The sequence below is a fragment of the Pteronotus mesoamericanus genome, unplaced genomic scaffold (genome assembly GCF_021234165.1).
Source record: "Pteronotus mesoamericanus isolate MK-2021 breed Mesoamerican mustached bat unplaced genomic scaffold, CSHL_Meso_final contig_20, whole genome shotgun sequence".
NCBI lineage: Eukaryota > Metazoa > Chordata > Mammalia > Chiroptera > Mormoopidae > Pteronotus > Pteronotus mesoamericanus.
Genome location: NW_026555085.1, coordinates 11,286,100 through 11,427,500, shown reverse-complemented (window position 1 = coordinate 11,427,500; position 141,401 = coordinate 11,286,100). Strand labels below are relative to the sequence as shown.

Here is a 141,401-nt window from a genome sequence, read left to right as displayed (position 1 = left end):
GGAAGTGTCTGCTATCTTAGAGGCCTGAGTTCAAGACTCTTTAAAACCAGTCTTTGTAGATTTATCAGAACATTCCCAGAGTATCTGGATTGGAACTATTCATTCATTCATTCATTCAGTTTCCATTAAGTGCCAAATATTGAGCCCCTGCCCTCAAGAAGCTCCAATCCCACAGAGAAGACTTGCATAACATACCTTGAGGCAGAGTAGGACTGTTACCTTTACCCTGCAGAGGTTGCAGCTGATCTGAGGGATAGAAACTCTTAAATATTGTTACATACATCAGGTACATGTGCATGTGTATATGAGTAATGTTAAGCTATAACATTCAAGCTAGTCATGACTTTGAATCTATGTACTTGATACATATAACAATATTTAAGAAAAGGGTTTGTTTGAATCTCTCAGACTGGCTGTGACCTCTGCTGGGTTTAGGAAGTGCGTCATGGTTGTTTAACTGGGGAGGAGGCACATCAGGCTGAGGAAATCTGGGAAGGCTGCAAGGTGGTGGTGTGCTTAACTTGAATCCTGAAGAACAGGTAGGCTTTGCTAAACAGAAATGATGTCAGCAGCACTCCAAGTAGAACAAACAGCACAAGCAAAAGCAGGGAGGAAGGGAAGTGGGGGCCAGTGGATTAGCTCTTTTACTCCTCATGACATCCTAATTGATCAGGTATTATTATTATCCTTATTTTGCAGAAAAATAAACTGAGGTCCAGAGTAGCTGAATGACTTGCCCTAGAGCACACCCAGCTTGTAAGTGGTGAGCTGGGGTCTGCAGCCCTGCAATCTGACTCCAGAGCTCTTGTTCTCAGTCTTTTCATCACATTGGGGATGGCATGGGGGGGGGGCGGGGGGGTAGTGGGGGAGATGGGGAGTAGAGAAGGGAAAGCTTAGCAGGGTGGATTGAGACGAAGGGAGCAATGAGCGAGCTTTGTTTATTCATTCCCTTGTCATTCAACAAACACTGACAGAGCCCCACCATGGGTGCCAGCTCTGTGCTAGGGAAACTAAGGTGACTGGGCAGCTAGATGCTGCACTGCCTCACTGCATAGTGAGTACCCTGAGGGGAGGGCCCAAAGGAAGGGGAGCGTGGAGGCCTCCTTGGAGAAGCCTTTCTCGGGAGGATGGAAGAGGGAGCAGAGTCAGTGAAGGAGGGAGGGAAAAGTGGTCAGAGAGTTGGCAGGGTAGCCAAGAGGGCAGAATCAAACTCATCCTTAACACGTGCGGGCCCCAGAGAACACACCACGGCTTCCACTCGCAGCCTGCCCTCTGGCTTCTCACACTCTCAGCTTGTTCTGCGGAAGGTGAGGTCTTATATGAACGTGGATGCACATTCCAACCACACATCCAAGCTCTGTCCACGCTCTCCTCCTGCAAAGAGCTGCCCCAATCACCCCTCAGGCCCGGGGGGCTCACACAGCCATGCTTCACTCTCAAGAGGTCAGACCAAGGCTCTGGAAGTGGGCCTGGGCTGTTGGACAAAGGATTCCCAAATATTGGGTACTTGGACCATGCTCTAGAAGACAAGCTACGTGCTCTGGGAGGGCATATTTCTTTGGCCCCATGAGCATCTTGTTCTGTCGGGGACTCTGTCCAGGTCTAAAAGCCATTTTGGATAGAATCACTAAAAACCATTTTGGATAGAAACCCCAAGGAGAGGTTTTATCCTATGTCACCGTCTCCTGGAAGGTTGAGTAGAGCAAGGGTTGAGAAGTGGCCACTGCAGGTAGAAGGTGGCCGGGCTTTGTGAGAGAGCAGTGTGTGAGCAGGCGGGTGTGGGCAGATGGCCGGGCAGCATGAGGTGAGGAGTGGAAGGCAGAGAGGACAGAGCCCTCTTTCAAGAAATTTGGCAGGAGAAGGAAATAAAGTCAGAGGAAAAGCGCTCAAGGGGGAGGTAAGAAGGAGGGAATGTTTTTGTTTGTTAGTGTTTAGAAGGCAGTCGACAGAAATATGTTTTAGTCTGAGAGAAAAGAGTCTTGTGGAAAGAGAGAGAAGCTGAAAAGTCAAGGGGGGGAAAGGAATGAAGAGAAAATATGACCAAAAAGGATCTTTTTTTACCTCATCAGCCAGGGAATATGACGGCTTTAGAAAAAAGGAAAGACTCTTTTCTCTGAGCAAAGGTGGGGAGAGATTAAGAGTGTCCTAGTTGCGTGGCCTTGATGTTCCCTTTTTGAACATTCATTGGACACTCACTTACTGTGTGCCCCACACTGTTTAAGTTCGAAGTGTGGTAAAACTTACCCACAATCCTTAGGGTCAATACTATTATTGTCCCCTCCAATGAACAGCAATGAAAACTGAGGCACAGAGAGGATTAACAACTGGCCCGGTGTAACACATCTCGTCAGCACTGCTTAGATGCAGGCAAAGGGGCCTCCGACCTGGGATCTGCATTTTAGAAGTCTCTGAATGTCACAGCCATAGAAAAAATAAATTTATTAACAAAAATAAGACTTTAGTTTCTCTCCGTAATGAAGTAATAGTGACTAGATTTACTCTGTTGCCTTAAAAAAACTGGGATCCAGACAAAATATATGAAACAATGATTTTCAGACTTTGGACAAATGCAACTCAGGACTATGATCCCTTAGAAAAGGGAAACAAATGAGGTGAGCCCTATAATTACCCCAGCTCATTGCCGGAGGCGGTTTCCAGGCTTCAGTGCAGGGAGGGGGAATCCAAACAGAGCTTGGATGTCTTGTTGATTGAGAAGACAGATTTGGAGTTCAATAGGCCAAGGTGCTAGAATTTGCAGGGCAGAGTCCCAGGGAGGGGGAGCTGAACATATATCCAGAGATCTGCAAAAGTGTCTTCTTGAGCTTTTGGCTGAGCACTGATTTGCACACACATGAAAGGAAAGGCTAGGGAAAGAGCCACTGAAGGCAGAGCGACGCCTGGAGCTCACACAGGGCTGGGATTAGTTTGTGTTCCCAACAGACAGAGAGGAAAGACCTCGTAATACATGGGGTGTTGGGTATAGTCCCCAGAAGGCTATTGCCTTAGTAGAGATCTAAATTAACCTTAGACTAACAGCTTCTCTGTATCTGTTCTGAAAAAATCTTTAAAGCAAGCCTCAAAAGTACATCTTATTTCAAGTATTTTAACTATGTGCCAGAACAAAGTCCAACACTACTTAAAGGAATGCAACAAACTCCAACACCAAACAATGGAAAATTCACAATGTCCGGCATCCACTCAAACTGCAGACCAAAGTCCCTCATGAACAGAGATGCAAAAATTAGAAACAGGGTTTTAGTGAATCAAATTCAACAGTATAAAATAAGGATAATACATCATGACCAGTGGGTTTTATCTCAGAAAAGCAAAGTTAGCTTAATGTTTGAAAACCAATCGAATCAATTCACCCTATTAACAAACTAAAAAAGGAAAACCATGTAATCATTTGACTATCTATTCCTACTAAAACTTTCACAAAACTAGGAATAGAAGATTCCTCAAAATGATAAAAAGCACCTAAAAATAAATGAACAAGCAACAGCAAAAAGCCAGAAAAGAAGTAGAGTATGACTCACAATCAGGAGAAAAATTAATCAATACAAACAGGCCTGGATATGAATAGATGAAGGAATTAGCAGAGGACATTGAAAGAGATAATATAAATGTGCCTCATATATTCATATACCTTGCTTCATATATTCAACAAGGTAGAAAAACACATGAACATTATTAGGTGAGAAACAGAACTTATAAAAAAATCCAAATGTTATTTCCAGAAGTGAAAACTACAGTATCTTAAATAACAAATAGATGGGATGTGATTAAGAGCAGATAAGAATGTAAAAGAAATAATCAGGGAATTTGAAGAATAGCAATAACAAATAAGCCATCCAAAATGGAGCCTAGAGAGAAAATAAGATGGGAGGAAAAAAATAAATAGAACATCAGTGACATTTGAAATAATATCTAAGAAATTAACCAACACACAAGTAATTGAAGACTAGGGTTGGAGTAGAGGGATAAAAAGTAAAACTGAAGAAACAATGTTAAAAAAAGTTTCCACATTTGATGTAAACTAAAACAACAGAGTCAGCTCAAGGAACCCTGGCATAAGAAACAAAAAGAAACCCACATGAAATCACATCATAATCAAATTGTTGAAAATCAGTGATAAAGGGAAAATTGTATAAGCAACCAGAGGGAAAAAAATACATCATACAAGAAGAACAAAAAAGTGAATGACAGCATATCTCTCATGAGAAATTAAGCAAGACATAGGACAAGGGAGAGGAAAAAAGCACTAAGAAGGAAAAGAAACCATCAACCTAGAATTCTATATTTGCTAGAAATATTTTTCAAAAATGAAAGCTACCTAGAGACTATCAGACATAGAAGAACTGGGATCTAGAATAGACAAAGCAAATTTGTGATCATGGTATCTCCACTGCCAGGTAAGTGTAGACAAAGCAAATTTGAAAAGTCATACGAAGTACAAACACTTATGTTACCTGAATTCAAAACTTACTATAAAATTACAGTGTGCTATTTATATATAGGCAAACAATGAATTGGTATTCATCAATTATAATTTGTATTTCTTCCTTTTACATTTTAATAGATGTTTGAGTATTTTTTAAAAAGAAAATGTAAAGGAATCAAATAATTTTAATTTTTATTTTTTACTCCACCTTAAAATGTATTTATAATAAACATATACTAAAATTATATACTTTGAAAACAATTACATTTTATTTTATTTTAAAGATTTTATTTGTTTACTTTTAGAGAGGAGGGAAGGGAGGGTGAAAGAGAGGGAAAGAAACAGCAATGTGCAAGAGAGATATCAGTTGCCTCTTGCATGCCCCCAACCCAGGCATGTGCTCTGACTGGGAATTGAACCAGCAGCCTTTCAGTTCTCAGGCTGCTGTTCAATCCACTGAGTCACACTAGTCAGGGCTACATTGTATTTTTAATCGTTCATATCATTACTTTCAATAAAACAATTACATGGGAACCTTGATTATTATAACATAATTGGTGATTTTAATGAAACAAGAGCAAGAAAAGGAAATGTTATAGAATAAATATATTATAATTCATGAATTATGGATATAGTTAGTGATTATTCAAACATTGACACCCATTAACAGAACCCCCATACATATACAATATTAATTAAATTCAGTGGTTTCTGTATTTTCCTGTCTTTCATTATAGAAATACCATAGCTCTGTGCATATATTCATGCACACACACACACACACACACTTTTTGGTTATAAGGAAGATACATTTGTCAGCCTAGGAAGCTGGATTTTACTTTAGGTAATGGTTTGTTAGCTTTATTTGTAACTTTTAACTTTCAAGATATGGAATTTGGGGGCCACCTTTGCACTCTTGCCTTGGGACGCAAACAAGAAGGCGGGGGTTGTGCCTGGTCCACAATAGACCCAAGACCTCATCCAGGTGGTCTGACCCCAGGCCCCAGTGCTTCCCACTGCACCACACTGCCTGGTTGTAGAGGATGGGGGAGGTTTGGGAAACAGTAAAGCACAGAGAAATTTCTGGACGAGGCCTGTGAAGATGCCAAGGAACCTCTGGGAAGTGGAATTTAATGTCGAGGGGGAACGTTTGACGGGTGCAGGAGGTGAGGAGCGCAGATGAAGGGTGGTCGGGGCGTGGGGGGGACTGGCTTCTCCCCTGGGGACAGCAGACGCACTGAAAGTGGGGCTATCAGGAGGGGGCTTGCAGCCTGGACCTGGAGGCCCTGGGCTCTGACCCCCGTGTTGAGCTGGCTCTCTTTACTTCAGCCAAAGTCCTATCACCCTCAGGAATGGAAGGCCAGTGTCACTTGGCGATCTTAAAAATAAATGCAGAGGAAACAAAGCTGCATACTGCATTCTAGCTAGATATAGTAGGTCCTTACTGAACATCACTGATGCGTTCTTGGAAACTGAGACTTGAAGTGAAACAACGTACAAGGAAACCGATTTTACCATAGTCTAATTGATATTAACAAGAGTTAAATTCCCACGGCATATTTCTGGTCACAGAAACATCACCAAACTTCTAAATAAAGACCCACAACAGTTTTAATATTCAACATAGAAACAGCCTTGCCTGGTGTGGCTCAGTGGATTGAGTGCTGGCCTGTGAACCGAAAGGTCACTGGTTCGATTTCCGGTCAGCGCACAGGCCTGGGTTGCAGGCCAGGTCCCCAGTTGGGGGCCTGCAAGAAGCAATTGATCAATGTTTCTCTCCCTCTCTTCCTGCCTCCCTTCCCCTCTCTCTAAAAATAAATAAATAAAATCTTTAAAAAAAACTCCATAAAAATAGATGTGAGCTGCACATACATTTAAGAAAGATTAATAAAAACAAATAAAATAGTGATTTTCCCACCTGCTTATTTCAGTTCAGAGCCGCAGGTGGCCGGAGCCAGTCCCAGCAGCTCAAGGGGTAAGGTGGGGACCCACCCGGGACAGGACACCCTTCAGTCACTGGGTGAACGCACACGCACACTCATGCTCACTCAGACTGGGACAATGTAGATACTCAATTCCCCTCACCTGCGAGTCGTTGGGGTGGGGGAGGAAACCAGAGTCCTGGGAGGAAAACCTACACAGACAGGGGGAGAACGTGCAAACTCCGCCCAGACAGTGGCCCCAGACAGGAACCGATTTTTTTTCTAATCAACATGATGACAAAAGGACCTCGGATGAAACAAGTTATTTGAGTTCTATTTGAGTTCCTTCTGCAGTGTTGCCTGCCAGATCCTGCTGGATGCCGAGCCAGGGACAGCCAGTGTTACAGGCAGGCCGGCACGAAGCTGAGATCTCTGTCTGATGATATCAAAGGATTGAAAAAGAATTCAAAATGCAGTTATTTCTTGCCATGCCCGATATCCACCAAATCATCTCCACGATGCCAGTGACACATCCCCAGTTGTTTGGGAAACACCGCTCTGGGCCAGATTCCAAGACGGTGCTAATCTGAGTGGCCAGGCCAAACTTCTGCCATTCTCCAGGTACCACTGACCTAATATCGTGTGCTGGGTGCACTGTTTCCAGAGACAGCCCCCCACAATCTCTCCCATCTTTGGGCCATGCTGCTCCTCCTACCAGAGGACAAAGGCCTTTTCCCCTGCCCTTGTTCTGGGCTGGTCTTGGGATTTGTTTGGATGGTAGAATGTACAGAGGTGATGCTGTGCCAGTTCCAGTCTAGGCGTTAACTGAATGCTTCTGCCTGGACTCCCTCCGAGCCCTGGGGCTACCGTGCAAGAAGCCCACCCTGCTGCAGACAGAGGTCCAGCTGGCGCTCTTCCCTTCCTGCCACCCCAGCTGAACTGCCAGTTGAATGTGGCCAAATGAATGACCCTGAACACCACCTCAAGGAGCAGAGGATGCCCAGCTGAGCCCCCAGGATTTGGAGACATATGAAGTAACTGTTGTTTTAAGTCACCAAGTTTTGGAGTGGTCATTATTTTTATTTTTTTAAAGATTTTATTTATTTAATTTTAGACAGGGGAAGGGAGGGAGAAAGAGAGGGAGAGAAACATCCATGTGTAGTTGTCTCCCTTGCGCCCCTCCTGGGGACCTGGCCTGCAACCCAGGCATGTGCCCTGACTGGGACTCAAACTGGGGACCCTTTGCTTCTCTGGCTGGCTCTCAGTCCACTGAGCCACATCAGCCGGGGCTGGAGGGGTTTTTGTACAGCCACAGACAACTGAAACATGTGCCAAGCAGTGCTACGAACTTCACAGCTGTGATTCATTTAATCCTCAAACATCCCTGGGAGAAGGTTACTTCTAGCTCCATTTTACAGATGACAAAACCCAGGTTTAGAGGGTGCCATCACCTTGCCTACAGTCTCACAGCTAGAAAGTGGTGGAGCCTGGACTTAGACCTAAGTCTGACTCCAAGATGGGCAAGACTTGTCTTCATGACCATGAGCTCCTTCACCCAGGGAGACCCGAGCCCCCACCCTGCCCAAGACACCGCCACATGGTCCCAATGGGATATTATATCCGGGAAGGTCTCCTGGCTCCTCCAGCTCACCGACTTGGGGGCCCATATGGCCAGCCTCCTGATGCTCGTGGCCACGTGGTGATGGTCACAGGGCCGCCCACATCAGGCATTTCTCTAGCACAGAGATAGAGTCCATGAGCTGAGGGATCATGTCAGATGCCCTTCGGGGAGAACATCACCTGTTTTCTTCCTTTTGGACTCACGGCTCCCTCCTGTGTCCACATATCAGGCGCTGGCATCCTGCTGAACATTCTGCTCAAGTCACAAGCTAAACCTGAAATCCTCCTCCCTCTTGGATGCTGGATTCTTTTCCTGATGGATGGGAGGCCTGGCTGGGTAGCTCGGTTGACTGGAGAGTCATCCCGACATGCCAGGGTTTGGGGTGTGATCCCTGGTCAGGGCACACGCAGGAATCGGCCAGTGAGGATGGGAGGAGAAAGACAAGGTAGCTGTTTAGACACTCATATTTCCTCAGGTGCATGGAGCAGGGTGTCCTCGCTAAGCCCATACAGGGATTCAGGGGCCTCAAGGTGCAGACCTGGGCAGGGCCCCTCCAGCCACCTGTTGGCATGAGTTTACTGATTCCCGAGCAGGCATTCCTTTGGAGGCCTGGGAAGAGAAGGGACGATTCTGGCATGGTTAGCTGCCTGGGACAGAGGGAGAGATGAGAGCGATGACATGAAGGGAGAGAAGTCTGTGGAGTGTCACCTCAACCTCTGGTCCACCTTTGTTCTCTGGAGATGTCTGAAAGCTGAAAGCCTTATTTCTCAAAACCCACTGGCAATAGGGACCCGGGTGCAAATTAGTTTCTGCTGAACGTCGATGTGCTGGCTGGTATTTGGAAGGCAGTGGCTGCTTTGCTTTCTGGCTGCTTTGCTCACAGTAATGGTGGAAATATGCCGTGTTCTCGTAGCGGTGTTCGAGGGGTCGTTCTGCAATTCCTGGCTCTGGGGAGGCTGATGTGGCGGTGGCAGCAGCTTCCTGATCCCTGGATGGCAGCCATGGGCTGTGTTCCTGAACTCTGAGCTCCGGTGGGGCCCCAGAGTAGCCCTCTGCCAGATCCTGTGCGGCCATCCTCTTCTGGGAGACCCTATTCTCTCTGCTTGCGGAGCGTCACACAACCCTAGTAGAAGCCACACCTACCTCTCCAACACCTTCTTCTTATGAATGGCCTGTCTTGCTTCTTCTTGTTCCCTCGGCTCTATTTTTAAGTCCTCTCCCCAAGAGAGCTAGCTGCTCAGCCCCCATCACTGTCACCTCTATGCAGATAAGAAGGCAGCCCCTGGTGTTGTGGGAACAATGGACAGAGAATCCCAAGGTTGACAGCATAGCCCTGGAGCTGCCACTCATCCCCTGAACATGGAGAACAGGTTCCTTCTTCTCTGTGGCCTCAGTTTTCTAACTCCCAGAATGATAGTGTTAGAATGGAAGCTGCTTCCCAGCTTAAGCCGAGAGTGATTCATGCCACAAACATGTAATTGAGGGCCTGCTGTCTGACAGGCCCTGGGCTAGGTGCTGGGGCAACAAGATGAATGAGGCCCAGTCCCTGTCCTAGGAAGACGGGCAGAGGGATGAGCACAGCATTCTGACACAGCAGGCTGCCTGCTTGTAGTTGAAAGAAGCAGCAAGTTCCACCAGCCATGGCAAGGAAAACAGCCACCTCCTAGCCTCCCTGGCAGCCTTCCCATTCCCCAGGCACCGCTACTCATGATTGTTCTGGATGATTCCTTGGAACGTCAGCACCGTATCTGCAGAAAAGAGACTTGCATCACTACTGTTTTCGTTTTTCAGTTTTATGTGCTACCAACTAAGTTCTCACTCTGTAAGATGTAGATTAAATGCTCTTTCATCTGCCTGCCCCATCATAACTTTACCCCAGCAGCTCCTTCCCATCTCCCCATTCTCCCAATATGATTACATCACCCACTTGGTTAGATGAGAATTCAATGTCTTCATTATTAGGATTAAATGTTATTTATAGCTAAACCATGTAGTATATGATTGTTACCTTTCTCTCAATATTTTTTTTTGGAGTTAATTTTTATTTCCTTAATTTTCTGTTTACCTATTTGTGATTCAAAGCCCACATCTTCCCCAGTGATGTAGGTCTCACTGCAATATGTTCAAATTGTAGGCATCTCTGCATTTCTTCTTCTTGAAGAAATCTCGCGCAGTGCCCTTGACTTCTTCCAGCAGACCTGGCTGCTGTATCTGGGGCAGTTTCAAAGCCCCCCGCTTAGGTTGATCTGCTTCCTTTTTCTTGTTTCGGGGAAACACATCTCCACTGTGAGAAATGGTTAAGTGTTGCAGTTTTTGAAAAATTTTCATGTCTTGACATGTTTTCATTCTACATGTAATTCATAGTTTGGCAGGGTATGGAATTTTAGGTTGGAAATAACTGTCTCGCAGAACTTCAGAGGCAATGCACTATCAACCTCTGTGACAGTATTGTTGAACAACCAATGCTATTTTGAGTTATGATCCTTTAATGTGACTTGTTTTTCTCTCTAGAAGTTTGTAGGATCTTTGTCTCCAGTGCTCTGAAATTCCAGGGTGGTGTGCTTTGGTGAAGGTACATTGTTATATACTCTTTGGCCCATTCAGTTTGCAAACTCATGTCTATCAGTCCTAGAAAATGCTCTTGAGTTACTTTTTTTAGGTGTTTTCTCTTCTTTGTTTTTTCTGTTTCTTTCTTTCTAGGTCTCCTGTTATTTAGATGTTGGTCCTCCTGAACAGGTCCTCTAGTGTCATTGTCTTCTCTGTTTTTCTTTGTTGCTGCTTTGTTTGCTGTCATTTTGGGACGATATCTTTAACTTCCAGGCTTCTCGTTTAATTTTTTCTGCTACATTTTTCATTTCTAAGAGGTTATTTCATTCTCTGAATATTTACTTTTATAGTATCTTATTCTTATTTCATGGATGCAATAGTATATTTCTCTGTGAATAAATAATTTTTTAAAAAAGTTTTCTTTACCCTCGCCAGTTGGTTGGAGCATTGTCCCATATACCAAAAGGTTGTGGGCTCAGTCCCCAGTCAGGTCACATATTTAGGTTGTGGGTTGAATCACTGGGTGGGGCGCATGTAAGAGGCAACTGATTGATGTTTCTCTCTAACATAGATGCTAGTGTCTCTCTCTCTCTCTCTCTCCATTCCTCTTTCTCTAAAATCAATTTAAGAAAATCATATCCTCTGGTGAGGATTAAAATAAATAAATAAGTTTTCCTTATCCTCATAGAAGTGTCTTCCTCCAAGTTGCTCATGTCTGTTTTGATCTTTGTATTTCACATTAGATGCTTTCTGCATGTGTCTGTGGGTCCCTGGGTTTCTGTTGAGGAATGGGACTCTAAAAGCTCTGCGCCTGCGGTGGGCCTTTGGTGCCCTGGCCTTTAGGTGTCAGAGTCTCTCACTTAATCCCCCTGGAAAGCCCTTGCCTCAGCTACATCCGTGTCCCCCAGCCCTAAGACCGTCTCTCTTACCCACCCCAGGGAAAGGGACCTGCCTGCACAGAGTGGGGGAGGGGATCTGGAGGCTCCTGCCATAAGCTGACTTTTAGTTGGTTCATTTTTTTTAAAAGGCTTTATTTTATTTAAAGCAGCTTTATGTTCACAGCAAAACTGAGTAGGAAGTACAGAGAGTTCTCATATGTACCTTTCCCTCAACCTAAAATCTCTCCCACTAACATCCCCCAGAAGAATGGTATGTTTGTCACAATCAGTGAACCTACATTGACACATCCTTGTCACCCGAAGTCCATAGTTTACATTAGGGTTCACCCTGGGTGTTGTATATTCTATGAGTTTGGACAAAAGCATAAAGATAAGGTATCTACCATTGTGACATCATACAGAGCCGTTTCACTGGCCTAAAAACCCTCCAGGCTCTGTCTATTCATCCCTCCTTCACCTCAAACCCTGGCAAACACGTACTTTTTATTTTTTATAATTTACCCTTATCCCCACTTCTAGAGGTAACCCAGCCAGCCAGCCACTGATCCCTGAGCCTCGGGTGGGGACGTCCGTCATGCAGCCTGGGTTGCCTCTCAGCTTCCTTTTTTGGTGGCTCAGGACTCTGGTTTCTCTGCCCATCCTCTCTCCAGCTTAAGGGAAATGTGTGAGCTCAACCCACCATCTTTAATTAGAAGTTGCTCCAATTGGATTTTCTGTTACCTCAAATTCAGCCTGACCCAGACCAACTGCCTCCTCTCCTACCACAACAGAAGCTCCTCTGTACGTCCTGACTCCTGCCTGTGGCTCCAGTACTCTGTTACCTAAGGTTTAAAACCATGGGGCCCCCTTTGCACCCTTGTCTCCTTTGCCTCCCATTTGTGGAGCCAGCCTCCCTTTCTTTCTTTCTTTCTTTCTTTCTTTCTTTCTTTCTTTCTTTCTTTCTTTCTTTCTTTCTTTCTTTCTTTCTTTCTTTCTTTCTTTCTCTCTCTCTCTCTCTCTCTCTCTCTCTTTCTTTTCTCTCTTTCTCTCTTTCTCTCTCTCTCTCTCTCTCTCTTTCTCTCTTTCTCTCTTTCTCTCTTTCTCTCTTTCTCTCTTTCTCTCTTTCTCTCTTTCTCTCTTTCTCTCTTTCTTTCTTTCTTTCTTTCTTTCTTCTCTCCCATTTCCATTTCTCTCTGTTCACAGCCACTGCCCAGATCCCTTCTCAGTCCCAGACCTGAATGAATGGCCTGTTAGCGATCTTCAGGCTTTCGTCTTTCATGTCTAACCTGCAAATGTCTTTTAAAAAAGAAAACAAAACCGGTCGTGGTCATGCCATGCACTGCTCAAAAATATTTTGTTTAGAGTAAAATGTCCAAAATTCTGAATTGTCAGGTGAGTTTCCAGAGTATGACTCCAAGCCGCCTCTCCGGGCTGCTTTCTCCTGCCGCTGCTCCCAGGCACAGTCACTCTGGACACACGGGCCCCGTCCTGTGGGGTCCCGCTGCCTGTGCACGTCTCAAGCCTCAGCTCCATTGCTGCCTCTGACGAGAAGCCTCCTGAGTTACCCCAGGACACTTGCACACATCCTCTCCGAGGCTCCCAACTGCAGATCGAACGTCGTGCTGTCAGTTTTCTGCTTATATGCCTGTCTTTCTGTGGGGTTCTTGGAGGAGAGGGGCTGTGTCTTATCCATCCTCTACATTCTGGGATTAGCTTGGTGACTTGTATGCAGTAAGTTCTCAATAAATGTTGGGTGTATGAATGATTGACTTTATAATTATACAGTTGACGCCTGCACAACACCAGCTTGAAGTGTGCGGGTCTGGACTTTTTTCAACAAATATACAGTCGGACCTCCGTATCCTTGGGTTCACATCCACAGATTCAACCAACCGCAGATACAAAGGGCCCGCTGTATGCACTGTTTTATGTCATTTTTATAAGGAAGGGACTTCAATATGCTTGGATTTTGTATTCATGAGGGGTCCTGGAACCACAGGTTCCCCCCACAGATACAGAGGGATGGCTGTATCTGTATCTGTTTTAGGGGAGTCAAATTCATATGCAGATTTTCAACTGCTCAGGGGGTCAGCATCTCTAACCCTTGCATTGTTCAAGGGTCGACTGTACCGCATCCTTTGTGGACATCTATTCCTTTCTATGCTGCTGCCTTCATTGTCACTATATGAACAATTTCTATAGGGAGATCTTTTTAATAATTAAAAGTCCTTGGAAATGTCATAAGAAGGATCTTCTCTATGTCAAGGATTACTTACAGCAAAAGGAAGAAGAGTATGTTCTTTTGCGTGTTGCTTTATCTTGACTGATGGATTATTTTACTTTTTTACACGTTAGTTTTCTTTCTCCAACTGTCTGGTACGCCCCCTGAGGGCAGGGCTTGAGCCTAGCAATTACTCTCAGCAATCCCCACAGCAGCCAGCCCCAGCCTGGGTGTACAGTAGGTGCTAATAAAGATTTGTAGCTTCACCACACTCACTCTGGGGCAGGGAAGGTAAATAGGCTAGGCTGGGTGATTCTCTGGGATGGAGGCGGAATCAGGCATGCCAGCTGGGGCTGGGGTCAGGCCTGGGCGACGGTGGTGAAGGTGTGGCAGCAAGGACCAGCGCGGTGGGAGAGGGCGTCGGGGGAGGCAACCACAGGCAAGGATTCTAGGGAAGCAGGAAGAAGGAGGATCATTGAGTAAGAGTTAGATTGGGGAGAAAGTAATGTGTGCGAACGGGAGAGGCCGCTGGGTGAGGGTAGCAAGTGCAATGGGGGCGGGGGAGGTAGGGGGCAGGCCCTCCAGGGCGAAGGCCTTAGGGCCACTTCTACAGGGCGCTGGGATGGCTAGCCCTGTCCTCCCTCACACCCTCCTGCCTCTTGCTCACCCCACCCCCCGTGCCGCATGGCGGTGCCTGTGTCAGAGCCATCTGCCTGCATTGCTGCGCCCTTGCCTCCTCCTCTCTGAAGGCCTCCGCTCCTGCATGGGGTGTCCACCCCTTCTTTCCTCTCCCCGCTTTGCCCACTGTAAGTCCCATGACTGTTTCCAGATGCCCCCTCCCAGAGAGGGTCCTTACCCCTCCTCCCGAGAAGCAGGGGCTGAGTCCTGGGGTTCATATGAGGAAGAAGGGGTGTCAGAAATGCCTATTCTGATGGGGGAGAGAGGGCATGCGCGCGCACGCTTGCTCTCTCTCTCTCTCTCTCTCACACACACACACACACACACACACACACACACGTGCTTGCTTAGGAGTTTATAGCTTGAGCCTCTCCTGTCCTTTCCCCACTCCCTTCCAAATATATTGAAAAGTACACAAAATCATCACAGCTGAGAAAATTAAATCAATTTCCTTGACATTCCATGGTTGTGTCCCCCGTCCCCTCCACTTCGGGGGTCCTTTGTCTCCCTTTGCTACTAAATGCATTGAAAGAGATTATACCTGTGCTCCCATTTCTGCTCCACACACTGACTCCTCAGCTCATCCCTCTTTTGCTGTCACTCTTCTTAGAAACTATTCTGTCCCAGGGTGCCAGAGGTCTCCTGTGTCAAGTCCATGCTGGTGGCGGTGGTGGTAGAGTCTCCCAAGCCTTGAATTCTATAAACCTCGTGGCCCCTCTCACTGTGACCCTCACTGAAGGAGGGGGTCAGCCTCGGCCTCACTGCAGACCCCCAGCCTCGGCCTCACCCTGTCTCCTTGGTTCTCCTTTCTCCTTGCCTACTGACCATCTCCGCCTTCCTTCACAACCATGCCTCTTGCCCTGTGACCAGATGTGGGCCCAGATGTGCTCCACCAAGGCCCGTCTCTCCAGTCCCTCTGCACAGAGCAGCTTGATGGCGTGCCCCCCTGCGGACCCGGACTAACATCTGACCTCTTCCTTGCCCTGTCTTGACCCCAAAGGACTAAAAGGGTGTGACTTTTTCTAGTGGCCCAGGACCAAAAACTTGGAATCATTCTTCTGTTTTTAAATGAAATATTCCAGCCAAACAAAAACTACAGGGAACAATAGAAGGAGTCCTTGTGTTCCCACCACCCAGCTCAAGTGCTCCCAGCAACCAACGGGTGTAACCACCACCCAACTCAAGAATTAACCACCATTAACATATTCAAAGCCCCTTGAGAACCCTTCCCCATTGTATCCCCTCTTTCCCCAGAGGCAGCCACCATCCTGAATTTATTAACCATCCCTACAAATCCTTTAAATGTTCACAACGTGTGTGTGCGCACCCTTACATGATGTTTGGCATGATTATGCAAGTCTTCAAGCATTATGTAAATGACAACACTTTCTATGTATCTTTCTTCCACTTAGTTTTTTTTCTTTCTCAAATTCACCCTACTGATACAAGCAGCTCCTGTTTGTTTTTCTCTCAGCAGTGTTTGTTCGTTTTTCATTGTAAAAATGCACGTCTTTTGATAAAATTGTTTCTGTAAATTTTTTCTGTAAATATGTGCTCTCCCATGAATAGGCATTTAGGATATTCCCAGTTGCTGCCATTCTTGACCCTTTTTCTCTCATGCAGCTGCCTAGTCCCATCTTCCACTCAGTTGTTCAAAAAACCTCCTGATACCATTCCTCAAAGAAACCTCCCTACTTCACCACCTGTCACCTGGACGCCCCGGCAGTCACCGAACCGGCCCCTGCCGGCCCAGTGTGCCACCCGGCCTCTTCTCCTCACAGCGACTTTCTCCCCGAACCCAACATTGATCTGCTACCCCTCCACTCTAACCCCCTCCTGGGCACACTGCCCCCGGTTCCCGGCCTGAACCGCAGCGGGGCCTTTGGACCCTCCGCAGCCAGGCTGCTACCTCCATTGTCACCTCCCAGTACCGCAGCCCCTCTGGCCTTCCTGGCTGTCCCCCAGATGTCCTAACCAGCCCCGCTCGCCGTCTCTCAGTTGTTGCGCAGCTGGCCAAGCTCTTCTGCTCAGTCTTGTCTTCCTTTCAAGGTTCCCCATCAAGGAGTGTCCTACCTTTTGGCGCCTCTGGGCCAAAAGGTTGTCTTCTTCTGGAAGAAGAGTTGTCTTGGGCCACACATTAAATACACAAACACTAATGAAAACTGATAAACAAAAAAAAGGCTTCGAGTAAATTTACAATTTTGTGTTGTGCCTCATTCATAGCCAGCCTGGGCCACATGCGGCCCGTGGGCCGCGGGCCGGGTCCCCGGCCGGTAAGCCTTCTCTGCTCTCAGACGCCTGCTCCGAACGCCTCTGAAGGCACGTGGTATTGAATCACCACCGCAGCCCCTGTCAAGCCTGTTATGTATTTAAGTACAAGACTGTCCCCTTGGGGATGTAAACCCCTCAAGAACACAGGCCACCCCTTTTAATCTCACCGGCATCAGCACTCACTGGTTGTCACTGGGTGTGAGCCTGGTGTACGTACTTCGTAACCATTGCTTCTCCCCTTTATCTTCTGAGTAGTTAGGGATCCTTATCACCTCTTATGTATAGATGAGGAAACCGCATCACACCGCACTTGCCCAAGGCCTAGCCCGGTGCCAGAGGAGGTAAATGTGGGCTGGCAGTGATGGGGACAGGCTTCTGCGCCCCATTGGCCTCCTGGCCCTGCCTCTGCCTCCCCCACCTCCATTGGTTCCTCATGTTCTGCCACACTGACCTCCTCCAAGCTCCACCTCAGCCCCTCTGCAGGCCTAGACCGTCTCCCGTCTCCCGTCTCCCGTCTCCCGTCTCCCGTCTCCCGTCTCCCGTCTTCCGTCTTCCCTCTTCCTACCCAGGTTTCCCCGCCCCAGCTCCAGCCTGGCTTCCGGGAAGCCCTCCAGGAGCGCTCTGGTCCCCTTGACTACTATGGTAATTGGCATCCAAGACCACATTTTATTAACAGCGAATATGTGCTGAGGGCTTAAAATGTACTAGACACCCTTTTATGTGTTATATAATTAATTTTCTCAACAAGCCAGTGACGACCACCCCACCCCAGTCTACAGACAGGGAAACCAAGGCCCAGAGAGGTCAAGAAGCTTTCCCAAGGCCACAGAGCTAGCAAGCAGCAGCGGCAGGATTTGAACCCTCATTGGCTGAGTCCTGTGGGGCCTGAGTTGACTCCCTGCAGCACCTGGCACTCGGCGGGTCTCCATCTGGTTCACAGCCAGAGAACCAGCCCTCTGAGAACATAGCCCTGTCCTGTGCTTCTCTGGGGCCCGCCCACCCTGCACTTGGCCTGCTTCTGAGTCCAGGGAGCAGCAGCCTCGTAAAGACCCAGATCTGTGAGCAAGAGGGGCACTAGCGGGGTAGAAGCCTCTAGTCTGGGCCAGAAGCTCCAGAGGACCTCTGTACCCAGCCCACCTCTGTACCATCCCGTTAACCTGGCTCATCTCCCAAAGATGGCCAGACGGCCCCTCCTGCCTAGGACAAGAGGGCCTTTCAACCTTGGTTGCCATCATGATCACCTTCTCAGGAGGGGCTGTTTTTCTAAACTTCTGATCCTGAGTTGGAGACAGGCTGCAGGTGTGGAGGGAACCTGGGCCTCTGTGATGGGATATCACCGTGGCTACCATGTGCTATGTGTCCCTGCCCTCGGTGGTCCTCTAGGTGTAAACATATCTGAGTAGTGGCCTGTGTGCGCCCTAGTGTGTCTGCTCATGCTCAGGTGTGCTTGTGTGTGTGCACACACACGTGCAGCCACTGTGAGTTCCCCACCTCACACAAGGGCTGCTTTGTCTTCGCTGTTCTGACTCCCTTTTCCATCAGAAGGGCCCTGTTTGATTATTTTTATAGGGCGTTTCAGCCTTTTTCTCCGGCTCTGTCTGTCCCTCCGTGACTATTCCAAGCCCCAACTTACCTCATTCTGCCTAGACGAGAAGGCAGCTGGGGAACTCTGAAGCCAGTGCCCAATTCCTGGCACTGAGGCACTCTGTACCTCAGTTACCCCATTAGGAGTCTCCAAACAAAGATGAGGAGAAAAGCCAAAGTCTGCCCTGGCTGGTGTGGCTCAGTAGATTGAGCACCGGCCTGCAGACCAAAAGGTTCTGGTTTGATTCTCAGTCAGGGCACATGCCTGGGATGTGAGCCAGGTTCCTGGTTTGGGGGTGGGAGAGAGACAATTGATCGATGTTTCTCTCCCTCTCTTTCTCCCCCTTTCTCCCTCCTTTCCCTTCTCTCTAAAAAGAAATAAAATCTTAAAATCAAAAGAGCCCCAAGTAAATACTATCGCTAGAAAGCCAGGCCACCGAGCCTCCCTCCTCTCCCCACTGGAAACCCCTGGTTTCTCATTCTTAATGCTTCATCTGTCAACTTCTTTGATTCTCTGTGTCTCAGTTTCCTTGTCTATAAAATGGGATAATAATAGTTACTCAGAGTTGTGAGGATTATACGAACTATGGAGCTTCTAGTCTAGTGTCTGGTACCTCATAAAAGCTCATTAAGTTTAGTTATTTCCCTTACAAATCCTTATGGAGCCCTTTATTGTGCCCAGTGTGCTCCAGAGCTGCCTACTCTCCAGATCCCATCCCATCTCTCTCCCCATCTCCTGGTTCTGTTCAGGATGCTTAACTGGTCACAAGTTGGACGGGCCTGGGAAGCGGGCCCCCACCTACGATAGAAAGGACTGTTTCTGTGCTGGGATAAAGGCTGCTCTCCGGGGAATGGAGTTGGAATACTGTTCTCAAGGGAAGTTGAGCCCATCCTCCCCATGGGCAAGTTTGCCCAAGGAGGAGCGTAAGGTCTGCTTTGTCTAAAGCGCCCTCTGCTGGCAGTTAGCAAAAGGCCTTGGGTAAGGGCGGCCACCAGTTAATGGTAGGAGGAAGAGGTCTCAGATGAGGAGGAGGAGGAGGAGGACTTCTGCCTTCTGCCCAATGCAGAGCCTAGAGTGCCACCTTCTCACCCTAAAATGTCTGGCTTGGAGTACCTCTCTCTCTCTCTTTTTTTTTTTTATTTTTTGCCAAACTGAAAACAAGTTCTGAAGATAGCTTCCCTCTTCTCCTCAGGGCAGAAATGTTAAGGGTAGGACAAGCTGCCAGCCATAGCTAATGACCTGCCCCAATAGATGCGGATAACAGCAGGAAGGAGAGAAGCTAGATAACATGCAGAACTTTCTGAAAACAAAGCATAATTGGGGAAGTGGGAGCAGGGGGAGTTTTTATTTAGAAGGTAATAAGGTGGTGTGGGGGGAGGGGTATCCCCCATAGCATCTATCAGATCATTAAGAAAATTTTAAGCCCAATACACTCAGAAGGTGGTGGTCCACAGCAGCCCCGTTTCTTACATTGCAAGACCCTCTCCTGTGCCAAAGCCCAAGATAGATCTTCACCTCGTGTCCAAATGCACTGACCAGGCACTTGCCCTATGTCTGTGGGAGGAATAAAACAAAAATCAAAACAAAAGCTCTAGGCTGAGGCAGGGAAACTGCGGTTAGATGGCCGAGAGAACTGTCCTGAATGAAGCTGAGCAGCGTCCTCCTTGCAGGGGTGTCCAACCCGCGGTGCGCGGGCCACATGTGGCCCAGAATGGCTATGAATGCGGCCCAACACAGAATCGTCTATTAAAACATTTTGTGTGCGCGTTTACGTGTCGCAATGTATTCAATGTGTGGCCCAAGACAACTCTTCTTCTTCCAGCGTGGCCAAGAGACGCCAGAAGGTTGGACACCCCTGCTTAGAGTCTCTGGGGTCAGCCTGTAGAACACATCTTTTTTGTCCAGGGAGGAGTAAGGGAGCTGGGAGGCTGGCAGCTAACGCTTCTGGATGCTCTGGAGCTTTCTAGAGGGCTAGTGGGTCCCGGAGGAGAGAAGTGGCCAAAGTGAAGTCATAATTGTTTGTACTGAATTGTAGGGCACGCCATTGTGCAGATTACATGCAGCTAGTTGTGTGTACAGGGCCTGGCAGCCTCCACGGAGAGCAGGGAGGGGCAGAGTACAATGCCCAGCTCCTTTTATAAAAGTGCTACTTTTTCATAGTGTTTGGTGGGCTGGCCGGCAGGCAGGGGTGGGGGACTCTGAGACTCCAGGCTGAGCTCCTTGGCCTGACCCAGCCAGGACATCAGAAACGCCCTAAGCAAGGACAGGGAACTCATTCCAGGCTCTAGCCAGTGTCTAGAGGAGCAGGGCCAGGGAGGAGGCAGAGGGTGGGTAAGAGAGAGGAGGAGAGTGTGAGAGGGACCGAAGAAAACAGCTGATGGCGGAAAGCGCAAGGCAGGTCTGGGACAGTGTCGTAAAGACTCAAGCTCCAGATCCTTCCTCCCCTTTCCTAGCCCACTTCACCCCAAGTCTGGCCTTTGAAAAGTTCTATCAGTTTGGTGATTTGTGGGAAGGGCGAATGCTTCCAGTTACGCTTTTTCAGCACCCTTCCCTCTCCCGCCTCACCTCCCCCCAAGTACAGCTGACCCTTGAGTTATAGGTTTGAACTCCACTTACAGGTGGTTGTTTTTCAGCACTGTTGGCCCTCTTTATGCATCTGTGGATTCACCCAAACTTCCATGCAGAGGGCCGACTGAATGCATTGTGGTGGTGGAGGTCCCTATCACTATATATAAGGGACTTAAGCATCTTTGGATTTGAGTGCTCATGGGGAGTCCGGGAACCAAGGCCCATGGATACCCAGGGATGACTGCAGTTTTGGGAGAGTCAAAAGTTATACATGGATTTTTAACTGCACGGACGTCAGAGCTACTAACCCCCATGTTTTTCAAGGGTCACCGGTACACACAATTCTTTCGGGGCCCTGCCTAAGGATAGAGGCCTGAGAGGCCCTACTCTACGAGGTGTCAGGACTCACCTTTGGTTTCAACAGCTCGGACTGATTCTTCCTTTTCTTCTGGCCCCCAACTGTCCAGGTCCCCTTTACAAGGTCAGAATTCCGACTCTGAGCCGCCGGTACTGACACTGCATCCACGGGCATCCACCAGCAGCCCCACTCTGGCCGCTTGATGCCGCCCACACACGCACACGTGCCCCTATGCAGGCAGCCCCCATGAGGACATGGGGGGTAGGCCCAGGGCAGCTGGGTGGCCGTCTCCAAGGGCAGTGGGCCAGGTAAAGGTGTCCCGCAGCAGGACTCCCCCCTGAAAACACCCTGACAGGAGGCTGTATTTCAAACCGGGGAAGGGACTGGGGCAAGTTGTGACTTTGGGAGAAAAGAATGATGGAGCCATCTGGCTTGAAAGGAAACACCAGAGAATGCCCAGCTGGTGTGTGGAAGGGGGGACCAGAGAAGGAGGGGAACTGAGTATCGGCTGTAAGCCTGGTGGCTGACCGGTACCCGGCGCACAAGCCCACTCACGAACTTGCAGAAAGCGCTCCTGTAGGACCCCCCCACCGGCCAGCTGGTGCCTCCTGCCCCCAGCTCCCCGAAGCAGAGAAACTTTCCACTTTAATGCTCTCCCCCCTCACCTGGTGACACACACAGGGCCCGGTGTATAGAGGACGTTTAATATTTCTGTGCTGGTCAAACAAAACACAGGTGGGGAGTACACAGGGGAGGGGGCGGAGGGCCCCCTGCCTCTTGGGAAGGGTGGCTTGTGAAGGGACGTATGTGGGGGTTTCTTGGGAAATAGTCCAAGGAGTCTTCTCAGCAAAGGGGCCTAGCCCAGGGTGTCATGAGCATCCAACACACCCAGTCCTTGGCCTCAAGTCGGGATCCCCCATAGGGGGTCTGTGGAGAGTCTCACTTTTTTCCAGCTCCTTTGCTGGAATCCACACTCCCAGCGTGATGGGGGACTTGGTCCTAGAGAGGGGTCTGGAGAACCCCCAGGAAGCAGCCCAGAGTTGGGACTAGGGCTCATGTGCCCACTGCCCGCGGGGGTGGCAGGGCTGAGGGCAGCCCACCTCCTTCCCCTGCCTTCTTTCCTTCTCCCAGGCTGGGCAAGAGCAGAGTGGAGGTGAGCGGGGCCCCCAGCCCCGACTGAGTCCCAGGGTCCTCAGGGTGGGGTGGAGAAGGGGTGAAGAGAGAGGGATCTTGGCCACCAACAGACACTGTAAACTTTGGTTTAAAACAATAACTTAAGTGGAGGGAAGGCTTCCAGCCTGGGGCCGGGGTAGGGAGCAGGAGGACCAGGGGGTGTAGGAGGCGACGAAGGAAAAAGCCAACAAAAAGTTTTGGTTTTTGCTTCCGGCATAAGAAAGGTCTTTGGTCATCTGTTTAACTGGGGGCAGGGGGCAGGAAAGGGGTGCTAAGGAAAGGGGAGGGAAGACTGCAATAGGGGACCTATAGGCTGGGGGCGGGAGTGACCTGGTGGGTCACAGCAGCCACCAAAGGAATCCCACCTGCTCCTCAAGCCCAGTGTCATCTGGCCTTTCCCCCACGACAGAGGCGGGATGTTTCCGGCAGTCCGGGTACCACCTCTGCCCCAACTCTAGCCTCAAGGGTGGCTGGGCTCCCTTCCGCGGCCCCACCTCCAGGAGCCTGCCTGGCACGGACCTCTCTGGGGGAGGTGGCACGGGGCCTCTTCCTATGCTCCCTGGACTGCGGGGCAGCTGCAGGGACATCCAGCAAATGGGTGGAGGCCAAGTTCCACCTGGGCCCCACCTCAGGTCAGGAGGAGGAGCTAGAGCCAGGGGCCCCTGCTCCAAAGGGACTCCACAGGGCACACAACTCGTGCGACCCCAGCTGCGGCTTTTGCGTGGGCACAGCTGAGGGGCTGGGTTCTTCCGGGGATGGTTGGAAACTCGAGTTCCCCCACCCAGGCCAGGGCAGGGGTAGGAGTTAAGGGTGGAGAATTTTTTCTTCACAGTATGGAAAAGAAGGTGAGAGGGAGCACAGATTGGGGAAGTGGGGGGCCTCTGGCTAGAAAAAACTGCCAGAGCTAGGTGCGAGGGGCCCTGGGTCTGAGAGGGGTGGCTTAGCCCCGCCTGCGGGTCTCCACAGCGCTGAGGGGCCCTGTAGGGAGAGCTGGTGGGGGAGGAGGGCCCTGCTGCTGCTGCTGGTGGCGGGGAGGGTTTGAAGAGGGGTCTGGGCCCCCCCATGTCCTCTGCTGGTCCCAGACCAGGGGTTCTGTTTCCCCTTGGGGGCGGGACTGTCCCTGCCCCAAGCGTCTGTCAGTCAGGTCACATTGGGAGTTGCTGGCCAGTCCCCCCATCTGAGTCCCGGAAGTGCCTTGAGGTTTGGGCGGGGCTGTGGAGTGGGGGTAGGTGGGGCCTGGGTTCCAGGAGGGGTCTCACCCCTGCCCTGCCTGCCCCTGAGGCCCTTAGGAGAGGTCCTCTCCAGGCAGCTCCTCCTCCAGGTCCCTGTCTTCTGCGGGCCCTGCGGTGCTGGGGTTGGAGGGCCCCAGGGAGGGTCCGGGCCTTCGGTCTTCCTCTGCCTCCGCAGGCTCCTCTTTCACCTGCACCTGGTGGCTGTGACAGATGGGATCATGTGGACACCTTGGTGACCTTACCCTGCTCTCCTTGAAAACTCATCCAGAACTCTGGGGCACAGCAAGGTGTCCACAACTCCCTCCCCAGGACTTTATCATCCCTGAGCCACTGGGGCCTGATGTCTTAAGTCTGATGGATCTTCCCCAGGACTCTCATCAAAGGGAAGGGGAGAGGAGAGAATAAGGGAGAGAGGAGAGAGAAGGAAGAGGGGAAAAGAGGAGAGAGAGAGAGGGATGGGTGGGGGGGAATAAAGGGACCTGGAGGAAGGAGGGGAAGGAGAGGAGGGCCCACAAGAAAGGAGAGAGGCCGCTTTCTTGGGAGGAGAGGCACAGTGGAGGCGGTAAGATGCAATCCCACCTGCAGTAGAAGAAGGCTCTCCCTCCCTGACATCTGCCGGCAGGCGCTGGGGGTGGGGTCCATGCCTTGCGCTCACCTGTACTGGGGTGGGGAGAGGCGAGGCGGGCTGCTGCTGCCATTGCTGGGGAGCGGCTCCCCGGGGGCACCCACGTCGTCGTGGCTGAGGGGCAGCAGGCTGCTGGTGGAGCCAGGGTTCAGCATGCCAGGGCTGTTGAGGATGGGGAAGCTGCTCTCGGCCAGGGCAGCCTGGGGGGCACAGGGCAGGCTCTGTCAGTGGGCTGCACCCGGTCAGGTTATGCCCCTTCCCCACCCCGACAGGGCCTCCCAAGTGTCTGTGTGTCTGTGAGCTGGCCCCAGTGGGAGATCTATTTGGCAGCACCCCCAGGCCAGACTCGGCCTTCAGAATACCACACACTTGCCAAGGCCAGAGCTCTGACCCTGACCTCCTCCCTCCCAGCTTTCCTGGGAATCTGGGCCTCCCTCAGCCCCTTTCCAGGAGACAGAGGACTTCCAGACTGCCAGCCAGGGAAGGAGGCCCTGTGGATGATGCCACCGTCCCTGCTCTCTGCCCTGCCTTGCTCTACCAGACGGAGCCTTGAAAGCAGACGTTCTCCCCGCTGCAGCTGAGGTGGGGCAGAGGGTCAGGGTTCTGGCCACCCAGAGTAGTCAATTCCCTTCTTTTCTTCCTCCTCCCCTCCTAAAGATGGGTCCTCTGCAGGGAGGGTGGGAGAGGGTCTCTCTACAGACCAGTGTGTGTTGAAGAAAAATTGAGGGGGCAGGAGGTTGCGGGGGAGCCGTTGGTGGGGTCTAGGAAGGGCCCAGTCACCTGGTAGCTGGCATTAAGTGCTCCGTAACTGAGACCGGAGATCATGTTCTTCACCAGGGTGGGGCTCCTGGAGGAGAGAGAAGGGAGAGTGTGGTTCGTTCATTCACTTACTACGCATTCACCTTAACCCTGACTAAGGGCCTGCTTTGTGCCAGGGACTGTCCCATTCATTATCCTGGGGCGGCCAGAGCAGGCTGGCCACTTGGCTGAGCCTGTGTGCACCCCACCTTACTCAGTCCCCACACTGACGCAGCACAGCAGGTACTGCCAGCCTCCTGCCCAGGTGAGGTGCTGGGGTTTAAGGGGCTCTGGAATGTGTCTCAGGACTGGAAAGTGGGAGCAGGGACCCCTCCCAATGTCTGTCTTCACATCGTGCCGCCCTAGCACCTTTTCTCTAGATTTTCCAGTGTTTGGCAAGGTTCAAGATATAATCTTGACAGTCCAGTATTTGTCAAATTCTGGCGTTCTCGTTATCCTGAATTTTGGGACATCTAGTAAGTCAAGCGCTCAGTCACCATGTGCTCCATACCTAAGGCTTTCCTACACAGGAAGGTATTGGGCAGTTGGGTCAGGGAAAAACAATGGCTCAACGCTGTGTGTTTTCCACAATGGTTACCCCCAGCTGACTGGGTGTCTCAGGGGTCACACAGCTGGTGAGAAAGTAGTTTGAACCCAGGTCTCCTGATTCTAAGTTGGTAGTGAGACCTCGAGATACCAGGTGTGCCTGGGCCTCCAGGCCAAGAGCACAGATAGAGGGCAGCCCCTGTGGGGGTGTCTGGAGTAGGGAGAAGGCCTCTGGTGCTGGAAGAGAAGGCCAAAGGGGAGGTTTTGGCTCTCCCCCAGGTTCCTCAGTTTCCACTGAAAATGCTGTGCGGTTAAACAGATCACAAAAGATAGAAAGTCAGAGGCTTGGCTCTGCCATTAGTGTGCTGTGTGACCTCCCTCCAGCCCCTTGTCCTCTCTGGGCCTCCTCTCCTGTAAAGTGAAGGGCTGGGCCCGGGGACCTCTGACGTTGACTCCTCCTATGACAAGATGAGGGCGAGCGGCTCTGGGGATGGCAGCCCCCTCACCAACAGCCAGAGTGGCGAGCGTGTGCCCAGCTCCAGCCACGGATACTTGGGGCCTGTCTCCTTCTAGTGAAACATATCCCTCGGCTCCTTCCCTCAGTCAGAAGAAGGAAGGGTAGAATAAGACATAAACGTCCTCTCTCTAATCATCCGTCATTTCCCAATTCCAGTCTCCCCTGAGCTCCTGCACCCCTTTTCTCCCGACCTTACCCTCAGAGTGGGAAGGATTTGGTGCACTGGAGAGGCAAGGTGGTGACCTGGCCTACGCCCTGGTGGGTACACCCTGCCCAGGTCTGGGCCCACATACCCCGTCATCTTTGGTGGTCTCCGCTTCTGATACTCCCGCTCGTCCACGGTCCACACGGCGCCCTTGACATTCTCCACACGCACAAAGCACTTGTGCAGGCTGAGGTTGTGCCGCACGGCGTTCTGGGGGTGCAGTGATGAGGGGCAGGTGCTCAGAGACAGCGGCTGGGCCCCGCGTCTGCTTAGGTGAACACACCTTGTCCCCTCTTCCCTGGCCCAGGGACTAGCAGGGGAGGAGCCAGGCAAGAAAACCTGGCCATAGGGGATAGAAGGCCCCTCCCCCACCTTTGGAGTCTGGGGCTCCCACTGTGTTCCCCTGACAGCTCATTTCATTATCTGCCCCTCTTCTTCCCACCAACTTCTGGAAAACTCTGTCTACCAACTAAATGATATGTGGTTAGTAATTCTTTGTTTTTCCGTTATCATTAATCAGACACGTAGCTGTTACTTGGGGCTTCCGATTGTCAAGAGGTCACACTCAGGCCTGGACACCTCAGTGAGCCTGGGACACCTTATCTCAGGTGCCCAGAGAATTTCCACTAAGTTTTTAAAGTTTTGGGAATAAGTCAGACCTCTCACTGTAGCTGTTCTCCACCCTGGGAGTGGGAGAGCCATGGCTTGGAGCTGCGCCTCAGAACAGAAAGCCTACTGACAGCATGGGGTACACAGAGGAGGCCTAATACATACTTGCTGAAATAAACTGGAGAAAGGAGAGCGTGGGTGTAGTAGCTATAAGGCAGGAGGAGGAGAGAAAAGAGGAAAAGTCACCTTGCCGCCCCCACCTCCTTCTGGCAGGGTATCTTCTAGAATTGAGGCCATCTGGTTTGTAGGACACTTGGGTGAAGGTGGGGGTGCTTGGCCCAATTCCCTGCCCTCTCCACCCCCCAGCCCTGGGAGCCTAGGCTAGGGCCCTAATCCACCCACTTCCCCGACTCCCCTCACCCCACCCCTCATCGTGTCCCTCAGCCCTGTCCCTACCTCCTTCTCTCTCAGCTTCATCCCCCCCAGCCGTCCCTGTCCCTGTTACCTGTCCTCCCTCACCCCCCTCCTTGTCCCCATCTTGTCTCCTCTTTACATTTCTAAATGGGGAAGAAAGCAGGCAGGGCGGGCAGCCTGTGCCCCTGGAGATCCCCTCTCCCTCTCCTCCTTCCAACTCTTGCCACTTGCAACTGGCCCGATTTCATTACCAATTTTAATTTGCCTCTAATTAAATCCTGTGTATTTTTCCGACTCGCTTGCTAATCCACGAGGGAGGCGGGTGGCTGGAGTGGAATCTCTTGGAGCGATAATTACAAAGGGCCTAATCACGCCGGGGCTCCTGCCTCGGAATAAATTTGCCCGCATTACGGGGCTCCGATCCTCCGCTTTGCAAATGAGAATGACCCCAATTTCCGAGGATGGCCTCACCGGGGCTTTTTTCCCTCATTTCGAAGCCTGATTCGTGATGAGAGACTAATTCGTTACGCTGAAACATTAACGGCAATTTAAGGGGTCTGGCGGGGGCTGCGTAAACAAAAGGACGGGCCCACAACATGGGCCCTGGAAGGGGACCGACACAGGGGGAGGGCTAGAGAGGACCATCAGCTTGGCAGATGGCAGCTCCGTCTCTGGATGAACGGCAGCTGGCCTAGCCGACATTGGCTCCCCGACCCCTCTGCCCTGGTCTGAAGTGGAGAGCATCTCAGGGCGGGGGCCAGAGGGGCAAAGGAGGAAGGAGGAAAGGAAGCTGAAATAGTTGAAAAGAGGGACCTCAAGGGGAGATAGATGGGTGGAAAGTAGAGGTTGGAGGGAAAGACTCGGGTATAGACAGGGTACATTTCCCAAGTAATATGAACGAAGGTGCAAAACTCCCGAAGGTCAAAGTGGACCCTCAAGCTGAGACGCAGTCTGCTGTGCCCCAGGAGCTGGAAGCAGCAGCAGAGCACTGCTAGCTGGGAAGGTCACCCACCCCGCCATTCAGCCAGCTTCCTGTTGGAACTTAGGCTGGGTGAGAGGAGGTGGAGGTGAAGACTCTAGAGCAAGAGACACACCACTGAGATGACCAAAGCTGAGCAACCAGTGGAAGGTGGCGTGAAAGGCCAGGGACATTGGGCTTCGGGGGAGGGTGGCTCCATGACAATCATCAGGTGTTTAAGGAAGCCACCTAAATGAGTTTCCCCTGATTTAAGAAGCGATAGTCAAAATTGCAGTGAGGTGCGATAGTCAAAATTGCAGTGAGGTGGTGCAGTTAAGAGAGAAAAGGAAACGGAGGGTGGGTGGATGAGTGGTACGCTGCCCACAAGGAAGAGACTGTCTTATGGAAGCAAGGCTCCACACTGTCACCCCTAAAGGCAAAGGATTAATATGCAATGTTAAGGTAAACATTAGATAGCAATTGTAATGATTCATACAGACCCCTATCACTTACAAAACCTAATATCCAACTGGCCTGAAGGTTGGAGACTGCCCCAGAGGGCCCGGGAAAGGCCCTGATGGCTCAGAGAGAGGGCAGGACTGTGGTTGGCAGGAAATGACATCACTGGCAGCCAATCAGAGTAGCTGTCCCAGCCTCAGAGCTTCTTACACAAGCTTTGGAAATTGGGCCTGGGGAGAGGGAAGATCATGGAGCAGTCTCTCCTGCTGTACTTAGCACACTCCTAAGCACGGAATGCTGGGCCCTGTGCAGACCCCACCCAGTCCTGGGCACTGGTGGCCTTAGTGACAGTAGAAACCTAGTGGGATGGGGTGGGGGGAGGTAGCCTGTTTAACGGCAGTTTCTGCACTGGCCAGCAGGGGGACCCAAGAACCAGGCATCCAAGTAAGGTTCTGAGAAGGGGACTCCTCAGGTGTCTAAACTTCCCCCTAGGGCTCAACACTTCCCTCTCCTCCTCACCCCCGACCCCTCCCAATTTAGATGACTTTCCCAGACTGCTGCAAAGACCCTAATCTTCTCACCCATCAGACACACACACACACACACACACACACACACACACGCACACACGCGCATAGACACACAGACCATCTTGGCCATAGAGAAACAAATGGCTTAGCAGCTCGGCCCACATCTCAGTGTCCTAGTTTTCTAGGGTCCCTCCCTTGCCTGCCTCTGGTCCCCCAGGAAAACTCTTATGGGCTGAAGGTGTTGAAATGACTAATTGGATGGAGACAATTATCTTCCTGCAGCCGTTGGCAGAGTTGGGGAGTGTGTGTGACTGCCTGTGTTTGTGCCCCAGTGTATACAGTCTATGGATCTCAGTTTATCCTGAGGCCGGCATCCCCCACCCCACTCCATCCTCAGCTTCAGAGCACGTGCCTTCAGTCAAGGTATCCAGACCCTGCGGGCCTCTTGTGAATGTAACCCAGGCTTCCCTACCAGGCTCAGGCATTACTGACTCCTGGGGCCCTAATTCATGGGGCTGGACTCTTTGGGGCCCACAGGGAAGCACTCTTCTACAGAAGAGGAGGATTTCTTCCCAGAAAGCAGGCAGAACAAGGTTAGATTGGGGGGGGAGCCATTAAGAGGCAGTTAGAGAACATTCCATGGCCCCTGAAGAGGTAGAGGTGGAGAGAGATGCGCAGCCTGAGCTCTGGAGGGACCATTTCAGAAAGATTGCCTCTTTGAAGGTGCTGTTAGGCGTGCTTAGTCTCAAAGGGAGCTGCTGTCCAAAGGTAACGGGGGCCCCGGGCCAGGTGAGAGGGGCATGCCTCACCTTCCAGGTGGCAGTGTTTCTCCGGAAATAGGCGAACATCCTGGTGAACCAGTTATAGATCTCATTCAGGGTCAGCTGCCTGTCGGGGGTTTCCAGAATGGCCTGTGGGCAAGGAAGAAGCAAAGGCACCCTCAGTCTGGGCCCCAAAGGGTCCCAGGCTTGTGTACTCTCCCCCAGGATCCCTCTCTTCTGCCTGGCTGCTAACTTCCCCCGAGAGCAGAGGGGACTGGCTGCAGAAGCCTGTGAGTAAGGACTGGTGATGCTCACGGGGCCTGAGCAGCATAGGCTGGTTACAGCCCAGCCACAAGGGAGCACAAGCCTCAAGAGCTATGCACGCGTGCAAGGGGCACATGAATTTCTCTGGAGAGAAAAGAGCTCCAAGGGCCAGTGCCCTGGAGTGGGGACAAAAGCAGTATTCTTGGGAGAAATATCTAGGGGGCGGGGGCTGTTTCAAATTTATTATGATTTTGGTAAGAGGGTACCCTCTGAGATGGGGGGTGTGTGTGTATGTATGTGGGGGTGTGTACACGAGCGCGCACGCGAGAGAGGGGAAGCTGAGTAAAAGTGACCACAGGTCTATCAGAAAATGGTCTCATGGGAGTGCGTGCACATGGAAATGAGAGAATGAATACAGTAGATGTGAGTGGCAAAAAAAAGTGTGTGCTCCCAGAGCCGACGGTCACGCAGCCAACTGAAGCCTGTATCAGAGACCCGCTGCTGAGAAGGGTGAGCAGGAGGTACAGCCCTGAGAAGGACAGCTACGTCCCCTGGCCCAGGATCCTCCTGGAGGCTGGAACCCAGAGGCAGCCAGTGTGCCATTCCCCGCCCTCTCCGGCTGCCTTCCATGCTCACCTGGCGGATGAGGGAGGCGTAGGTGAAGGGGGGCCTGACATCCGCGTTCTTGTAGAACTCATGATTCTGGGCCAGCTCTGGAGGAGACAGGCAGAGGATAAGGCAGCCATTTGGGGGGCCCAGCTTGGGGGGGAACATGCCCCTCCTGCAGCCCTTACCTGAGGAGATGGGGGAGCAGAACTTGTCGCTGCTCCTCCTGCGGGCGGGCCCCCCGCTGTGCAGGGAGGCAGAACCCAGGCCTGGAGGCCTTAGAGGAGTGACGGGGGCAGCCGCTGAGGTGGGGGGGTGCACGAGGCCATCTGGGAAGGAGTCTGCTGCAGAGACCGTCACCTTGGAGAATGAGGAGGAGCCGGGGGCTGGGTTCAGCTGTGAGCAATGGGGAAGGTGCTGAGACCAGCCTGGAGGATGGGGTCCAGAGGGGCCAGGGAGCTGTGGAGGGGTTGTGGGAGGACTGCAGGGATGGGAGTCACTCACTGGCTGGCTGAAGGGCTTGGGCTCGGAGGGCCGCATGTGCAGATGGGCCATCATGGCTTGCAGCCGCTCGCTCTCCTTGGCCAGCTGTGGAGAGGCAGAGAGGCTGGAGGTGAGCAGGGCCTGTGCCTGGGGGCGGCCACATCTTTCTCCTCTGTATCCCACCAGGCGCCCCAGGAAACCCTTATTCCCACCACCACACGCCTCCAAGCCTCAGCATCCCAGCTCCCTCTGTCCCCTCACACCCTCAAGGCCCGGACAGGGGTCGCCTGCTCCATGAAGCCTTCCTCGCTTCTCCTCCAGACTGCGTGTCCCGGGCTCCAGTTCATCAACAGTCGGAGGAGGCCCGCTTCCTAACAGCACATGCCTTTTCTCCCTAACAAGGGCAGAGGCTGTGGCTGAACAACACCCAAGTCCAGTGGCACTTGTGTGTGAGAGGGTCCTCATGAACTGAATGGAGACACAGGAATGGATGAATGATTCATTCACCCCATTCATAAATTCAATAGATCTTTCACAACTAGCATCTCACGGCAGGGGCCTCTGCTAGGTGCCAGAGGGAAATGGTAAATATTGATTGGCTCCCGGACGGTCTGTCCTGAGGAGCCTCCTGAGTACTCCCGTGTTACAGAGCTCAGACTCCGGAGCCAGGCTGCCTCTGTTCTTTCCCAGCTGTGCCACCTGCTAGCTGGGTGACCAGAGGCAAATTGCTTCACCTTCCCCTGTTCCTGTTTTCTGTAAAATGGAGATTACAATAGTACCCACCACACAAGATTGTGTAGAGGATTCCCTGAGTTATACAGGTACAGTATTTAGGACAGGACAAAATAAGTTCTCAGTGTGTTAGCTATAAATACTACTATTGTTTCTATCAGCATGAGTCTCTTTTCTGGACCTCCCAGCAGAGACAACCCTGATCCTGTTTTAACTTTTGGAATCCAGCTAACCACGGCAATGAGGCCTTGGAAAATAAGATGCTGGCTCTGACCATATGACCCTTCCATAAGACTCCCCCAAACCCCTCCTGGAAAGTCAGTGCTGTGGGTGGGGCAGGGGCTGGTGCCCCCGTCCACGTCCCTCTGCAGCTTCGGCCACACCTGGATCTCCAGCTGCTGCACCACCTGCATCTGCACCCGGCACTGGGCCGTGCTCCGGTCGTCCAGGGCGTGCTCTGTGTTGAGGTGTCTTCAGGGACAAGAGGGGGCAGAGGAGAGAGAGTTGGCCCTGGGTTTCCTTCCATCACCACCCTCCCACCCGCCCTCTAAGCCTGCCCACAGCCTGGGAAGCAGACAGACCAAGAGATACAAAGAAGGGAAAGGGATGGGCAAAAAATGGGGCAAAGGAGGAAGCTGCCTTCTCCTCACCCTCCTTTGATGTCTTTGCTAAAATCCCAGCTACAGAGAGATCTAATTGCAAATGAACTAATTAAGTAAACCTCTGACGAAGCGTGAAAACAATTTGTTTGACCCTGATGCTGCAAGGGTCCGGGAGACAGCGGAGTTAATCAGTCAGTGACAGAGCCTGGCACGGCTGTGGCAGCTGGCCGCCTGCTGCCAGCCGCCTGTCTGCCTCCCGCCCTGCCTGTCCACCGGCCAGGCCTGTCACTAGGCCATCACTCATGGGGGCTGAGGCTGAGGGGAGGACAGGGTAGGGAGTCCTCTCCTTGTCCTCACACCCCCACCCTGCTGGGCTGTGCAGCCTGGGGACAGGGTGGGGAGGCGGGTAGAAGTGATGGGGAGATAATCAGGGCAGAGAAGCAGCCAGGTTCCCCTGAAAGAGGACAGCTAGTGGCTGAAGGCCCAAGAAGGGACAAGTTAGATGGCAGGCTAGAGGGTGGCGGGGGGTGGGGTGGGGGGGTGAGGGACCCAGTGGAAAGGCTTCTTGGGGGGAGGGGTACGGCTAGGGGGAAAGGTGACACCTACTTGATAAACTGGCCCAGGTCTTCACACAGGGTCTCACAGCCAGGCCACTTGCACTCTCCATGTCCATAGAGGGGGTGGGAACTGGGGGTCTCCTCATGGGAGGAGCTAGAAGGGACAGAGGTGGTGGTCAGGGACCCTGCAGACACCTGCTGCCCAGCCCCAGCTCCCCTGCTGGCAACATTTCCGTCCCTAACACAAGTTTCCCACAGACATATCTCAATTTTGTGTACCCTGGGACAGGGGTAGGTTTCCAGGTCCCTGAGTTCTACCTCACGCACCCAGCCCCCACTGCGTATACCGCCCCTAGAGGCCCAGGTGTGCCCTTGGGCAGGTCTGCAGCGCCCCCTTCTTAGCCTGGGCCCCCGTACCTGTCTCTCCGAGGTGTGAGCACAGTGGGCTGTCCATTGGGCAAAGTGTGGTGGGAGAGTGGAGGTGAGACTTTGGGGGGGGCAGCAAACGAGGTAGCGGTGGCGGCTGTGCCAGTGAGGTCCAGCCCCTCCTGCTTGACACTGTCCTCGGCGGGCTGTCCAGGGGCACCCTCGCCCTTCCATAGCTGGGGCAGGTCTGTGGGGCACACAGCTGCTGTGGGAGAGAGAGGGGAGAGGCTGGCAGGGCTTCAGGAAAATAGGGACCTTCCCATCTCATCCCTGGGAGTAGGGGATACCAGCCCTTGGGTACAGTGAAGGCTGTGGGGCTGGGCCAAGGGGGTGGGTAAGCCACTCACCTTGCGGAAGCGTCTGGAGGGGCCCCGAGGCTTGGTTGGGCTGCAGGCTGACCAGCCCCTGTCTCTGCAGGTTGAGCAGGTGCTGTTGCTGCAGCTGTTGCATTTGCAGGAGCTGCTGCTGGAAGGCCAGCTGCTTGTTCCCCAGTGCCTGGTGGGGAGCCCGAGGGGGTGGGCAGAGAGGGGTGCCATCAGCCTCAGGTGCACCATCAGGCGCCCACCCTGCGGCCACCCCCTCCCAGGGCCTCTCAGCCCCCGGAGCTGTGGGTGCAGTGTCTGAAGCTGCGGCTTCTCTGCTCCCGGCCCAGCTTCCATAGGGCTGCATACCTCCTCACAGTAAACACACGCACACACGCACTCACGCACGCACGCGCGCGTGCGCGCGCAAATACACAGCCAGACCCAGACGCGCAGCACGATGCCTCCCTGCTCCTGCCTCCCTGCTCCTGCCTCCCTCCTCCTGCCGCTTAGCGCCTGCTCCAGCTTCCCGAACCGCAGCTGTGCACGCCTGGTTGGGGGGGGAGGCGCGCTCTCATCACAATGATCGATGAGCCTGTCAGACTCCAGGGGCCACTGCCGCCCGGAGGCACCCTTCCCACATGCCCGGGGTGCCCCCCTTCTGCCTGAGGAGGGGGCCTTCTCCCCTCCAGCTCCTCTCTTGCTTCTTAGATACAGAGAATCACAAAGTCTGATGGGACTTTAAAAGATCAGCATCAGCTGGTCATTAGGACCCAGGATCCGTACTGCAGAGGGGCACTCTCACACTTGTTCACACCCTCGCTCTAGCTCTCGCTCTAGCTCTCCCACTCTCTAGGTCTGCTCCCCCCCCCTCAAGATTCAGTTCTTTACACAGGCAGTGACAAGCCAGCAGTCTGCAAGTCTTTTCCGAGCCTGCCCTGGGTGCTTGGGAGGCAGGGATGTTTCTACCTGCCTACCTGCCTGCCCTGGGGCCAGGGGCTGGCTGGTCAATAAACGCAGCCTAGAGATAATGCAGAGAATGCAGCAATTACTAGGCCCTTGAGGGGGGAGGCTGAAGCCTTGGGGAATAACTGGGTGTCAGCAGGGCAGCCTTCCGGGAAGAGGCAGCTCAGAACTTGGTTGTGGTTTGCACAGCAGGAGGGAGGCACATGTCTGGGATGGGGGTGGGGAGTTCGGGGTGGGGTGGGGTGGGGTGGGGAACAGCAGGGCCTGGTATGGAAGCTCAGGAGGCACTGTGGCCCAGATGGGGCAGCAGATGTAGGCTGGGAGTTAGTTCTCTGGAGAGGGCCAGGCCAAATACTACAAGAAGGGACAGAAGTTGGGCCAGGGACAGAAGTTGGGGCAGGACTAGGGCGTGGGGGGGCAAGTGGTTTGCTGAGTAACTAAAAGATTCTCAGGATCAGAGTGGAGGACTGAAGTGCTGGCTCACTAAGAGACAAGTGGGCAGGAAGAGGGCATGACAGCGAGGCAGGTGGTCATGAGTGTGGACCATGTGACACCACATACACGTGTCTGTACGCATGTGCAGAGACGACACACAGCTCTGTCTTCCTGCTCTTGTTAACCCAACAGCATAAGGCAAGCAGAGGACTGAGTGCGGATGAGAGGAGATGGAGAAATCTGAGCCCCTTTCCCTGTCTTCCCCATGCTCCCTGGTCCCCTCCCTCAGGCTTTTCCTGACTTTTCCACTACGCCCACCAAGCAATTCTCTGAGACTCCCAGCCTCTGGCCAGGAGAGGGCTGGGACTGTAGGTGATGGTGCGGGGCCCTGCCTGAGCCCCTTACCTCTTTGGGTGGCTGCTTCCCAGCCTGCTGTTGGGTGAGGAGCTGCAAGTGGAGCTGCTCTTGCTGCTTCTTGTAATATTCCTGCAGCTGGGTGGGGAGGAAGGGGTGGGAATGGGTTATCACAGGCAGCGGACTGCTGACCCCCGAGCAACCCCAGCCCTGGGGTGACCCAGCTCCTGGAGGCCGGGGTGGGGAGCCTTATTGAGGCAGTGGGACAAACAGCCTGGCAGGGAGATTTCTGCTGAGAGAGGTTTGGTAAATGGAGAAGGGAAAAGGAGGCTTCATCCCATACCACCCCGTATTCCCTGACTCTTGGGTGGGTCCCCTGAATAAGTCAAGGTGCTAGGACTCAGGATGTTCCAGTACTTTGCTCTGTCCTGGGGTTCTGGAGATGGGGGGGCAGGGGGGGCCCTAGCACCAGGGAGGGAGTGCAAAGGGGAGCGGGGCGCTGCTGTGGGAGAGGCCTGACTTCTGATCTCCCCCAACTGCCCTGGAGGAATGCAGATCAGTCGGGGGTGAGCACTCTCTCTGGTTCCTGCTGCTCAGCGATGTTGGTAGTAAGCAAGGCAGTGATGTTGGTAGTAAGCAGGGCGGGGGAGGTGGGAGGCCAGTCCTCCTCCCCCGCCCCCTTCTCAGCTGCCCTGGGGCCAGACTCACCTGCTGGAGCATGAGCGCTTGTTGCTGCTGAAGCAAGGCCTGCAGCTGTGGGGGCGACAGGATTTGTTGCATCTGTTGGGGGGTAAGCATCTGCGGCGACATCATGGCCACCGACACCGGCACCTGTGGGATTTGGCCCTGTTAGCTTTCTCTCCTAGACCTCATCCCGGGGAGGGCATGCACCCAAGGCCCCACCCACAGGATGGCAGGCAGAGTGGCTCCACAGTGAGACTGCCTGGGTTCCAGTCTGGCTCTGCCACCTACTGCTGGGTGTTGTTGGACAAGTGACTTGTTCCCTGCTTTCTTGTGAAACAGAAGCAGCAACAGTGCCTACGTCTTAAGGTTTTCAGGAAGACTAATGAGGTAATACCTAGAATAAAGCCTGGCATACAGCAGGTACTCATGAAGGCTGCCTATTTTGGGGGACATGCTACCTCAGGCGCAGGAGGATTAGGCTCTAGTGACACACCAGTTGGTAAAACCTGTATGATGGGAGGGCAGCTGCTAGCCATTCCCAACTCTTGCTCTGTCTCTTTTGGGACACTGGGAGGTGGGCCTGACCCAGAGGGACACCTGTAGCCATGGGAAGGATTCAAACAGTGGGCCACATGGCAAGAGCCCTGGACTTTGGCTCTGCTCACATACGCGTCATGCTCCAGCACGGCTGTCTAGAGGGCACACACAGAGCCAGAGAGCTCTTTCAGGGGGGAGGGGGGGCATGGGTGTGTGTTGGGGTGTGTGTGTATCTCTTCAGCAGTGTGGAAAGAACCCCAGGCAAGGAGTTAGGGGCAGGCTTCTACCCCTATTCCTGCACTGACCCTGCTGTGTGACAGTCACTTGCCCTCTCTGGAGTGTCAGTTTCCTCAACTGTCAAACAGGGGTTGGATGACAACAGATGATTCCTTCCAGCTGGAACATGCAGGTTTCTCAAAGTATAGCAGCTTTCTGTCCTCTGCCGTGGGTTACGCCTCTACAGGAGGCCCAGAGAATCTAGCTCCAGGCAAAAGGTGCAGGCAAGAGCAGTAACATCACTCTTTTCCCAGCCCTCCCTCCCTCTGAAACCCTGAGGCTTGTGGAGTCACAGCCAGGGAGGCCCAAGATGCAACACTGTCTTAATGCCGTTTAGCAGGATAGGTACCCTAATGGGGATCCCTGTCACCCCCATGGCGCTGAAAATGCACAAGGCTCTTCTCTAATCTCCTCCTCACTTCCAGGCCCTAGCAGTGCCCAGCACACAGCAAGTACTAACTGCTTGCTCCCCTGAACTGAAATACCTCCCCCAGCAGATGCAGGCCCCTCTGCCAGCCCTAGGGTAGGAAGGGAGGGGTACAGAGTGGCCCAGTCAGGGAAGAGTGTCCTGCAGGGACTTGTCTTGAGCAACTTGTTTCAGGTTAGGTCCCCAGGGGACTCACGGTCCCTCTCGCCTCCCCCCCTCCCAAATCCCATGGGTGGGGCAACGGAGGAGGAGTGAGTTCCTTCTGGGATCCCTGGCAGGGGCAGGACTCAGTCTCAAGCCACCAATTAGGGAATCCCCAAGCAGAGGAGCAGCCAGAGAGATGCGGTGAATCCTCCAGGGACCTAGGAAGATTCACTGCCCCAAGTTCTTCTTGCCCCATAACCAGTGGTTGAGCCCAGCCCCGGGTTTTCCTCCAGCCTCTCTACACACATCCCTGGAGGGGCACCACCTGGCTCTTTAGGCAGGGACACCCGGCAGGAAGGCAGGCTCCAAGGGGCCTCGACCAGGGAGCCTTAAGCGGCAGGGCTGTGATTGAAGCCCAGGTCTGTGTACTCCATGGTTCCTGGTGTTTTCATATCCCACACTGCCTGCCCCACCCTGAAGCAGGTCTTGATGAGCATTATGGAGGGTATAGTAGAAACTGAACCATCCAGGGGGCTTAAGGCTGGACAGGGCTGGAGATCCCAAAGGCCAATCTCCGTCTTCACACAGTATTAGAGGAGACTCTGGAAAGCTAGCCTGCGGGGCGTCCTGGTCCTCACTCTTGGGGGGGCCCAGCGGAGGGGGCAGACAGTGGCCCAGACCCACTCCCCTTGCAGAGCCAGCCCCTGTGTAACTGCTGGGCTGCTCACCTGTCCTTTCTTTCCTCCTTCCCCAGGGGCACCCAGCATGGTGGCACTGAGCTCAGAGCCCTAGATTTCTGAGTTAGGCGACCTGCGCTTTTGTCTCTGACACTGACTATTCTTTGCAACCACCAAGCCTCACTTTCTGCATCCTCTAATTGGGATTTGGAACACCTGCCCACGCTGCCTCACAGAGCTACACAGGAGGCTGTGGTTGGCTGTGGATTATGTGCCAGGCACTTGGTTGAGCCCTAATGAGTATGACCTCCCTGAATCTTCATAGCAACCCTGGGAGGAGGGTATCATTATCATCATTGTGACCATTTTACAGATGAGAAAACTGAGGCCTGAGGAAGTTAAACCGCCTGCTCTGCCTTAAAGGGACAAGGGGAGAAGGGGGAAGTGAAAGTGATTTCTATGTTACTAAATTTTGGACAACTGTAAAGACAACTACTTTTTAAAAACATTCTGAATTTTCCTTTCCGCCCCTCTTCTCTGGTCTCTGCCTGTCCCTCTCCCCTCTCTGTTACTGCACCTTAGGTACTCACGGGGCCCCAGAGGGCACTGGGTGGCAAGGGTCACTCAGGACAAGAGCAATGGGCCTCCCATTCTCATCACAGCAAGAGCTGCGCCAGAGGTGGACTTGGCCCACAGCAGGGGGGACTGAGACCAGACACCCCAGCTCTTTCCAGGCACCAGGAGTGAGTCACTGTGAGTGGCATGCAAGAAAGGATGTGGCACTTCCTTCCTTGGGGCTTTCCTGCATGAGGCAGGGGAATGGAAGAGATGACCTTGGAAGGCCTCCGCGGCCTCAGCCGTTTCTGCCACGTGGCGGAGCTGCTGGCTAGAGAGGCGGCTGCAGATAGACGGGGACAGACTATCTTCTGTGTCCTTGTCTCTAAGGTAGTCGAGGAGGGTCAAGAGAGGTCAGCAAGGTGGCTGCCACATACTGATCTCCTGAGCTGGCTGACCCGTCCACCTCTTCTCCCACCCCCTGGGGTTTTGAGCACGGAGCTGGAGCTCTCCTGGTGTCCTCACTGACCCCTCGCCAGGCCAGGGTATGTCAGGGTGGGCACCATGAGCTAGTCAGCTCAGCAAAGCTGGTGAGTCACCATCTGGAGAGTGGCCAGGGCAGCTACACGCTTACTAAAGCCCTGGCAGTGTGTGCTCTGGGCTGCCTGCCGCCCCTCCCCCAGGGCCCCTGCTCAGGCCTGGACCCCTCGACCCGCTACGCTTACAGTGCGCTAGACTGATGGCATGATGGGGAGGAAGCACATTTGGGAGCTCAGAGTTGGGATGGATGCAATCTGGTGCCAATCAAGGACCCAAACTCAAACTCTGAAGTACGGGGCCAGGGGTCCCTGGGTGATTTTGGATACTAGGCCAGAGCTTAGTTTAGATTAAATTCTCTTGCATATGACCAGAAGAAGTCCTCAGACTAGGTCTGGGCTGAATGTGCAATGAAAAAAGATCATGGTGGGACACTCGGAAGAACTTCTAGAAATGCCAGGAGAGTAAGCCTCAGGGGGCTAGAAGATGAGACAAAGGTGGGCAGAGCTAAGGGCCTGGCCTTAGACAAACATCTGCCCAAACTCCCAGCGGCCTGTGCTACTTCCCTGCCTGGCGTCCGGACCTGGGCACAAGCCAGGCAATCTCGAGGCTGGAAGTGGAGACCTGCATGGTTTTAGGAACTCATCTGCAGCTGGCTCTAGGAGAGGGCTAGTGACCGTGGCTGCAAGGAGAGTGGGGGCAGGAAACCCCACCGTGAGCTCGGGAGTGGGACAGTGTCCTGTGGGGGCCCCTGGGGAAGGGCTGCTATCGACCTCCCTTCATTACCGTTCCACTCAAACTCCACATCAACAAAATGCGCGTTCCCACTCGCTCTCCCCTGCTGCCCCACCAGCCTTGAGCTCACAGGAAAGCTATTTCTAGGCCCTGTACCTGACTTGGGAACAGAAGCCCCATCTCCTTAGAGACTGTGAACTTGAAAGGCAAGGAAGGTATCAGGGCTGGAGGAGAAGAAGGACCAATAGTCAGGGCTCCAGGCTCCTGGGGAAGTTCGGACGTCCCTGAGCCAAGAATCATCCAGCAAGGGCTGTGTCCCCAAGGACTGCTAGTGTTTACTAGTGCGCTAAGCGCATGGCAGTAACAGTATAGGCACTGAAATGTGAGGTCTGGGCCTAGTCGTTTGGGTTCAAATCCTGGCTCTGCCACTTATCAGCTATGTGACTTTGGACAGGTAACAACCTCTCTGGGCCTCAGTTTCATCTTCAAGATGAGGTCAATCACAACACCTACCTCATGGGTTGTGAGGATAAATGAGATGATACTTATAAAGCACTTAGTGTCTGCCGCAGGGTAAGCACTCTGTAAATGTCAGTTGTTAGTTTAGGGAGTATTGAGTAAGGACTTGTTGAGTAAACGAACCAAGCAATCATTAGGAGTGAGGGGGCAAGAAGACAGGAGGCCTAATATCTGTCCCTCTGACCAAAACCTCTGCCTCTCATTCCAGGGCATCCAGGGAGCTTTCTCAATCTAGGAGAGGGGGTCTCCCAAGGAAAATTCCACAGCCTCCCTTCCTTTCTCATCATTCAGCTCTCCTACCCCTCCTAGCCAGCTGCAAAGCACTTCCTGTGCCTGACCTCAGTCCCTCCAATTCTCATCAAACTCCTCCTTTCTCACCTTGGGTCGGCTGGCCCTTTCTGGGTTGGGGAATATTCCTGTGCCCCAGCCTGCTTGTCCCTGTTCTTAGAAGGGAGTACTAGGCTGGGCCCAGGGTAGGGAGAATCAAGAACAGCAGCCTGGCCCTGGCTGGGTAGTTTAGTTGGTTAGTGTTGTCTGGATATGTCAAGATTGTGGGTTCGATCCCCAGTCAGGGCACATACAAGCAACCAATGACTGCATAAATAAGTGAAACAAATTGATGTTTCTCTCTCTGTCACTCTCAAATCAATACATTAAAAAGAACAGTAGCCTGAAGGTCACTTCAGACCCAGGGAGTATGTGTGTGTGTGTGGCGGGGGGCGGGGGAGTGGGAGGGTGTCCCTAATTCTAAGAGACCTAGTCCAGACATCACATGGGCCTGAGAACTTTCTCTTCTTACTACCACTGGCTTTCTAGATTGTGTCCGTTCCTCCCCAGCCCAGGTCAGTACCTTTCTTTGCTCAACTCCTCCCTTTTGGGGGCTGTATCATTAGGTTCAAGACTTTTAAAACAGGGCTACAGCTAAGGCCCCACAACTGTTGGGTACCTTGAACTTTTTCAAAGCACTTTCTGAACGTAAGCTTGCTTCACATAAGACCCAGTCCTGGGTCCTTCTCTGGGCACCCTGCACCCTCTGCCCTGCCTTCCTCCCCACTTCCCTCCCTCTCCTTCAGCACCCTGCCCCCCAGACTCCAGAGCTCTAGCTCAGGATTGTGTTCAGCTTTCCTCCCTTAGATAAACTTCCTTTCAAAGCCCCGCTTAATCCTCTCCCCAATTCCAAGCCTCCCCCGCTGCTGTGGGAAGGGGTAGGGGGAGCGAGGAAGCTTGGCTGCTGCGCTGAGGGGGAGGAGCCTGGGCTGCCCCAGTTGTGACCCACCCCGACTCAGACAGCGATTCTCCCAAGTTCTTTGTGACACAAAAGGTAAACAGAAGGCCTGGCTTACCCCCGCCCACCCCCCACAGACCTCCCTTCCCCCAGCCAGCCAGATGGGCTAGCTGGCTGGGGGAAGGGAGAGGGGAAAAAAGGGCAGATTGTGCAAAGGAAAACAAAAGAGACAGAGAGACACCAAGAGACAGGAAACACGGGGAGACCGAGAGAACTGGTGGGTGAGAGACAAGGGGGGGGGGGGGAGACAAGGTGACCTCAGCAACTGGCAGAGCCAGGGAAGGGAGTAGAGAGAGACAGGCCGAGTGACCACACCTGGATGAAGAGCCAGAAACCTGAGAAGTAACCCTGAGGCCAAGGAAGAGGAAGCCTGCAGAGAGGGGCAGGGACAGAGAGATCTGAGTGCAGGTTCAAACTCAGAGACACAGAGGCCAAGCAGAGGAAGGCCCGGTGGTCAGGTGGAGATGAGAGAAAGTCCAAGTCCGTCGTCGTCCCCTGCCCCGCCCCCCGGCCCAGCACTTCGCTCTGGACAGCTGGCCAGAGCAAGTCTCCAACTGGCCCTTCCTCTCCTTTGTTCTGCCAAGCCCACCCTCTGACCTGGCCCCAGCCTGCCCAGGCCAGCCCAGGCCAGCCCAGCCCAGCCCAGAGGGGTGGTGTTCTCCTCACCTGTACTGCTGAGGCTGACTGCTTGCTGTCATTGTTCCCAGGGGAGCTCAGGCCTGAGGCCTGCTGTAGCAGGAACTGCCGGGCTACCTGGAGAGCCTGCAAGACAGGGTGAGTCGCTGTGCCTGCCCCAGCAGCTGGGGCCTGCAAGTCAGTGCAGCCAGTGTGGAGTGGGGATTCAGGCAGAGTTTGGGGTAGTAAAGGGGACGAGGTCAGGGTACAGCGGAAGGTTTTGGGGCTGCGTGAGAGGCTCATGGAGTCCAGTTGGGCCTGGAATAAATATAAAGATAGGAGTCACTGAGGAATCAGAGCCTGTAGGGACTCACTCTGGAACCTGGTGCGGTTTGCTGCCCTCGTGGGGGCAGCAAATTGGAAGGGTCCCTGGTCCAACAAGGGGATGGACTCAGCATTAATCATAGGTACTGTTTGTTGAGCACCTACTATGTGTCAGGCACTTTACAGGTATCTGGGAAGAAAAACTATTCTCTTTCCTTTAAGTTCTTCTGCCTGGACTAATAATCAAACTAACACAAGGTAGATTAGCAGGAAAAAAACATTAAACTTTAGTAACACATATACTCCCCGTACACATGGGAGACCCAGGAACACAGTAACTGGCTGTTACCTGAAAGACCTCCTTCAGCTAAAGACAAGATGACACGGGGGTGGAGAGTCAGTCTGGAACGGTTACCAGGAGAAGCACAATGCGTAGGGGAAGGTCCTTGTGTCTTCTCTACTGACAGTGAGCCAGGGCTGGTGGGGTGAGGGGAGCACCCTTACAGATGGAGGGGCCCCTCGCAAATGCAAATGTCCTTTACAAAGGGTACATGCTACTTGGTTTTCAGAGCTTTTCCTGGGTCTGCTGTTTGCTAAAATTAACCAGCCTAAAATAATCAATATCCCGAAGTGGCATATTTTGGGGTGGCAAACTGCTCCCCTTCACAGGCAGGATCTCATCTAATTCTCTCCTGTGAGGCAGGTATTAATAGCCCTATTATGCAGATGAGGAAACAGTCTCCAGAAGGTTAAGAAATTTGCCCAAGATCACACAGCGGGTGTCAGAGCCAGGACTGGAGCCCAGGGGGCCCGGCTCCAAGGCCACCTGCCTGGTAGGTCTACTAGGCAGTGGCTAAGTAACTAAGGGAGTGAATGCTACCTCCTTAGCCCCTCATGCCTGGTAGCTTAGGCCCTGGTGGGGCTAAGGGAGTAGCACTGACTTGAAATCAAAGCGTCCAGCTTGGCGGGATGGATGGGGGCTCAAGGTCTGCACACAGTGGGGCTTTCTGAGTTCAGGGGGTCGAGGTGCAGGGCCTCCTGGCACTAGGGGAATTCAGTCAGGTCCTGACAGGGGTGTGTGAAGTATCCGTGAGTTATACTAATTGCAGCGGTAGGCTCTTGGAGGCCATGGTGGCTGGAACGCACTCTGAGTCAGTAAAGTCTCATGAGAGGGAAGGGTATGGCATTTGCAGGCGGACAACAGTTCGGGCCAGACAGTGAGCCTGGGACATGGATGGATGGGTTGTAAGGGAGGCCAGGCAGGACAGTGAGGGGACAGGGAGGCCCAGGAAGTTCTTCGTAAGGTCAGCTAGGCCCTGCATCCCCCACTCTGGGGTCAGTGGGGGCTTAGACGCGAGGGATGTAGGGATCTGTCCCAAATCCACAGTCCAGGAGCACAAAACCTGTCTGCCTCCAGATTTCTCAGAGACCCAGGGAGCCAGAGCGGTTTGTCCAGGCCTTTGGACTTGGGGTTCCAGCAGCTGGCAGGCCTGGGTTTGAACGCCAGTGTCACTACCAGCGGTGTGACCTTGGACAAGTTGTTCCATTTCTGTGTTTCGGTCTTCTGATCTTCAAAACTGGGACACTACCCATCTCTGAAATACTAGGGGAATTACGATACCAATGCTTTCACTTTGTTGGCACTGGTGAAGTGTCTGTCCCTTCCCTTCTTGTAAATCTCCCTCAGTTCTCTCTCCCTCCTTCAGCCTCTCCCAACACAGCGTGGTGCCCAAGGCACCTATTCGATGACACGTGACCACCTGTGGCTCACTCACCTCTGTCCACACACACACACCTGTCTGTCCTCACATGGACTTCTACTCTCCTACCCCACCACAAGCACTGTCAGACAAGACGCTGTAAGGTGGAATTCAGACGCACTCATCCACACTGGCTCTTCAGCAAGCACTTCTGGAGCTCCTGCTGTGTACCCCCCCCCCAACACACCCCCCACCCCACCCCCACTCCTTTGAGCAGCTAAGCCTCCCCTGAGACTGAAATCCAGTTTACCTTAGGATGGTATCTAAATACACAGTGGTGTGTCTGTGGGGACTTATGTCCCAGCAAACCTGGGGTTCAGACAGGTGTGCTCCTTAGCATCCCCCCAGATAGGACTGGAGTTCAGACCCTGCGGACCTGAGGGTCCCCGTCAGCCTCTCCCACTACTGCCCCCAACACAACTCGATTTTCTGCCCCTAGGAACGATTAGGTCTCCTGACCCGCTGGGCCATTTGACTCCTCTGCAGTGTGCGGGTCTCTGCGCTTGGTATGCCCTTCAGGACCCAGTTAGACTGCCACCTCGCCCGGAGGCCTTCCCAGACTTCCCCAGGCCGAGGGGCCCTTCTCTGGGCTCGGGCACCCGGTGCTCCCCTGTTCTGTCTCATGCCCTGAACCTCACATGAGGATTAGTGGCCTGGGGTTTCTTCTTTTTAAGAGTCACTTCAGAAAGTGTAAGCCTGACCCTGGCTCTCAGAGGCTGTGGAAAGGGGGTGCCGGGCAGAGAGGGATGGGGAGAGAGGGGGTGGGGAGAGAGGGAGGTGGCCAGGAGATCATCAGGAAGGAGCCCCTGCTTCCGGCCTCCCTTGCTTTTAGTGACCCCTCCAGGTCTAACGATGCAGGTAGGACAAATGCTCTTTGTCCTCCAAGGTGGAGGAGGGCACAGGGGTCAAGGGGCAAGGTGTGGGGGAGTGGCTCAGAGGAGCTGGTCAGCCCCGGCAAGCAGGAGGGGACACCGGTCAGTGCGGGGAGAGGAAGCACCAGCCCCCCGGTGGGGAGAGGGGGCAGCAGGGAGGTTTGCAGGGGCAGTCAGGGGAGCCCCCTCCCCATGGGGAGAGAGGCTGGGGAGTTGGATTTACTCCCCACTACCTCCCTTACTTTGTGGTCTCCCGGAGCATGAAATTACAAGACTTATAGGAAAAAATGACATGGGTTTGCAATCTTCACTCCCTGCTCTGTGCTCCGACTCACTCGGGGCCCTCCCTTCCCCAGGGCCTCCGCTTTAGACCAGATCAAAGAGCCAGCTAAGACCTAGGCCTGGCCAAGGCTGTCCCCTTCTCTGACTTCTTACTCTTCCCCACTCGCTCTTTCTTCACACTGACCCAGTGCCTGCTTCGTGCCAGGGACCATGCTAAATGCTGAGGACGCGGAGGAACAAGCACACGGCCCTTCCCAGGGCTCACAGCTTGAGGGCTGGGGATGACAGCTGCCTGTCAGAGACGGCAGTGGGGCGGGCACCGGGTGCCCGAGCCCAGAGAAGGGCCCCTCGGCCTGGGGAAGTCTGGGAAGGCCTCCGGGCGAGGTGGCAGTCTAACTGGGTCCTGAAGGGCATGCCAAGCGCAGAGACCCGCACACTGCAGAGGAGTCAAATGGCCCAGCGGGTCAGGAGACCTAATCGTTCCCAGGGGCAGAAAATCGAGTTGTGTTGGGGGCAGTGGTGAGAGAGGCTGACGGGGGCCCTTAGGTCCGCAGGGTCTGAATTCCAGGCATTTTATTCATCTATTCTTTCCTACCTTTGCTCACGCATGCTCCTGGCCACCCACTGTGTACGGGCCCTGTGCTTGGAGATGGCGAGGTGATGATGAACTACATAAGGTAGTTTGTGTGGTTTGCCCTGACCCAATTTAGGCATTTGGGTACCACCTAAAAATCACCCTGTAGGTACCAGGGGCGGGATAACGGGCAGACCCTGCGCCTGGGATCCAAGCTGCCCTCCTTGGATTGCCTGGACGCGTCCCTGACAGCTCACTGCTGCTCCACTCCCCACTCCTGCCACTGTCCTCACTGCACGTCCAGACCTCCACCCAGAATGCCCTCTTCCAGATGGTCGCCCAATGGATCAAGTAGGGCTGAGATTTTGCAAAGCCTTACTGAGTCGTATCCGCCACTCTGGTGCATGAAGTCAGTGTCTGTCTCTGCTGGCTGCTGGCACTCGGGTCAGACACGTCGCTGGACGGCTCACCTCCCAGGGATGTGGGAAATGAAGGCCCCACCACCAGCCTGACAGATCCGGACCCACTTTCTCTGATGATGCCAACCGGGTTGTAGCTTCCTTGAAACACAGATGTCAAATGTATCTGTGGGCCCCAGCCGCCAGCACACAGCAGGCACGCTAGAGAAAGTCGCTGTAGTCTCGGCTGAGCGTGGGAGGCAGACACAGGCTGACACAGAGTTTAGGAGCTAGCATCTGGAGAGTGCCTGGCAGTTTTCAAAGCACTTCCATGAACATTTATTTAGTTGAAGCTTCACAACCTTGAGCTGGGCAGGGCAGGTATCATTGTCTCCGTTGTAGAGATAAGGAAACTGAAACCCAAGGTCCTATGGCCAGGAGGGAAAATCCAAACACCTCTGGCTGCCCAGCCCCCCTCTCCCCGGAAGGGCCGCTGTGGTCTCATGCACAGCCTGGTGAGGCCTGTGGATTCGCCCCTGCCCCCCCTCCTCCAGCCAGTCTAGTGTTTCAGCGGTCTGGGTGTGAAGGGAGGTGAAGCTGGTTGAGGTGGGGAGAGAAGACCAAGAAAGGAACCTCTAGGAAAAAGGTAGGTTCAGTTTCCCTTCCCTGGGGGCCACAGGTACCCAAACACAGTCTTGGGTGGGCCAAAGGCATTTAGAATCCCACACCAGGAGAAACTATCATGGAAGACCTGGTAAGGAGGAGGAAGAGGGGGCTCAGTACAGAAACCAGTACATGGGAGCCATTTGGCTTCTTAAACCTCATTTTTCTCCTCCCTCCATCCCACCGGAGTGAAAACCAGATGCCCAGCTCTGTGGTTTTGAAAGTAAGGACTATTTTTCCTCTAAGGAAGGCAGGATGGGTCTATTCAGTGCATGGACTCTAGTCAAAGAGATCTGGATCCAAATCCTGGCTCTACCACATACTGTGTGACCTTGGATAAGTCCCTTGACCTCTCTGAGCCCATTTCTTCCTGTGCAAAATAGGAATAACCCTGTACTTAGCTCGCAGAGTCGTTGTGAATGGTATATGAGACAACATACATGGAATACTTAGCAGAGTGCCTGGCACCAAGAGGGTCCCAAATGGACATTAACTATTGTCACAATATATGCTTTGCCTTCCCAGGAAGGTCCTGGTCATTTGTCCTATACCACCCAGAAAGACTTGGTAAGCAAACCCTCTTCCAGCCTACACCCCCCACCCCCACCCCAGTCCCTCTCAGGCCTAAGAACTTAGTCTCGGTCTCTCACTAATGAAGCTGAACTCTCCTCCCCCCATTGCCCATTCAGAAGTCATTAGCAGGATCTCCACAATTAGGAACAAATGGCTTATAACGGATGGCATCCAGGGAGGGCCGCTGGGATGGAGGGGAATAAAGCTAGAGTTTTGAGGGCGACAGGGAGCTGCCACGAAAAGAAAAACAAGTCTTGAGACAGAAGGGTCTGTCATCTCCTCATTTCTGTCTCTGAGAATTCAGGGAGGAAGGGCAGGTACCCTCTTCGCAGAAGCCAGGTGCAGGGCTGTTTACCAGGCTGCAGGAGAGCAGCTCTGTGCTGGGGTCCCAGTCTGAGAGTGGCGGGGGGAAGAGAGGGAGAGGAGAGAGTGTGTGTAGGGGGGTAGGGACGTGGTTGGTGCTCACAGAGACAAGCTTGAAGGGCTGACCTCTGAGAACGGAGATGCAGAATCACACAGACCACGGCCTGGTGAACTAGTGTTAGAGGGAATCCAGTGTTGCGTTTTCCAATTGCTCGTCATGCTGGACTTAACTGTGGTTCATAATGTCAATTTAGTGGGTTAAAAAAGTCGGAAAAAATATACACACACATTTTTTAAAAATTAGAGTTACTAGGTAAGCATAAGGATTGTTTCATATAATTGTGTCTGGGACTCCAAGTAAATGTATTTCTCACTGTAGATCTCAAGCAAAAAGGTTTACAAAGCACTGATGTAGTTCTCTTTATAGATGAGGAAATGGATATCTAGATGGGCAGTGACATGCCTGAAGTCTCCGTGGCAGAAACAGACCCTGAGTCCCCTGGGTCTGACATGGAGTTCTCCTGCCAGGAGCTGGCCAAAAGGGATGGAGGATCCCTTAGCGAATTCTGGTTGGATTTGGACTGTGGTGACAGGTAGCCAAAGTAGACAAACTCCGAACTCCTTTTGTCTGCACCTAGCTAACTTTGGCAAAATTGCGATCTAAACTGGCTTGAGCCCTGGCAGGTGTGGCTCAAGCACTGGCCTGTGAAACACAAAGCTCGCCAGCTTGATTCCCAGTCCGGGCACACGCCTGGGCTGTGGGCCAGGGCCCCGGTTGGGGGCGTGGGAGAGGCAGCCATGTCTCTCACACATTGATGTTTCTTTCCCTTTCTCCCTCCCTTCCCCCCTTTCTAAATAAATAAATACATAAATAAATAAATAAAATCTAAATTGTCTTGATAACTTCAACTAGGGGCTGGCTAGATTTAGGGGTATGGGCACTAGGAAGGTTGTTTGGAGGGGCTGGCCCATCCCAGACCTGAAGAGCACTCCCAGGAAAGCCCATCACCCATACACCCTGGGCCACTGTATGACTTTCTCTTCATTTATCAGTAATTTGGCAAGTACTTATGAGGCCCCATAAGGCACTGGCATGACTCTAGACACTGCAGGCTCAGTGTATATGCTTTAACAGGGCTCATGTTCCCATGAGACGAGACAAACACTAAAACAAAGGTAAGCAAGCTGTAAGAGGGCGGTAAGCGTTACACAGAGGCTAGCTGCCTGGCTCCCTGGGGTGTATGGCCGAGGAAGGCCTCTCTGAGAATGAGGAGTGTGTGCACGGTGGAGGAAGAGCTGGCACAAGAGCCCTGGGGTGGAGTGAGCTTGGGGTGCCTCTTGGACGGTCAGCGTGGCCAGGTCAGGCAGCCTCAGAGAAGGCCCCAGAGATGAGCAGGGACCAGGTCATACAGGGATAATTGTTTTTTATTTCATTCTATATACTTGAGGAAAAATTTCTGGAGGATTTTAAGCAAGTGAATATAAGGAATTAAGGGAGTGGTACTTTCCTAACCTGGAGACAGGAAACAGTAGGTGCTTAATAGTGGCTTGTTGATTTGAACTAAACAAACAAACAAAATCTCTCCATCCACTCCTTGAAATGCAACTCCTCCAGGGAACAGAGAGTAGAAGGAACCAGAGTAGAGGAAAGGGGCACAGGGAGAAAGGTCAGAGGTCAGCGGTTCCAACCACGAAGAGTGCTGACCAGGGGAGATCCAGGTACTCCACCTGCCAGGCTTTGTCCTCCAGCAAAGAGATGTACAAATGAAATGACACAGAGGAGGGGACAAAGAGGGCGGGGGAGTGGAGACCATAAAACCCCCGAAGTGATTCTACACCTTTTTCCCTTGGGGGAAAAAAAGCTTTTTGGAAAAGGCTGTAAATTTTTTTTACACCAACCTCATAAAAATGACATCGGTGCATTCGCAAATTAGAACCATTAAAATGAAAACCAGCAAACGCGTTGATACAGACAGGCCCACGTGGGTGGGAGACACACAACCTGGGTGCACTGCCTGATTTCAGGGCCCCTCTCCTGCCAAGTGTCTCGGAAACGCCCCCTCTCTGCAAAGAACTGGCCTTTGCCCGCTTCAAGTCGAGACTAGGCCAGCGATGTTCAGCCATGTGCCACGGCACACTGGTGCGCCATGAGAATTTTTAAAACATGCAATACCTGACTCTTAGGTCAGAGGCACTGACCTCCTTTCCCTTAGACTGTCAAATAAAAAAATCACAACAGCCAACACAATAGCCGTCTGGTGTGAACAAAACTATACTTATTTTTTGTCAGATCGGCAAAAAATTTAATATATTTTTTGGTGTGCTGCAGAATTTAGTAATTAGATTATGTGTGCCATGAGATGAAAAAGGTTGAAAATCGCTGGAATGGACCGATGAACCCAACAACACTGCAAAGGGAAAGACGCCTCAGAGAGGACCCCTGCGGTGACTGCTCTCAAACTCTGTGGGCTTAGCGCCCAGGGAGCCCAGGGCAGCCCCTGCAGCCCCCTGGGGCCCAGACCAGCTGGGTGGGGGCGCTGGAAGAGGCACGGCCTGTGAATTTGGCGTGTCCAGAGGCACCGAGTCTGGGTGACAGAAGACACTGGGACGTCGAGGGCCGTGGTGGTGGGGTGCGTCCCCGCGCTCCCCCGTGTTGCCTCCCTGGCTGCTCTCCACCTCCTAGATGGGGGATCCTTTCTGTGGGTTCACAGGAAGCGGGTCTTAAGGAAGCCTGGGTCCAGGGCCCCCGTGAGCCCAGCCAGCGCCTTCACACTAGCCACTTCTGCAGGAGGTAGGATTTAAAGTGGGGGCTGTGGGTGGCAGGCAATTTCCTTCTCACAATAGAGGTGCTCCCCTAGGAAAAACACTAACTTACCCACTGAGGGGTGGCCCTGGGGTGCGGCCCTCCCCACTTCAATCCTTCACCCTCAGAAGAGGAAACAGGCAACTCTCCCTTTCCCCAGTCCCCAAACTCCTGATCCAGAAGGATAAAACCTCTGGCATGAAAGGAGGCTTAGAGAGGAGAGAAAGCTCAGAGGTCTCAAAATTTCATATCATAAGGGAAGGGTGGCGGTAGAGTGGCTGATTATTTTCTGGTCCCAAAAAAGCAGGGGCCTGGGGACCCCCTTCCCAGACTTGGGCCCTCTCTCCTACCTCCCCCCCCCCTCACTGGAGCTCCCTCCTGGGGAAACTTCCCTTTTCCTTGGACTGAGAGGCAGGGTGGGTGCAAGAAGGGGGGTTAAGGCCCTCTCTCCCGCTGGTCCTCTCACAACCCAGCCCCCCACTCCCCTGACCCCTACTCCCAGGCAGAGCAGGAAGGAATACTTTCTAAGGATTACCCTGCAGCTACAGGAGAGGGGACTGCACTGATGGGGAGTTGTCTAAGTGTCCCCTCTGGGGAGCCTGGTCCAATGCTCCCTCCAGGCCCCCAGCACGTCCTAAGGGACTCATCCCATGGGAAGGAAAGAAAAGGAGAGAAGGTGTAGGACTATGTATGAAAGAGCAGAAGCTGGGGCATGAGAGTGGGAGTTGCAGGACTGAAAACGTGGGCCCCAGACCTGAAACCAAAGGCAAATGTAGATAGCGTGTGTGGGGAGGTGGTGGTGAGGGGGTGCTAATTCACCCGAGGCCTCCCCTTCCGCCCCATCCCCCTAAATAGCTTGGGCAGAGGAGAGCCAGATGGAAGAGGAAAACAAAAATCTCTTCCATTCTTCTTTTTCCCCTGGCCCAGTTCCCTAACCCCCCCCCCATCTCTTTGGAGGGGGGGAGTTAAAAGCCCATTAAAGTGCAGAGCCCCCCCAACCTCGTCCCCCACCCCAACCCTTTTGAATCTCCTCACAGGATGTGCATAGGGTGGGATTTGGCCCCGGTTGCCACAGCAACTGCAGTGGGAGTTCCCAGACGCTAGGCAACCCCCCTGTGACCCTCGCTGACCTGTCACCCGCACAACCTGAGGACAATAGGAGTGCGGCTCTGGAGGCCCAGGACGCCTTTCAGCGCAGCAGCCCCGCCAGCAGCTATGCAGTCCCCACTGGGCCTGCTCGCCCGCCCGGCCCCAAGTCTAGCTCTCCTTGACCAGGGCACCCAGGCTGGCCCGCAAGATCTCCGCAGGCCCTCCGCCTCCCAGAAGCTGGCACACACTTCTCCCAGCTCTCACTGCGCCCTAACAGAGAGCCCAATGGGTATCTGTGCTAACCCCGAGGAAACTGCACACACTGGGAACATTTTCATACAGGTGAAATCAGATTAAAATAAAAGGCAAGGGCAACCTTCGAAGAAAAAAGCCATCAGAGGGGAACTATTGCGGGGCGGGGGCGGGGGGGGGGTGAGCAAGGAAGAAGGACTTTGCCTTGGTGAAGGGGATTGCTGGGCAGCTGGTATGTCTGCTAGGTCTGGGGTATTCTTTAACAGCAGCTGGGAAATCACCAACTCCAGCTGGCCGACAGGGTCCCTGGCGCAAACTAAGGTTCGAAGTGTGTCTGCTGAACGAACCCGTGCGCCAAGGCCTACCACACTCCCCATGCATTTTGCGCGGGGTAGATTCTCCATGAGAGGATAAGACTGGAGACTCTGGGAAAGCCCAAGGACAGAGTGGGCAGACATGTGTGGCTCTGCCACTCACCTAAAAGTGTGTTGGGAGGGGGAAGCGGGGAGCTAGGTGCTAACTGCCCCAACGGGTGAGCCAGCTAGGGACCCTTTCTCCATGAGAGGGGCCTGGCAGCCAAGCTATGTCCCCCCCACCCCCAGCCCCAGCCTCTGTTTAAACAAGCTCTGGCCTGCTGTTGCATGGAAACAGGCGCCTGCTCTTGTTCCAAAGTGACGTGGCTGCCCTCTTCAGCACTGTTTGTTTCAGCCTAAAGTCCTGTCACCAGTTTGACTTCTGACTCGCCCTGTTTATCTCTCTCTCTCTCTCCTCTGTCAACTCATTACTCCCAAAGGCCAAGCTTGCGTTTGTTTCCAGGGCTTGTTTACCCAGAGCAGAGGGACAGGGACCAAGACACAGAACGACAGAGGGAGAGGGCCCAGTGTACCGCCACAGACCCCGCCCCGCCCACAGCAACCTCCTTCCTCTGGAGTGGCTACTTAGGCCAGTTAACAGTGTTGCTTCTCTATTTGTTTGTTTCCAGAGCCCTTTTAGGTTGGGAATGGAGTGCCCTCATTCACGCATCAACAGACATTTATTTAGCACCTACTATGACGCAGGCCTTGTTCCTTCCATTCCCTAAAGAGGATTGTGTGAGTGACAGGAGCAAAAAGGAGGCTATGCTGAGCCCTGAACTAGGAACTGGGAGACCTGGGACATCTGGCTGCAGCCTTCACCATGTCACCTGGACAGATCAGTGCCACCTCTGGCTACCCCGTCATCTGTGAAATGGGAATAACAACAGCAAACCCCCCAGACAATTATATGACGCAACCTATGGGAAAGACCCAAAGCAGCAAACAGACAGAAGGTATTTGTTTGTTTGTCCTTGAAGGACTTCCTGGTTGGGACTGAGAGGGAGGAGGAACCCACCCGGTCAGGCTCTCTTTCCTAGAGCTGTGTTAGCTCACAAATAGTCAGCAACATTTGTTGCTGAGGGCCAGGAAGTGTTACCCCTGAAACTTCCCCCCAAACCTCACTCATATATCGGGGGGTGGAAGGATGGCCTCCAGACTGATTTCATTTTAATTGAAAATTTTGTATTTTTAATTTTGCAGGGCTCTTTTCATAGTTTGGAGCCAAGAAAACCGTTTTTAAGTCTCAAATATTTTCCTTGGCCCCGGGCACTACGCCCATGGTGAGCCCAAATGGATAAAACAGCCCTCTGCCTGCCTCCAAATCTCCACCCCAGTTTATTTGTGAAACAGATATAGGATTTTCCAGGACTTTGGGATATTCCCCAAAACAAACAAGAATAACTGGAACGTGGAATATAGACGGTAAAACACGGCATGTGTGCAACGCAGAACGGAGAAACCTGATCGGTACAGACAGTTCTGTCTCTCCCCACCCCACACATCTCCCCAATTATCCAGATATCTGTTCACTCTTCACTTTAAATAATTTTTAAAAGACATTTCCAGTTTCAGGTTTTTTCCTGCCCACCCCCTACCTCCCATTCAAAACTTTTCATTGCTCTGTCTGCATAGAAGTGTGGGAGGGGAAGCGGCCCTTACAAAATGGGTGGCCTTGAAGCCTCATGGTGGGTGTATTTTGTCATTATTTTGATAAGGGGTCGGATTTTGCCCTTTGACCTTCTGTCCCCGGTAGATGTCGCAGACGCTGTGGGTCTCTCCCCCAGAGATTCTGCTTAGGAAGGCTTGGGAGATGCAAGAAAGCTCCCAAGGACCATTTCCCTGGGGAAGAAAGACGGGCCCTTCCCACTCAAGCCACCACTGCTTGTAAGAAGAAGTGATTTTTGAAGCCCTTAGTTCTGTTCACATCCACAGCCCACGTGTACAGGGGTTTCACACCCAAACTGCCCCTGATCCTAACAGCCCTGTACTGGAGGCACCGAGGCGGCCAAGGTTCAGGGAGGCCCAGTACTTGGCCAAGGTCACACTAAGGGGCAGGCTAGGACTCAAGCCAGGGCTGTTCCATTCCCGTGTTAGTGCTGGCTGACCAGCTCAGCGCAGGGTGCCCAGCTTCTGACCGTGCTGCTTCCTGTCTGACCTCAGGCCCCAAGGAATGGGGTGGGAAAGGCCCCCTAGGGGCTATGGCATGAGGGGAGGAGCCCCAGGGTGACCCCGGGAGACAACGTGAGGGCAACACATCTCTGCACATAAGGCAGGGGTCGGGGCACGGAGGGCAGGGCAGGCAGGACCTGAGTGTTCCTCATTTCCAGCAGAGGCCCCCAAGGGCCAGTGCTACCAGCAGTGATTCGAGGAGCAAGGAGTCAAGTAAAAGGAGACTCTCAAGGCCGGGGCTGGCTAGGCCGGTTCTCCTGAACTTGTCAAGCACGATTCTCCCTGTTTCCCGGGTGGGGCTGGGACCTGGGGCCCCTGTTCTGTCATCACTCAACCAGGCTCCCCACCCTAGGGCCTCTTGATCTGCACAACAGCTGGTTTTGAACTCCTGAACTCTGCAGTTCAGGGTGGGAATGATGGAGGGGAAGAAAGCGGATATAGACAGGGGTTCCCACTCTGAGCCCTAAAAATGGAGGCCTGGCTTTGCCTCTGATTCTTGGCCTTTTCCCAGCTGTTTTGGGCTGGTGGCTGGAAGTTTAATCTCTGCACAGCTTGGGTCAGGGGCCCAGGCAGAGATGGGGTTGGGGGTGGGGATGCTTTACAATACAAATAAACTGGAGATACCCCCTATGTGCACAGCTCACCCCCTTTCCCAGTGAACATACTTCTAAAACAAGGATCTTTCCCCAACCCTGTTAACTCAGCCAGTATGCGGGAGAGCCTGGTGCCTGGCCATTGGAGACGCACACCCTCAGGACTGCTTCCCAGTCTGTCTATCCTGGTGGGCCTTTCTGAGACTGTTCTAAGCTTCCGAATCTCAGGACCCAGAGTCCCACTTCTTTCTCTTGAAAATGCAGCTCTACCTTTGTGTTAAGGGGCCACCAGAATGGGAGGGCTCAGAGGGAGTCCCTGGAGGCTGGACCCTCCCAAGAATGTTCAAGTGAAGCTGCCTGGCCCTGAGCCGTGGCACCAGGTGGCCAGGATGGAGCAGGAAGAAGCCCTGTGTACCCCTCCCCCGTCCCCAGCGGCCGGCCGAAGAGGGGACCCAGCTCCTTCCTACCTGTTGCTGCTGGAAGTGCAGCAGATCCGCAGGGCTCATCTCGCCGTTGCTGTCCGCTCCCGCCGCTGCGTCCCTGCCTGCGCCGCCTCCAGCGGTGCCCGCAGCGACTGCCCCGCCGCCGCCACCACTGCCATCGGCCTGCCCGGAGAGGCTGCCCACACCGTTCTGACCAGAAGGAGCTGACCTGATTGTCTCCGAGGCGGATTCCACCATCATGTCGCTCTAGCGGGACCTGGAGCGGGAGGAGAGACATGGGGGAGGGGCTGAGCTCCAAACTAGACAGGCAGGGCAGGTTCCACCCAGGGTAGCAACTGATGGCCCTCAACAAACCGCCCCAATACCCCCACCTAACACCGCCACCCCAGCCCTGGGGCATCCCCTCCTCCTCTTCAACTTCCTGGGGGCTACTTCTGGGACCCCTCTTAGGGCACAGCCTCTCCCCGTGTCCTGCTTCCCCAAGAACCCAGTAAGGGGCAGCTCCAAACTGAAGATGTCCCCTCCCCCCAACTTTTCCTTGGCTGGACTTACAGAAGACCTCTGCAGAGGAAAGACGGCAGGCAATGCTTATGCCCCCTAAACCTGTTATGGCCTCTCTGTCCAGGCCAGGGCTTGGGGGCATGGGGAGAAGAGGGGAGAGGGTTCTGCAAGGACTTAAAAGCAGAGGAGCTATTGTTCACTGGGACTCCCTATAGAGCTGCAGCCTCCTCCCCCGTTGGCACAAACACCTGTAACAGCCATTGTGTTTGTTCCTCTAGATGGGGGGAGTTCCCCCAGGGCAGGGGGCCTCCTTAAAGAGTCTCTGTCCCCAGGGCACAGAGGCCCCAATCAATGTTTGTTCCTTAGCAAGAATGGCTGCCATTTGTCCAGCAGCTACTGGGAGCCAGACTCAGAGTGGTGGAGCTGTGCAGCAAAGGCAGCTGTGGTCCCTTTCTCTGACTGTCCATTCTAAAGCTGGCAGGCTAGTGTCTGGCCAAAAGTAGACACTCAGTAACATTTTGTCTCCACAGGCACCCCATGATTCCTAAACGCTGAGAGTTATTACCATCCTGACTTGACAGATGGGGAAGCTGAGGGTCCAGGCTATGGGAATTTATGGAGGCAAGGAGTCAAGGCCTGAATCCTATACCCTCCTCCCCCCACGCCAATTGACACCCATGAAGCGGTAGAAACATCCCCAGAAAGAGAGAGGGTATGTTTGGGAGTGTTAAGGGTAGTAAGGAGAAGGAGGAGGCCTAAGCTTCTTTCTACAGCTTATGGAGGTCCCACTATTTCAGGGGCTTGTACATATAGTCTGTGATGGCGGGGCTTTAGCTTGTAGAGCTGCTCTCAAAGTCTGGGATGTCTCAGACCATCCCCCAAGGCCCTTTGAGAGGCACGTGGATTTCAGTAAAATAGGACACAACTGGTATACACCACTGATCCTCAACACACATCTTAAACTCCCTAAAACTCAGTTTCCTTGTCTGTAGAAGTAAATACACCCCAGCCTCCTGGAGTCCTGTAAGGAGTAAATAAAACACATACAAACCACCAAGCAGAAGCAGCTCCAATCAACCCCTTCTTACCTGCCCTATTTGTAACGGTAAAGACCCTGAGAATGAGAGGTCAAAGATTTGGCCCAGTTCAGAGAGATCAGGGGCAGAAGCCACGGAGCAGATACCGGGGTCTGTAGAAACCAGCCAGTGTTCTTTCCTCCCTTCTTGATTCCCCTTTGGCTTAAGCAGACCCTACAACAACATGGTCTCCCTGACCCAAAAGGTGGATGATGGCTTTGCAGGTAGCAGATTAGAGAAACTGCTGGAAGAGAATGGATTATCTCCTTAGTTCCTCCCCAAAGTGGCAGCTCCCAAGAGCACTACCTCCTGCCTCCAAATCCTCTCCTTGCACCTCAGGAAGAACTCTTTGCCCCTCACTCTACTGGGTCTCTGTTTTCTCCCTGCTGGGAGCAGAAACCGTTGAAGTGAGGGTATTGGGGGATGGGAGAGAGAGCTGCTAAGGGTCCATGGGAAGCCCACCAGTTCACATGTGCCACATCATTGCTCGATGGCCTCTTTTCCTGGGACTCTAGATGTCTCTGTCCCAGTGGATCTGTGTGGCTTCCTCTGCGAACCTGTGCTGCTGGAAGGTCCCATGTTTATACATTTCTCTGTGTGTTCCCAAGGAACATTTCTCGTGTGTCCCCCTCCACTCCCCAGCCAACTGCCATTCCTGCTCCTGGGTTCTGAGGAGCTGGGCCAGGGGCGAGGGCAAGGTTGGGGGTGATGGTTCGGAAGAGATTGAGCACTCGGTCTCAGGCCTTAATGGCCATGTCAGCCAGAGGGCCAGTGGCTGCCATATGATGGATGGGGTGCGCGCCATCCTCCACCCACCAGAGCACAGGGCTCCAGGCCCCCCCCCACCCTGATCCCTCCCAGCAGCCCACAGAGCACCTTCCCCCACTCCAGCCTGGGCCACAGCTACAGGAGGGGGATGGGGAGTCAGCAGGGGCCCACTCTGCTCTTCCTCTCTCCCAACACTGGCCCTGCTGGGGGTGGAGAGCAGCTGCCTGCCCTGATTCCAAGTCTAGCTTCTCTGAGATCTGAGAACTCCTGGGCCCCAGGGGACAAAGACCAAAGCCTCAGGGGTGTGTGTGCCCAGGAGAAAGAGAATCCAGCAGTTACTTTCCTGGGGTTAGAATGAGGGCCCTCCTTTCAGCACCCCCCCCCCCCATAAAGTTGTAGATCAGACAGCAAGTTTGGAAAAAAGGGAGAAAAAGGAAGGAGGATGCAAACAGAGGTGTCCCTTTCTTTGCTGTTTTTTTTTTATTGGGGGGTACATAGCGACACCCATTGAACAACATAATTGCCGCAATGTGGCGTGTAATAATAGCTATTCAAAGGCCGATCATTCATATTAAACAGGGTGAAGCAAGCCTCTCATTTGCATGCTTGAGATTATATGCATTTGAAAAGTCATTTCCGCAGGGTGTATGAATAGCATTAATTCCCGAGTGGCACACTCTGCACCCTCCTGGGAACCTCACCTTCTTCCATGCTCCTGCAGGCCCAATATGCACTGGGCCCTTCAGGGCTGGTGCTCCCAAGGGATCTCTGAACCCTCACCTCTGCCCTCTGAGGATGAGAACACCAGTGGCCTCACACCTCCTGCTCACCTCTCCACAGGGTGTTGGCAATAGTACTGGGGTGTTCCCTGCACTGTGGGTAAGCAGCCTCTGGGTGCCTGGGGCCCAGCCAGCTAGGGGTGGGGTGGGGTGGAGTGCTGGAGGTAGGCCTTGATATCAGTGCCCTGTAACTGCAAGGGTGTGGGGTGTAGTGAAGGAAGCCAGTGTCCATGAGAACCTAGGCCTTGGCTAGAGAAGGCGGGGGCCTGGCTGTGAAGCAGCCGGAGCTCAGCCATAACCAGCTGAATATTTTGCCTTTCTCCTTCTGTGGGCCTGAACTTCCCCAACTCTACATCCAGAAATGGTCTCGAAGAGTGTCTTCTGACTTCGAAGCTCCAGCAGTGAAAGTCCTGGTCCAGCATGTGGACATGAAGCCACAGTGTTCTAGCAGCTGGAAGAAGCTAATGATGGTCCCTTTGAGTCACAGCTGTGGTCTCTTTCCCAAAGGGCTCCACCCAATGTAGACTTGAGCTTCTTGCTTAGGTACTGGTGGGGGCAGGCCTGGCACCCTCCAAGAACTCCCTCCTCCTTTTACCTCACTCCATATGCTCCTCCCCAAGTCACTCATTCCCTCAGCAACGAGCAGCTGAACACCCATAGAGGAGGAGAGAAGCTCCTGGAATCAGACCACTTGATTTCAAGGGCCTGCAGTGGGACCTTGGCAAGTCACTGCCCTTTGCCTAAGTTACTGGGTAGTTTTTTGTTTTTGTTTTTTACAGCATGTATTGGAGTGGGAAGATTAGGTCTTTCTAGGACTCAATAAATTGAGACCCTAACCCCCCACACCCCAGCCTTCCCAGATCCCTCTCCTACCACGTGTTGGGACAGGGAAGGGCAACTGTCCAGAAGTTATTTTAGGTGATCTAGGATTTCTGTCTGGGGCTCTGATCCCACCCTTAGGCAGGTCCTAGCCTCCCATCTTTCAAGAGTTCCCCTTAGGTGGGCAGAGCATCTCAGAGCCTTGGGCCAGGCCTCGATGTTCCTGCAGATGCCCCTGCCTTCAGAAGGAAGGAAGGAAGCTGGGTCAAAGCCACAGCCGCCTCTTCCGCTCTGGGGGAGTCTGTGGGCTGCTGGGGGCTCCCACTTCCCCAGAGGCTCCTGGCCCTTCTAAGAACCCCGGCGAGCAGGCCCACAGTAAGGGACGCCTCGGAACCCGTCTGGGTCAGCCGTGTCTCTCCCTGGCCGGAAGTGACGAGTTCCACTTACCTTAAAAACCAAAGGCTAGGGTGCTTTCCCAGGAGGGGAGAAAGGATGGGGAGCCCTACCCGCGGAGAAACCTTTGTGCCTTTTCCGCGGGCCCATATGGTGTAAGAGAGTATTAATTACCGTAGCTTTTTAATTAAAAATCGCTTAATCTGAGCCGTAACATTTGCCACGACACCCTGCGCCTCGCCGCGAACCCGCGCCGACCGCCTGCCCTGCCAACTCATCAATTAATTTTTATTGACGTTTTCTTCCCCAAACAGGCACAATACCAGGGTTTTCCAATTAACACCTCCGAGATCTCTAATTAGTGCAATTAACAGGCTGATGGATGCCCGGAGTTTACCCGCGAGCGAGGGAGGGAAGGAAGGGGCGGGGCAGCCCCCAGCGTGCTCTCGGGGCGCGAGTCTAGAGGGCGCGCACGTGCACGCGCACAGCTGGAAGGGGGCGCACACCCAGCTCTTCGGGAAGCAGGGAAGGTGAGGTGTGTGACTACAGGTAACCTGTATCTGGCAAAGATGGTGGTTCGAGTTGAACTAAGGAGGCGCTGTTTCCAGCCCTCCAGAAATCTGTAAATCTAGTGGAGCTAGCTGAAAGCCTGAGATTAGAAACTGGAAAACCCAGCACCTAGCCTGAGCTTTATCACCAACTTGCTGTGTGACTAGGACCAAGTAAACTCCCCCCTTTTCTTCTCTAGATATTGGGGAAAATTGGACTAGATGTAGCTATTTATAATGTATACTCCTATCAACTTCCAAAAAAGGTTGTGCAGACTGCCATGAAAGACAGATTAAGATTCTTAAAATATAATATCATGGGGTGGTAGGAAGGGAGAATAAATGGACCAAAACCTTAAGCCAGAAGATGTCACACTTGAGAGCATCAGAATCACGTTGGAGGACTTGTTAAAACACAGGCTGCTGGAGCCCCGGGCCTCGGGTTTTTGATTCAGTGGATCTGGAGTGGGCCTGAGAACTGTCATTTCTTAAACAGTCCCAGGTGATGCTGATGCTGCTTGTCCAAGGCAAAAGGGATAGGGTTCTAAGAACGAGCACTGACTTGAGTTATGAGCTTCCTGGTGGCCAAAACCGGATGACCCATCTCCAAGGTCACTCATTCACTGAACATGGATTGAGCGCCTGATTACGCCAAGCCCTGAGATCCTATCTGTGGGAAACTGAAATGTGACCCCTGCCCTAAGAAGCCAGTGCAAGTAAGTGTCCTAAATGCTTTGCAGGCAACTGGTTATGATAGAGATCCTATTCTCCTCCCCCCCCCTTTTTTTTCCTGAGTAAATCTGGCATTTGCCTTATTGACAATTTAGCCACTAGTAGAGTTTAGGCCATAAACCAAGTCATTCTTCTCTCCCCTCCAACATCTAGCCAGGAGCATATTTCACTAACAATGACCCTTCATCCATTCATTGGTTTGACAAATATTTAAGCACCTACAGTGTGCCAGGCTCTGTGTATGCAGACCGGAACAGAACAGGACATAGGCTCTGCTCTCCTGGAGTTTAGGTCCCCATGGGGGGCGGGAGGGGGGGTGATAAGGGCACCAATAAGTAGATAAGCTCAAATAAAATAAATTCTATCAAATGTGATTACAGAGAATAAACAGGGGTCTCTAATTTAAATGGACGGGAGGGAGCAGGGCAGCCTTTCTTTACGAGGAAATGACATTTATGCTTAGAAATGAAGGGTAATAAGGTATTGGCAGAATGTCCATTGAATGCAGGGGAAACAGCATATGTAAATGCCTTTTTTATAAGAGGTTGCCAGTTTCAGAGTTTTCTAGGGCATACATGTGGGTACCACAGAGAAAAGAGCAAAACTCCACCATATATTTTCTTTCTCTTTTCCTTTCCTTCTAGCTATTCTGAGATCAGATCTTAACTTGTGTCAAGGACATAAAGCAGAGGGGCTTCTCGGGCTCATAGGCACTGGTGTTACAAGTAACCGAAGGATGCTTCCCAACTGTCATCCAAAGGCCCAGGGACCCCTCTCCCCACCCCCACCCTCCCAGCTCAGCTTGGGCACCAAAGACCCACTGGCTTCAGGCTTCCAGATAAGAGGAGGGCTGGGGCAGCACCCTCTCTTAGCCGTGGCCTTCCCTGGCCAGCCACTCATTTGCCGTTCTACCTGCTGACCCTTCTCTAGACTCTTATGACCTTTGTGAGCTCAGTGCTTACAGAGCACTGAGCAGTAAGGTCACCAGTCTGAGCCTTGGGTTCCTTATTTGTCATATGGGGCTAATATTGATAAACGTGCCTTTCAGGGTTGTGGTTAACAAATAAAATATATTGTGTGAAGGTGTTTAGGAAACAGCAGTAACCATAACTATGGGGGCCCAGAAGATCCTGCTACAACCCAACTCTGAGTGGGCTATGGTTTAAAAATTGATCCCAGCCCTTGGTTTAGTACTTGAGGCAAGTAAAGCAGGACCCAAGGGTTAAAATGTCTCTACAGCTCAAAAATGGGACCCCAAACTAGAGCAGGGTCGTGGGTCACATGACTCCTTGGCTCTCTGAGCAGTCCAGTGGTTTTTCTCCCCAAGCAGATGGGGCTCCCTGAGTTCTAGAAGCTTAATCCCTTATGTGGGTACGAGGCCAGCATCCTAAGCTTCTCTCTACTCCCAATCCTGCCTGCCATTCTGTCTAAACGACACCCTAGGAGCCATCTAGGGCCTCTTCTTACCATAAAACTCTGGGCCTGAAATGCTTAGTGGAAGTGGCAAGGTGAGGACAGCCTCACTAAAAGGTTGCAACAAGCTGGATTTGGAAGGTGAGCCACCATCCTGTGCTGTCTGTTCCAGGTTCTCTCCCAAGTTGCAAGTATTTTCTAATCATAAAAGTAAAAACCATCCTCGTAGAAATTTTTGAAGGAAAAAAAAGAAAAAAATAATTAGTACCCATAATTCTACCACCCAGGGAGCTAGCCCTGTGGGCCCGCCCCTTCCAGTCAGTCCACTTTCACTCTTTTGGCATATAAACATTGAAAAAGTGAAACTGGGGTCATAATCTGTACATGGTTTGAATTTTCCTATTTTTCCACTCACCACTTACTATCATAACCATTTCCACATGACATCAAATATTTTAAGCAACAGTTTTTAGTGGTCACATAGTTGCTCGAATGGGCTGCATGTTCCAGAGTTTCTTTAGCCAGTCCCCAAGAGCTGGACATCCAGACTGTTACCTACTTCTTTAGTATGTTTCTACAATAAACAACCTTATGTGAACAGAATATACTACATTTCTGACTATGTACTTAGCATATGTGTTTGAAAGGCAGAATTGCATATTTTAAGGCTCTTGATACATTTCTTTCCTAATTGATGTCATAAAATTTGTAACAATTTTGCCCTCTCTTCAGTAATGTGCCACATCCGAACCACTCAGCTTTTTCAAGATTTAACCTCCATTCTCATCTCCTTCTCCAGGAAATTCTTAGATCCTGCATAAGGCATTCAAAACCAACATTGCAGACCCTGTCAAATGTGGCTGAGTTTACACGGCACACAGCTGGGTGGTGGGCCTTTGCCTGCACAGCATACAGAGTACTGGGATCTGGGGCACATAAAGGTGAATAAAATATTTGAGGGGGGCTTACAATTTGGTGGAGGAGAATGAGAGACACACTGGCAAACACAGAGTTAACAAAGATATCCATACCTAGGCTCCACCCTGGGTTGTTTAAGTTGGACTCTTTGGGGAGTGGGACTCAGGAGTGGATAATTTAAAAGGCTTTTCCAAGTATTCTAAACTTCAAGTGCAGCCAAGGTTGAGAACCTCTGCCCTACGGAACATACAAACTTTATAAATGTTATGATAAGTAGACACTGGGGGCTGTGGGTGCCTGGAGGAAACGGGAGTGCTCTGGGAAGGCTTCCAGTAGGGGGTGACTTCTGAATTGAGTCATAAGGAAGTGAAGCCTGGGCACACAATTTGCGAATATATTTTATTCCTAATAATAACCATTCCACTCACAGGGTCCCTGATCCTCCTTTCCCATACCCTGTTCCCTCCTCTCTTCTCCACGCAACCTGGCACTCACTTTGACAGATGAAGAAGAAACCACACTTTGAAGATGCCTTGACAAGGCCACCTGGCTGCTAAGAGGCTGAGCCAAACTGAAACCCAGGCTCTTCCGACTCCCTAACGAGTGCTCTCCTCCTGACCCGCCCCCCCCCCCCACTCAGATTCGGCAAAGCCCTAAGGGTGGTCACTCTGGCATTTCCCTGGAATCTGAACAGCCACCACCATCCCTCAGTTCACTCTTCCCTGGCTCCAGCCCCAAAATGTTCCCACCAGGCCCTAGCAAGGTGGCCTCCCTCAATGCCCCTTCCTAGTACAATGACCAAAAGGAAAAATTAACAATAAGGAAAAAAAAAAAGAACCAAAGATCCCACTCCATCTCATTAAGAAAGTAAACATAAGAGCCATCTAAGTGTCTAATTAAGCTTCTAATTAGTCCCTGCTTGTTACTAATGCAAATTAGATTACTCCGCTTAACTACAGCATGTCCACAACACCCTTGTTAATTGCGGCCTTTTGAAATTAAATTACTCCCTAATTAGCATATCAAAGCCATTGATTCGGAGCTGGGAAAGATGAGGGCAAGAGGAGCCGAATGCCAAGTTTGGTTAATCAGAGATGGCTAATTAAATAGTGACGTCTTTTGTTGGGGGGGGGTGGCGGCTGCTGGTTAAGGGATGGGGGTTACTCACCCATGGCTTGAGTGGCCATCTGGAGCCTGGTTCTGCTAGAGCCCTTGGCACCAGGGGGCTCCTGTGGGCAGAGGAGGGGCTCCAGCCAGCCTGGGCCAGATCTCTGGGACTGGCTGTTCCCAGGGCCCCGGCTGCTCTGCCCAGCCTGGGCAGCCCTGGCCCTTCCCTTTGTCTCTGAAATGATATCTAGGCGTGGTTTTCACAGGGATCTTGGGTACCAACTTAGGGGAATCCAAAACGCATCCCATTTGAACATGCAAGCTTCAGTATCCTTCCACATCTCTCTCCCGGTCCCGAGATGAGTTCTGGAAGGGTGACTTCTACCTCGGTCTTCCCTAGTACCAACTTGTGACTCTATTCTCAGAAGAAATTCTCCCCCATCCCCAACAAAGTGTATGTAAGTTTGGGGGCAGGCTAGGGGAGCTCACCTGGGCAGGGATGGGCTACTTTCAGCTTGAAACAGGCCCCTTGAGACACAGGACCCTTTAATTCTCTCCATGGTAGAAAAGAAGGAAAAACAATTACCGACCACCATCAGTTCTTAAGAAGCTGTGTGAGAATTAGATTGGGTCAGGGGACGTCCTTAAAGGTCTTCTCTGAGCTCTTGTAGAGACCTCACATATGAGAGGTGAAATCTCCATGACAGAGTTGTCAACCAAAATGCCTCCAGGGGCTAGGCTGGTCACCCAGGAAGCCAAGAAAGTGGGTGGCACTTGATCCCAATCTATCCACACAGAAATGTAGGCTCCATATTGACAGTGTTACGGTATTTAAAAAGGAACCAAGTGGGGATATTGGTGTGAAATTTACCATTGTAATAAACTTTGTGTGGGTCAACAAATCTCCTAAAGGGGTGAAGTCAGTCAATTTGTCACCTCAGCCCTTATGTCTAGCATTCCAGAGGGGCAGGTTCCAGTTAGTAGTGTGACCCTGGACAAGTTACATCACCTCTTTGGGCTTGGGTCCCTCACCTTTCAAATGACAGTAATAAATACCATTATCAGAACAAGGAAGTATGTCAACTGGCAAAGCACAGTTCCTCATTCAGGGTCTGGTGACCACCTAGTTCTACTCCATATCTGCCACAATCTCCTCCCAGACTGGAATGTCTTCTAGAACCTTCCTCCTCCATGCAGGAAGCAGAGGGCAGGCTTCCAAGTGTCCTTGGAAATGCGGAGGGCTTGTTTCTGCAGATGCCTGGCCTGGGTGCTAGCTAGGTAGCTAGGAGGACAGGTACCACGCACCTGCACGAGGGCCCCCCCCACCCCCGCCTGCCATGAGACATTCAACACACTTCAACAGATTAGCCCAGGCAGGGGCAACAGCTCCTAAATGCCTCTTCTAAAAAAGATAGAGCTGTCACAAAATTCCTGATGGCTCACAGGTCCCTAGCCTGGTCCTTCAGTGTCCCCCTTCCCCAACTAGGGTGTATGTGAAGGGAGGAGGGTCTTTGGAGTGTGTCCCCAGACTTGCCTCCCCCAGTTCTGCTTGCCAAGTTTCTCACCAGCAGCCCCTGCAGCACACAGGGTCAGGGTCGGGGCCAAATTCCCAAAGGGTGAGGTTTTGTTGATTTAAGGCAGGATCAAACAGGGCCCAGGGGAGAGGAAGGGGGCCCTCCACAGCTTAAGAGAGGGTGCATGGAAGGCAGTGCCCAACCCACAGGCCTCCATCCAAGCCAAATGAGCAAAGGGGACCGTAGCAGTGATTTTATATTAGCAAATATGTGAAATTAAAAGCAAGGCAGAAAAAGATAAATGGGGAGGTGCTGAGGGTGTCCTGGTGTGAGGGGGGAGGACAGAGCAGCAGCACACAAGGGCCAAGCTGAAGCCGCCTGGCTGAGCGCTCTCCCCCAACGAGATTCAATTAATTGATAACAAGAGGCATCAAATTAATTTCTGGAGGATGTGAGATTCTGATGAAGGGAAATCTCTTCGACGGGGATCGGTTGGGAAGGTTTGGGTTGCACCCCTTTAATCAGACTGCACTGCCTAATTGGGAAGGAGGAGACTTGCCAGGGCGGTGGGGGCGTGCACCTGTGCCCCTTTAGGGATGGACTGGAGGCAGAGGGGCTCTGGACACGGTGGGATGCGGTGGGACAAAGGGGAAGTGCGCTGAGACCTTCAGTTCTCTTCTTGCCAGAAGCCCAACCCTCGTGCGGACAGGGGAGGCCAGGGAGGGGACTTGTGGCTACTCCCTCACCGATTGTACAGTTAGGAAAAATGAGGCCCTCAGAGTAGAGACTGTCATGCCTAAGGCTGCAGAGGGAATGAGGAAGTTGATACAGCGTGCTTACTGTGTCCCTCACCGGTGAGTCCCAGACAGGAAACCCAGACCCTTGAAGTCAGCCCAGAGGGCAAGGAGGGCAGCATCCTGCATGGAACACCCTCCACGTGGCTAAAAAGCAGAGACCAGGCAGTCGGAGCCGCCCCTCCTCCAGAGGTCTCTGGAGCCCCAGGCACGGGTGAGTTGGTCCTCACCCGGCATTTTATCAAGGTGGGGCTCAGGTGTCCGAGATCTAGGAGCGTCTTGCCAATCGCACTGAGGGCTCCCAGAGGCGCAGGGAAATGCTGGCAGAGTTAGCAACCCAGAGTGAGTGCGCTCAGCTGGGGCAGAACCGGGAGCCCTTGCTCTCTCTCCCGCAGGCTTCCTAAAGAAGGGATTCTTCCGTGTGGGCCGGCTCTGCATCCCCTGAACACAGCAGGCCGATCTTGAGACTCCCATCTAGAAATGTGCAAACCTCCCAAAGCCAGGGAGGAGGTCTCCACGCTCAGCACTCTGCTCCCCCAGCACTCCCGACAGCCGCCACTCCCTGGGTCTTCTCTCGGTCTCCTCCAAATGCCGATGTTCCCATCTCTCCCAAAATTTCTTCCCAGCCGCAAGCGTCCTTTCCTTCCAGGATGCAGAGGCATATCTGCCCAAGGAATCGTGAAGGAAAGGCAGTATATCGCTACCCTCTCTTGGACTAACTTCTTTAGGCCTGTGTCTCCTGGAAGTGTGGGCTCGGCTGGGGAACCTCCTGGTTGAGGAAATAAGAACTGAAGCCGCCACGCCTGCCCGCCTGCCAGTGTCTCTTCACACAACCCGGACCTCCCAAGGGCTCTCCAGGCACCAGCGCAGGCATCCTGTCCTGGCTGGGGAGCATCAAGACCAGGGCTGGCCTCTAGTCTCCAAAGGATGCGTGCTGGAGCACTTGCTCCATTTCCAATTCTCCAAGTTGCAAGCCAGCTACCCCTTAGTAAACCTCTTCACCCAGATCCTCATAGCACACACTAAGCTCCACAGTTGTTTGAGGAATGAAGAGGAGTCCCTGTCTCCATTACGGGTGGCCATCACTTGCCCCTCCTTCACCGTGGTGGGAATTCTGGGTAAGTTACGCTTGCTCACCCTGCCTATTCTGAACAAACGCCAGAGGGTCACTATTCTACACACTCCACTTTGTTAATGTCCGAGGAAAACCCACCATCTCAGGCTGTCGCCACCCCCCGCCCCCCCGCCCCGCAAACCTCCTTTGCAAGGTAGCGCAGGTACTGTCAGAAACTCCAAGTAGGAGAGAAAATATTTGCCGCTGTCCTGCAGGACCAGTGGTCCCACTCACCCTCAGGTGCCAGCCCAAGAGACTCCAGTTGGACAGAGGATGGGGCATGGGGAGATAGGCAGAGCCGCTGGGATTGGGCACACGGGTCGGGTGGCTGTGACCAGGGCTAGGAGAGGAAAGATGCAAGGCTGCACTGGAGCAAGGGGCAGCCCAGCAAAGGTAAAGACCACACAGAGGACATCATCGGCCAGGCCCAGGGCCCTGCGGCCCTAGCCAAATGTGTGCTTTTTGTGCTGAGAGCGCTTGACTTCTAGCTCAGGTGTGCCGAGCCCGGGCTCCACGTGGGGCCCCACAGTGCTACCCACAGCATCACCGCCACTCAGCAAGCCACAGGGCTGGGAGTAAAGAAGTTTCCTTCTGTGATTCCAGCTTGGCGGGACTGGCAGAAGGAAAGAAGGTGTGCATTTCCCTTTCTGCAGAGACTCCAGGAAGGCTGTCCTGAAAGAGTCAGCAACTTCAGGCTCAGAGGAAGTTTCTTTTTGTTTTTTTGAGATGATCCATCTAGGGTAGGTACCAAATTGATCTGAGACTGGCTGCCAGACTTGTATTGCGTGAGGCTGTGAAGTGAGGTTTTCAAACCATGGAAGTCTTCTCTTTTTGGACAGGTGGTGCTGCCAGCCATTTTTCCTCCTCTGGGTTCTAGGGAACTATCCCTCCCATTTTTGTTTCCATGAGTACCTTAGGGGCGCCGGGAGAGGAGGGACAACCGCACATTCCAGGGTTGTGGGCAGAGGGGCAGCCCATACCTGAGCTAGTGGAGGGGGGAGTTGGCAGGTCCTCGGATACCCTTTTGTCACCCCCCCGCCCCCCCCCCCGCCCCACCACCTCCCCAGCAGAGGCTCAAGCCCTACTGGTTACACTGGAACTTAGAGGCGCCACGGTTTCAGTCCCTGCTCTAATGCTAACTAGCTGTGCCACCTCAAGTCAAGTTGCATCTCCTCTCTGGGGTCCATTTTCTCACTCCATAAAATGGAGGCTAATACCTTGAGCATTTCCAGCAGTGAGTCCATCGTAAGGCCTGGTAGTGCTGAGACTCTAATAATAAAAGCCTTGGTCAGCGCTGCCATGTGCCAAGCACTGTGCTAGGTACTTTACGTCTGTTCGCCCACTGAACTCCCCAGACAGGCTCTAAACGGGTATTACTGCCCTACTTTACATATACAGAAAACTAGGGTTCCAGGAGCTTAATTAAGTTCCCCGAAGTCCCATCACTACTGGCTAGTTCTTAAGCCTTTTCTGTTCCACTCTGACCCATCCATGTTCTGCCCTGGGGAGGCCTGAGTTCATTGCCCTGGGTTCCAGAGTTCTGGAACCAAGTTGGGGGAAGGCATTTGAGCCAATGGAGCCTTGGAACCTTGTCACAAACGGTACCTGCCTTGCCTTGGTCTGGGAAGCCAGGGGAGTTCTAAGATCATGAAAGGAAACTATGCCGAGTTCCTTGGATGGAAGAAATGATTGTTTTGCAGTTCGGGCTATTAGAAAAGTAAAGACATTGTGCCTGCTTGGGGTAGGAGTGGAGGGGTTTGCAGTTCAGCTGGAGAGACAGGAAAACCACCAAGGCAGTGGGCAGCGATGGGTTAGGATGTAAGTAAGGAGGGTGCTGCTCCAGGTGTGGCGGAGCCAGGAAGCCTCCTTAGGGAGAAAACCCTTCCCTTCTCTAGCGCCTCACACCTCTCTTCTAAAACAGACACCCTGCTCCCACCCTCCTCTCCCCATGTGATATCTTATCTGTCTCTCCTACCCTGACACCGTGAGGTCCAGAGAGCAGACCCCAGCCTTCACTGCTTGGGCACTCCAGTGCCCAGCCTGGTACCTGCCCAGACAGAGTAGGGACTCAGCAAACATTTGGGGAATTACTGGATCAAAGAAAGCCCCCCCCCCAAGCCCCCCTGCTTTCCTCCCCACTAAGGAAGAGGTGTGTTTGGAGTAGGGGCCCAGCAGGATATGCACATTCCTGGCAAGAAGGGACCTACCTGCCAGCAGCCAGAAAGGAAGTTTCTGGCCAAAGGCAGAGAAAAGGGGGATGGGGTAGGGGTGTGTAGGGGTGTATAAGAAGGGCACCTACACAGAAAAAAGAAAAAAAGGGGAAAAAAGAAAAAAAGGGGAAAAAAGAAAAAAGGAAAAGAAAGACAGGAAACAGGGGCAGGTCCTTCTCCAAGTCGGCCGGCTGCCCCTGCCCCAGCATCCCCCGCCCTGCTGTCAGGCCTTCCTCTCCCCGGGGCTCAGGGGCTCCCCATCTCCGCAACTCCTGGGAAAACTGCCCAGGCCTGGGGGGAGGACAGAAAAACCCCACCCCGGGGCCCAGCGCTCAGTGCCAGGAGAGACGGTTCCCATGGTCTCCCACAACTTAGTGCCAAGGCGGGGGCCCGGGTAAGGTAGTGCTCGAAGGGTCCAGCTGGAGAGCTTCAGGTTCAGATCCTGGTGAGGTCCAGGGTGTGTGCAGGGGAGAGGACACCCGCAATGCCACTTCCTCCCCACGACACCTTGCCCCACAGACGAGGGTGGGAGTGACACCAGATGGGGAGACCCCAAGGCACAGCCCTGCTTCTCTGAGGCTGCGATCGGCACAGAGCAAGCAAGCTGTCCAGGTGCTCCCAGTTCTCAGCCCTCCCTCCGGCCTGCCAGGTGACAAAGAGCCCCAGAACCCAGGCAACACGAAGTTTCTCAAGTTTAAAACAAGACAAAACAAAAAACAAGCAAACAAACAGACAAACAAAAAAAACCTCCCAAACCTATAGACCTCCCCTTCCTGGCAGTGGTCGGGCTTGGGCAGGGGTTGTCTGGGGCAGGGGCTGTTCCAGATGAGCATTCCCATTCCCCCAGCTGGAGTGGGACAGCCCAGCTTTCTGCCCTTTGGGGCCCCTACACCCACCCACTGGCTCACCAGGCAAAACAAGGGCTTGAAATGCCCAGCATCCACAGGACTCAGTCCTCATTCTCCAAGGAAAGTGAGTTTCTGGGCTCAAGTTCTCAGTGTGGTGGTCTCCATTACTGTGTTCTGTGGGACTGGTTAGACCTTCCTGAGGCTGCAGGCCGTACAGACCACCCCGCTGCTCCTTCCTTGGGTGTGGGAGAAGGGGGCACCGGGCCGCCTCAGGCTCCTTCCCTCAAGCTTCCTTCCCCTGGTCCTCAGCCCCAGATCCAACACAGTTCAAGGTGAGACAATCCAGGCGGGGGTTTTAAAACATCGTATGAAGATGCTGCAATCCAAGTAAAAACCCGCATTGGCCAAAATGCTCCTGGGCTTTCTTAGGAGGCATGAGGAAGACAGCTTCAGGCTAGCTCCTCCGGCCCCGACCCCCACCCCCGCCCCCGAACCCTGCTCCAGGCTCCGAGGTCAACCTCCAGGGAATCCCTACGCTGGAGTGCCAGGCACGCAGTGATCTCTATATACCTTAAACCCCAGGCGCCACGCGAGGGAGGAAATCAGCCAAGCTGGGGTTAGGAGAGAGACGGGGTGCACAGGGATGAGCCAGGTGTTCTAGAGCTCAGGGTTTCCGCGAACCCCTATCCTCTTCTCCCAACCTAGAGAGTCCGAGTGGGACGCCGGTGTGTTCACAAGGTCGCTCCGGTTCGAGAGACGGAATCTGCAGCCCTTAGGGCCGCGGCCTCCGAATCCGCGTCCCGCGAAATCACACGGTCCTTTGACGGGGAGGGGAGGACACCACGTCGCCCCTCACCTTCTAGTGCCACGGGCTCAGCCCAAGTTAGTTGGGCGTTGATCGGGAGTGCAAGGCTGGAGCTCGCGGGGTGACCGCGGGTCAAAGAGAGGGGTCTGTCGGAGGTTGACCGCAAGAGACTAGAGTCCTCAGCTTCCCTCCTCAGGATCCCCCGCTCGGTCACTCCGGGGCACTTTCTAGGGGGCCCTGAACCCGCTGCCGCCCCCCTGTACACGGTGAGGCAAGGGTTCTCCTCAAATGGGGCGAATAAAGGTAACGGCCAGGTCAGTCCCCCCCCCCCCACTCAAGCACCAGCGCACAAAATCACAGGGGAGGGTTCCAGACGCTCTCAAGTCCCCCAAAGAAGTTTTCCGCTCTATCTCCCAGCTGACCGAGGGATGGGGGAAAGAGACTGGCCCCGGAACCTCCCAGGTGCGACCTCAGCAAAATGAGTCCCCCTCCGCACCCAAGGCGGCGCGGCTGTTCTGACCGCGGCCCCCCAGCTGCCTCGGCGAGTCTTGGGGAGTCCTGGACAGACTGGGGTTGGAGGAACTCACTTCCCCATTTCCCTCCCCAGCTCAGGAAAGTCCGGGCCGGGAAGTACTCTTTGTCTGACTCGGTGCGGGCGGGGGTGTCGCGCCCCCTTACACCCCATTCCCAGCGGTCGGACGGGGAGGGGGCGGGGCCCGGATTCTTGGGGAAGGGCGGGCCTCGGTAGCCTTTCCAGCCCCCACCCCCGGCCGACCTCCGTCTGCCCCCACCCGAGCCCGCCGCCGCCGCGCCGGAGCCCCCACCTGTTCCCAACGCAGCTCGGGGCCGCGAGGGCCCGGCCCGGGGTGTCGCGGCTGCGCGGGGTCGGGGCGCAGCAGCCGGCCCTGGCTGGAACAAAGTATGCCGGCCTGGGCCCGGCTCCTCCCGGCGTGGCTCCGGCGGGCAGTTTGCAAACACAAAGTAAGCCAGCGAGCGGGCGAGCGAGTGCGCGAGCTCGGGAGTTGGTCTGGTCGCCGGCCCAGCCCCCACCCCGCGTCCCCAGGCTCGGCCCGCCACCTACCTGTCCGGCCCGGCCGCTCCGTGCGGGCTCCGGCCCGTCAGCCCGCGCGGGGCATGGGGCTCGCTCGGGTCGCAGCCCGGGCCCGCCGCCGCCCGCTGGGGCTGCCCCTCCGCGCCGCCCAGCGCCGCGCAGCTCCGGGGCGTCCTCCCTCCGCGCCGCGCCTGCCGCCGCGCGCCCTAGCCCCGCCGGGGCATCGCACTTTGTGGGCAGCTCGGCTAGCTCCGGCTGTTCTCCTCCTTCCCGGTCCTCCCGCGACGCTGGTTCGCTCGCTCCGGCGCCGGGCTTCGGGACCCCGGCGTCCCCGCCCCCGGCCCAGCCCTGGTTCCGGCCCGGGCTCCTCCCCGCCGCGCCGCCGCCGCCTGCGCCGCGCCCTCCTCGCAGGATGGGGGCTCCGTCCCGGCCGCCGGTCGCACAGTCCGGTCCGCAGGGGCGACTGACTCCGGACTCCGAGGGGCTGCGACTGAACCGGGGCTGCGAGTGGCTGCGAGCGGGCGGTGCGCAGGCGGGGCGGGCGGGGGCGGGGAGGCGGGTGGAGGGGGAAGGAGGGAGCGCGCCGCGAGCCTGGGCGGAGGGAGGGAGCGAGTGAGCGGGCGGCGGAGGGAGGGAGGGAGGGGAGACCAACTTCTAGCGCTACCATAATTCGCCTAAAGCAGGTGCAGCAGCTTTTCAACAGGCAAGGCAGCCGGCCCGGAGCGAGAGAAGACCACGTGGATCAAACTTTAGGGGAAGAAAAATGGGGACACCAGGAAAAGACGTGGGGCTGCACACCTGAAAAGGGGCGGGGGAGGTGGAGAGACCCCAGGAATTCACCCTGGCCTCGCGAATCCTGTGGCGTGCTTTGCAAACCCCAGCCCTTCTCCGGAGTCTGGAGGTACGGCCAAGCCCTGGTCCCACACGGTTCACTGGTTCCCGGCGGGCTGCGCTCGACGCGGGGAATGGCCGGGGGCCCGGAGCCGGTATCGGGTCTGTGCCCTTCCTTACCTCGCTCCTGTTCACCACTGCGTGGGGGTTGGGGTGGGTTTTTGAGCGGGGCTGGGGGACGTGGGGAGTCTCCTTCTGGGCTTTGTGCGCGGCCACCCCGGACGATCGCTCCCTCCCGCTCCGGAAGGGGGATTTCCCTTAAAGTGTTCTGCGAACCAGTTAGGAAGGGACCCAAAGCCGGAGCCACGCGGCCTGGAGAAGGGCAAAGTAGAGTCAGCTGTCCGGATAAATTAGACTGTAAACAAAACTCAACGTCTTTTGCCCCGGAAAACTGAGGGGATTGTGGTGGTGGCAGGGGTGTGTGTTTGGGGTGGAAGGGGAAGTCCGGGGGAGGAAAGGCCCAAGATCCCAGAGGGAGGGCTGTGCTGGTAGCAGATGCCTCGCGCTCGGAGACCTGTGGCAATCTAAGTCCACTCTTCCACCCTCCATCTTCCAAACATCTCCCACCTGGCTCTGTGTGTTGGGATGGGGAGAGCTGAGCGATGTGTTGGGGATCATGGTGGAGTGCCCAGGACCAAATGGTGGGGTGGGAGTAAGAAGGCAATGGCTCTTGAAGGCTCTCCTGGCCCAGATCACTTGAGGCAGGTAGGGACGGGCAGACACTTGTTGCTTCTATGGAATGCGAGATGGGGGTGCTTCAGGGATTGGTGCTTAGGGTATGTCAGTGCTGTGGCCTGGGGAGAGAGGATTTCTTGTTCCAGAAGGCTTTTCCAATGGGGCTTGGAACAAAAGGGTCTTGAGAGAGGAGGTTCCCTCTTGGGTTGTTCTCCATTACTTATTCTGTTTCTTTTCTGTGGGTGCAAATAACCAGAAGTGGTTGTCATCTTACTGATACCTGTCCAGGTCCAGATGCTATGTATTTGCCCTCTTGGGTAGGTGTCACAGGCAAACTTAGGTCTTGCTGGAGCCTTTCAGATATCTAGGTGTGAAATTGTTGGGGTGGGGGAGGGACTCTAAGTGCCATTTACTTGGATACTATTATTGGAAAGTGCCTTTTCCAGTGTAGCAATAGCAGTAGCAATAAGAACAAAAACACAGCTCAAGTTGGAGCCATAGCACATGCCAGGCATGGGACTTATGCTACGTGCACAATAACCCTGTGAGGTAGATAGTACTATTATCTCCATTTACAGAGGTGGAAACGGAGGTACAAAAAGATGAAGTCATTTTTCCAGGCTTGCACAGCAGCGGGTAAGTGATGAAGCAGGATTCCAACCAGAGCCACTTCAGTGAGGACAGAGAAGAGCTCGTGGAGATCTTTCAAGCAGTACAGCCTGCTTGTGGGTTACCTGAGGAGTACAGTTGGCGGGAAAGCTCTTGGTTGTGTGCTGTTTTAGCGTCTATGGAGAGCCAGCTCCAATGGGGGTCCGGGTGTGTGGACTGGTCTGGGTCGGGCCTGGAGCTGGCAGGCCCTTGTGGAAGCCCAGCGGGGCCATGACGTCCTTCCCACCCTTCCTGCAGAGGACTGGGGTGGGTTTCCACAGGGGAGGTGGAATCGGGTGAGCTCCGATGGGCTTCCCCTGCTCTCTTCTGGCTGGCGGTCCTAGCCACTGAGCCCTCTTCCGTTTGTCGCCCTGCAGCAGCCCCCCTTACCTCCCACATGGCCTGCCGGCCCAGAGGGATTTCCTGGGAACCTTTGGCTCTCCTTTCCGTTTACCCTTCATCTCCAGGCCAGCTCACTTCCCAGCACCCTGTGAGTCACCGTGGGTGGGGGTGGGGGTGGGGGGAGCTCAAGGGAGGCAAAAGACCCTGTCTCCTCTTCACCTAAAGGGCATGTGAGTGAGAAAACAAGGCTCACCAAAGAAAGGTACAGAACAAATGCCCCAACATCAAAGAAGCCGGTCCAAAGTGCCTCCTCGGGCAGGACCCCTGTGGAGTTTCGAAAGAATAGCACTGGGCTCCCCAGGCAGAATGGGAACAGGCGGGAGGGTCCCCTCTCTCTTCTCCTTCTTTCGGAGGTCCAGGGAGGGCCAGGGGCCTTGGCTGTGGCAAGAACCAGGGCCATATTAGGCGGCCAGTGGTAAGAGGGGCTAGATGAGGCAGCCTGGAGTTGAACTTCAGCCTCTGCCACTTACTAGCTGTGTGACTTGGACAAATCTGAGCCTCACTTTTCCTCATTCCCAAAAATTAGGAAGCTGCTTCCTAGGTGGTTGGGAGATAACATGACAAAGTATAAGCAAAAGCTAGCTCCATGACCTGTTCATCAAGTGCTCCCCATAAACATTTATTTTCACGTTGGTGAGCCCCAGTTTCCTTACCTAAAAATGAGGAATACTGACCCCACAAAACTGCAAGTCATGCATACAACTGCAGTTAATACTTATTAAATGCCTGTTGTGTACCGGGCACTCGATTCATGTGCTGTTCAGCATGGAAGCTCTTCCCATTTTATAGGTAAGGAACTCACCCCAGATCACACAGCTCAGAGGTGGTCTTGCAAAGACTTGTTCCCAGGCCTTGTCACTCTAAAGCAGATGCCCTTTCCCGGGGCCAGCTGCCTCCCTGCTACGGGGATGAAGTGAGCTAGTGGGTGAGCCTATTCTGAGTCCCAGACCTGGCACTTGGGGCTGTGTATATTCAGAAACATTGGTCTCCTTATTCCCACAGTCCCCACACATCTAAGTCCCGATATTCTGTATCCATTCACCTGACTGCTTGAGTCTTACCCTCCAAAAAACAACTTTTTTTTTAAAGTTATTAAGGAGTAAAACTTTACCAGCATAACACAGCAGCAGCTCCTCTCTGAAGTATTTACCAACAGAAATGCATTCATATGTGTGTTCACCAAAAGACATACACTACAATGTTCTTAGCGGCACTGTTACTAGTAGCCATCAACAGTGGGATTAGGTGAATAAATCATGGTATGTGCGTACATGAGCTAGTACTTGGCAATGAGAATGAAGAAACTATTGCCACACACAGCAACATGGAGAAATCTCACAACCAGAATGTTGAGCATAAAAGCCAGACACCTGAGAAAACACACAGTATGGTTCCATTTATCTGAAATTCAAAAATCAGTCAAACTAATTAATGGTGTTACTACTCAGGAGAGTGGCTACTCTGGGTGGGAGAGAGGCTGGGAGGGGCACGAAAGGTTTCCTGGGCTTCTGGGAATGTTCTGTGTTTCTTTTTGAATTTGGTTACACGGGTGTGTTCACTTTGTGAAAATTAATTGGGCTGTAGGTACACTTATGATTTGTGCATCTTTCTTTATGGCTCAAAATAAAAAGCTTAAAAACGGCCGCTGATCTTGTTGAGGTCTTCTCATACCCCTCCCTCTCTTTCTCCATACTTCCCTTCCAGAGGTAGCCAGTTTCCTGAAGTGGTGGGAGGCCTTCTCAAGTTTTATACTCTCACTCATTTCTGTTGGTTGGGCATCTTGAAACTCTAAATGAAAGGTATCCTTCTGCTCCTTGCTTTTATCTTTTGTTCTTGTTTTACTCAACTCTATGTTGCTGAGATTAATTCAGGATTGCTACATGTATCTCTAGGTCATTAACTGAAAAGTCCTCCGGAGAGCCTTCCACCCTGTCAGTGTGCCCTGGTTTCTTTACCCAGCCTCCCTGTGATGGGCAGTTGGGTTGTTTGCGATGTTTGGCCATTGTGGTCACACTGCAGTGGGTTTCCTTTCGGGGGCGAGAGGGGAGGGCTTCCAGGGCTTTCTGTTTCACTCTCTACTGCCTCTTGCTCAGTAAAGTTGTCCCCCCTTTTCCCTGTAGTTCCCCCCGCTCTGGATTCTTCTCCCTTCCCCATATCTCCCAGCTGTTCCTCCCTACCCTGCTTCTCAATCTTTCTGACTCAGAAAGACCCAGGGTCTGTGCTGGGTAGAGGTGGGGGAGGGGTAGAAAGGGGCAGTCTTTTCCTTTGCCACAAAGGCCCCTGTTCCCCAAGATAAATGACGATTTAGACAAAGAAATATTTCATTAAGGGTTGATATCTTAATGAACTGTGCCAGGAAGCTTCAAGGCACTCTCCAGACTCCCCCCTTTTAAGGGGGGCTCCTGCTCCTGGGGGGGCAGGCTTATCAGCTTACCACACTGCCCTGAGTAGAGGACCGAGGGCAGAGTGTGGGGGCTGTGGGGGAACAGTAGAGGGGAGGGCCTGGCTTGCCATTCTTGGTGCCCCAGCCCTGAGAGATGTTGGCAGCCCCCTCCCTGTAGTCACTTTTAGGGACCCAGAGGCCTAGACCTTGTCCTCAGGGTGGGCACGGGGCCCCGGGCTGATTGGTGGAAAATCGGTCATTAAGGATCAGGAAATGAACAATAACCTGACAGGCAATGGACAATTTTCCATTAGTTAGAACACAGCGTCTTTGGGTCAAATGAGACCCCCTCCCTGGAGGGATTTCTGTGCAGGGAGAGAGATGGACACACAGAGCGATGGGCCAACAGCACACCCAGCACCCTTCCCTTGTCCCATGCAGCTCGTCCAACTATTCGCTGAGGAAGGGGCGGCACGTGGGCCAAGGAAAGGCCAAGGAGTGGGCAGGCTCAGAGGAAAGAGCCCCTTCTGCCTTCATGGAGTTCTTTATCCTTCAAGATTTACTCCATGTCTTCCTCCCTTGCAAAGATGCCTGAATTTACGTCCCCATTCTGTTACTCTCAAGCCTGAAATCCTGAAGCAATGGTCTTAATCTCAGGTTCTTCAACTACAGAATGGGGAGAAGAATGAGGTGGTGAGGAAGACTGTTACTCATGTAGGTTTCTTCTCAGCAAAGGCATTGGATAGAGTTACTGCCATTATTTCTTTCCTTCTTTCTTTTTGAAAAGAGTTTGTTTCCTTGTTTTTAGAGAGAGAAACATTGATCGGTTGCCTCTCAGACGCCCCCAGCTGGGGACCTGGCCAGGAATGGAACCTGGGACCTTTTGGTTCACAGGCCAGCACTCAATTCCCTGAGCCACGCCCACCAGGGCAGTCATTTCTCGATTACCGCAGCCCCCTCCCACCCCTTTTCCCCTTCTCTTTAGCACACGGTGTTCACGTTACAATGTTTTGTTGGCTGACTTCTACTGAATAAGCACCGTATAACTAAGAACATTGTATTGTTTGTTAACTATGTACCCATTTATGCCTCGTCTCTCCCACTAGATAATAAACTGAGATAGGGGGCCCACAATTTTAGTCATTTTGGGATTTCCTGTTGTACCCAGCAATCGTGTGTCTTGCAGAGTGGGCGCACAGTAAATGCATGTTGATTTAATTTGATTTTGACGTGATAATTTAGAGCAAGGTTTTTTAAAAAGCCTAAAGGTATCAGCTGAGGGTCGTAGAAGTTATATATATAACTGTGTCTTGAATGATTAGAAGGAAAGACTTGGGGGTCAACATGGGGGCAACTTGGATAGAAAATGCGACAAGGCAGCGCCCTCTCTCCATAGGGCCGCCTCCCCCTCCCAGACGGCTGTGCTCCCCATTCTTCCCTCACTCTTCCCTGCTCCCTTTCTGCTTGTCCAGTGGGGATGCCTTTAGAGCTTTTTTTCTCTTTACCTACTTATTTTATTGATTTTCGAGAGAGAGAGAAACACTGATTTGTTGTTCCACTTATTTATGCATTCATTTGTTGATTCTTATATGTGCCCCGACTTGGGGTCAAACCCCCAACCTTGGCATATTAGGAAGACATTCTAACCAACTGAGCTACCCGGCCGGGGCTAGAACTCTGTTTTTAGCAAGAGAAATATTACTTCCCCATGGAGGCTTGAGGGCCTAGCTAAGGTTTGGGGTCTCCGTCACTGGCACTGGGAGGTGAGATACACTGTGGAGGAAAGTCAAAGCCAAGGTAGCCTCACCCTGGAAATAGCCACCACCCATGAAGCGTCTACTCTATGTACATCAGACACTTTTCATAGGTATCTCTGATTCCCACAGTGACCCCAATGTTTTGGTGTTTTAATGTTGTTTTTAAGAGAAGGCAGCGTCCCGGGTGGCGGAGGCAGTGGATATAGAGTGGCTATACCGAGAGGGAGGAGAGCGTCTTTATAAGTTTCTTATTGTGTGTGACGTCTGGCTGTGCCCATGCAGTGAGGCTCAGACTTTCTCCGAGGGTTCCCACACACTGATCTGAGTCACATTCCATGCCTGGCCTGGGCCCCAGGGCTCGCCTTCTTTCCAGTTCTCTTGTGCCCTTTCTTCTTTCTGACCTTCTCTAGTCCCCTCTGCTCCTGACCCCTCCAGCCCCCGAGACCTCCTTCGCAGTGTTTTGTTAGACAGCAAGAAGTCCCTAAGCCAGGCCCCTGAAGGCTAGAGTGAGACTGGGTCTTGATTAGAGATCAACCCTGTACATCAGGCACTGTGTTAACCACTTTTCATGGGTGACCTCGTTTCACTCCCAGCCGCCCTCTGAGATGATATGCTCGATGCTCTTGGTGCCCGTCCGTACGCCCTCGCCCTGACCACTTCCACCCCCAAGTCTTCCAATAACGAGCACCTGCCTGGCCTTGCCTGAGGGCAGCCTCTGGGCACTGGAACCCACTCTGCCACCGTGTGGGAGGCCAGAAGTGTCAGGAAATTCACACCCTTTGGGGGGAGGGTGGGGATTTGTGTATAAATACCCCACCCCCTCACCCCTTGGTGGGGATAACTCTGGGGTATGTGTGCTCCGTGTGCTCCCAGGGTTTCCCCAGCAAGACTGAGCCCACTCTAGTAGCTGGCCGCATAACACACTTCACTGCCTTACTTCCCTTCCTTGTCTTAGTCCCCCACTTCTCTCATGGGATTTCCTAAATCAGCCATGTGAACTGGGCTGCTTCTGGGGGAACCCAGCCTAAGTCAGGTGGGTACTGTTATTATCTTCATTTTACAAATGAGAAGACTGAAGCTCCAAAAAGTTGAAACTCACACAGAGTTCCCATTACGTAAGAGCAGTGCCTGAGTTCGCAGCTGACACTCCACTCTGCAGCATGGCTTCTTGAGGGCACTCCCCCGTGCCCCGGAAGTCTGGTTCAAGTCCATTCCCCCTGGTTTCTTGCCTTGAGAGGTTAGAGGTGAGGAGCAGGGTGGGTCAGGCATCACTGACTGAAAGTGGGGAGTGTTTCCAGGCCACCCAGCCCTCCCTGCCCCCGTATGAATCACTAGTCCCCAGACAGAGCCAGCCCCTGGGTCCCAGACTGAAAGAGATGGGATGAGCACCTACAGGGCTGGACATAGAACACATGGAAAAAAGTGAAAGCCCCTTGGAGTGCTGGACAAGGAGAGGACTAAGCCAGGGGCTCAAGGAGAGGGTGGTTTGGAATTGGGGAATCTTTTCAAGCCTTTGTGTTATTCCAGGGACTGAGATCAGACTTCCCTGGACATAGCAGCCCCTGTAAGAGCAAGAGGAACCAAGGTGAGAAATAGGAAAGGGTTTCTTGATAGGGAGGTTTGCTCAGCCTAGAAATGGGGAAAGTCCCCAACTGAGAATCTCAAGGCCAGGGGGAGAAATTGGCCTTCCTCTTTTAGGCGTGTGGAGGTGGGCAGGGTGCATGGGGCAGGGACGGCATGATTCCTGAAAGACAAAAGCTACATGGAGAGAACATCTTGCAATTTTCTATCTGTTTGGTTTCTGCAACACCTTTGTCTTAGTTTAGGTTCTCCCAGAAGCAGACTGTGAGACAAGGATTCCAGCGCAAGTAGTTTATTTGGGAAGCGGTCCCAGGAAATACCAGTAGGGGAGTGGGAAAGTGAGAAGGAAGGGCAGAAAGCCAGCACAGGGAGTGTTATCACGCAGGTCATGCTACCACGTGAGCGGGAGAGGCACAGCCCCGCTGGGGAACTCTGGAAGCCGTGTGAGACATGCCTCGAGTCCTCCATACCATGGGGCAAGGTAGCTGGGGTGTTTATCCACCAACTTTCTCTTGGTCGTTGGTTGATGGCTGCTTCCAGGCGCATTAACTCTCCGGCACTTCCGGCTTGCCCTCATCTGCTGCCAGCCGTGTTTCCCTGGCCAGGAAAAAACCCTCAGGCAAAGAGCATGTGTTGGCAGTAAGCAACCTTCTCTGTCTAGAGGTTAAGTGCTGAGAGACACTGGCAGGGCACCAGTACCTGCCACACTGTCCTTCTCTCCCCTCGACTTTCCCTTTCTATGGGCCTTTGTGTGTTCTGTCATCTCCCACTGTCCCCTTGTAAATGCGTGGTGTTCTCAAGACTTCAGCCTTGTCCCATTGCTCCCATAAGCTGCATGTCCTCTTGGACAATCCCATCTCCTCTCGTGGTTTTAACTACCACCTGGGAGCTAGTGGCTCCAAGTACTATTCCTGACTTGGACCTCGCTTCCACCTCACTGTCCGTGAGCCTCCAATGATGGCATAATCAATATCTCCCAGACCCAAATCATCATCCGTATCCAAAAATGTGCCCTGCCCCTGCGTGTTCTCCCCAGTGGTGGCATCATGATCCACCAGTCACTCCAGAAACTAGGACTCCCCCTTTGATTCTCCCTATTCCTTCTCTTCGCGTCCAGTCAGTCATTGAGGTGTATGGATGTGGATTCCAGAATATCTCTGAGAGTCGTTTCCTCCTCTCCACTCCTACTCCCACTGCCGTTGGTCTAGACCCTCATCGTCTCCACCTGGGTACTCCTGTAGCCTCCTAACTGCTGTCCCTCTTCCAACCTAATCTCCTCCCTACGCCTCCTCCCAGTCCACCCGCCCTTGGTCCAATGTTCTGTCTAAAGTGCCAAACTTGGGACTTGCAAATTGGTGCAGCCACTGTGGAAAAGAGTAGGGAGTTTCCTCAAAAATATTAAAAATCAAACTACCTGATGACCCAACAGTTCCACTTCTGTGCCATTTCTTGTTCCACTTCTTACCCAAAGAAATCCAAAGCACTAATTCACAAGAATATATGCACCCCTGTGTTCATTGCAGCATTTACAATAGCAAGATATGGAAGCAACCCAAGTGCCCTTTAATAGATGAGTGGATTAAAAAAATCTGTGGTATACATACACAATGGAATAGTACTCAACTATGAAAATGAATGAAATCTTAGCATTCACAACAGCAGGGATGAACCTAAAGGATATTTTGCTAAGTGGAAGAAGTGAGACAGAGGAATACAACTGCTATGATTTCACTTATATGTATAATCTAAAAAACAAATAAAGGAACAAACAAAACAGAAACAGACTCATAGATGCAGAGAACAAACTGATGCTTGCCACATGGGAGGGGGATTGGGGGACTGGTTAGAAAAGGGAAAGAAATTTAGAAGTATAAATGGGCAGGGATGTAAAAAGTACAGCATGGGGAATATAGTCAATTATATGTAATAACTATGTATGGTGTTAGGTGGGTGCTACACTTACCAAGGGGACCACTCTAAGTTATATAAATATCTAATCATTATGTTTTACACCTGAAACTAATATTGAGTGTCAAGTATAATTGATAAATACATTTTTTAATTAAAAATAAACAAATAAATTACCAACCTGAACTTGTCATGCCTTGCTCAAGATCCGTTCCCCCAGGGCCAAACTCAAGTACCTTGGCCTGATGTACTGGGCACAAGGTGTCCTTTCTTTAACCTCTCACCCCACCCCTGGCTACTCCCAGCTCTTCCACAAGAAACTGGTGGCGAGTGCTGTGCTCTTTCCTTCTGTCATCTGCTTTCCTTCCACTTGCTTTCAGTGCTAATTCCAAGACCCAGCTTAGATGACAACTCCTCTTGGAAATTTTCCTTAAATGTCCTAAGCTGGGTTGGGCACTCATCTTTTGTGCTTTAGTTTCTGTGCAAGTATCAGAAAATTCACTTCAAGTGGCTTAAATAACAACAGGAGTCGACTGACTTGTGTAACTGAATAATCAAGGGGTAGGTCTTGCTGCAGGTGATGTGTGATCTGGGGCTTAAACTGATGCTGTTGGGTTCTCTCCATTGCTAACTCTGTCTTTCCCTGTGGGGGCGGGGGCGGGGGCGGGGGCGGGGGCGGGGGCGGGGGGGGGGGGCGGGGGTTGGGGAGAGGTGCTTCTTTCTCAGAGTCCTTGGAGGGAGTCCCGTCAGCTTCAGATTCAGAGCCTGCCCAGCTCAGTCCAATGAACTGATTGAGCAAACGCTGGCTTGTTGGGACCTGATGAGAGATTTACTTGCCCTTCCCCAAACCAATCCAAATGGCCAAGGGCTTCAAGGGTTCTGTTTTTGGGGCTGGCAACCTATGGCCAACTTGTTTCTGTAATGGCAGCACTCTAGCAGAGGCAGACACCAGCAAACATTTTCTATAACAGAACAGACAGTAAATATGTTAGTCTCTGTAGGCCAAGGCAAAATTGAGGATATTATGATATGTAGGAACTTATATAACAAGAGAGAAAACAAATTTCCCCCAAAGTTTTATTGATGGGACTACAGTTACAATAATAATTGAGTACAATTGTTTTTTGGTAACACAGGTCTACTAATGAGAAGAATGGAATGGGGGGGGGGTATATTTTTTAACTGGGGTTCAAAGCTAATGCTCCCAGCATCAAATACTTATCTATAAAAATCATCCTTAGCTCACAGACCATACAAGAACAGGCAGGACATGGCCCAGGGGCCGCGGTTTTCAGAACCCTGAATGAAGTCATAACATTTTAGAGCTGAGGGAAGAAACTGTGGGAAGCTGGAAAGGGGACAGCAAACTGCTCGGATGGTGGAGATGATGCCAGTACTGCAGGCCTTCGAATGTCGGGCCGCCTTCGTGATGCTCCTTCCACAGAGTCAGGCTGTGCGGGCATTTTATAAGGCAGTGCTCTGTAAGGCAAGTTCTTGTCCATTAGCTCCCCACCCCTGGCCCTGACGCCTTTCCTCTAAAGCAGGCAGTGCAAAGGTGGTTGTGCCCTTTTCACAGAAGGGAGTCTGAGGCTCAGAGAGAAGAGGCTGTCTGGGGTTTCACAGCAAGGATTTCCCTTTGCGGATTCTAAGACAAGGGCCCTCAGACCTGTGCTTTGTAACTGAACTGTGGTGTCCCCTGGTTGGCGGGGGGCGGGGGAGTGGTGGCAGAGGCTTGGCCAGAAGGAGGACAGGCTGGGCTGGAGGCTAAGCTCCAGCTGGCTCTGTGACATCCAGTGGTTGACTGGGATGGGTCCGGTTAACACTCTTTCAAGAACCTCTAGGTTTAAGCCTGTCTTTCTTATTACTCCCCATGCAAGAATTACAATTAGCCCCAAACTAGAGAAAAACCAGGCTTCAGGCAAGCGTGCGCAGGACCGCAAACAAGGAATCTGACCCCTCGTCTTCCTCCAGTTTCCAGGCCTGACCTTAGTGCGGTCCCCAATGAGCACTCTGGGTCCTGTGAGCCAGAGTGGGGTTTAAAACCTCGATATTGGGGTGACCCTGGGGCAAGGCAGGGCAGCCTCAGTCGTACTCCAGGTCAGGTCAGGGTCCGGGGCGTGCAGACAGCCAGCGGTGAAGGAAGGTCTCTGGGTTCCTTTCTAGGATGATGATATTTCGAAACCAAGGTAGGGGTGGGGGTGTGCCAGCGCCCACGAACACACACATTCACATACTCTCTGGTCTTATACATGCATGTACACATGCCCATAGTCAGATAGTCATCCCCATAACCATCTTTCTACTAGAATCTTGAACACGCACCCATGCACACACATTTCTATGGTTTCTCACACGGACTTCCACACGCTGAGCTCCTACCACATGTTTATACACGTTAGTGTTAGTTTCCTAGGACTACCCTAGCAAAGTACCACACACTGGTGGCTGGAAACAAGAGAGCTTTATTGTCTCACGCTTTTGGAGGAGTCCAAAATCCAGACGCCTTCTGAGACTTGTAGAGGAGGATCCTTCCTTCCCACTCACTAGCTTCTTGCAAGCATCTGCTAGTCCCAGGTATCCTTGGCTTATAGACGCATCACTCCAATCTCTGCCTCCATCTCCACATGAATATATTTTGATGAGGACACTCATCAAAGCCCTATTGCAATAGGGGCCACCCTATTTCAGTATGACCTCAACTTAAAGGATTACATCTGTTATGATCCTATTTCCAAATAAGATCACATTCTGAGGTGCTGGGGGTTAGGACTTCAGCGTATCTTTTTTGGCAGACAATTCAACCCAAAATAACACCTTTTGGCCCTGACGTCTCACGTGTACTTAGGGCCCTCTCATAGTCACACGCGGCTGTATACACTATTGAAGTCACACAGACACACACACTCATACATTCACACATTCCCATAGTCCCAAAATCACAGATGCCCACATATATGGCCAGGATCACACGCACACATTCACATGCACACTCTGTCCCCCAGTTTCCCAGTCTTACATCCAGTCCCTCACGTGCCTTACAGTCACTTTCTTTCACATGCCCTCCCACCCCTGCCCCATCCCACACATCCCATTGGCCACACTCAGGGGCCACCCTGTGGGGGTCATGCTCTGAGACCTGGCACATTTGCAGCCTCACACTTGGCTCATGCCTCTCACATCCTCTCCCACCCACACAGTCTCTCCCCTTCTGACTCCTTCTCCATCCAGCCCACCCCATCCCCAAACAACCCTCAGCTTGGGGAGGAACAGCAGGCCACTCGGTCCCACCCCAGCCCGGGCACCAGGTGGATAGCCCCTTGCTGTCTGGAACCAGGTGTCCCCACAGCCTTCTCCATCGCAGGCTCCCAGTCTTCCTTCTCAGGAGCAGACAGACAGACAGGCAGACAGACGCATGCACACACACACACTCTCTCTCTCTCTCTCTCACCCTTGCGCCCGCCCTACGGCAGCAGTCTGTTCCTCATTATGGGCCAATGCGCCTGTTTACTCACCCAGCTGGAGATGGTTAGAGAGTGATAAATAATGAAAGAGAAAACAGGCTTTTCCCCTCTGCGGCTTCTATTTATGTAACATGTGTCACAGCTCACTCACAGACTTTGTTTCGGAGCTGGTTGCAGGAAATAGTTTATTTTTTCCGGACGGTGGCTTTTGGGGGGGGCTGGGGTGGGGAGCCTGGGGTTCAAGTTTCTGGTCTCACGCTCAAGGGAGTTTTGGGATCCGGCACCCAGAGTCCTCTCCTGGTCTTTACCCTCCCTGCCTCCCCAACACCCCAGGGCAAACATCACAGCTCAAGGCTGCTTTAGACCCAGGTTCTCTGACTTCACTGATTTGGAAGGAGCTGGGTGGGTGAGGTCCCTTCCCGGCTGCTTCTGAAACCCCCCAAACAGATGAGCTTGTATTAGGAGCCAGACAGCTTGAGGCTAGAGCTCCCTGAGAGAAGGCAGTGGTCAAGGGACTTCCTAGGTAGCCTGCACCTGTTACGGGGAGGGTCCAAGAGGATTCTTTCTGTAATGATCCATGCCTTGTATCCACTTAGCACTCTAATGTCTGTGGTCTCTCTGAGGCCTCAGTTTTCAGAGGCTGCTTCCCAGGTGAGGTCATTGAGGGGTGGGGGACTGGGAGGGACTTGCCATGGTCTGCTCCACTGGCCATGAAGATCCAGGACTTCAGACTCCCACATCCCACTGCCCCCTTCTCCCAGGGCCTCCTCCCTTGATAGAATTCCGCTCAGGCAGGTGGGAGTAGTTACCAGGGTGTGGGGGCCTGGAATGTGGGGGATCACGAGATGTCAGAGATCTGAAACAATCGCCCCCCCGAGTCCTTCCCCCAAACACTAAGGCAAGCCATCTCTTGGGGGATTCTTCAGGGAGGGAAGAAGCTGCAGGAAGCTGCCCCTCCACTCCCCCAACCCCAGTGCCGGGAAGTTCTTGGGAAGTTTGAAGGCCCCCTGAGCCCCCTGAGCCTGTCTCTGTGAGCGCCACGGCAGGGAGCCCATGCCTTGCCTGACAGGAAGCCCCAGTGGTGTCTCAGGCCACCTACTGGGGAAACCCAGGGGTACTGACCCCAGGAATGAAGAGTCCGCGGTGGAAGATGGACTGGGAAGCCCCCAACTCCTGCAGTCTGGAGGAGAGGTGCACGTGCAGGCACCATGGGGTCAGTCCTATCCAGTGACCTCAAGGGTTCTCCCAGGGCTGTCCCACAGGGATCTCCTGGCTGATAAGGGAAGTGGTCACATTTCCAAGACAAGGCCTTTAGAGCTGAGCACCTGGGGTCTTGGGTTTTACCTTCTACTTTAGTCCTGGGATTTCTCCTGGCTCTGAAGGGGTCCCAGCAGAGGGGGGCCATGTGAGCAGGCTTGAAAGGTGCCCCTTCCTGAGTTTCCAGGAGCCTCCCGCATCCTTGTCCCTCAGCAGGGCAGGAGTGTGGGGGAGCGAGGACTAACCAGGGCCCACGGCCCTGGAGGTTTGTACAGGCTGTGGCGTGGAGACTCAATAGCAGTTTCACGGGAGCCCTGCCCAGGACAGCGCCGCATCCCCCATGGACAACTGGCTGCACGCACTTGCTCTCAGGACGTTCCTCTGCAGGCCGCGCCCTGCCAGGAGGACTCAGAGCTCTGGGCTCTAAGGTGCCCGTGGATGGTGACATGAATACTAAAAATCATCCGAAACCCCAGGAGCTCAGCACGCTTGTCCCTAAACTCACACTGATCCTGCAAGGAAGCTTTTATGATAACCCACCAACCTTGTAGATGAGAAAAATGGGGCTCAGAAAAGCAGAGTGATTGGCCCAAGGTCACACAGCTACTACTGTGGTGGAGCTGGGGTTGGGATCCGGACCCACCTCATGCCAAGTTCACACTTAATTCCTTGCACAGGCTGCCTTTCCTATTTCTTTCCTCACAACCAGCACCCGGCAGGTGTTCAGAAAGACAACTGGTTAATGTGCACTTACATATGTGTTTTCTTTCATAGACACTGGGCACAGGCCCCAGCTGCCCTTCTCCAGACCTACACTGAGATGTGATTTCCCGGCAGATTCAGAAAGTCACAGATACTTCTGGTTGCTCCACAACTAGAACCAGTGCCAGCCTGAATTCCCTGGGCTCCAGCCTCTCAGGCCCCGAACACCTAGGCAAGGCTTCCCCTGCTTTGAAGAGGCCAACAGCATTGGCTGGGCTCTTGCCCCAGGTCTGACCCTCACCCTGGAAGCCTCTGGGGTCCAGCCACCTCAGTCCTCCCCTCTTCTCCGAAATGTCAGGCCTGGCGCTGCCCCCAGAAGCCCCCTCTCCCTGTGGCCCCTCGGGAGTCCAGGCTTTGCTTGAGGGCAGCGAGTGAAGCCGGCTGTAACAGAGAAACCTCGGGCTCCTCTTTAGAAGTCCCGGAGGAGGCAGATCTGAGGAAAGGCTGCCGAGAAGGCGCCTGCAGCAATGTCAGCTTGAGAACAACCGGGCTGACAGGCTGCTGAGCGGGGATTAAGGTCGGGATCAGGGAAGCTGGGGAAATGAAGGCAAGTTCCCTGCTCCCCTCACTGCCACCACTGCTGCTGCTGCCGCTGCCGCTGCCGCTGAGTTTCTCTTCTTGTTTGCTTTCGCTCTGGGAAGGTGGCCGGGGAGGGATGTGGGCAGGGGTGAGGCAGGGAGGTGGGGGGAAGGGCGGGGGCGGGGTGTGGGGGGGGACAGGCAGCAGCGTGGAGTGCAGTGGAGAGGAGACGGTGCCGGGCCTCATTCTCAGGGCTCACCCAGGGCAGGCCGCCTGCACGCAGACCCTCACCTGGGGCCCTTCCGTGGTGACTGTCCCTAGTCAACCATGGGCGGCTAGCCCTTGCCCATGTTACCCTTCTGCTATGCGCACAGCTTGTGCTGACTGTTGGTGAGGTCTGACTACCCCAACAGGACTAGTGGGGACAGAATTGATCAGGGCCACGTCCCTCTCCCCCAGAAGCTGGGCAAGCCTGTTTCCTCCTGCCTTCAAATGCAAGATGCCCTGCTCTGGAGCAAGGTCATCACTGAGACCTTTCTCATCACTGAAATGTCACCAGAGCCCAGATAAATGGGCTACAGGGTTCCAGATCATCCAGTGCAACAAAATTCTAGCAAAACCTCAGTCCCTTGCATGGTCACTGGTGTGGTGGCTGGGAGCGTAGCCTCTGGTCTCAGGCTGCCTGGGTTCAAATTTTGACTCAGGCACTGATTTGCAGTGTGACCTCGACTTCTATGCCTCAGTGGGAGGAAATAGTACTGCCTCCTCATAAGGTTGGTAAGAGGATGAAGGGAGTGAACGCAGGAGAATTTCTTGGAGTAGAGCCTACCACAGAGGACGTGCGCAGTGAGGGTGGTCTTATTCATTATCAAGGGCAGAGTGAAGGAATAATAATGGCAATGTGAAGTTAATCACCAGAAAGCTTCCTGGAGGAAGGGATTTTGGAGGCTGAGGCTTGGCAGGGGTGAAGGAGTAAATTGGGGGTGAGAAGCACGCTCCCATGTGCCAGGTGAGTGTGGGGTCTGAGAGCGGCAGGGATTTAAGGATGTGTCTGGTGAGAGGTGGAGAGCATGCACTTCCCCGGAGCTCCATCCCAGCCGATCTTTCTCCCAAGTTTCTTCTCTAACTAGGGGTAACATGACTACTCTCTTCCAGTCCTGCCAAGGGCAAGCCAAGGGTACAAAGACCATGAAAAGATACTGTTTGTCATAGTGACCTTCCCAGAATGGGGCTTATTCTGAAATTCAAGCAATTCTTAGAGGCTTCCAGGACTCTTGGCTTCTCTAGACCTAGTGAGGGACAAGACAGCAGAGAAAGGTGCAGAGAGTATAAACCTGGTAGCAGATGGCCCCTGGGGCTAAGTTCCAGCTCTTCCACCGACCAGTTGAGTGATTTGGAGCAAATCGATTAGCATCTCTGGGCCTCGGTTGCCTGGTCAGTGAAATGGAATAAAGATTGACACAGGGACCAAGAAGGAGGGTTCGTGACCTCCAGGGCTGCTCGCAGAGGGGCCTGCTCGCCCCGGCTTGGCCTGCGGCTCCTCCTGGGCTCTCAGCCCTTCACTCTATCTCTGGACACCCTGGCCACAGGGGGGTGGGGTGGGGAGGGGAGAGGGTCTGGGTGGGTGGGAGAGCCTGGGGTGGGGCACTGGTAATTGAGGAAAGGGTCTGCCGCGTGATCTCTGGGGGAAAGCACCTGGGCCAGGGGGCTTAGTCTCAGATGTGTGCGGGGCGCTCCTGGCTGGGGGCTTTTCGCCTAGGGGACTGATTTCTGGAAAAGCTAGTTTCGAGATCACCCTTTTCACCTGCTGTCAATAAAAATTATGTATATTTATTATAGAAAATTTGTAAAACACAGAAAACCATAAGAAAAGGAGGTAAAGTGCATATAAAGATAATACCACCACTCACAGATAACTGTGGTAAGATTTTACTGTATCTTTCAGTTTTTTAAAATACATGTACACACTCATAATAGTCACAGGGATGTAAATTACGATTTGGGGAGTAAGGTCAACAGTATTGTAATAATTATGTATGGTGCCAGATATTTGACATATTGGGGGGACCACTTCGTAAACTATATGATTATCTAACCACTATGCTGTACCCCTGAAACTAATACAAAATACTATTGAATGTAAAGTGTAATTGAAGAAAAATATTTTCCAAAAACAAATGATATGTATATACACGCATAATACATATATACACACACTCAGGACCATTCACACGCCTATTCACAGTACTCACACACATTCACAAACACATATGGCTAACATTTTATTACAGTAAAACATGCTTACTGTACATATATCTCAAAACAATTTAGAAATAGGATCATAAAATCTTAAATGTATTACCATCTTTTAAAATGGATTTTTTTCATTAAACAGAATATTGAGAGCCTTTCCCCCAGGTTATTAAATGTTCTTCTCCATCGTAATTCGAAATGACTGGAGAGCCCTCCATCTTTTGGGTGTATCGGAAAGCATATAATTTTACCAGGTCTCAGTGGTTGGTCATCCCGATTGTTTCTAGATGTTTACTATTATAAAAAACGCTGTGACAAACATCCCTGTAGAGAAGCCTTTGTGGGGCAGCTAACTTTGCATTGTTAGTTTATAGGTCTGTCTCTCTGCAGCCCCGAATGCGAATGCGAGGCTTTCAGGTGCAGGCCCTTCATCTGATTCACTGACTTGGCTCCTGGTTCAGTGTAGATGACCAGTTATTGCTGAATTGCATTGCGTTTCTGGAGCCTGTACTCGGCTGAGGAACTGAGATGGCGGGCTGATCAAGAAGAAGCCCACCTTCCCTGTTAGAACACTCGGGGTTCCCCACTGCTTCTCTGTTGGGTTTCCCAACTTCTCCTGGGAAAAAACATTCCCAAACCCAGAGCCACTGCCTTCCTGGAGTCACAGGGAACTGCCTCGCTTTATCTCATCTTCTGAGCGAACCAAACGGTGCCTCCCTCTGCCAGGACCCTCCCCCGTCACACCCCCCATCTCTGACTCATTTGACTTCTTTTGTTGTGTCTTCTAGCTGAAGGCCCAGCCGGCAGAGCCCTTGTACCTGCTCATTACTGCGGGAGCAATGTTGTGGCAGCTCCTGGGCTCCCCACGAGGCATCCCCCTCCTCGTCCCCATTTCTGACAGCGCGGCCCACTGGACCCTGGGAAGTGCCCAGGCGGCACACCTTAGCCCTGCCCCTGCTCTGCCTGCCGCCTCCCAAGGCACCAAGGAGCCTTTGTCTCTTCTTCCTAAGACAGATTTGTAGAATCTTGGATTTTGGAGCTGAGACCCTGGCTCCCAGTTTTTCAATGGATCTGAGAGAGAGACAGAGACAGAGGCAGAGACAGAGACAGACTGAAGGTGAGAGTTAAGAAACAAAAATCAAGAGGTAAAACTTACTAATTTAATTTCTCTTCTCAAGCATCCATGCTCCCAACCTCCTGCAAATTTTCTGTTTTTAAAATTTTCATTCTTTTTCCCCTCCCTTCTCTCTCTCCTGCTCCCTTCTCTCTTCAGCTCTGGCACACACTCTCCCACCCTCCTGTCCTCATTTCCCCTCCTCTCCCCTTCTTTTTTAAGTTTTTTTCTCTTTTAACTTTCAAGGTCATTCCGGACTCTTGAAGCCGCCAGTCCCTCGGTGAGACGTGAGCGCCACTGGCGTCCGTGGCCTCTGTTTCCGTGGCAACCCAGTAACCATTAATTTTCAATTAAAGGAGACAAAAAGCTCGATGACAGCTCTAGGTCTGCTGAAGATGTCAAGAATCTGTATTAATATACAGCAAGAGAGCATAATTGTGTGTCCATCTTCCAGAGCAGCGAAAAATGGAGGGATAATTACCAGCTCGAAAGCCACTCTGTAATTTAGTTCTTACTGTCACCACAGCCCTACACATTAGCATAAATTAAAAGCAGAGTTTATTGTTATCAAAGTGCATTGATATCGCCAGACCCGCTTTCTTTCTTTTAACTGTTTGTCGTGGGTGAGTGACTCCCCAACTCTCGCTGAGGTCTCCCTGGGGAGGGGAGAAGTATGAGCGCAGGGGCTGCTGGGGTGCTCGGGTGTTAGATCTGGAAGGTCTTGGCCATTTCTGCCATCTTCCCTTGGTGCGGACGGGGACAAGGGTCAGGCCGTTGCCCCTCTGAAGGGGACTGGGGGTGGAGGGGGGCTATGATACTAATTCGCTTCTCTTGTTCACGTGCTTTGTTTTGCTTGAGCCCTCCAGCTCTTCCCGGAGGGGGCTGCTCTCTGTCGCAGGGGCCTCCTTCAGTGCCTAGCACAGTGCAGGGCTGGCTATGGGTGCTCAGTGCCAGCCTGTTACACAAAGGAATGAGGGAATGCCCCACCGGTCTCTTCTCATGGGGCGGACGTTGGCAGGGGGCCTTCCTGCTTTCCCAAGGTGGCCGGTGGCCAGCTCTGAATGGAGCTGCTCCTGGATCTGGGGTGGGCGCCCAGCTCCCAGCGTGGCCCCTCTGGATGCCCCCTCCCCATTGCTGCTGGACCATCTACCACCACCACCTCCCCCTTTTCCCCCATCTGGGTCCTCCCATCCTGCAGACTCACCTCTAAGTAGACCAGTTGGAGCTCCTCAAGTGTCTTGCTACTGGGATGCTAGTGACAACGACAGAAATCATAAGTTTCTGTGAATGGGGGATGCGGGGTTTTCTTGCATTCTATCCAGAGAGAGCTGTCCTTCAGAAGGGAATTTAGTGTAATTACCCTAAGGGAGCGATCCTTAAACAGTCAGTCACAACACTGACCTCCTGGCTGAGATCTGACAGCAAAATTACAGGCTGTGTACTCAACAGAAGGGGCATCCTCCTTTTGGGGGGTAGGGGGGGCGGTAGGAAGGAAAGAGGAGGAGGGAAAGGAGATGCAGAGGCTTTGAAAAGAAAAGTGTGGGCTTCCAGCTGCCAGGCCAGCAGGTTCTCCTTGGCAAGGCATGTGTGGGGCAGGGAAAATGTGCCCAGAGGTCCCCTGGTACTTCAGCCAGTTTGTGGGAAGGAGCTTAGCTGGGCAGTCGGGCTCTTTAAATCTCTGAGCCATGGCCTGTGTTCTTAGCTAAATTTAATCTTATTGAAGGTAGGGTTTGGAGGGCACGAGGAACTAACTATCTGATAAACTCCTCAGGCTTGTTTCCCCAAACAGATCTGTCCCGTGGTCTCTCTCACAGTGCCTGAAGTATCACCAGTTCTCGTACTTTTGAGTTAACACATCCTAGACCCTGTTAAACTGCCCCTGGGTTACCTAGCAGGACTAACATGTTCATCTGTGACCATTCCAAACCTAGCATGGACTTACCTATCAGATGTGCTGGCCTGTCACATGGCAGAATTTCACAAGGTAATAGAGAAAGTCTGGTGTGTGGACAGATCTCCATGAATTGTGGAGCCTGGGAAGGAATCGAAGCAGATCCCCAAGTCTCATGGCTGGGAGGGACCCCAAAACCAGCAGGTCAAACTCCTCCCAGAGCAGAGGTCTCCTCTGCTCAACCTCTATCCAAACCCAGCACCTCTGCTCACATGACTATCAGCAGGAGCTCACAACTCTAAAGAGGCGCATTTCACCACTGATTACTAAAAATTTCCTCCTGAGTGGAGTACAGACTGTTTCCCTGAAACTCCTACCTTCCCTTTGGAGCCCAGGAACAAATCTAAACTTTCTCTAGGGGGACTGCCTTTCAGCTACACGAAGACAAAGCTCAGCTGCCCAACATCTCCTTCAGTTCTGGGAGCTGGTGGGCCCATCGCCATTGCATTCCCCCTTCTGTGGAAGAGCCAAAAGGGAGTCTGAAAGGATGAGGGGAGGGCCCAAAACGCAAAGCCAAACATTTATTGAGCATCTGCTATGCTCCAGGCACAAACACTCCCCATACTACTTCCACCCTCCCAACTATCCAGTGAGGAAACAGTAATCCCATTTCAGTGTAGAGGAAAGAATGGCCCAGGAAGATGCAAGGCACTTGCCCTGATGAAGTTAAGTGTTGGGCAAGGGGCACAGCCGGGATCAGAGCCCAGACCCCTGGTCCTGGCTGAGGCCTTTCCTTGAGGACGCAGCTGCCTTTGCTCTCAGGCCCTGCAGGCACCATGAGCTCTGTCATTGCTCTGCCTGTATCCCCACCTTCAAGGTGCTTTGCTCCACAGATGTCATCTCTCCCTCTACTTGTCAGGGGAAGGAATTCCAGGGGAAACCCGGCTCAAGTCCCGCTTCCTCCCTAAAAGCCCTCCTGCCCTCAGTAATAGCTTCAACAACAACGACAGCCAAGTCAGCTATTATTTCTGACCGCAAGACCACGCTCCAGGGCTCTTACTATGTGTGTGATGTAGGGCATTTCATTCAATTCTCCAGGCCTTTTGAGAGTTCTGTCTGGACCCCTCTACCCTCAGAGATCTGCCTCTCCTTCAGACACCACCTTCTCGGTAGGGCCACCTTCTCGGTGGGGCCCAGCCTCACCATTTTTTTCCCAGTTCTTGGTACCCCATTCTATTTCTTTCCATGGCTCCTCTCACCTTCTAACGTATATTTGCCCATTATTATGTTCATTGTCTATTTCCCTCCATTTCAGGCTCCAAAAGGGCAGGGGCTTTGTTTATTTTGTTTTCTGTCATATCCCAAGCACTTAGATAAGTGTCTGGGTACTCAATGCCTATTTGTCAAATGGAAGGAAAAGTGTTTAAAACCCATTGAGGCAGGCATGATAGTCTCAACAACAGAGAGGGCCTACAGCTCTAGCTGTGGGTTAGGTGACTTGTCCAAGTTCACAGAGCTGGAATACCCGGATTCCAAGCCCTCATTCATTTCGGGCTGCTGAGTATGGAGCAATTGGAGGGGCCCTGAGCCAGGCTCTTGTTCTGTATTTTTTGAGTTGGGGGTGTGAGGAAGCTGGCTTTTGGGGATTTCGCGCCTGCAGGCCAGCCTTCCGGGACTCCTCCCTCCTACGAGGGTGAGGAAGGCTCCTTCCCCCTCCTGCAGCAACTTTCAGCACCCCCGCGCCCCAGACCAGGAGGGGCCTGCAGGTGCAGTGCAGCTCCCTTCCCTCCCCCAGGATGGGGCTCCTGCCCGGGGTTGGAGTCCACACCCAGGCCCCAGGAGCCCCCGGGAGGCCCGGACCCTGGACTCTGAGAGGCTCTTCTCCCTTAGATGTGAATCCGGGCCCCAGAGTGCCCACACAGAACATACATCTTAAACAAACACTTCTCCTTGCTGTTTATCTCCCTGGCCTTTAAACAAACTCTTTCAAAGGTTTCTGCTGATAGGAGAGATTTACTGAAAACCATTCCTTGCTTAAAAGCCCTGGGTTTATGCTGCCGGGGTGGGGGCAGCCAGGGGACTTCAAGCCTGGGGTTTCTCTGCCTCCGGACCACATGTTTATCCTCCGGGCCTTGATAGAGGAGCAACACAGACTAATCTTTATGGAAAAGAAAATAAGAAAGCAGAAAAGAGGAGGGGCGGAGGCTGGGGGAGAAGTTTGGTTCTCGTCATTGACTCCACAAGGTCTTGGCAGGGCCCTTACTGGGCGGGGCGGGCGGAGGCAGCGCCCACCGTAGGACGGCCTGGGGGGCGGGGCGGGGCTCGGCTCAGCGCTGGGGGAAGGTGGGGCTTCCTTGAACTTTGGACCCAAGGCCCCATGGGCAGGTGAGCCTCTTCTTGGGCCCCCTACCCTGGACAGAGGCCAGAGAAGGCTTCTCCCAGCGGGGACGGAGGGGAGGGCAGGGCAGCAGTCCTATGACAATGCATTTGTTCCTGCTTTTGACCAACATTTAGGAAGCACCTAGTATGTGCTGGGACCTGGGGTACAGAGTTGAATAATCATTATCATTTATTTCAGCATTTCTGTGGGCCTGGCACAGTTCCAAATTACCTACATGAATTAGCTCATTTAATACAACAGCCCCGGAAGTAGATTCTAGAATCATCCCGGTTTTGCAGATGGGAAAACCAAGGCAGAGATGGATTTCTGGGCTTGCCCTCCTGCCAGAGGTTTTGGTCTAATTGGGATGCAGCCTGGGCATCGGATTCTGAAACGCATCCTGAACGGAGATGCATTCTGCATCTCCAGAGCCTGACACTTTGGTTACCCTCTCCTTGTCCTCCCAGTAACATAGTATCTCATCAATTCTAAGGTGCACACATCTCAAAATCTGAGATGTGTCTCACAATCCATTCTTAGTGGAACATAAAGTACTGGTGCATCTTACAGCCTTAGGTTCGAGGAAATATAGCAGTCCCCCTATCCAAGGGGGATATGTACCTAGACACCGCCCCCCACCCCCGGGTGGATGCCTGAAATGGCAGGTAGTCCTATATAAATCTATGATAAAGTCTAATTTATAAATTAGGCACACACAGCAAGAGATTAACTACTCTAACTAATAATATAACTATACACTGTAATAAAAGTTATGTGAATGTGGTCTCTCTTTGTCTCTGATAACGGAGACCGCTACCAAATGACTAATGCGCGGGCAGTGGATACAGCATGAATGTGCCAGACAAAGGGATGAATCATATCCCGGTGGGACAGAGTGGGCCATCTCGAGATTTCATCACCCTACTCAGAACGGCGCCAAATTTAAAACTTATGAATTGTTTATTTCTGGAATTTTCCATTTAATATGTTCAGACCTCCTTTGACCATGGGTAACTGAAACTGTGGAAAAAAGTAAAGTGGCAGATAAAGGGGGCTGCTGTAGAGTATAGAGAACTAACCTCTGCCGCCTGTGGGGCCTGGGTAGGTGGTTTGCATACATCATCGCATTTAATCCACCTCCCAAGGCTTTGAGATAGGTCATGTGAGCACCTCTGGTGAGAAACTGAGGCCCTGAGAACTTAGTAACGTGACCAAGACCACTCAGCTAGTGGGAGGTGGAGGCAGGGTTTGAACCCACATTAAATGGCCTAATATTTATTCCTGACTCTTGAAGCATGTGTTATACTTTCCACGCTGTCTTCACACTAGGTCCACGGAGGAAGACTCTGAAATCCAGAAAGGCTAAGTGATCTATTCTAAGTTACATACCTGACTTCATGCGAAAGACCCATGAGAGGTTTTAATTTTGTTTTTTCTAAACTTACCTGGGCTTTTGTAGATAGAAAAAGCTGCTCCTAAAAGGAGAATGGGGTTTAGGGCAGTGGGCCAGGGCAGAGGCCTCTGAGAGTGTGGGCTGTCCTGGCGTCCAGGCTCTGAAGGCTGGGGCCAAGGCCAGTCCCGGGACCTCCTAAGGGCAGAGGCCCCGGGCAGGGGCAAGTGTCCTTGCAAAGACTCTATCGACTGCAGTCCATGCTTTTTGCTATGAAGTGGAGGGGCCGTGGGGGCAGGTGGGGAAAAGAGCAGAAGGCAGGTAGGAATTTCCACTCCTTCCTGCCCATAGTTCAGGCCGGAAGCCACTGCCCCTCCTCCCTGTTTACACTCAGCGACTCAGCTGGCCACCACCCTCACAATGGCACCAACTGACACCCCTTGCTCTCCTCCCTCCTGTCCCCCTTGTGCTGGGCCAAATACATTTCCCCTCACCCTGAAAGCACCTTTCGGCACCTGGGCCCTGAGTTGGGCCCAGCTTCCAGGGAAGAAAGGGGAAGAGTGTGAGGCTGTGGCTGGGGGAGGGGGAGGGGGTGAGGTAAGGTTGGGGGTAAGGTGAGGTAGGGCAGTGGGAGTCAGTCCAGCCTGGGACAAAGTTATGTGAGTGATCGTTTTGCACTCATCACCCTTCTTTTTTGTGTTATTTTTTATGACACCCAGTTTTAAAAACCTTTCCTTCCTCCCTAGCAACACTGCTCTAAGATACTTAATTCACACCAAGGTAAACAAGACTGATAACAGCTTCTAAAGTGACCCTTCCAAGAGAGAAGTGCATTTTGGCAATGGCCTCTTTGTTTGTCCATTCATTCTTTGATTTACTCAACAATTTCCTTTGGCATTCCTGGGGACCCTCCATCCCATCCGAAAGCCTCAGCCAGGACATCTATATGCTGTTTGGTGGGCCGCTGTCCAAGCCTTGGCCTTTGCCGGTAATGACACCTCCACCCTCTTACACAACATGTAGATATAGGGCAGCAATCCAAACTCTCGTTTTCACAATTCAGTGAAAGGAAAGGTAATTCATCCTCAGGAAAAAGTTTGGGAGACTTTGCCTTAAATGAAAAGGGAGGTGCTCAAATGGTGGATTTTCAGGTTTATTCGAGTTTGGCCGTAGGGCTGAGCTCCTCAGGGCAGTTGGGCAGCAGCCCACGGGTGCATCAGGCCTTGGGTGGAATTTCCAAAAAGAGCCATTGGCAATCGGGTTCTGGATTTGTTTCCCTTTCTGTCCTCAGCAGAGAAGGGCTAGCTGTGAGCTATTAGGGGAAGACTCTGAGCTCAGAACTGGAAGGAACCCAGGGAATCACCTACTCCAGTAATTTGCAAAGGGTAGAAAGGCTGAAAAGCAGTACAGCCTTTTAATAAACTTCATTTACACTAAAATGCAAAATAGAAAACAGCTATGATTTACAGCTCTGGCTGAAGTGGGGAGAGCGGCTAGACCCTGCGTCCTCTACCGCCACTCCCTAAGATGGCCCACAGGTCGCCCCGGAACTCCGAAGCTAGTTCAGTGCTCCATTTTGCAGACCAAGAAGCAGAGTCAGAACGCGATGGGGAGGGCGGTGGTCCTTAGGGAGGGTTCTCCACCCTCCCATCGTCTGCTTTTGGTTCCTGTTCATTCCCTGGACTCATGATGAACTTGACCTGCAAAATCCTACTCAGCCTTCAGGGTCAGCTCAAATGCCACCTCCTCTGTGGAGCCTTTCCCAATTCTCTTACCCAGTTTTGGTGCCACCCCGACCCCCTTCTGTCCCCAGAGTTCCCTGCTTTTGCATCTCTCTTAGGACCAACTTCCCCTGCACTTCTGTTCTTCTAAAGCGGGTCTTTTCTCTCTCCCTGGACCGTTGGGCTCTCTGAGGTTAGGTGTGCAATCGCGGGAAGCTGTTGACATGTTTTTTGGGGTGTACGTGAGATGCTTTGCCGATGGTGAGGGGGGGGGTTCTAACTATTGGACAGCCCTAGTTCTCAGCAACTTACCTGGAGGGCACTGAGTTTGATTAGCAGGTATTTGGAGACCTGAAGTAGGGCGGGGGAGGGGACACAGCCTTTAGAACCTGGGGGAGGGGCCATCCTGCCCTGAACGGGCCCCTCCCTCAACCCTGAGAAGACGGACAGTAGAACAGCTGTGGGGAGGGGAAGAAAAGCCAGAGCTTTTACACCTCCCACATCACTATTTCCCCTCTTCTCAGGCATTTTAAGAGCTCAGACTCAAACTCTTCAAGGGCTTTTGAAACAATTAGATTTGCAAGTGCCCAGCGCTCAGTCTAATTGCTTAAAAGCCACTTCAGGCTCCAACTGACCCAGAGTAAAGCCTGTTGAGGGGGACAGGGGGGAGGGGAGACCCGAGACACTCTGTCGCCCTTTTTCCCAAGCTTTTCTTGGTGACTGAGGCCTGGGCCAGAGGTGATGCCAGAAAGAGGCCTTCGATTGTCCTCAGCTGGCAGAGCCACTGTCATCTCCCTGTCCCCTACCCAGCCCTTGCCCCTAGGGAATCCCTGACATATAAACCTTCTCTCATATACCTTCTCATGTAATTCCCAGCATCAGGACCAATTTTCAGAGTTAGGAAGTGATTAACCCAAAATAAGCAAGTCCAGAAGTGTCAGAAGGCAAACCTTGACGTGTCCGACTCAAAGATGCTGCTGCTCCTCCTCTGGGATTTTCTGCGACTGGGCGTGAGGGACTTTTGCAATCTCAAAGTCAGATCCGTCTCTCTATGCCTTCCTGATGACTCTTTCCTCAAATTCTGGGTTCTGTATAAACTTTTCTCTGGCCCAAGACCTTGTAATGCCCCATATCAGATAGAGTCAACTCTCCCCTGCACCCTCCCAGCCCCTCCATAATTTAACCCCCCTCTCCTGAGCCCCAGCTCACCTCTGTGCCTTTTTGTGTGCTGTGCACTTGCCCTTCACTCTTCACCATCCAAATAAAGGTCCCAGTGTCTGTGCGCAGCACTAGGCCAAGCAGGGGTGACACTGGGGTGAATGAGCCATGGATCCTGCCCTCAGAGTGGCACGCTTTCAGTGGAACATAAAAACATAAACAGATTTGTTCATTTCTTTGCCAAATATTTGTTGACTACCTACTATGTGCCAGATGCTCTTTCAGGCCCTAGAGACACTGAGGTGAACAAAACAGACAAAGTCCCCACTTCATGGAGCTTACTTACATGGTTGGAGGAAAAATAGGCAACGATGCCTCAGCAGGGTGATGTATAATCCACCCAGATGAGTGAGTGAAGGGCAGGGGAAAAGAAGGGTCTTGGAGGTGGAACACTTTAGCAGAGTCCAGAGTGAGGGAAGGGAATAGCCTGTACAAAGGTCCTGAGGCAGAGATGCCTGTATGCCCAAGGAGGAACAAGAAGGCCAGTGTGACCGGAGAAGAATGAGTGAGGGGAAGAGAAGAAAAAAAACGAGACAGAGAGACCAGGGGCCCCATGACGATGGGTGCTGCAGCTTGAGCACGGTCTTTGGATTTTAGAGTGAGATGGGAGCCTTTGGGGATATTGAGCAGGAGTGGTATGAGCGAACACATTTTAAAAAGGCTCACTTTGGCTACGGGTGAGGACAGCCTGGAATGGGGGCGGGAGTAGAAGCATGAAGATCAGTTAGGAGGCTACTGCACTGGTCCAGGCAGTGTTGGTGATGGTTTGGGTTGGGGGATGGGTTTGGGGTATTGGGAAGAGATAATGATGATACAGTGCAGGTGCTCTATTATGAGAGCACAAGTTAGGGACCCCAGTGGACCTGGAGACAGGGGTCAGGCTGTTGACAAGGAAGGATTGCTGGAGGTTTGATCAGAGACTGAATCTTAAATGAGGAAGAATTGGTCCAGACAGGAGATGGGAGATGGGCCAGAGGGGATAGCAAGAGCTAAGGTGGGCGTTTCACACGTTGCAGGGAGCTGGGATTGGTGTGGACAAGCTGGACCGTCATTTAGAGTTAAGGCATGGTGTGCGCTGGGGCTAGAGAGGCCGGGGGGCCGGACGCCAAGGGCCAGGGGCCACATTGAAGAGTTTGGGCAGCAGGGAGCCACACAGGGTGTCAAGCCTGCCCTGGTATAATCCAGTTTGTGCTGGAGAAAGATCCTTTTGGCTGTGGAGAAGGGGAGGGGCAGGACTGAGGCATGTTGAAGGGACCCCATGACAGATGAGGTGGCCTGAACCACAGGAGCTGTGATGGGGCTTGGAGATGTGGTTAGAAAGGAAAGTCACCAAACTGTTCAGACATAGGCTCATTGGATAAAAGGGAGCAGAAAAGAGGACTGAAGAGTTATCCACATTAAACTCCAATGCCTCTGGCCGGGTACGAGGGGCCCCCATCTTAGGGCCTTCCTCTGGACCTCCTCTCAGGGTAAGGAGTCTGCAGAGCCCACTGGGAGCTACCCTCCTTCCAGATTCTCCTTCAGATACCCAGGGCCCCGGAATTCTCGTGCGCAGATCCCGCGCAGGCCGCCTCCCCAGGCCCAGCCTCCAGGGTGAAGCGTGCCTGCGCTTCTTCACCCTGGGCTGAATGCTGGGGGTGTGCAAAGAGCCTGTGCGTGCAGAGTGGGGTGTCCACATGTGTGCTCCTGACGGTCTTCATGGCTGAAGGTGAAGTTGGGGATGGGAAAGGATGGGGCCCTGGGCTCCCCCAGTGGCTGGGGGAGCACGGAGGCAGTTTCTCCCCACGCTGCCCTGTGCAGAACTCTGAGGAGCCTGAAAAATCTAAATTTGAACCTGGCCTTCTAGATCTTTAGAAGGTATATGTGTCAGCATGGGAGAATAGAACATATTTTATTTAACAGTTTGTTAACTTGATTTATAACTTTTAAATATTTAGACATATGGAATGTGGGCCTCCATTTGTACTTTTGCCCGATCCAGGAGGGGTGAGTGGAAAACAACCCAGGGCCAGGATTATGTCTTATTTGCCTAGTTCACTCTCCTTCTCTGCTTCCCTGCACCCCCAGCCCTGGGCCCCCAGGCCTTGGTGATTTTCACCAAACTGGAAAGAGAATCAAATTCCAACCTGATAGTGAGATACGTGGACTTCATGTGGCCCCAGGGGAAAGGTTGGCCAGGCAACTGCCGAGGGCTTTGGACGGAGTGCTGCGCGGGGGCTGGGAGGAAGCAGACTTCACCCAGTGGGTTAGGAGCCGGGACCCCAGTTTCTTTTGAATTGAGTGGCCTGGGCTGGTTATTTAGCCCTCAGACCTTCAGCCTCTTTCTTGCAGAACTGGATAATGATAATAATCCTGAATTACCCCTACCTCACAGGGTATTGGGGGAAGATGCTATGAGTGTCTGGCACATAATAAGTGCTATAAAACATTTGTTATTACTCTCACATAAAATGGCCCTTTGAGGGAATTCTAAGCCAAGCTAAGGGACAGCTCCTGGCAAATAAAGGAAAGAGCCCGGGTTGGTTTTGGTGCCAGATCATTCTCTTCCCACTCTCAGAGTTCCCCACTCAGTGTCCCTCCCTGATGGGCCCCCTCCAGAGGAACCCCCTTACCACCTCCAGGGTTGTCTGATGTTTTGGGTAACTCCCCTGTTCTCTGTCTCTTTCAGCTCTACCTTCTACATCCTCTAAATGCTTGGAAGTCTTGCCAAGCAGTTCACTTGCATACTCTTGAGGCCCCTACTCACAGGAAAGTATCAATGGGTGAGGATGAGCCCTTGCCATGATCTCATTCAATCCTTGTAATAATCCCAGGAGCACTGTCCCAGGTGCTATTCGTTCCTATTTTGCTCATGAAGACTCTGGAGCACAGAGAGGTTAAGTCACTTGCCCAGGACTTCTCGGCAGGCAAGCTACTGAGCCAGGACTAGAATCCTAGAAATGTGTGGCTAGAGTCCATTCAGAGCTCCTGTGATACTACTGCTTAATGGAGTTGAGACCTGCTAGAGACAAGGCCCTGTCTGGAAGGGTGCTCTCCGTGGGGACACTGCAGACACTCAGCAGGATGATGATGGGTTGATGTTCTGGTTCGTGGCGGGTAAGAAGTCCTTTTGGTTTCCTTCAGATTATGGCCGAGGACCTCCATGACAAAAACCAACCAACCAAACAACCGGTCTGCTCAAGGGGCATGGGCTGTGAGTGGGCCTGGAAAGGGAGGTACTTCATGCGTTGGAGAGTCTGAGGCAGAGCTTTTCTTGCAGCGTGGGTTCCAGTTAGAGGGGATACTCTCGGGAAAAGCAGCTGCTCCTTCCCCACCCCAACCCTGTCCCAGCCCCACAGCCTGTCTCTACTGGGGACCACGGATGTAATGACATGGGATGGGCTCCACAGGAAGCCGCAAAAGCCCATGAAATAATACTCAGGCATTGTTTGTTGAGTGGAGACAGAGACCTTTGATTCTGGCCCCCACCCTCCGGGCCTTACAATGTCACAAGAAGGTGGGTACACACTAGGGGAACATCACGTGGGAGGAGCATGAACTGAGGCGTGCCTTTCCGTCCTGTGCTGAACTCACAACTCTCACAACTCTCATCCTCATCCTCACTGGGACCTTGGGCAAGTAAGCCACCTACCCTCTCTGATTTTGGTTTCGCATCCGCAAAATGAAGAAGTTAGGATTGGTCACTGGATTAAATCTTGTCTTTCCTCTTACAACAGGATCTGTGCTTCTAATGAAGTCCAAACCAAGACTTTTGGCCACAAAAAAGTAGGGCTGCTCTGCTGCTGAGGGGCAGGGAGCCCATGTGCCCTGTCTTCCTCTTCTTTTCAGGTCCTCTCTAAGGGCAGCTCTAAGTGCCTCTGGTTGTAAGGCCTGAACCACCTTGGAAGAGCTGAGGACTGGGTTCCTGGACTTGAAGGCTAGGACAGTGTGGGGAGAGCATATCAGGCAGGATGTGAGAACAGATGCAGAGACAGGGAGGGGCACAGTCTGTGTTGGCTCAGTGCCAGCCTGGCTGGCCTAGTGAGTCCTGTCTGAGAGGAGGTGGAAGGGACCTAAGAAAGGGGTTTCCAGGAGCATCTAGGGGTGAAGATGGTTTCTGCAACAACTGGGAACACAAGTCCAGGCTCTTTCCTGCAGAAAGGTGAGGGATAGCCTGCTGTGAAAGGAAGGGAAGGAGCCTGCCTCAAGGAAATGGTAGTAATCACAGTGTCCATGTCAGAGGAGTGTTGTGTTTGGGGTGAAACGAGGTAATATATAGAAAGCCCAGAACAGTGCCTGGAACATGAGGAATGCTGAATAGCCTTTGTTCAGACTGGAGTGGACCCTGAGGTTGCCAAAGTTGTGCTTCCCTCCTGGCTTCTGTCCTAGTATGGGTAGTGATGGTGTAGAATGTCACGGCCTCTGTGCTCAACAGTCAGGGTGATTATGAGCTGTGTATGTGCGTGTGTGGGGAGTGTTGTTGCAGGTGTCTTTTGACCACTCCCTAACACACACACACACACACGCACGCGTGCGCGCACACACACACACTTCCCTCCCTCAGTCCTGTGTCTGTTCTCTGTTGCTGGTAAGTTCCTGGCCATCCCACCCTCCAGAACCCCTGATTTCCTTCCCTACCCCCTTCTCCAAGCCCACACCTCGCTCTCAGCTTCCTCCCTCCCCTTCGCCTGAGCCCCCGCCCTCCCACTCACCATAAATCTGTAACTCTGGAGTGTGTGTGTGTGGGGTGGGGGTGGGGGGGTGCTGTGGTGGAAAAGCAGCAAACCGAACCAACCCCAGCTAATTTAAACGGCGATAAATCTCTGTCTATCAGGTTTGTTGTGAGCACAAACATTGCCAAACAAGGGCCCAGATGGCCTGCAGGCCCTCCTCCCCTCGGTCTGCAGAGCTTTAAATGGAAATGGTTGCTTTACACGTCTATTTACTACTTGGAAACAGGGAAGCTTGAGTCCAGGGGTGCCTGGCCAGGAAACAGGGAACATGCCAGGTGGGAACCCTTTGCAGCCCATACCTGAGCAGGGCCTTTCTGGCCCGTCGCTCACCTCCCCCTTCCCTAGTCCTGGAGACGGCTCCAGGTGAGCCAGCTCTGACACAGGCTGGTTGGGGGAGGGGAAGGGAAGAGGCCACCCTCCTGGGCAGATAAGTCAGGCCTCAACCTGCTCCAGTTCCCAGACACATGCCCCTGGGCAGCCAGACCCAGCTCCTCCCTGTTGTTTTCAAAGTTCTTCACCCTCTGCCCAGAACTTTCCCTTCTTCCCATCTGGCCAGTTAAAGCCTACCCTGTCCTTCCAGCCCAAGCCAAGCCCCGCCTCCTCCAGGAAATCTCCCCACCCCTAGTCCTCATGGACCTCTCTGGGCTCCATTCCTAACGCGCAGGCCCTGGAAACCCAGTGTGGTCATCCTGACACAGCTGCTTCGGAGGCAGACAGGTCTGGGCGCACAGCTTGGCTTTACTGCCAAACAGAGGGACCTGAGGCAGGTTAATCTGTCAGCCTCAGTTTCTTACTCTGTAAAATAGGTCTCGTTATGGGATCTGTGTGAAGTTTAATGAAGTGAGTGCAGAATGTTCAGCAAAGTGAGAGGCACAGTCTCAGAGCTCCATGTGTGTCAGCATTTATTATTGGTGCCACTGGGCAGCACACTTCTCTATGCCCTGTGTTTTCATAGTGATGTGTGACGTGTGTGTGTGTGTGTGTGTGTGTGTGTGTGTGTAGGGTCATGTGGTGGGAGAGGGTGGGTCCTAGTTTGGGTCCCTTGAAAACAGATTTTGAAACAAGGACTTGAGTGCAGGTGGTTTATTTGGAAGGTGGTCCCTGGAAGCTGGAGGGAGGGCAGGAACAAATGAGCCAGGAAGGGCAGGAGAGCAGACAATGAGGGAGTTACACTCAGAGCGATGGGGACTTGCTGGAGAACTGTGAGGACACATCATAGACTTGTCCCACCCACCGAGGCAACCAGGGTATTTATCCACCCACCCTTAGCCCTCATTAGTTGAGGGTTGTCCCTTGGACCGTAAATCCCTGGCGTTTCTGAGATGCCCTGCGGGCTGCCTAAAACTCCCTCAGGCCCAGCATTAGAGAAACTATGTAGGTGAGAAACAGAAAGCCTACTTGGGGTGGACAATTCCAGGCTTACTGTCCCTTTTCCATCACAGCAGCAGATGAACTAAGAGGCTGGCCTAGGGGACATGAGGTGAGGAACCCATGGCATCCTCTGCTGAACTGTTCACTTGTCTGTCCTTCCAGCCTCCAGCACAGAGTTCTGCACACAGCAGGCACCCCGCCATTATTTGTGGACCAAAGGAGGTTTGGGCTTAGAGCTGGGAAAACCTGGATTCTCCCTAGTGCTCGGTTTTTAACTCATTGTGTGACACTGAGCAAGACACATGACCACTCTGGGCCTCATCTGCTCCTTCCGTAAAACCGGAATGTTGCCAGCTTCTCTGCTTCCCTCACAGCCCTGCCGTGATACTTTGGAGCCATCCTTTGACGGGTGCTCAGAGCAGGTAAGATTGGCTTGTGATAGGGGTTGGGGAGGTTCCCCTCTCCAGGTGTCATCCAAACGAGAGGTGCCCAGTGGCACCCTAGCTACATACATTCTACGGTCAGAACACACAAGTGTGTGCCCCTGGCCTGGCTGGGATACCTCCCAAGTCTTCCTGCCCCTTGACCACTCCAGAGGTAAAGAAAGTATCAAGAAAGGAAAAAAGGCCAAAGGGCTTCAAAGTGCTGACTCCTCAGTGGAAAAAAAATCCAAAAGGTATCCAAGGGAATCCAGAGGGGTACGCTGTGCTTCCGTATTTCTAAATCAGCAGTAGGTTTTCAAGAGCTGGTGAGGGTAGAAACCACTTAGGACAGAAATTCTTAACCTGCGGGTCTTGGAATCCCCAGGATGCCCATGGATAAGCTTCGGGAGTTCCTAAATCTCTTGAAAATACATGTAAAATTGAGTGTGTGAGTATATGTGTGCATGTAAACTGTTCTAAGGTGGCGATCTGGAGCTTCCAAAAAATTCTCAAAAGAAGCCAGGAAAAGTAGATTTGTTCTACCCCAAATCTCCCATCTCAGAAGGGAGGATACCGAGGCGAAGAGAGGGCACGATGTAGTCACTATTCCCTGGGGGTGAGGGTGGGTACTGAGGTCTGTTTCCATGGCAAACAAAACAAGAAAAAAGATCAGAGAAGAGTTGGAAAGAAAAGGAACTCCCCGTTCCAGAAAAGCTTGGGGGTATAGGTGGGCCTGAGTTTTCAGATGTGGAAGTGGAAATGATAATAATGCTTATATCTCCAAGGTGTGGCGAAGATTAAAGGTGACCAAGCAAGTGGAAATGACTTATAAAAAGGAAAGCTGTACACAGATGCCAGTAATAATCATTACAGCAGAGGCCTGGTGACTACTTGTTTTGCTGCTGGGAGGAAACTGTCTACCACCTGGATGCCAGTTACCCAATTCTGAACAACTATGAAGTTCTCCTTTAGGCCCTCCTTGTACCCTAGTGTAAGAGTAAGAGATCTGGTTTTGGAGTCAAATATGAATCTGCACCTCAGCTCCACAACCTGAGAATGGATGTGGGTGACCTTGGACAGATCCCTTAACTTCTCGGGGCCTCCGATTATTCATCTGCAAAGTGGGGACACAGCTACCTGATGGGGACATTATCATGATTTGATGAGTTAGTGCAAATGAAAATACCTAAAGGCAACTGGCTTATAATAAGTGCTCAGTAAACATTAGCTATTTTGCTCCTCTTCCTTGACAGTTGGTAACTTTGGATAGTTTATTTGTTCACTATGAAGTCTCCGTCTCCCCTACATCTCTGTTTTCTCCACTCAAATAGAAGTTCTGCAGCATAAGGACGTGACTGTCTTGTTTACAGATGCATTTCCCAAGCCTGGCCCACAGTGTGCAGCAGATATTTGTTAAATGAATGAATGGAAGAGCAAGAGCATGTTTTTAAGGATGGGAAGGAACTCTGACAATGTGAGAACACTCATCGGCCTGGACTAGCCCCAAGAAGGACCCAGAGCTGCGCCAAGAACCCTATTAGGGGTCAAGAGAGGTTAACCTCTGGTCCTAGCCCTGCCACTTAACTGCTGAGCCACCTCCACCACCTCACTGGTCCTCTCTGGGTGTCTGGCTTCTTTAAAGCGTAGGAGCCCTGAGATCCTCCAAGGGAGGAGTGGGGGATTTCGGGATAATTCAGCCACTTAATTAATGAAGAGGAAAGAGAAATGGGAGAAGATAAAGCCGGGGGAGAGAAGCAATCTGGAAGAAAAGTCAACACTTTTCTTGGCGTTCAGCAGCTGCGGGTGGGGGGACCTTCAGGGAAAGCCACGCCGGGCCAGCTCGTTTAGCGGCTGTGAGCGCCCCGGGAGCGTGTCTCCTCCGCAGCTTGTGCGCCAGGGCCTCGGCCTGCCCCTCCCTTCCTTGTGCGCCTCGCCAGTTCCCGCCGCCACTGACTTTCTGACTTCTTAACTTGTCAGCAAATCCCAGAGTTAAAAATGCACACGCACCCCGGCCAGCCGCCAGCAGGGCCGTCTGGCCGCGGCTCCAGATGTGGGGCCACCGAGCAGGCCGCCCTCCCCGCCGCGCAGACTAAACAATCGGCCTTGGCCGTGAGCGCAGCGCAATTCCAGATGCCGCGTCCCTCGCGCCGCGCGCTCATTGGGCCGAGGGCGCGAGGCTCTGTCAGCGCGGGCAAGGCCCTGCCGGGCGGCCTTGGCCCCCGGTCGGTCCTCGAGACTCCTTCGGGCGGGGTCGGGGTGGGGAGACTGAGGAGAACGGGGAGGGGAAGAGAAGGAGAGAGACAGAGACTCACACAGAGAGACACTCGAAGAGAGGCAGAATGAAAGGGGCAGAGCCTTTTTCCAAAAGGGACATCTCCAGAGACAAAGGGAGGACCAGAAACACGGAACTATACTCAGATTTAGAAGGAGACCGAGAGAGAAGAGAGGGCGAGAGACTCGCAGAGAGATGGAGAGACGGAGAAACAGGCAGGGCTGACTGGCGCGATCGCAGAATCGAGAAAGGCACAGGCTAGAGCTGAGGAGGCGAGGGAGAACCGGCCCTGGAGACCCCCATGTTTACCGCCGGGTCGCTGCTGTGCTACGGGTGTCCTTCTCTCTTGTTTCACAGAACCTCCTTCTCACATTCTCACTTTGTATCATTCTTCCTAGACCCCGGCGAAGCTGGGGACTGGGCCCGCCCGCACGGCGACCCAGGCTGGCCGTGAGGAGCCTGGGTGACTGCGCGGAGGAAGGGCCCTCGCCCAAATGCAACCCGGGCCGTCGAGGGTTCTCCCCAAGCCTGGCCGGGAGACTTGGACGCTGCGGGCGGGTGCGGGACGGGGCTCTGTGGGTATTTGCGTCGAGGCTGGCGGGTGTCCCGAAAGACCCCTTTCGGGGACGGGAGGCTCTCCTCTACGGCCAGCCACCCCAGCGGTACCCTTCTTTCCCTGGCCCCTTGGGGCCTCCTCATCTCCAGAGACAAGGGGACGGCAGGTTAGCCGGGGCCCAGCGCAGGGAAGCCCACCGGGGACCACCCGGGGGAGCGCCCCCAGCCTCGGGTGCCGCCCCCGCCGGGAGATCCTGGGCGCCCCGGGGGTGAGTGCGGAGGGCAGTGCGGCGGCCCGGCGGCTCTTGGCGGCCCCTCTCTGACAATCTTTCCTTTGTTTGTTTTCTTAAATCTGGGAGGCCCGAATTCCTGCCGGATTCCGTAGGTTTCACTCAGGAAGGAGGCGCCCCCACCCCGCCCCCTCTCACGTCGGGCCGGGCTGCAGGGGGAATGGCAGGTTCTTCCCGGAGGCCCGCGGCGCGCAGCCCGGCGGCCCGGGCAGGGCGAGCGGGCGCCGGGCACGACGGAGAGTCCCGGGCTCCCTGCCCGCGCGCCACCCCGCAGCCCTGCCGGAGGGCCACCGGCAGCCTCTGAGGAGAAAATTAAAAAAAAAAAAAAAAAAAAAATTCAAACCAGCAAAGTTTTAAAAGACACAAAGAGCAGCCCTCCCCCTACACCAGCCGTATTCCACACCTCTCCACCTCTAGCTTGCCTTAAAAAAAAAGGTGTATACACACACGCACGCACGCACGCACACACACACACACATATATGTATCTCTCTCTCTAAACTTGGGCCTCATTAATTTCCAAAAAAAATTTCCCCCAATAAAAGGCAAACATGGAAAGAAAAACAAACTATTAGAAAATAGAGGAGGGAGGAAATGTTATTTAAAAGGTTAGCAGACCGCATCATTTTCCAATGATATTATATACTCCCAGCAGTATCCAAAATATATATGGGCCCTGGGCCAAGAATGTAAAAAAAAAAAAAAACCTTGAAAAAAACCCCTCACTTAGACACAACATCTGGACCTGGGAGCGAACAAACCCCCCATTTATCACACTTAATCCTCCAATGAAGCAATCGACAGTTGACTTCTGTTTTGCTAATTTAGCTGCTTTCAAGCGCCGGCCCAGTCCAGACCAGGAATTAAGTGTCACTTGCGGAGGACCTGCCCTGCCCCCACCGGTCTTCTCTCTCTCCTGCCTGGGACCTCAGATAGGGGAAAAAAGACCATTAAAGAAGAAAGAAACTTTTATGAATTCCCCTTACCCCCTCCCACTGGGGTCAGTGAAAACCTCGACTCTGACCTTCCTCTGCTCCCTCGTCCAGCACCCTGACACCCACTTCCTTGGTGACACGCCCCCCACCGCCAGCTGCCTCTCCCCTCGGACTTGTGGAACAAGGGCATCAGCCACCGTAAACGTCAGCATCTCCGGGCCATCACCCTGCTCACCAGTGGCTCCGCGGGTTGATTAGGTACTGCCAGCCTCGTGCCTGGCACCACCCCACGGCCTGGCAGCTTGACCCTCAGGCAAGGAGAGCAAAGTCAAGGACAGCAAAGCTGAGGGAGGGTCGCGGTGCTGGGTCATGGGGGGACCTCTGTTACCTCCAGGTCCTGGATGGAAGGCAAGGCTCTGGGCCAGTGGCGTCCAGAGACAATGGGATCTTGTGAGGACAGCAAGCAGGAGAGAGAATAATCAGGGAGAGTGTGTCATTCGAGGATCAGTCAATAAATCCCTGGGACCCTGGCCCAGTGGGGCTGGTGCCAGAGGCCTGGCTGGCCAGGAGTGCAGACTTCCTTCCTCAACCTTCCTTCTCCTCCCCAGAGGCCTCTGTGGATCTCTCTCTCCTCACCTCTCTCAGTCCATTTCTTAAGTCTCCATGGCTTGTCTCCTAGGCTTTGAAACCTATGGTGTAGCCATTTGTCCCCCCCTGGCCCCCCCCCCCCCCCCCCCCCCCCCCGCCGTTGCTGAGGACAGTTATATCAGAAACAGTAAAAGTTGCAGGCTTGGAGTACTGGCCTCAGGTACCAACTCCAGCCTGCCCACGCCTCTTCACTAGATCAAGCTGGCCCCCAACCCCCTCCTCTGAATACCTGGCAGAGTCCCTAGGAATAAACTGCACCTGAGAGGGATCCCCAGGACCCTGAGTCCCAGTCCTCTGCGGCCTCTCATGGAGCTCAGACTTCTTGTGGAAGAGACCCTTGGTTCTGGCCCCAACCCAGATGCGGTCTCACACATCCTGACCCCACCCTCCAGGTCCCACAGAAGCCTCCTACCTGGAGCATCCTCCCTACGAACTGTACTCATCCCAATAGGCGTTTATGAACCCCTATGATATTCCAGGCAGTGTGCTGGAGTCAGGAGGTAGAGATGGGTTTGACTCCTTGTGCTGGGGGCTTCAGCCTCTCTTGGGCCTTATTTTCTGTTCATGCAGGATGTCATATTACCCAGTTACACTACTTCAAAAAACAATCATTGAGTACCTTTTGCGTGACCAGCACTGTGCTAGGCACTGGAGATTCAGAGACAATGAAAGACCATTTCTGTTCTTAAATTTGCCAGGGAGACAGACATGCCAACAAGTATTCTAGGACAAGGCAGAAAATAAGGCCCACGTATAGTATTTTTAAAAGCTTCAGGGTGTGCCCAGAAGAGGGACTGACTCACCCTGGCTGGGATGGAAGGAGAGGTGTGATGAACCCCAGGGTGCCGGTGGTGGGCCTTACTGCTCCAGCTCTGGAAGCTCATCTGGAGGCAGCACAGCCTAGTGGTTAAGAGCAAGGGCTCTGAAGCCAGAGGGTGTGGTTCGACTTCCTGCTCTGCCACATCAGCTGCGGGATCTCAGGCTTCTTAGCCTCTTTGAACCTTGATTTCATCATCTGAAAAGTGGGACTAATAATAGTACATGCTCTGTGAGGATTCATTTGGATGATACAGGGCAAGCAGCTGGCATATGGTGAGCTCTGAAAGAATGACTTCTTTAATGGTCTTTCTTCAAAAGGATATGGACAGACCACCTTGTGGCCTCCCTGGTACTCTCCTCTGTTCTCTCTTCCCAACCTGAGGACCTGGCACAGTGCTGGGCACAGAGAAGAAGGGGTGGACTAAAGGGATTTGTAAAATAGAAAACCTCTCAAACCTTGAGGTTCAAATGACAGCAGTAGACCAGGCTGTGTGCAGTGGGTGTGGGCCTGGATGTGCCAGCTCCTCCCTCTGATACCTGACCGTGGGCTGGGTGAGCTGTGATGGCTGTTCTTGCAGAGCAGGGCTCTCTGAAGCCCCCTTTCCTCGCTCAGGAGAAAGTCAAGTAATGTCTTCTGGCCTGGAGCCACTATTCTGCGACTTTGGTTTGGGCCGAGTCCTGACTTGCTATGTGTCCTTAGGCAAGACCTGTCCCCTCTCTGGGCCTTGGACTCCTCATAGGTAAAATGAGTGGGTTGGACTGGATGCTCTCCAAGCTCCGTTGCAGTCTTTGTGGTTTATGTCTGCTTCTCCTTTGAGCAGGGGGAACCTCATCTCCCTTTCTGGAGCCTGCATACCCCAGAGTGCGGTTTTCTGCTCTCCCGATTCTCACCTGCCTCTTGGCTTGTTTCTGTGGCATCCCCTCTTTCTCCCTTCTTGCTGCCCTCGGCTACTTTCTCTCTTTCCCTCTCCCTCTGCCACAGTCCCAGGGCTTGGAGACTGTGTGAATGAACTCATGCTTGCCCCCTTCCCCAGGCTCCCTCTCCCACCTCTACCTGGCTTCTTGACCCCCAAACGGAATCTGGGCCCAAGGAGCCAGGCCTCCCCATCTGTCCTCTTGGTTGGGATTCTGTCCCTAAAGGCCTTGGTGGTGCCCTGACCCTTGACCTCTGACTTCTGAGAGAGTGGGAGAATGGCATCCCAGCTGGATCAAGAGAACGCCTAATATGGGTCATATGTCCCCAGAGACTGGCAGTTTCTGTATTCCCACGCTGCCCCCTCCCCCACAATCCCAGGCTCAGGGAAAAGGGGCAGGAAAGGAAGACTTTTCTAAGTCTAGCTGACACTCAGCCCCCGACCCACCTCCTTCTTCACTCTGCCATCTCCCACTTTGAAGGTGGGGAGAAGCCGTTCCTTCACAGAGGTCCATGTGCCTGAAGGCCATTGTTGTCACCAAGGAACCACTTCTGGAGAGCCTACTGTGTGCCAGTTACTGTGCTATGAGCCAAGAGGAGGTGTCATGCTGGGCTAGGAGAGAGCGGGGTAGGACAAAGGCTCGGGGAATCCTCAGGGAGGGGCCCTGCTGCCAAGCCTCAGCCCGTGGGCAGAGGGTTTGGCAGTGCCATGCACGAGCCCAGTAGAAGTGGCACCTGAGATAGAGCCAGGTCCCGGAGGCAGGTAAACAGGACGCAGTGTGCTGGGTGCGGTGGAAGAGGAAGGGGACACGGGGGGGGGGGTGGGGGTGGGCACAATGGGCCATTGTGTGCTCTGGAGTCACTGTCACTCCTGGACTTTGGGCTTTCCCTTCCTCTCCATCACCCTCCCACTGGGCTGGACAAATATCAAGATAAATGGAAGATGAATTCAGTCATCTGCTTTTGGCCGTCTCTGCTCTTGCCTGGATTGCAGAGGACTGAGCGGGTATGGTGGATGCAGTGTGGCCTAGGCCTTGTTTCCTGCCGCCCCGCTCCCCCACCCCCAGCCAGGATGGAGGAAGGAGGGAGCACCTGGTTACTGGGATGTGGTTGACAGAGATCTAACCAAGTCTGGTGACCAGGCTCTGGCCTCAGCTGAGCCACTAGCTAGCTGTGTCTGTCCTTGGGACAGTCACATAACTGTCCTAAACTTCAGTTTACTCATCTGTAGAATGGCCTAAGGGTGCCCCTTGCTCTGTCTACATCACAGTGCTGTATGGTGTTGTAACAAAGCCTTGGGCACTGTCAAGGACTGTACACAGGGCAGAGCTGACTGCTTTTGCTTTCTTGTTCCCCTGCCTGACAAAGCTCCCCTCTGGGAGCAAGAACAAGAGAAGGGAGAATCGATGTCTACCCAGGTGGGACTATTGGGAGACCTAAGGACAGGTCTCCCTGTCCCAGGATTCTCCGAGTATTCGGCCAACCAATCTTCATTAATTCACCACTCATTCAGTTAATATTTTTTGGGCTTCCTCTCTATGCTAAGCACTTTGTGACCCTGGACCTTCAAAGATGTACAAGATCTATCTCCTGCCCTCAGGGAACACTTAGTCAGATGGGGAAGGCTAAAAACACAAACGCAAACAGACACACAGACATACACACAGAGCCAGCATTAACATGTAATAATAATAACTAATGTTTATTGAATGCTTACTATGTGCCAGGAATGGCTTAAGCACATGTATTAATTAAAATAATCATTCTCATTTTAAAGATGAGGAAACTGAAGCCCAGAGAAGGTAAACAACTTGCCCAAAGTCACACAGCTAGTAACAGAGCCAGGATTTGATTCTAGGCACTGTTTAGAGCCTGAGCTCTTAGCCAGTCCATAATACATACTGCATACATGAACCTACACAAACAAGGGCAAAACAATAATAAAGAGAAGATTAGGTTGCGCTTCTGAAGGAGGAGAAAAGGAGAGGAAATACTGATTATTGTCTAGCTTCCAGGGGGACAGGACAAGGTGAAAGAATCTTGACTTGCAACTGGAAAGACTGGAAATGTCTCAGAGAAAGGGGTTCCTGGGATGTGTTGCCAAGGCAGGAGACTGAGCCCGCCATCCCGTTAGACACCCGGGAGCCCCCTGATTGGGATAGATTCCCTTTCATCCCTTTGCTTGTGGTCCTTTTCAACCCAAAACTCTCTGAGGAAGAGCCATCAGCAGCAGCGTGACACTCATGCCACATGTATATTGAGCTTCTGCAATTCTAAAGCTTATGGGGCCCCTGCTCCTTCCCTTGCTTGTGGGTGCTGCTGAGCTGGGAGGAATAAGCAGTACTGAGTGTCCCAGGAGGCACTGCTTAGGAAACAAGAGATAGAAATCCACCTCCAATACTTTAAGCAAAAGGAAGGGATTTTTTGACTCAAATAGCCAGGAAGGACAGAAGTGTATGTGTGTGCTTGTGCACACGCATGTGGGGGAGGTGTGGGGGCACGGTTTAGAGATAGCCATGCCTCCAAAGATGCCATCAGTTTTCTCTCTTGCATTCTTTTTTTTAAATATTTTATTTTATTTTATTTTATTTTATTTTATTTTATTTTATTTATTTTTAGACAAAGGGGAAGGGAGGGAGAAAGAGGAAAGAAGCATCAATGTGTGGTTGCCTCTCATGTGCTTCCTACTGGGAACCTGGTCTGCAACCCAGGTATGTGCCCTGAGTGGGAATCGAACTGGAGACCCTTTGGTTTGCAGGTTGATACCCAATCCACTGAGCCACACGAGCCAGGGCAATTCTTTCTTTTCTTTTTTAAAAAATAAATATTTGCTTTATTTTTTAAAATTAGTTTTAGAGAGAGAAGAAGGAGGGGGGGAGAGAGAGAGAGAGAGAGATTGACTGGCCATTCCACCCAACCACACACTCATTGGTTGATTCCTATATGTGCCTAGATGGAGGATCAAACCCACACTGCAACCTTGGCATCTTAGGCTGACATTCCAGCCAACTGAGCTACCTGACCAGGGCTCTCACATTTTTTCTTGATCTCATCCATATCTTATCTAATTTATTTATTTATATATCTATGTGGTGTGTGATGACCTCATTCCCCACACCCGTCCCCATACTGGGACTGGGGAGGGAAAGGGAGGCCGGGGCTCCCTGTCTGCTGGAGGACAGGGAGAAGTGGGTAGAAGAGTGCGGCCACAGATGAGTTCATGCTCTTGCCTCAGAGGAAAGAGCATCTGCCCTTTCCAACACCCGCTTCCATGCAATCCTAGGAGAGAACTCCTATTGGCTTACCTTAAGTCATGTGCTCACTTCTGTGATGAATCATGTGGCTAGGAAAATGTTGTGCAATGATTGGCTAGGCCTGGCTCATGCGCCTATCCTGAGGCCAGAGCCATGAGGAATTGTGATCGGCAGCCCTATAGAATCTCATGGAATTGGGGAGCAGCATCCTGTGAGAAAAAAGGGCACATTCACCAAAAGTGGACAAGGCTGCTGTGCAGGTACAGACAACAAATGCTCCCCACACCTTGGAGCTTCACATTTTACTTCAAGATTTTGGGGGGAAAGTTTTTAATGATATTTTAAAATGTTATTTTTTTATTTGTAGCACCCATAGCTGTATTATGGAATAAAACTCAAAGTTTTTATAGATTCTAAAATGAAACAGGAGATATCAAAAAAGTTTGGGGCTTTCAGGAGGCTTTTTTCCTTACCCAACCTTCTCCAACCTCCTGTACATTTTTTCGAGCTTCCCTGATGTTAAGGATGGAGATGGGATGAAGATGGGGTTGAAAATTTGAGATGCACTAGAAATGGAAACAACGTGGATTTTGGAGCCAGAGAGACGTGGCTTAAGAGCTTGCTCTGCCATTTTCTAGCAATGGGCTCTTGGGAAAGTCACGTCCTCTCTCAGAGCTGGCTTGTTCTCCGGTGGAATCGGTCCAATGATGCCTGCCTGGGAGAGGGCTGGTGGCAGGGAGTAAGTCCTCTAACACTGAAACACCCAGCTCAGTGCCTGGCTCCAAGGAAGACACTTTGTAAATGTCAGCTCTCACTTCTTTCCTTCCATGTCTGCAGGCTCCTGAGGCCAGCTCTAATCCAAGGCTCTAGGTGCAGGGAAGGAGACCCCACACACTGCCCCCAGCTAAACCTCTGCTGTTCTTGACAGAAGCCTTATGACTGGGGAGCTATAACCATAGGCAAGAATATGGTGATAACTGGCTTGCCACCTTGTAGATACTGAATAGGCAATTAATCCTTTGCTAGTGTAGACACAACATCACCCGCTGAGGGGGAATTTATTGTCCCATGTTCCCAAAGCCCTTTGTACTAACTTCGCTTGTGGTTCACATTACCGAACACTGCACTGATGTGTTTGCTTGTTTATATGTCTCTTGCTGCCACCAGTTTGTGACTTTTTAGAGGAAGGAATTGTTTTCTCCATCCCTGTATCTCCAGTGCTCAACACTGAAGTTGGCATGGAGTAGGGGCCCGGCGATTGTCCAGTGGCTTAATGAAGGAATGAATGAACGGACCTGATGCCCAGACTCACTTTTTTGTTCAAATAACAACAGTTACCGCCGCTGTTTATCGAGCCATTAAAATGTATCAGGCATGTATTACGAGCTCTTTCATTTGTTCTTTCATATAACCCTTAAAACAACCCCATGTCATAAGGATTATAACTTGTGCCCATTTTAGGGATGAGAAGCTGAGGCTCAGAGGGTTACAGAACTTGCCCCTGCTTACCTAGCCTGAAAATGGTGGCATTGGAATGTAAATCCAGTTCTATCAGGTGTCAAAATCTGGGGAGTAAACCTCTGCATGCTTCTGTCTTCCCTCCCAGGTTCAGTACAGAGAAGCCCCCAGAAATAAAGCAGAAATAGGGGGTCTGCTAGAGAGAGAAAGGGCTGGTGATCAGGGAGGCTGTCGGGTAGGGCCGGGGGAGGGGGTGGAGAAGGGGAGCTCTTGCAGGCTGTAGGTCACGGGAAAGTTCAAGGGGACTTGGGGTCTCGGGAGACTGAGCAGTGGTCAAGTATAGTAAGAGGAGGTGTCAGGGCAGGGTCTCCCCTTTGGAACTGGCTGGGGCAGGGAGTCAGCCCCTTCAGGTTGTTTTCTAGCTGGATTGGGGGGTGTTTAATATTAATAGTAATGACTGTGGCGGGAAGATAATAGGCCTCCGTCAGATTAGAAGGGGGTAAGCGCTTATCTCTGGCTGCTGAAGACACACGTCTTTCACCTGCTCCTTTAATATCCCCCCTCTTTCATTCCACCGCCCACCCCCTCCCACCAGCCTAGAACAAAAGGGGTATTATGGGCCGGGGTGTTTTCAGGCTGCAGCCAAGGAGACCTCCCCTTCCCCCTCTACTCCCCCCACCCCAGTTTGAATGAGGCTTTTTCCTCCCATAAGAGATTAGCTCCGTTTGACAAGGCAGTGAACTTTGGGAGGGGTGAGTGGGGGTCTCCTCCGGGAGCCTCCAAAGTGCAGCCCTAACAAATGCTGCTGGAGAGAGACTGGAGAGACATCTCTGAAGACAGACACACAGAGTCAGCAGCAGATAGATAGGGAGACACACAGGCAAAAACACAGACGCAGAGCAGGAAAGGCATTGAGGTGGATGAAGTTAGACTCTGAGATGCGAGGAGCCACACACACGTATACGTAGATAGCAACACACACACCACTCACTTCAGGATGTTGCGGAAAGGGAGGAGATACAGGGAGAGAGACAGACACATAGACATCCACAAAGAACAAAGAGAGAGAAACATATACACACTTGTCACCAGACAGACTGACCCAGTAGGGACAAAAAATAGGAAGAGAGATGGAGAGGCAGAAGACAAAAAGATGAGACACCAGAGACAAACAAGGATGAGGAGAAGAAAGGAAATGGAGGGAGAAAAAGGAAGAAGAGGAGGTAAAGCCTGTAAGAACTAGAAAGAAAAAAAGGAGACTTAGAAGGAAAAATGCAGGGCGGCTGCTGGCCCTTGACCTCCTGGGGCTGGCTCTGCTGACCCTGGCCTTGGGCCTCTGGTGGAGTCAGGCAGCTCCTGAGCCATGGTTTTCATAGCTTGGGACGACTAGGGGTGGAGATGGGGCGTGGGTGGGGGAAGACAGGCGCCAGAGAGGGAGAGAGAGAAGCAGACTCGGGGACCAGCCCGGAGACAAAGGAGGTAAGTTGGAAAAGAGGGAAATGTGAATTTCCCAGCCTGCCGAGGGACTGTCGGATGGACATGAGCGATTGTGGAGGTGATGGGTGTGGGGACAGGGCTCTGAGGAGCTTCTTGAAGTCATCTAGGAAAAGGATCCATCACTGCAGGTGGCAAGATGGGGAAAGGAGAAAAACCAAGGGCCACTGCTACCATTGTAACAGTTCCCACCTCACTGTCCTGTTGGAGAAATCCGATGGCATGGTAGTAAGAGAGGCAGGTTGTTCCACCAGGACAGTCCTGGGTTCAAATCCCTGTTCTGTCACTAGGTGACTTCAGGCAAAGTATAAATACATCTTTGCCTCACTTTCCCCATCTATAGAATGGGAATAACAACAGTATCTCTCAACCTCAAGGGTGGTTGTAAAGCTCCAATTAGCACAAAGTATTGCAACACAGAGGCCCAGAGGAAGGACTACCATCTATTGGCTACTTACTGATTGCAGGTCTGGTTCCACAGCATCTTTCCAATATTATCTCATGGAAATCTCAGAACAACCCCTCCAAGATCTAACTGAAGTACATTGTATATCACCATTCAATGGTGGAGCCATGATTGGAGCCTAGACAGCTGAGGCTCATTCACCCTGGGCGCCGTCCTTATTAATGAGAGACACACAGTCCCAATCTCCACCATCCAGGAGGAAAAGTTGATTTTTATATATTTGAAGGGGCTTGTGGTTCTTACTGGTGGAAGAGCATGTGAGGCAGGGGTATGCTGGTAAATATTCAAAAGCTGGCTCTCTGGTAGGAAAAAAAAGTGCTCGCCAATTTCCAGGTGTAAATACTTTCACCACTGTGGCCCCCACCTTACCAAGATGACCTTCACTGAGGGGACTCAGGAAGAAATACCTGCAATCTGCTCTGGCAAGCTGTGTGAACTGGCTCCTTCGGCACGGCACCGAGTAAGTGGGGCCCAACTTGCCCATGCCGAGGAGCAGAGAGAAGATGACTTTGCTGCACGCTTTTCCCCTGAGAGCTCCAGGCCCCACTTGGGAGAGAAGGGGCACCTGGTACCCACACTCAATGCCAGTGCCAGTCGTTGTACAGTTGGTTCCAAACCAAGGGCACATGCTATGGACTTTGTGGAATTTTAGAAGTGGCGAGGGAGTGCAGGGGGCTGGCCCTGGGGGCACCTGTTTTGTGCTTCCCTCCGTCCTCTGCAGCTGGGACCACCCCAAGGACAGAGACCACCTCTTCTCCTCCCCTCATCCTTGCTCAGTCCCTCACACCCTTACCCTTCCAAGTGCCCAGAACACCCATGTAGGTGCTGTGAACTCCCAGTGTGTGGTAACAACAGTGCTGGGGAAGAGGTAGCACCCAAGGACTGTGGCTCCCCTTCTTTGGGGCATCCAAGTGCTTTCTGTGAAACCAAATCCTCCCCCCAGTTGCCCACCTGGACACCTGACTCCCTTCTGAGGCCCACTCAGGGCGCAAGCCGTTTCCTGTCTGGGTCTTGGTAACCCCCTGAAATCCCGGCCTCCCTCCCCAATCCCTTCCAAATGCTTATTAAGCCGTTTGCAAATCCAGGGCTGAACTGAGCGGCGTGAGTTTAATAAAGCAGAAGACAGATGCCATCCATCACTGGGGCCGGGTGGGGCGCGGCGAGCTGATGGACTCACACCCTTCTGGCTGCTTCTAGGTCAGCCAGCCACACATCTGAACAGACTCCTCTCCTTCCCAGCCCCGGCCACGGGCTCCCCTTTAGGTCACATTCCTGTTATGGATCTGGGGTGTGGGGGGAACCGCTGGCTCACTGTGGACACAGCGGGTCTGGGAATCAAGAGAGTTCGCCCAGCCCCCACATTCCACGTGGATGTCTGCAACAAGCAGGGCTGAGACCAGGGTACAAATTTACGTGGGAGCCCCGAACCTCAGTAACTGAGATACATAATATTTTGGTTTAATATTTTAAAAACCAAAATGAATGCTAAAAAATCCATGATGAACAAAATATCTCCATCTTAAAAACAGAATCAATCTGAGGATTTTCCCTTTTTGCCCCAGTCTCCGGCATGACTTATGGAGGCGCTGAGAGCGGCAACCTCAGATTCAGCGGGTTCAGAAGCCAATTCCTGACCTGCCCGAAAACCTGCTCCTTCTGCAGTCTGCCCACTTCGGGAAAGGCAACTCTCTCCAACCAGTTGCTCAGGCCAAACATGGGGTCCTACTTGACCGCTGTCTTTCACACCACACACCAAACTAAGGAAAACACATTGGCTCGCATTTCAAAATAGATCCAGAATCGGATCACTTCTCATCACCTCCACGGTGGCCCTCTGGTCCCTATGTCACCCTCTGCTCAGAGTCCCCCTGCCCATGGCTTCCCTTGCACTGGGAGTAGTAGCCAGGTCCTTACAATCGCCATGGGGCCCTATGTGATCTGCCCCCTTCCCATCTCTGACTTGCTAATATTCTCTCCCTTGTTCCCTGTACTGTGAACACATTAGCCACCTAAGCACAGCCCTGCCTCGGGGCCTGTACACTTGCTGCCCCTCTGTCCGGGACGCTCTCACCCCAGGTGTTCAGAGGGCTCCTTCAGAGGTCCGCTCAGATGTCACCGAGTTACTCTGCCTAAAACAGCGGACTTCCACCCCTCGTGGTGCTCCCTGTCCACTGGCTGTTTTTTTTCTTTTCTTCTTCTTTTTCTTTTTTTGAGGACAGAGTTTGCCTCTAAGGCCCTTTGTGACCCGAGTGCCTGGCAGCAGAGACATACACAGTTAATGCTGTCAGCCCCACTGCTGAGCAGAATACTTTCCACTGAAAGTGCTTCCTTCTGCCTGTCTGCCTGTCTCTGAGCGTCATCTTGTTTCAAGCCCTACAGAAGGCACCTCCTCCAGGAAGCCTGGCTCCTGGCCAAGGGCGTGCGCACCCAAGTCAGCTTTGGCGCTGCATGGAGGGCTCTGAAGAGGAAACGAAAGCGCTGGGATTCAGCCCTGCTGTGGGCCGGACTCTATGTGTCCTTGCGCAAGTCACTTCTTTCTCTGGACTTCTGTTCCTCCTTTAGAAAATGGTGTGGACCAGGTTCCGACTAGCTCTGACTTTAAGATTTTAAAGCATTTCCTGAGAGCCTAGTGTAGTTTCTGGAGTGAGACTGTCTGGGCTCCAATCTCGATACCAACACTTTCTAGATGGGCCAGTTGGTTGCCCTAGGCCTCTTTTGTTGCATCCTTAAAATGGGGGCAATCATGGTTTCTAGTAGAATTGTTGTGGCAATTAAATGAGAGGATGAGTGAATTCACGTACTCAGAAAGCACCTAAAATTGTCCATAAATGTTAACCGGTTTCATTACCATTAATAGTAGCATAATTGTAGAGAATTTTAGAGTATTATAACTGGCTTTCTGTATTTTACCAGATACATATATTCATAAACAACAGCAGCAGCAAATCTTTTACCCCCTGGGAAATAAAATGGCTGACAAGGGCCAAGGGAGGCCTGCTCCCAGTGTCTGGTGTCTGGGCTGTCCTGGCTTCTGTCATCCCAGCCAACCTGTCGGTGGCTGACACCTTCCTCCAAGGGGCTCCCACACCCTTATCCTCTGCACCCCAGCCTTCTCCTTCCAACAGCCCCGGACCCAACCCTCCCTTCCCACGTCTCCTGACCCTGGGCTCCTGATCCCACCAAGACCTAGGCCTGGGCTGTAGCTCGCCTTTCACACCCAGATGCTGCAGCCAGGCGGGCGCGGGAGCCCTGCCTGGGGCTGGGCTGGGGGCCAGCTCGACATCTGGCACCGATTACCAACAGTGGCTGCGGAGTGGACTCCTCTGCCTGCCACTCACCTATCTGCCGGGGTGACAGAGGAGATGGGAAAAAGGTTTTCACAGCTGGAATAAATTGAGGGGAAGTGGAGGGGGAGGGTCAGAAAGAGACAAAAAACAACATTGAACTCAAGATGGAAGAAAGACAGTATTAGAGGAGGTAATGAAGAAAATATGTGTGCATGCCTGTGTGTGTGTGTGCACATGTGTGTCTGGGATAAGCATGTGTGTGTGTGTGTGTCTGTTGGCAAGTCAGCTAGGGTATTTATTTAGTGTTATTTAGTATTTTATTTATTTGGGGGGGGAGGCTACCCACTCCTACTGAAGTCTGGGCAGAATCCCTACCTGTGGTGTCTCAGTAGTAGTAGCAAAGGGAGGTATTGAGAAGGGGGAGCAGGGAGGAAGAGGAGGAAGGCAGCAGGGCAGGACAGACACAGAAGCACATGCTGAATAGGCAAGAAAGGGAGAAACAGAAAAAGAAGGGAATAACAGGAAAATGTGGCCCTTGGAAGAGAAGGAAAACGCAGAGTGGCCCAGAACACACTGTGGCCTCAGACTAGCCCACTGTCTGGGCCCCTGGATCTGGGCCCCGGAAGCCCTTTTCCTCTGCTAGTGACAGCTGGGGCCAGGCCTCCCCCTCCCCCTCCCCCACCTGTTGACCCCACACAGGTCCCCCACCCTACCCTCCCTCCCACACCCATACCTCTGAGGCCAGGCCTCAGGAATTCTCCTCCTTCCCCATCTGCTCCCCATTGACATGAGGGAGCTTTCAATTGCCCACTCATTAGTCACCAAGATATTTCCCCTGTACCAATCCCTCCACTGGTCTAGCTTCAATCGAGCCAGGGCCAGAGGGGTCCCAACCTCCCACTAGGTCCCTGTTTGCAGCAAACTGTTCTGTAATAACCTGTTAGAATGCAGAGGGGCTGTCTGGCCGGGGGCCTTGGAGTCAAGAGCTGGTGGCCCTCACCATGGAGGGGGCCTCTCGGAGGCCGCTTGAAGTGTGTGTGAGGGGCTGGGGGCCAGTGGCCCACTGTGAGCAGCCCACTTTAGGCAGCTAACACCCCTTCAGAATATTATCCCTGTTGAGTCCATAAAAGCCCCCTCTAGCGTTACAGCATTTGAGAGACTATTAAGTTTTAAGGCCTTGGACCTCCGGGGAGGAGGCATGTTGACAGGGGAGTTTTGTGGACTCCGGGTTTATGTGGCAGTCAGGAGGGAGGGCGACTGGCGCTGAGGATGAGGGCCTTAGACAGTGGCAGTCAGGGCCAGGGCAGAGGGTGGGGGCCGGCACATGGCCTAAGACCATTCTCTCTGTTTTCCTCTGTCTTTCCTGATCAGTGGCTCTCAAACCGTTGAAGGCTATAACACTAGTGGGGCTGGGGAGCAGGAGGAGAAAGGGGCTTTCCCCCTTGAGACTAGGAGGGTTGAGGGGCTCTGGGCCTTAAGAAATGACACTCTGTCTCCCATAATGCCCTGGGTCGCCCACTCTCTGGCTTCCTTGCTTAGCATCCACTGTGGGAGGACGTGACAGCTGTGCCCTCCTCAGGCTTTGCCCTGGGGACTGGGGCTTCGGCACCCTCCCCACCTGTCCTGGGTCCCCTTGCATCTCCAGGCCAGCTCCACAGGAGCAGGCGGAGGCCCCATCAGAGGCGCTCTGGGCAGGCAGAGAAGCCCTGTCCGGGCTCACTGAATCTGTGTTTGTATCCAGGCCCTGTCACTTATGAACAATGTGACCTTGGATCTGTACTGTGGTCTTCACTTTTCTTACCCATTACTGGAGGAGGTTGGACTAGGTAACTCCTAAATGTGCACCAGTGGTCTGAACCTAACTGGATTACTTAGTGGGAGAAGGAGTAGATATTCGAGTTAAGCGAGAACTCAGCACATTTACAATAATGGCTACCAAATTTGAGTGGTCACTAGATATTAGGCATTTTACATGTGTTCCCTCATCACAGTGACTCTCTGCTGTAGCAATTGTTCACTTCCACTTTGCCAGTGAGGAAACCAAGGTGGTAGGAGATGAAGTGCCCAGCTCAGGGCTGGCCGCCGGCTCCCTAGGGCCGTCACTCCATACTCTTCAGTCCATTGCAAGGTCCTCACTGCCTGTTAACCTGTTACAAGCTAGCCTTGTGCAGGAGGACTTGGGTATATATGGTGGCAAAAGTACTGCCCTGGTCCTGTAGTTGTTCTCAGCACCCACACACATTCTTGGACAACCCCTCTGAGACTCTGCACATTGGGGACGTTCGTGATTCTAATGGTCCCCACCTCACTGGCTGCTTGGGGAGGAGACATGGACAATAGGCACGCAAAGCACTTAGCCCAGGGCAGCTCATACAGAGGGCTCCTTGCATGTTAGTTACTACTGTCGTCACCGCCATCCTCACGGGTTCCAAGATCCCTGCTGCAGCCAGCTCTGGAGGAAAACCACCCAGAAAGCGTCTGTGTAAGCGAGTCAGTGCAGTGCCGTTTGGAGGTGAATGGGGCAAACTCTGTCGCCAACTCTCCCGCCGCTTCTCTTTTCCTAAGGCCTGCAATTTGGAGATAATAGTAATAACAACACCTTGCATTTGGAGAGCACTCTATTTAGCATTTTAATTCAATTCTGCAAATATTTACTGTGTGCTGACCATGTGAGGAAACTTCACATCAATGACCTACTCCTAATTGGCATACCCCTTCCCCTGGCTCTGGCACACATGTATCCACACATGCCCCCCCACAGGCATACATGCATGCACACGTACACACATGCACACTTGAACACAAACATGAGCACAGGCACACACGCACACACACTTATGCACGTGGACACACACAGGGCTGCTGCTTGCCCTCTCTCACTTCCCTCAGCCTTCATATGAGTTTTGCTATTAATTTCGTGAGTTCACCTTAAACCCTACAACTCCAGCAGGCTGCGACCCTGACCTCCACGTCACCCTGAGGCCTCTCCATGAGGATATTCCAATGGGTCATAGGCAGGCACTGGGCTGGGTAATGGGCTGCGGAGTCAGCCAGCCTCAGTTCTACTCCTTCTCTGCTCCTTACTTAGTAGTGTTGTGTCTCGGGATCAGTTGTTTAAACTTTTTGTGCCTCGGCTTTCTTATCTGTAAAATGGGGATGAATATAGTAGCCACCACATAAGGTCATTGTGAGGATTAAACAGGGCAAGACACCTGGCACAATGTCAGGTATACACTGACGGTGGCGCTGCTGATCCAAAAACGGATGTGTAGACTGGTCTCGTGCAGAGGTAATCTCCGATACGATACTGTCTGTGCATCACTGTGAGGGATCCCAGCTAAAATATGTGTATAGTTTCCTCAGCAGACCATGATCAATGCCACTATCAGTCCTTTGGGCTAAGGTGTTTCTCATCTATTTAACTATCCCTGGAATTCAGTAGCTTAGTGTCTTCATGTGAATGAGTTTAGCAGATCCCTTAGAACTCGACTCTAGTTAGAGGAAGATGCTGCCCTCCCTTTTTTGAGGAAATATGTCCTGTTCACATTCTATGTTCTGGGTGCCAAAGACACAAATGTGAATAAGATGTAGAACCTGCTCCCAAGAAGCTCCTGCGCTAAAGGGGGAGACAGACACACGACGGCAGGCGGCTGCGATGGCGTCAAGCTGAAGGAGTACAGGGGAGCTTCCAGAGACAGAGGCGGGTGAGTCCAGGAGGGAATGAGTGCTCAGGCTCACTGGAGGGGGCTCAGGGAGGACACTCTGTGTTAAAGGGCAGTGGGGCAGCTAGATTTTACAAACAGGGCAGTGTTGGTGGTGTTGGGGGGTGACAAGGAGAATGAACATGGTGCTGGGGGCATGACCTTGGTGGGGACAGGTGGCACCTACTCTGAGGTTTTCCAGAGGCCTCTCTGCCCTCCTGCATCCTGGAATAGATCGCTGCGTCTGCTGCTAGGATCAGAAGGGCTGAATCTACACCTACCCCATGACCCAGCAATTCTAGTCCTAGGGACATACCCAGGTGGAAAGGAGAACCTTGTCCATAAGAAGACTTGTCCTAGAATGTTCATAGCAGCACTGTTAGTAATAGCCAAAACACTGGAAACAACCCAAAATGTCCACCAACAGGAAAATGGATTAAATTGTGGTAAATTCATACAATGGGATATGTATTACAATAAAAATAAACTACTGCAACATGCAGCAATGTGGATGAACCTCCAAGACATTATGCTGAGTGAGATAAACCAGACCCAAAAGAGAACAAACGTGTGATTCCATTTATGTAAAGTACAGAGACAGGCAAGACTAATCTATGGTGATAAGGGGTCCGAAAAAAATGTTTGCCTGGAGGAAAGAGGACGGAATGGGAAGGGGCACCCAGAATACTTGCCAGGATTATGGAAATGTTCTCTACCTTGACTTGGTGTTGCTACCACAGTTACATTTGACAAAACTCATCAGATGTACACTTAAGATCTGTGCCTTTTTTACTCAATGGAAATTATACCTCAATAAAGGAATAAAATAATGCAAAACAAACCATAAAATCTTAGACCTTTGTCTCCCCTCCTCTGCTACCAGGCTCACTGGTGCCCTCCTCACAGATGGTGTCATCTCTCAGCTGTCAGCTATCTGCAGCGCCTCACGGCTCTCTCCATCCTGCATGCAGCCACTGGTCCAGCTTTCTAAATCAGCCGTGGAGAGCAAGGAGCTCTAGGCTGAGAGCTCAAGGATTCCCTTTTTAAATCTGGCTCCATCTCTTTCCAACTCTGTCATTTGGTTGAGCCTGTACATGACTTCCCTGAGTCTCTTTTCATCCTCTGAAAAACGGGATCACAACACCTCCTTCAGAGGATTGAAGATGGAAATGCGAGTGTCTGTGAAGGAGCTTCAGGAACTGAGGAATTCAGCCACCATAAGGGTGTGGCTTGTACCACTCAACCGCTTAGGGACTTTCAATGGCATTTGCATAGCAGCTGAGGTGAATGGGATCACTGGTTCCAATTCTTTATGCCTTTCGTAGGATTCTACACTCACATCCTTTGTCATGTGACTCTCCTTTCCCACCAAGCCACACTGATGGTGGGCTTGGTCATGTGACCGGTTTTGGCCAATGGCGTGTCAGTGAATGTGACCAGAGCACAGGATTAAAAAGGTTTGTGCTGTTTGGCTCAGTCTCTTGGGTTCCTGTGATTGACATGCTGGTTCAAGGAGAATGTGGAGTAGCCTTGAGCCCAACCCACAGTCTGAGAAAAACAAAGGCTTGTTGTTGTAAACCATGGAGTGTTTATATGATTTGCTAGGCAGCATTACTGTGGTAATGGCTGACTAATACTGCCTCAAGGTCATCTCCAAGCAAGTCTCTGTTCACCTACTTCTCCAGCCCCATTCCCAACAACTCAGCTCCAGCCAGACCAGTCCCTTCAATATCCCATGAAACTTAGTGTTCCCTCTCACTCCCACTTACCTAACTTAATGTGTTGTTTTTCATCCCTGTGCTTCCTCTTTTTTTGATTGCCAAAGTTTTTCCCTTTTCACTCTCTGAGTCTACACCAGCTATATCTATCCTGGCAAAGACAATTAAAGTCCCGTCTTCCTTTGGAAGCTTTTCTTCACTGCCCATCCCCACCCTGCCCCAGGGCAACCTCCAGCCGCTGAGCTCCTGCGCCTGCTAGTCTGTCCTTCACGGAAGCTGAGCACACTTCAACCAGCATCACCACTGGCTTAATCTTTCCAAGTGAATGTCTGTGTCCTTCATCATCTGTGGCTTAGGAGTTTTCTGTTAAGCACAGAATTGTGGTTGGGAAATACCTGTTAAATGATTGAAGAAATCAGTCATCAATAGTCCCTGTGTAACTTGCCACAGAACAGCCAACTTCCTTGAAATTGTGATTTGCAAAGTCTAACTTCAGGCCCAAGCTAGAAGTTAACAACTGGAATGGAGAAAAAGACAATGAGCATCAGCCACCAAATGAGAGAGAGAGGGAGAGAGAGAGAGAGAGAACATATCTGTCTCGTGGGGTCAAGGGGAAGAGAAAGGTGATAGCCTAACCCCTACTCTTTTATCGCTTCCCTGTCCTTATCCAATTCCTTTCCCGATCTGTCTCACTGAATGGCTAAATGGTAATGGCTTCTAGACTGTAAACCGTCAACCACACAGCTGGAATCTCAATTGTCATACTTATCTTGGTTTTCATCTTTGTGTGGGTGCCTAGCGCTTTGCATTTGTTGCTCAATAAATATTTAATGTCTGAAGGAATGAATGACATACTTCTTAGAACCTAGGAAAATGATTATTATATTTGGCAGTTTTGGGCCCCGTCTCCCTGAAGTTCAGAAACATTTAAAAACTTCAGCAACCAACTATTTTGGGTTTAGGGCAATGATGGCAGAGAGTGAAGGGGCAAATTGGCAGATCTCTGCTGTTTGAAGGGGCCTTCTTAGGCAAGGAGGCATTCATTAGAAAGCCCCGCTTTAGAGATTTCCCCTGTACTTACACATCCACCTAATGACAAAAACTTTCAGTTAAAAAAACCCTCTTTTATTTATTTTTAAAAAGATTTTATTCATTTACCTTTAGTGAAAGGAGAAGAGAGGGAGAAAGTGAGGGAAGGAAACATTGATCGGTTGCCTTTCACAACCTATTGCCAACTGGGGACATGGCTCCCAACCCCACACTTGTGCCCTGACTGGGAATCGAACCTGTGACCTTCCCTGTGATCTTCCGGTTTGTAGGCTGGTGCTCAATCTACTGAGTCACACTAGCCAGGCAAAACAAACAAACAAACAAACAAACAAACAACAAACCCTCTTTTAAAACTCATACACTCCTTTCAGGAGATGGATCATTCAACTGAATGTTCAAGAACTTGGTTGGGTGATATTCCAGGCAATAGGCAGAGGAGAAGACTATGCTCAAGGCTAAGCTCCCAGATCTGAGCCGGCAACAGAGTTGGAGCTCCAATCCATGTCCAGAGAAGGGTCAGGGAGTGAACATTGAAAGGTTGGTTTCAAGACAATTGTTTCCTCATTCTGCACTTCTATCTGAGACCCTGGGTCTTTGAGAGGCCCAGATATGGAGGGGTGGATGATGTTGAGCCTCCCTGTGATTCTTGGGCCTGGATCCATACCCTCCCTGGGAGTGGAAAAGAGTAGGTGTTGGCTTAATCTTAGGTGGGAGAGATCTGCTTCCTCGGCTGTGCACGCCCTGTAGGGTGGGGGTGGGGAAGGAGGGGGGTCCTGAGAAAGAGAGTCTGGGCAGCAGTGTGCCTCCGGCCCATTTTGCTGGGAAGGCCCAGGTCCCCCAGGGCACCAAGGCAGGGGGCCAGGATTAAGCCTTCTATGTGGGATGCAACTGGGCAGGAATAAAAAGAGGGAGATAAGTGTTGAATTAAGGAGTCATAAGTCCCAGGGAGTGACCCTGTGCTCTGTGGGGCCCACCTGAGCCCCACATCTTCAGGATTTATGCAGTTGCTATGCCTCCATGGGGCCCTGCCTCCTAACTCAAGTCATGGGATTATTTATTCCTGCTCATGTCAGCCGAGAGGATTGAAGTCAACTCCAGCTCACTGAGCATACAAGGGAGCAAACGGGGACTGGGGACCTGGCAAGAGCACATGCATATGTGTAGACAGACAGACAGACAGGCCAGAATGGCCCATGACCCCAACCCCTCAGCCACAACACAAGCCTACAAGTTCCACACTAGACCCAAGCACCCAGTCCTGGCAGCGCCTAGGGGATTCTGGAGGTTATTTTAAGGTTGTTTCCATGTCCTTATCTGTCCCACCCCCATCCAACAAACAGTCAGACAGAAAAACAAACAGGCCAGTGGCCTGGGCTGTTCTCACGGAGAGGCAGACCCCCCTTCACCCACCCCTTGAGTCTTCCTAACTGAATTCCTCCAGACAGGGCCCCTGCGCTCTGTTCATTTCATCCCAAGAGGAAAATACTGCTGTCTATTCTGAAAAGCTGTTTACCCCATTGTTTTTTCCTCCTCCATTTTCCAGAAATGCACTGGCAGGGCCCTAAATAGGATGGGGTGGGGCACTCGCTGGCCAGGTGAGTCCCAGTACTGCCTAGGCTGAGCTGTCTACCCAGTTTGGGTAAGAGATCCCAAGTTGACTTTTATTTTGCTGCAGGGTAATTTGTTGCCTCTGTAGGAGACCCTCCTAGACACATTCCATTCTGGTCTCTGCAAAGAAGGAAACATCACAAAGGAAGAGCTAAAGCGGGAGATAAGAGGTCCCTGAGGGGAGGGAGAGGCCTTCTAGGTGTGTCCGGCCCAGCTGGGGAGAGGGGGACTTGCAGAGACAGAATTGTAAGACTGAGTTAGTCAACAAATGCTTACTTGGCAGTTACCACAGGCCAGGCCCCATTCCAGGCACTGTAGAGTAACAGGTGAAGCTGACAGCCTGGTCTGGCCCTCAGGGAGCTTAAATGGTAGTTGGGGGAGAGAGAGAGGAGAGAGGTGTGGCTGGAGCAGAGTGAGGAGGGAAGAGGGAGATGAGACTTAAATGGAGAGGTAGGGCCCAGGGCTCAGCGGGCTTTGGAGGCTCTTACCAGTTCAGGTTTTATCCTGAACAAAATGGGAAGGGCAGGAGAAAGGGGCGTTTGAGTCCATGGTCTTTTAGTGGGAGGGAAGGTTTCTCATGAGCTGGGGGGTCTGTGGGGAATGCGGTGTCCTACGTAGGGATTGGGGGACAGGGGCTTCAAAGGAGCCACTAGGCCTGGTCCAGGCTTCCCCCTCTCCCCACAGCCCCTTCCCTCTTCTCTTCTCTGTTTACTAACAACCCCCTCCTCCCTTCCTGCCTTTCTAGTTCCTGCCTTCTTCCCATACTCCCCTTCTGGTCTTCCTGGTGCTAGGCAGCCTCTACCTCCCCATCTGACTCAGGTCAGGGCCTCAGAAGTTCTGGATCTGGGCTTTTAGGCCCTTCGGTTAGTCACACAGCACAGGCAGCCCCAGTACAATCGGGATGGGGCCAGGAGCCTCATGGGCCAGCAGAGCCTGGTCTGAGAAGCGGAGTCCTCCATTTCTCCCCAGTCCCTTTGTCCCCAGTGCAGGCTGGACATTCTCAAAACAAAGTACTGACCTGCAAGAGAGACCAAAAACCCTTTAGACAATCAATCAATCATTCAATCAATCAATTATCAGTCAATTAGCTAGAGGGGCAGGGACAAAGCTCCAACTGAGAGTTTCACTAATTTGGAGAATTTGTGGATGTTTAATCAAGCTGGAAACTCTGCCTTGATCTGGGAGTAAAGATGTCCTACCAGAGACCATTTGGTGGCTTTTGTGTTTTTCGTAGAGAAGGGACAGGAGGCAGAATCTTGCAGCTTGATTATTTGGGGGTGGGGGCTAGTGAATGAGAGGGGAGGTGGGGGGGCATCTCTGTCTTCTTCCTCATCTATAACTTTCTTCTTCCAATTCAAATGGTTTGTGTGTAGGGGGAGAAGTGCAGTCCAACGGCCAGACCTTAAGGATTGGCAGCTTGGGTTCAGCCCAGGCCCTGGAGGACCCCGGGTGCCGTAGGAGGGTGAAGGAAGTCCCACCCTGCCCTGCCTGCTCAACTCCATTTCTTGGTCTCTCTCCCTCTCTCCGGATTCCCTGTAGCAGCGTCCTGTCCGGCCAGTCTAGAAGGACTAGAGTGAGAGGGGACAGTGAGGTCATCGCAGTCCCCTGGGGCCCAGAAAGCCCCAACGGTGACCGGCGTTTGAATGCAGAGCCAGGACCCAGGTGTCCTGGGGCGCCACCCTGAGCCTTTCTTTGACCCACTCGGGAGTCGACCACCCCTGCCGTCCTGAACAAAGCTTGTGGCTTGGCACCCTCTATAAAAGCTCCCCACAAAAGTCGCCCGGGCTTTCCATGCTGCCCCTCCCGCCTGGGTCCACCCCGCTGCCCATTCATCCCGGCCTAAGCAGAGTCGCCAGTACCTCCTCTCCTCCCCTCCCCCGGCGCGGAAGCACTCTGTTCGCGTTTTTCCGGCGGTCCTGCTCCCGCCGCCCAGTGACTAATGCCGCGGGTTGAGCAACTCGCCGGCTTTGGCGCCCCAGAGACGGCAGGTCATTACCCCTCCGTTTCGCGCAGTGTCGCGGCCTTGAACTTCCCGGGCCGGTGCCGACCTGCGCGCTCACCCAGTCCGGCCGGCCGGGCTTTGCACCCGGTGTGCGCGCGCCCCGCGCCTCTACACCGGCCGAAAGACGCGCGGCCGGGCCTCGCTTGTCCCCTAGGACGCGGGCACCGCGTGGCACTCGGGGGCCCCAGGCTGTCCAGGTTAGAAGGGGAGGGCGCTCGTCGAGCCCAGGCTCTCGCAGGGAGATTGTAGAGAGAGGGGCGCCCGCGGAGGCGAACACGGGTGAAATGCTCGGCCCTGCCCGCCTTCTCAGCTCATTGTCTGCAAATTCTCGAAGGTTGGGTGTCTTTATGGATGCTGTTTGCACCTCTGTTGGAGTTGAGGGTGCTCCGAGGCACTTGCACGGACACACACGCACACAAGCGCCTCCAGGCCTTTGCTAACTTTCAGCGATCTCACTTTTCTCTCCCTCACGTGACTCCTAATGTCGCCCCTCTTTGCGGTGCTTTCTCCTGTATCCTTCCAGCTGCCGACCGCCCTGGCTGTCAGCGCCTACTGCTTTCTTTGTCCGTCTGTCTGTCTCTCTGTCACCATCTCTCTCCCTCACTTGGGGTGTTTATTTAATTGTTTCCCTGAGCTCCGCAGCAGGCTCTCCTGCCGTCAAACTCTGCTATCCCCACTCTGCCTGTGTAATTTAAAGCTATAGTTAAATTATGACTTCTCCGGACCTGTTGTGGCACCTACGCCTAAGCCTAATTAAATGATCACATCCATTCTGAAGGCAGCTCTCTTCTCCCCTCCAACGTTAATTACAACATAAGAGGCTTTAATGGCCCGCCTCACCTCCAGCTCCTGGAAAGAAAGGTCAGGCGATTAATTTTCGTCATTAATCTTTTCCCAATGTGGACACTGTGCTGTCACCGGAGCCTATTAAACCCCCTTTGTCCCCCCTTCCAGTCTGCGTCGCCCCTCACCCCCTCCTCCCTGAGTGACTGCAGAGAAGGAAAATATTTAAGAATCACTTTGTCTCTCTGGCTTTTTTTTTTTTTTTTCTTTTTCTGGAGACAGCTTCTCCTTGGGGGTCTTGGGGGTGGGATAAGGGGGAGGCACCAAGTTCATTTCCCTGTGGCTTCAGACCGCACCTCTGAAGACTGTTCATGTCTAAAGTGTTATGAATTCAGGAGTCAGGCTGAGGAGAGGCGAGGCCGAGTCTGTGGCATTCCATCACTTCTGGGATGGTGGAGGGAGAGATGAGGACAGGGCTGCCACTTGTCCACCCTCCACTTGGATCCTCATAATAAAAATTAAGAATGGTTGACACAAGGTTTTATGGTATACTATAGACAATTTTTTCTGGTGTGTTCTAGATTCCATCCTCATCGCAGCTCACTGTTCCTTTCCTCCTTCCTCCCTCACCCTGGAACTTTAGCCCCTTTCAGTGGGGGATCATCTAGATTTCCAGATTTCTGCAGTCACAGGGGCTGAGCAAGGGGAACTTCCTCTGGGGAAGCTGATTCCAGGCCCCTCCCACAGGAACTGGGTGTCCTCCAGGGTTGATGGTGGGCCGGGGCTCAGAGTGAGGAGGAGGGGGGTGAGGGGCAGCAGAGCGGGTAGCGACAGGGAAGGGCTGACTGAAAGGCTGAGGGGCACATAGGGGGCATGGGGACTGAGGAGGCCCTGAGGGTGTGCTTTCCCAGGCCCCGGATTCCAGCAGCAGGCCAAAAGGAGGGGGATGGAGGAGTATGAATTGGCTCTCTGCAGACAGCTTTTCTTCCAATCCCAGAATTTATTTGATTTAAAATTCTAATCCAGAAGAGAGTCCACAGGAAGTGGAGGGGGTGAGGCTTGGCCAGGAGAAGCCGAGAACTGGCAGGAACATGAGGGGTACAGGTGTGAGATATGCCAAAGACACATGAGCAGCTCACAGCCTGTCCCTGTCCCTGTTCTCTCTCCCATGGGGGAAGGTACAAGGGGCCAGGCAAACAGGGTGATGATTAGAGAGTGATGAAACTGGAGGAGTGGGTTTGCCTTAAGGCTGGGAGCCCAGGCCCTGGAACTCATGACCCCAGGTAGGCGATGCTCCTCGCCCCTTCACAGTCAATGCTGGGAACACACACGACGAACCCTACGATGCCCCCTGGGACACTCGCTCTTTCTGTCCAAGGAGACCCAGCCACACACACTCTCGATGTCTAAGGAAAGTCAAGGATCCCCTGGGGTGTTGGAATACAAACCTCCATGAGAGCAGAATTAGTCATAGTCATCCCTCCAAAGCCCAGAAACCCAGAGCTGCAGTGATTTCTAGAGCTTCGGGCCCTAGAAAGAAAGATTTTAAGGAGGGAGGGGGGATGTCATTGAAACCCAAGACTGACTCTCCAGCCAGGAGGAAAGGGCAGGCTGGCCACAGCATTCGCTGACCCTGCATGCCTAATGATGGGAGTCCAGCCAAATTTTGTGCTCCGCCTTCCAGGTCTGGGCGGCAATGGGGCATCACGGGGAATCCAATTTGCAAAAGGGACTTGGAAGACCCTACCAGTGACCAGAGTTGCTTTGTGTCCAGCAGGGCTGGTTGTGCACAAGTCACCAGCTTTTGGAAAGAAGAAACTTCTAGGAAACTCCAGAAAGGTTGGCCAGGACCCAGGAGGCTTAGATCCCTCCTACGGAGGCCTTCCTTCTAGGAAGTGTCCCCTCTCCCCTCCACCTCCCCAAACCCAGCTCCTGCTGCCGTCTGTATCTTCCTGTGGCCCAGGATCACCCTTCCTAGTCTGGAGTCAGCCTGATGCCCTCCCTCCCCTAACTCCACCCCAAGGACATTGGGGACATCACGTCCACAGAGCCCTGCACAGCGGATAATAATAATTAATAACCATTAGGAACAATAAGGAGAATACCAGTGCCCAGTCAGCCCAATGTGCAGCCTCGGCTTTTTTCTTTCTTTCCTTTTTTTTCTTCAATGAAAACAATGATTTGACTTTGAAGAAAGTGACTTTTTTAAGGTGAAAGCTGGATTGAGTTCCTCATCTGGCCCCCTCCCCCTCCTACTGTCCCCCTTCCCTTCTGAGCTCCTCCTCCCATGTTGCCCCCCATTTTTCTCTCTCCCTTGTTTCTTTTTCTTTTAATACTCTGCGTTCTATCATGCAAATCCCCTTTCAAATTATGAGAGTATTAGAGCCATCAACGGTAATGTCACCGCCACAAAATGAGAGTGGGGACTTAAGCACCTAACGAACAATGAAATGTGCGAGCCCTGGGACAGGACAATTAAGAACTGGGCTTAGCCAGCCAGGGAAATTTATTGCTATCAAATCCATATTTCTATTTTCCCCCTGAACAGTAACCTATTTGAATATGATTAAAGGGTTTCATTACGGCAGAGAGAAAGGCCCGTGTCCTGTGGTTCCTGGTGAGCTCACAAACACAGACTGGAGCTGGAGTGCCCCTGTGAGGATATGGGTGGGGAAAATGCGGGGGGGGGGGGGGGCAAGGCCGTGAAGGACCCAGGGGGTCAGAAATGGGACGGTAGGGGGCTGGCGCCCTGTACAGATGGGTCTGGTGAGGGTGGCAGTTGGCTGGAAATGAGAACTGAGAGTCTCAGTTTCTCTCTTTCAAGAAGGTGCTGGGAGTTCCTGTTAGCAGATGGGGAGACTGAGGCATTGAGAGGAAAAGCAAGTTAATGAAGGCCACTCAACTGAGTGAGAGTAGTGGATCAGGGATTGGCCCCAAAGCCGGAGTTAGTCTCTGTCCCCTGTTCCCCATCGCCCTGCTTCCCTTCATTTTTTCCTTTACACATTGTCCCCCGCCCCCCAACTTCCGTGCTGAATGTTGTACGATGCACTAGAAATATGAGAAGCCATCCCGGTTTGCGAAGATATGCAGTCTGGGTGAGGCGGTGAGACTAGACAGAGGAGGTGAGAGCGGCTGGAGACCGTGGCCGCCGCATGTCAGGATGAATGGTGCCGAGTCCCAGAGCAAGCAAGCAAGTCCTGGAGGGGCTCAGGAGGGCTGCACGGGAGCCGGGGCAGGCTGGCGGGGCTGCAAAGCTCTGCTCTAACACAAACAGATGGCAAAGAATTTTTCTCCCCTAGAAGTCTGCACATTATCACCCTGCTCAACGGCAGAACCTTAATAAGATCCGGCCGCTGTCCCACCCTGCTTTCTCAGCTGCACCTAAACCAGTAATGCTCATGAGAATGACACTAATAATAACCACGCTGCTCCTGGGCACTTCAGCATTTTGTACACCATTTTAGTTGTAAAGAACTTTCACATGCCTGTTCTTGTGAAATGCTCAAAACAACCCTACGAGGGGTGGGGGCAGGGCCAATGTGTGAGATTCACACAGGTAATAAATGACGGAGCTTTAATTTGAACCCAGGTCGGTCTGGCTGTAAAAATCCGTGCTCTCACATGTGTGATTCTGGTCAGGAGGTGCTGCTGTGCACACTCCGGCCCAGCAAGCTGCTCTCCCCCACTCCCCCACCTGTGGCAGCGTCCTTCTTTCTAGAAGCTCTGAAGAAAAGAATAGTGGCCTAGCCAGACAGATCAGCTGCATTAACCCTGGCAGCCAGAGGGTGACAGATGTCATGCATGATCACGCTCATGTGCAGGGCACACTCATACCAGCAAATGGAGAATCACGCATGATGGGAAATAATTCAGTCCTAAGTTGGTGGTCCTGAGCTGGGAGGAGGCAGAGGTGGGCCTTGACATCGCAGGATCTGGAGGCAGAGCCCTAGCCTCCCAAATGGGCCCTGAGCATGAGGGAGAGGAGGGGCCTGGGAAGGGGCAGCCAGCAGGGTGTGAGGATCTGAGAGAGGGCACAGGCTGAGTGGTATGACTAGGGCAAAGGGCAGGGTCTGAGCTCCTTCAGTCTTTGGTTCCCTGTCTCACTCCTCTGACACTTACCCTTCTTTCTCCTGGGACAACCCCATGTTTCATACCTGGTGCTTCCAGAGACTGCAGTCTTTTATCCTGGGAAATGGGATAAAGCAACATTGCTAACACTCGGATCTACCCTGAGTCATCCGGGGCTCAATCTCTGCCAGCCTATGCTGGCCCGGTGCACTTGAAACTTAGGCATCACCAGGGCGGGGGAGGGTGGCATGGGAAGCGTTGGCTGAAGACGGAAGAAGCTCCCTTCTGGTATCCAGCTCTCCTTCCCTTCCTTCTCTGACCATCTGCATTCCTGTCCCATTACACTCCCCAGAGCTCTGCTTCCTCCTTCATCTGCTCCTTCATTACTCCTGCACCCATCCATTCAACAAATACCAAGCACGTGCTGGGCTGCGGAGATACCTTCAAAAACACCCTTGTTTCCAAGAAGCTCATCCTCTATTAGAGAACCGGGCATGCACGCAGCAAAGAATAATGACCAGATGATCGAAGGACTGGTTCCAACTGGGCACAGCCACCCTCTGAGGTTGGCAGGGCAGATATTGTCCCCATTTAAGAGTAAGCCAACTGAGGCTCAGACAGTGCAACTGAATATCCCAAGGTGGTGGCCAGTGTGCAAAAACAAAACCCTGATAAGCTATTTGGCGTTTCTGTCCCTCCCTACTTCCTTCCAGGCCTTCCTTCCCTAAGATCGCCTAATCTCAATATTCAGTCTTGGCGTCTATTCATCTACCCACCCAAGGGTGTTGGTTCAAATGATAAGCTTATTTAATCACCAATTAGAATGGACGCTGGTCATAGCAATGGAGCAGAGTCCTGAGGCCCCCTGCTGGGCCCAGTGCTAACATTTAGTGGCTGAATCTTGGGGAGTTCCAGCAAATCACAGGGCATGGCTAGGACGGTGGGGAGTGCAGCATTTATTGGGCTAGGAGCAATGACTATTTACTAACCAATATAGAAACTTTAACAACTAGTGCCGGCCTCCTAATATATGCCGCCCCACTATCAGCATTATATCCATCCATCTGTTCATCCATCCATCCATCCATCCATCCATCCATGAACCCCATCCATCCATAAACCCATTCCATCCAACCCCACCCGCAAGTATGCTCTGAGCACCGTAGTGGAGTAGCCGTGAAGTACAAGATAAGCTTCGTTTTCTCTAGGAGCTTCCACTTGAGTTGAGGAGCCAGGATAGACTCACCCAAATGTCCAACAGACCAAGAGGTGTCTCAGGGCAGTGTGGACAGGCTGCCTAATGCCTGGTACATGCCTAAAGAGTTCAGAGCAGGCAAAGAGCACACGTGTGGAGGAGGCCCTGAGGCTCCCAGAGCATCACAAGCCTTTGTGCTGGAGTTTTAAGCAAATGAGGATAAATCTCTTGACTCCTCCTTGGCCCAGCCTCCTGGGGGGCATCGTATGCTTCTTCTCCAGCTCAAAGGTCCAGGTCTGAATATTAGTTTGCAGTGGGATTGCCTATACTCTGTCTGCCTGAGAAACTAGAGAGCACAGAAATGTAGAAACTGCTGGCTGCTGGCTCCTGCCCTGACCTCTCTCTCTGGCAGGAACTGGCCTCCTGCAAGGAAGGAGCCAGCCTGTGGTTGGGCTCCCAGCTCTCCCTCCTCTCCCTTTTACCCCCCCTCTCTTTTCTTCCTGGGGCTGTCAGTTTAATGGACAGGTGTTTAATTCCAGCCTGTCAGGCGCCTGGAAATGCCAGCATCACTGCACATCAGTTTGTGGAGTTTGCTCTTAAAAGAACAGTGAGAAGCTGAACTCTGCTATCT

The 141,401-nt window shown here is 52.6% G+C and overlaps 1 protein-coding gene across 5 annotated transcripts; it reads right to left on the bottom strand.

Moving 5' to 3' along the window:
- Positions 1–21,775: 21,775 nt before the first annotated feature.
- FOXP4 (forkhead box P4) lies at positions 21,776–73,869 on the bottom strand. 5 transcript variants are annotated; one of them, XM_054569343.1, is made up of 17 exons: positions 73,570–73,869; positions 56,174–56,405; positions 42,687–42,782; positions 36,353–36,475; positions 35,696–35,782; positions 33,935–34,082; positions 33,579–33,792; positions 33,211–33,315; positions 32,386–32,473; positions 31,292–31,375; positions 30,976–31,183; positions 30,818–30,894; positions 29,966–30,067; positions 26,275–26,396; positions 24,901–24,967; positions 24,151–24,320; positions 21,776–23,696 (listed from the first exon to the last, which is right to left on the bottom strand). In XM_054569343.1, the coding sequence occupies exons 2-17, from the start codon at positions 56,387–56,389 to the stop codon at positions 23,549–23,551; spliced, it is 2,055 nt and encodes a 684-aa protein (XP_054425318.1). In that variant the 5' UTR covers positions 56,390–56,405; positions 73,570–73,869; the 3' UTR covers positions 21,776–23,548. The 5 variants fall into 5 exon arrangements, with proteins under 5 accessions (XP_054425318.1, XP_054425321.1, XP_054425320.1 ...); XM_054569346.1 differs by having other exon boundaries at positions 30,976–31,147; XM_054569345.1 differs by having other exon boundaries at positions 33,579–33,789.
- Positions 73,870–141,401: the final 67,532 nt, after the last annotated feature.

Coding starts and splice junctions, on each gene's coding strand:
- FOXP4 (XM_054569343.1), bottom strand. CDS start 56,389: ATGATGGTGGAATCCGCCTCGGAGACAATCAGGTCAGCTCCTTCTGGT. Junction 30,895..30,975: donor CTGCTCCCCCATCTCCTCAG/GTAAGGGCTGCA, acceptor TGTCTCCTCCAG/AGCTGGCCCAGAATCATGAG. Junction 24,968..26,274: donor AGACCACCAAAGATGACGGG/GTATGTGGGCCC, acceptor TCTCTCCTCCAG/GAGCCCCACCCTGGTGAAGA.